This window comes from Schistocerca americana, chromosome 4 (assembly GCF_021461395.2).
Source record: "Schistocerca americana isolate TAMUIC-IGC-003095 chromosome 4, iqSchAmer2.1, whole genome shotgun sequence".
NCBI lineage: Eukaryota > Metazoa > Arthropoda > Insecta > Orthoptera > Acrididae > Schistocerca > Schistocerca americana.
In genome coordinates, this window is record NC_060122.1 from 199,203,082 (window position 1) to 199,315,971 (window position 112,890).

General features: G+C 40.6%; 1 protein-coding gene across 1 annotated transcript; it reads right to left on the bottom strand.

Moving 5' to 3' along the window:
* Positions 1–14,918: 14,918 nt before the first annotated feature.
* Positions 14,919–91,035, bottom strand: LOC124612756 (diphosphomevalonate decarboxylase). Its single transcript, XM_047141149.1, has 11 exons — positions 90,707–91,035; positions 80,467–80,537; positions 75,289–75,356; positions 60,458–60,504; positions 52,458–52,586; positions 40,839–41,038; positions 38,215–38,337; positions 37,908–38,078; positions 37,659–37,817; positions 16,597–16,770; positions 14,919–15,117 (listed from the first exon to the last, which is right to left on the bottom strand). Exons 1-10 carry the CDS (start codon positions 90,756–90,758, stop codon positions 16,618–16,620), a joined length of 1,173 nt encoding a protein of 390 aa, XP_046997105.1. The 5' UTR covers positions 90,759–91,035; the 3' UTR covers positions 14,919–15,117; positions 16,597–16,617.
* Positions 91,036–112,890: the final 21,855 nt, after the last annotated feature.

Genomic DNA, 112,890 nt, shown 5'->3' on the forward strand with positions numbered 1-112,890 from the left:
CCACCACCTGCAGCTCAATAGTGTTGGTGTTGTCTTTGGACGCAACACCCACTTCTTGCTTGCAGCCAGCCAGTAATGATGTCATACAGTGATGTCCATGCTGTGTCTCTGCACTGAATGAACAGAGGTGGGGCAGGCATGCAGTCATCTTTTTCTTCTCTCTTCTTTTGCCACTCACAATTAGCACATTTGGCAAGCCAAATGACCAACCCACCATTAGTGGTGGTAAACCTGACACTGCTAAGGGTGTGTCAGTCATTTGGCTTGCCAACACGTGACTGTTCGTGCTCATATGTGGTGTGGGAGATGTGACAATTTGCTACACCATTGAAACAGCACACTACAATTTGGTCCCCACAAGAACAACAGGACAAGCAAACTTGTCAGCCCTCTGTCAACCCAATCAACCAAGTGCGAAACATCAGTGCTGTTGAGTTGAACTGTGCTGCCCAGAGTGTCTTCTGACATGTCTTTGCTGGTCATTGGGAGTGCAGTTTGAAGCAGGCCTCATCACTGAAAACAGTTCTACTCTAGTCTATGTGATTCCAGTCTGGAGAGCCCCAGACTGATGCTCACCACATGGCTCGACAACGAGGAGTGATGCCTGGTGTGCCATTTCTTTTTGTAGCAGGACCCCTTTGATTGTCATCTGTGGCACCCTTACAGCACATTAGTAAGTTGACAATACTCTATGCTCCGCTTTGTTTCCCTTCATGACGAGCCATCCTCGGCTTACATTTCAGAGGTGCGAGTTTCTACAGCTTGTCTTTGTGCTTGCCAAACCCTATCTTGGACAGCAAGGTTGCCCCAACTGAGAATGTTTGGAGCATTATGGACATGGCCCTCCAACCAGCTCAGGATTTTGACCTTATGTGCCAATTGGGCAGAATTTAGCATGTTATCCCTCAAGAGGACATCCAACAATTCTGTCAATCAATGCCAAATTGAATAACTGCATGCATAAGGGCCAGAGGTGGACCAAACGCATTATTGACTTACTCAATTTGTAAAGCTCTTTTTCTTGAATGAATAATCCACTTTTTCTGAAACTGTTATCATTTGTTTGCCTGCACACGTAAATCACACTTACCAATTTTTGTTCTTTTTGGATAAGTTCCTCACGGTGCATCTTCTTTTCTTCTCTCTTAGAGTATATGATTCCTTCATCAACATGTGTAGCCATGTACATTTCTATAATTACATCTTTAAATGTGCACTGATCTGACTTCAGCTGAATTAATACTTCTGTATTTAAGAAGTCTTTCAGAGTTTCATTCCATATGGATGGAAATTTTTCCAGTTCGTTTACACCATGTGATCAAAAGTATCTGGGCACCCCCCCCCCCTCCCCCCCCCTCCGAAAAAAACATACATTTTTCATATTATGTGCATTGTGCTGCCACCTACTGCCAGGCACTCCATATTAGCAACCTCAATAGTCATTTGACATTGTAATAGAGCAGAATGGGACATTCCGCGGAACTCACGGACTTCGAAAGTGGTCAAGCGATGGGGGTATCACTTGTGTCATATGTCTGTATATGAGACTTCCATACTCTTAAGCATCCCTAGGTCCACTGTTTCCGATGCTATAGTTAAGTGGAAATGTGAAGGGACACGTACAGCACAAAAGCGTACAGGCCGACCTCATCTCTGTTGACTGACAGAGACCGCTGACAGTTGAAGAGGGTTATAATGTGTAATAGGCAGACATCTATCCAGACCATCACACAGGAATTCCAGACTGCATCAGGATCCACTGCAAGTACTATGATAGTTAGGCAGGAGCTGAGAAAACTTGGATTTCATGGTCGAGGGGCTGCTCATAAGCCACACATCATGCTGGTAAATGCCAAACAACATCTTGCTTGGTGTAAGGAGTGAAAACATTGGACGATTGAACAGTGGAAAAATGTTGTGCGGAGTGACGAATCATGGTGCACAATCTGATGGCAGGGTGAGGGTGTGGTATGGCAAATGCCCGGTGAACGTCATCTGCTAGCGTGTGTAGTGCCAACAGTAAAATTCACAGGCAGTGGTGTTATGGTGTGCTCGTGTTTTTCATGGAGGGGGCTTGCATCCCTTGTTATTTTGCATGGCACTATCACAGCATAGGCCTACATTGATGTTTTAAGCACCTTCTTGCTTTCCGCTATTGAAGAGCAATTTGGGGATGGTGATTGCATCTTTCAACATGATCGAGCACCTGTTGATAGTGCACAGCCTGTGACGGAGTGGTTACATGACAATAACATCCCTGAAATGGACTGGCCTGTACAGAGTCCTAACCTGAAACCTATAGAACACCTTGGGATGTTTTGGAACGCTGACTTCCTGCCAGACCTCACTGACCGACATCAATACCTGCCCTCAGTGCAGAATGGGCTGCCACCGAACCTATACAATATACTCATCCGTCCTTACATAACCCCTGCTCCCAATCCCTTACCTCATTGCTCATACCCCTGTAATAGACCTAGATGCAAGCCCTGTCCCATACGTCCTCCTACCACCACCTACTCCAGTCCGGTCACTAATATCATCTATCCCATCAAAGGCAGGGCTACCTGTGAAACCAGTCATGTGATTAACAAGGTAAGCTGCAACCACTGTGCTGCATTCTATGTAGGCATGACAACCAACAAGCTGTCTGTCCACATGAATGGCCACCGACAAACTGTGGCCAAAAGACAGTTGGACCACCTTGTTGTTGAACACGCTGCGAAACGTGATATCCCTCATGTCAATGACTGCTTCACAGCCACTGCCATATGGATCCTTCCCACTAACACCAGCTTTTCTGAATTGTGCATGTGGGAACTTTCACTGCAATACATCCCACATTCCTGTAACCCTCCTGGCCTCAACCTTCGTAGCTCACTGTCCTCACCCATCCAACCCCCTCCCTGTTCCCATTCCAGCACTACACAGCCGTCATTTCCCCGCCATACCCAGTCTTTTAATTTCTTTTCATTTATCTCCTTTCTGTTACTTACCTCCTCCCCCCTCGGCACTTTCTCTCCTGCCCTCCGTCTAAATTGCAACACTTCACTGTCCGCCAGTCCCACCATACTATCCCTCCTCCTCCCTGCCCCAGCCTCTTCCTTACCTCCACCCGGTAGCCACTTCCATAATGCACTGGTGCTGCTTCTCGCAGTGTGGTTTCAATTCTCTAAGACTGCACACATGTGTGCAAGTTGTGTTTGTGTGCATGTGTGTCTACTGCTGACAAAGGCCTTAATGGCCAAAAGCTATAATTGTGTGAATCCTTCTGTTGTGCCTATCGCGACTCAGCATCTCCGCTATATGGTGAGCAGCAACTTTCCTTCTCTGGTACTGTTAAATTCCATCCTGGATTTTCCATTGTTTGAAAGAAACACCGTAGAGTTTTCTTGTTTGGGAAAGCAAATAAAAGTGTCATTAATGAATACCTTCATAGTCAGCTCCAAGCATTCACCGCAGGGCACAATGGTATTGAGCATCTTTGGTTGGAATTTAAAGGTATTGTCACACCACGTGCTAGAGAAGTATGGGCCTAGCAAAAATATAGGGGAGGGAAAGGATCCACCTTGGTACAACAAACATATTAGAAAGTTGCTGAGAAAGCAGAGAATTTTGCACAGTCATTTTAAACGTAGTCATTGCCCAGCTGACAAACAGAAATTACGCGAAATGAAAGCAGGTGTCAGAAGGACAAAGAGAGATTCTTTTAACGAATTTGAAAGCAATATTTTATCTGCAGATTCTAAAAATAACCAAAAAAAAAATTGTGGCCGTACGTAAAATCTATGAATTCTACAAATGATTCAATACCTTCTCTTACTGACAGTATGGGTAATGTAACTGATGATGATAAACAGAAGGCCAAAATTCTAAAACTAGATTTCAAAAACTCATTTACGGTGGAGGACTGCGGCACCATTCCCCCTTTCAATTATGGAACAGATGCAAGGATGGCTGACATAGTGTTTAGTGTATCTGGGATTGCAAAACAGTTAAGATCCTTAGACGTCAGGAAGGCATCTGGGTCATACGGTATCCCTGTAAGATTATATGTTGACTATGCTACAAACATAGCACCATTCTTATCCATCATCTATCAGAGATCATTGGAACAACAGAGAGATCCACAGGACTGGAAGAAGACCCAGGTCATCGCAATCTATAAAAAGGGTAGAAAATTGGATGCACATAATTACCGGCCAATTTCACTGACAAAGATTTGTTGTAGAATCATGGAACATATTTTGTGTTCAGACATAATGACCTTTCTAGACTCTGAGAAGCTCATCTGCAGAAACCAGTATGGTTGTAGAATTTTGGAACACGTATTGTGTTCGAGTATAATGACTTTTCTGGAGACTAGAAATCTACTCTGTAGGAACCAGCATGGGTTTCGAAAAAGACGGTCATGTGAAACCCAGCTCGCGCTATTCGTCCACGAGACTCAGGGGGCCATAGACACGGGTTCACAGGTAGATGCCGTGTTTCTTGACTTCCGCAAGGCGTTCGATACAGTTCCCCACAGTCGTTTAATGAACAAAGTAAGAGCATATGGACTATCAGACCAATTGTGTGATTGGATTGAGGAGTTCCTAGATAACAGAACGCAGCATGTCATTCTCAATGGAGAGAAGTCTTCCGAAGTAAGAGTGATTTCAGGTGTGCCGCAGGGGAGTGTCATAGGACCGTTGCTATTCACAATATACATAAATGACCTGGTGGATGACATCGGAAGTTCACTGAGGCTTTTTGCAGATGATGCTGTGGTGTATCGAGAGGTTGTAACAATGGAAAATTGTACTGAAATGCAGGAGGATCTGCAGCGAATTGACGCATGGTGCAGGGAATGGCAATTGAATCTCAATGTAGACAAGTGTAATGTGCTGCGAATACACAGAAAGATAGATCCTTTATCATTTAGCTACAAAATAGCAGGTCAGCAACTGGCAGCAGTTAATACCATAAATTATCTGGGAGTATGCATTTGGAGTGATTTAAAATGGAATGATCATATATTGTTGATTGTCGGTAAAGCAGATGCGAGACTGAGATTCATTGGAAGAATTCTAAGGAAATGCAATCCAAAAACAAAGGAAGTAGGTTACAGTACGCTTTTTCGCCCACTGATTGAATACTGCTCAGCAGTGTGGGATCCGTACCAGATAGGGTTGATAGAAGATATAGAGAGGATCCAACGGAGAGCAGCACGCTTCGTTACAGGATCATTTAGTAATCGCGAAAGCGTTACGGAGATGATAGATAAACTCCAGTGGAAGACTCTGCAGGAGAGACGCTCAGTAGCTCGGTACGGGCTTTTGTCAAAGTTTCGAGAACATACCTTCACCGAAGAGTCAAGCAGTATATTGCTCCCTCCTACGTATATCTCGCGAAGAGACCATGAGGATAAAATCAGAGAGATTAGAGCACACACAGAGGCATACCGACAATCCTTCTTTCCACGAACAATACGAGACTGGAATAGAAGGGAGAACCGATAGAGGTACTCAAGGTACCCTCCGCCACACACCGTCAGATGGCTTGCGGAGTATGGATGTAGATGTAGATGTTTTAGGAAACTGCGGTCATGTGAGACACAGCTGGCCCTCTTTGTGCATGATATACAAAAGACTCTAGAAAATGGCTCCCAGGTTGATGCCATATTTCTCTACTTTCAAAAGGCATTTGACTCAGTTCCTCACTGTCGCTTGCTCCAAAAAGTGCGCACTTACGGTCTATCCGATGACATATGTGGTTGGATAGAAAGTTTTCTAACAGACAAGAGCAGCATGTCGTCCTGAATGGGGTGACTTCAACAGAAACAAGCTTAACTTCAGGTGTGCCCCACCGGAAGCATAAAAGGTCTGCTGCTTTTTACGATTTACATAAACAATCTGGTCAATGGTACTGACAGCGGCATTAGACTGTTTGCCGATGATGCTGTAGTCTACAGGAAAGTAATATCACACAAAAATTGTGATCAAATCAATGAGGATTTGTAGAAAATAAATGCATGGTGTAATGACTGGCAGTTATCTCCCAATATTAGTAAGTGTAACCTACTGTGTATAACAAGGTAAAAATCCCCATTAATGTAAGAGTACAAAATAAATTCCCAGTCTTTGGAAGCAGTAACATCTGTCAAGTTTCTGGGATTGACTATTCGAAATGATCTCAAATGCAATGATCAGATTACACAAGTAACAGGTAAGGCAAACTCAAGATTGCGGTTTATTGGTAGAATCCTGAAGTGATGCAGTCCTTCAACAAAGGAAATAGCTTACAATACATTAGTTTGTCTAGTCTTAGAGTCTTGGGGTCTGATTCAAGAGACTGAGAAGGTCAAAAAAAGAGTGGCAAGATTCGTGACTGGTTCATTTAACCATCGCAAGAGTGTTACAAATCTCATAGAAAGTTTGAAGTGGGACGCACTTGCAGATAGACGGCGCACTAAACGGAAGGGGCTGCTCACTAAATTCCGAAATCCGATCTTCATCAAGGACGTAGAGCATATATTATTACCACCAACTTTCAAATCATGCAGTGATCACCATTTGAAGATAAGGGAAATTAGAGATCGTACTGAGGCTTTCAGACAGTCGTTTTTCCCTCGCGCTATCCACAAGTGGAACAGAGGGGGTGAAATATGACTTTGGTGTGAATTGTCCCCTCCGCCAGACACCACTTGATGGCTAGTGGAGTATATATGTAGATGTAGATATCCTTGCACGATCTATCACAGGCAGCAAGAAATCCGCTACTGCTCTTACTACCCATTCAGACTATTACACACACCCCCTGCGGGTCCAGGGTAAGAATAGGCCCGAGGTATTCCTGCCTGTCGTAAGAGGCAACTAAAAGGAGTTTGAACCATTTCGGCGTTCAATGTGATGGTCCCCATTGGGGTTTAACTTCCATTTTTAAAAATTCTACAGAAGTATGAGCCTTTTGGGGAAGGACACCTTACGTGGTGTATCACCGGTCCTCAGTGCACTAAGACCTTGGCACTCATCATCGTAACGGCGTTGTAAGTGCACTCACTGTTCATCAATATGGGCCTAAACACCTGATGGGTTGCACAAGTTACGCCCATAGTGCATCTCCATCTGCATGTACGATCATGATGGACTTTCCATGGCACCCGAAATCCAGAACAGTAGCCAGCCTGTTGTGGTGGGGTCATCATGTACCCTCTAGGTTGTAGCCCCCTGACAACACAGGGATCATACTGCTGATACCTGAGCTGCACCCTCCCCACGTAAGCCCAGGAGTAGATGCCCGTCTACCTGGGGCATCAGGACTCCTGGCAATAGTCATCCTGCCAGGTGGCCGTTGCTGAGGCTGGGTGGCGCCCGTGGGGAGACCGACTAGGGAACATCCCAGTGTCCATTGTCCCACATCTGGCGCTCAATAGGACGCAGGGGATTATTTTCCATCGGGACCTCCTGCTGCAATCTGATGAGGAGCTCAGGGCCAACCTGGAGTGCCGTGGCGTGCATTTCGTCCGGCGAGTCCAGCACGGCCCCAAAGATCGTCGCGTCGACACTGGGGCCTTTATCCTTGCCTTCGAGGGGGATGTTCTCCCGGAGAAGGTAAAGGTGATGTGCTACCGGTGTGACGTGCGACCTTACGTCCCACCTCCTATGTGATGCTTTCGATGTTTGCACTTCGGGCACATGTCGTCACGGTGTGAAGCTGAGCCCCTTTGTGGCAACTGTGGATGTCCTCTTCGTGAGGGACATACATGCACCGCACCACCTTGGTGCGTCAATTGTCCTGGCCTCCACTCGCCTAGATCTTTCGACTGCCCTGCATATCAGAAGGAGAAGAAGATACAAGAATTGAAAACCTTGGACTGTCTGTCTTATTCTGAGGCCAGGAATAAATATGGTCACCTCCATCGTATGATGGTGACAACGTCGTTTGCTTCGGTCGTGTCCACACCTTCCGCAGTATCCTCACCCCTATCCTGTCCCCCCTCCCCCTCCTCATCCCATCCGGGGTCTCTGCCTCTGCCTCCGCCTCCCAAATCCCTCCCTTCCAAATCCTTCTCCCTCACAGCCCCTGCCCCCTCTGCCCCAGGGGCCATCCTTCCTCCTCCTCCTCCTCCTCCTCCTCCTCCTCCTCCACCACCACCTGAGAAGTGATCCTCTTCTCAGGCGTCCATCGGGGAAAGGTTACGGACCCCGGCTTCCGAGGTCCGGCATTCAAAACAGGACCTCGAGCGTGCGGACTTTCTTCGGGTCCAGCCCCCACAGCCCACCATCCCTGTGACTCATCGGTCTTCCAAGAAGGCCTCAAAGAAGAAGTCTTTATCCCCCTCTCCACCCTGGCGTGTTTTGTCTGATGCTCCATCCGCCAGTTGCTGCTCCCGTCCGTCCTCAGTTTCGCCGGGACGCTATGCTGCCAGGCGCTCAGCTGGCCTGTCGTCGGCGGATGATGCTGCCCCTCCTGCGCAACGCAGGAACGTGGCCGCAGCTGGCGACGACTCGATGGAACAGGATCCGCCTCCCAACGGTTGTAGTGATGTTCCCTCGAACCTGGCCCTCCGCGGCCTTCGAGGTGACCAGCTCTTCACCCATTTCGTTCCCCCTTTCTCTGATTTGCGATGGCTCTATTACATTGGAACATAAGAGGTATTCGATCTAATGGGGAGGAATTACAACTGCTACTCTGCCTGCACTGTCCGCTCGTCATTGGTCTCCAGGAAATGAAGTTACGCCCAACTGACCGTATTGCTTTTATCCACTATACCTCCGAGTGATCTGACCTAACCCCTGTGGACAGTATTCCAGCTCATGCTGGGGTCATGTTGCTTGTTCAGGACGATGTCTATTACCATCCCATCCCATTGACCACCCCACTCCAAGCAATAGCTGTCCTTATTACTCTTTCTGCCTTTACTTTTTCTGTTTGTACTGTCTACACTCCATCGTCATCCGCAGTTTGTCGGGCTTACATGATGCACCTGATTGCTCAGCTTCCTCCACCATTTTTATTGTTTGGTGACTTAAATGCCCATCATCCCCTTTGGGGTTCTCCTGCATCCTGTCAGAGAGGCTCCCTCTTGGTGGATGTTTTCAACCATCTCAATCTTGTCTGCCTCAATACCAGCACCCCGACTTTCCTCTCGGACTCTACTCACACCTATTCCCACTTGGACCTCTCGATCTGTTATACCACTCTTGCCCATCGGTTCGAGTGGTATGTCCTTTCTGACAGCTATTCGAGCGACCATTTCCCCTATGTTGTTCGTCTCCTGCACCACACCTCATCCCCATGTCCCTCAAGCTGGAACATACCGAAAGCTGACTGGGGACTTTACTCCTCGCTGGCAACCTTTCCGGACCAAGATTTTCTCAGCTGTGAGAGTCCGGTTGAATACCTCATGGCTGTTATCATCAATGCTGCTAAACGTTCCATTCCTCGTACTACCTCTTCTTCACGTCGCATTTCAGTACCCTGGTGGAATGAGGCTTGCAGAGACGCTATTCGTGCTCGACGACGTGCTTTACGCACCTTTTGCCACCATCCTGTGCTGGCGAATTGTATTAATTACAAACGACTCTGAGCGCTATGTCGTCAAGTCATCAAAGACAGCAAAAAAGCTGGTTGGGCATCTTTCACAAGCTCCTTTAACAGTTTTACTCCCTCTTCTGTCGTCTGGGGTGGCCTGCGCCAGCTGTTGGGCATTAAGGCCCACTCCTCAGCACCTGGCCTGACTTCAGGTATGAGGTACTTGTGGACCCTGTGGATGTCTCTAACGCCTTCGGCCACATTTTCGTGGAGGTTTAAAGCTCTGCCCATTAACACCCTGCCTTCCTTCCCAGAAAAGAGGCGGAAGAGGCTCGGCAACCTTCCTTCCACTCGCTGAATCTAGAAGATTATAATGCCCCCTTTACCATGCGGGAACTCGAACGTGCACTTGCACTGTCCCGGTCCTCTGCTCCGGGGCCAGATGCCATTCACGTTCAGATGCTGACACACCTTTCTCCGGTAGGCAAATGCTTTCTTCTTCGTACCTATAATCGCGTCTGGACCGAAGGTCAGGTCCCCATGCGTTGGCATGAGGCCGCCGTCGTTCCCATACCCAAACCCGAGAAGGATAGACACCTTCCTTCTAGTTACCACCCCATTTCTCTTACAAGCTGTGTCTGTAAGGTGATGGAGCGCATGGTTAGTGCTCGGTTGGTTTGGATTCTTGAATCTCGACAGCTACTTACCAATGTTCAATGTGGCTTTTGTTGACACCGCTCCGCTGTTGACCACCTTGTGACCTTGTCGACATTCATCATGAACAACTTTTTGCGAAAGCGCCAAACGGTAGCTGTGTTCTTCGATTTTGAGAAGGCTTGCAATACCTGTTGGAGAGGAGGTATTCTCCACACTATGCACAGGTGGGGCCTACGTTGTCGCCTGCCCCTTTTCATTGATTCATTTTTAACAGATCAAATTTTTCGGATACATGTGGGTTCCGTATTGTCCGACGTCGTCCTCCAGGAGAACGGAGTGCCTCAGGGCTCCGTTTTGAGCATAGCTCTTTTTGCCATAGCGATCAATCCAATTACGGATTGCATTCCACCTAACATCTCCGGCTTTCTTTTCATCGATGACTTCGCAATCTACTGCAATGCCCAGAGAACATGCCTCCTGGAGCGCTGCCTTCAGCGTTGTCTTGACAGCCTATACTCATGGAATGTGGCTAATGGCTTCCAGTTCTCTGAAGAGAAGATGGTTTGCATCAACTTTTGGTGATATAAAGCATTCCTTCCACTATCCTTACATCTCGGTCCCGTTGTTCTCCCATTCGTGGAGACAACGAAGTTTTTAGGGCTCACACTGGACAGGAAACTTTGTTGGTCTCCGCATGTCTCTTATTTGGCTGCCAGTTGTACATGTTCCCTTAATGTCCTCCGTGTTCTTAGTGGTTCATCTTGGGGAGCGGATCGCACTGTCCTGCATTGCTTATATCGGTCCATAGTCCAATCGAAGCTGGATTATGGGAGTCTCGTCTATTTGTCTGCTTGGCCATCCCTCTTACGCTGTCTCAACTCCATCCATCATCTGGCATTATGTCTTGTGACCGGAGCATTCTATACTAGTCCCGTCGAGAGTCTTTATGCTGAAGCTGCCGAATTACCATTGACCTACCGGCGCAACATACTGCTTTGTCATATGCCTGCCGGCTGTTGTCAATGCCCAACCACTCCTCTTATCAGTCCTTCTTCGACGATTCTCTCGACTGTCAGTATGGGTTGTATGTGTCTGCCTTGGATTTTGCCCTCCCTACCACCTTCAGAGAGGGTGAGAGCCTGACACCACTTTGGCTCCAGGCTCCTGTTCACATTCATCTTGACCTCAGCTCGCTCCCGAAGGAGGGTACTCCGGATGCTGTGTATTTCTCACGGTTTGTCGAACTTCGTGCACGACTTGCCAGTAACACCTTTATTTACACTGATGGCTCCAGAACTGACGATGGTGTCGGCTGTGCCTTTGTCGTCGGGGACGTCACCTTTAAATATCGGCTACTCGACCAGTGTTCCAGCTTTACGGCCGAGCTTTTTGCTCTCTATCAGGCCATTCAATATGACCACCGCCACCGCCATTCTCCGTATGTACTCTGCTCTGATTCACTCAGTGTTCTTCAGAGCCTTGGTCCATCCCTTGGTGCAACAGATCCAGCAATCCCTCCATTCTTTTGCTGATGATGGCTCTCCTATTAGCTTTATGTGGGTTCCAGGCCATGTAGAAGAGCCTGGGAATGAGGCTGCTGATGCTGCGGCCAAGGCTGCAGCCCTCCTGCCTCGGCCAGCCTCCCTTTGTGTCCCATCGTCTGACATTAGTGGGGTTGTTCATAAGAGGTTTGAGTCATTATGGTGGGATACTTGGTCGTCACTTCAAGAAAATAAGTTTCAGGCCATAAAACCGTTCCCAACAGCTTGGACAACCTCCCGCCAACCATCTTGGCAAGAGGAGGTCATTGTGGCCAGGTTGCGGATTGGGCATTGCCGGTTTAGCCACCTCTACCTGCTGTCTGGTGACCCCACCCCGCAGTGCCCTTGTGGTCATGCATTGACAGTGCGCCATGTTTTATTGTCGTGTCCCTGTTTTAATCAATCTCGTGTTGTCCTGTCTCTGCCATCTACCTTGCAGGAAAGTAGTTGAGCGCCCTAAAACCCCCACTTTTCATCCACTATCTATCTCCTCGATGCAACTGTATTAGCAGGTAACCCTACCCAGATGTATGGATAACACCACAGCTCCACATCTCATAAAGTTGTTGATTAGTAACTAACAATTACCAAGGTAACAGCAGATCTTTTGAGATGATCACCAATTTTGTGTAGGCATGGAGGGGCTCCACCCCTAAAAAGAAAAAGAAAAAAATGGGGAAGGGGGGGGGGGTAGCTGTGGGATACTAATCTGGCTGTTGCCTGCCATGCAGCCTGATAACCAGGACTAATTGGGGGAGGGGGGGGGGGGGAGGTGACATTTCTTTTCATAGAGCACCCCTCTGATTATCATCTGCAGCACCCTTACTGCACAGTGGTACATCAATGAGACTCTAGCGCCATTTTGTTGCCCGTCATGGCAAGCCCTCCTGGTATTACACTTCAGCAGGATGATGCCCATCTGCACATAGCAGGAGCTTCTACTCTTGTCTTTGTGATTGCCAAACCCTGCCACAGCCAGCAAGGGGTGGGGTCCTCCAAACAGATTCAGATTTTGACGATCTGACATGCCAAATGGACAAGATTTGGCACAATATCCCTCAGGAGGACATCCAACAACTCTGTCAATCAATGCCAACTGCACAGGGTAGCCACACGGTCTGAGGCATCTTGTCATGGTCCACACGGCTCCCCCCCCCCCCCCCCCCCCCTCCCCCCGTCGGGGGTTCAAGTCCTCCCTCGGGCATGGGTGTCTGTGTCATCCTTAGCGTAAGTTAGCTTAAGTTAGATTAAATAGTGTGTAAGCTTAGGGACTGACGACCTCAGCAGCTTGGTTCAATAAGACCTTACCACAAATTTCCAATCAATGCCAATCGAATAATTGCCAGAGATGGACCAATACATTATTGACTTACTTAGTTTGTCAAGCTCTTTCTCTCACATAAATAGTCCTATTCTTTTCCCAAAATTGAAATCAGGAAGTATAATCATTTGTTTGTCTGTAAATGTACGTCTCATCTACTGATTTCTGTTCCATTCAGATAATTCCTTTATGGTGCGTTGTCATTTTTTTCAGTGTAGTAGGAAAAGAATCGGAGAAAACTGAAAACTGCTGAAAAGACTTACGGAGAATTTTGAAATTTCTGTGGTAGAGAATCCAGATATGTACATGGGATACAAATAATGGATAGAATATTTCTTCATCAAAAAAGTATGTGAGCAAAGTACTGGAAAAATTCAATATGATTGTCTGTAAGGCCTGGCCGAAGACTCCTTTAGTTCCAGAGCCAAAGACAAGTAATCCAGCATTACCACAAGTTTACCGAAGTGAAATTCCCTGTATTCCAGATACCGTTTTTGCATTTTTCCCTGATAAATTTTGAGATCTGAAGGGTAAGTTGACAAAAAAATGCAACAACGTCTGTATTCCTGGACATGTTTTCAACTCTAAATTTGAATGAGCAGCAAATTATTGTCTCCATTACAGGATCTGTGATCTGGAGCGTAAGTGAACAGGTAACTTGTGTAAATAAAAGCCATTTTAGTTACAGGGTTTCTGTGCTTATTCACAAGTTAACCCTGAATTAACAGCAAGTTTTTGTTCGTCCTCCCACACATGATTTATAACTTTCTGGGTGAGATAATCCAAAAATTAGATTTTCCAGTCTTTCTTTCTCTCTTTTTTTTAAATTTGTGTGACACATTTGAAATTCCCTGATTCCCAGAACTTGTGGCGGCCCTGAAATTAAGGGTGAACACATTAAATTTCCTTATTGTGAAGCCATAGGAAAGTTTCTGTATTGATCCTGTAAAACTAGACAAGATTGTGGATTCACACTCAATTATGAGATCTCCTTCACAGAAGACCAAACGGAAAGGTATTGCCAAAACATCAAAAGCACTCTGAGATATCTACAGGATTTCAAGAATTATGGTCTTTTCTGTAAGAAGAAAAATGACATTGTTCATTTAAATGTCTACTGTAATGCTGATTGTGCACAAATGTAAGAGACAGGAAGAGTACAAATGCTTATATTATTCTTTATGATGGTGCTTACATTATTTGGTATTACAAAAAACAAAATGTAATAATTACTTCATCAACTCGAGCAGAATGCACCAAAGAAATAAAACATGTCAAGACTCTACTACAAGAGCTCTCCACAAGAGAAATCAAGACCATTCTCCATGAAGATAAAGTGTTACCCAGTTGATCAAATCAGAACATATAGATGAAATGAACATACATTTGAAATTGCTCTATGTTACTGAGCAACACAGAGAAGATTTGTCCGGGATAAAGTACTGCAACACAGATGAACAATCCGTAGACGTACTTAGCAAAGCTCTTCAAAGTTCTACGTTAGAGAAATGTAGAAATGCTATTATAAGTCAATTATCATAACTTCTTTTTTTAGAAAAAATTGAGTGGTAACTGTTTATTAAGAGAGTGAGTAAAAATGCAAAACTTATGCTTTAGATTTAATGACAAAAAACATTGTATTTTAAGGGGTGATGTTAAAAGCATTGAAGAGTTGGTAACCAGAATAAGAAGTATAATGTGAGGTATCTGTGGCCTATGTTGTATGAAGATGGCAATGAGGTAACTGTTCAATCAGAGTGCATATTGTAATACTCATAATAAAGTGAACACATGAAAGTGAAAACACAACAAATTATTTTATGAGTGCTCAGAACACAATAAGTAGAATTGTTATAATTTTTTAGAAACATTTATTGATGCAATGATAGTACATAAGTTCATTAAAGATGTGCTTGTTTTTTTGGTGCTATTTAAACTCACTGTCAACCAAACTCTTATCACTATATTCATTTAAGGCCATGTTTAGTAGTGTGTTTTGCACCACAATTTCCATTCAAAAGTTATTAAACAGTACTGTTCTTGTTGAAAGTATTGTTTAACACAAATAATCTCAAGTGGCATCTGAAAAGTAAAATAAAATCCGATAAACCAGATATGCTAAAACAGGAAAAAACATTATCTTAAAGAATTGTTGTCACAATGGCACTGCATACTGAAAAATATGTATTTGGGATGTAAACAAATTAGATCCAAATTGTTCAGCATTACAAAATTTTGCAAATATATTGCCTTTTTAAATCAATAAAACAGTGGGGCCACAGAACTGGAGATTACAAGTTTTATTTAACTCTGAACTGAATTCAATAGCTGAAGAGTCCTCATATCTGGTTAAAGTAATGCTCAGTGAAAGATATGATGGTTTGATTGAAAATATCCCTAAGCTGTTATTTATAAACATAAAGAACTATGCAGACACACACATGAAATACAAGATACAACAGAATTTTGACAAGAAATCATGTTGCACTGAAAATATATGGATAGGAAGCCATATTCAGATATCAGAGCAGACAACTGTTCAGAATAAAAAGTTTTGTTACAACATCTGTGAATGAACTGCTACTGACATATTGTAAGCCAGTTCTGTTGTTATCCATGACATAAATAAAATACCATGATGACCTAATTATATTATTTCCAGCAATTTGCTTGTCATATTTGTAGCTATGGCTAATTTCCAAGGAGAAAGTTACAAACCTCATTTGCTAGTAGGTACATATTATTTTCCTTGTGGTGTGATGGCCTGACAGATATACAACCTAAATAATTGCAAAGATGGAGGGTAATTAGGTGTCATAACTGAATACACTGACAGAATGGAAATCTAATAATTAACATGGTAAAAGATCATACACATCCTGCATGTCATCACACACACAAAAATCATACCAGGCACTATGTTACACAAATAAACGACAATTGCATTCTGAGAATACCTGGATTAATTACAGATTCAGAAAAATTATGTCACTGCCCCCTGCCCCCCCCCCCCCCCAACCCCAAACATTAAGTTAAACATGTTACATCTCATCAGTTTAATGAAGCTCTAAATAACCTGGGATGAGGCCAAAATTCAGACATTACCAGAAAAATCTCAAATGCTGGACAAAATGAAAGATCGCACGTGCGCGCGCACACACACACACACACACACACACACACACACACACACACACACACACACACCTTGAGTTATGGGAACTATTTATCCACTGTGGAACAGAATCATCCCACAGAATGAGAGAAAATTCATATCCTTTCCTTTTCCAGTTGATCATCCAATAGAAATAAGGATATGAGAATACATAAAGAGCTCTAATCAGGAGGAAGCTTGAGTGTAAACTGTGACTTCATATGATAACAAAGTGAAATACATTTAAAATTTATACCAGCGCTAAAATGTGCCATGGCTGTCACTTTTGAATCAGTATATAGAAGGTTTGAGGTAATTTACATAATGCTTTGTTTACTGAGCTTAGAAATAACAGTACAACTGATAGTACTATCAGTTGTAGATTCGTGTCTCATATTTAATCATACTTTGATTCCTTCATTGTTTCTTCATACGACCAGGTTCTTTGGTACTCCAGACTCTGTCAAGAGATGCTCATTCTGACTCTTCAGTTCCTTTGGTCCATTTCCAAGACGCGTGTGGATTATATATTTTAATGACCCTTCCATTTGTTGTTCCATACCAAAAGCAGCTTGCATTTCCTGAAATATTCAGTGATATCAGTCTAAGCCGATTTAGTTAAACATAGCAGAAATAACACAATGGAAACTTGGTTTCTTCCAAAGAATGTAATGAACATTACATATTTGTGTGAAAAAAGAAAATCTCCAAGTAATCATTTTGAAATAAAATTCAGGCAATTAATTAATCTGATCAAAATGTCTATTAGCCAAACCTCCCTTTCTGAGCCATTGCTCCAGTTTTAATAATTTTGTGCATAGTATATCAAGTTGATCGCTATTATATTAAATAATAATGGTTCTCAAATAACCAGAGAAGAGATGTGGACACTTTCTTACAAACATATATTGTCTGCGCATTTTCGATGTAAATGTCTAAACTGTGTTTCAAATTTAAAACTGACAACCTCTTCACAAACATTATGAGAGTTTGTCAAAATTTACAACTTAAGTTGAACTTACTTGCACCATTCTTGGAAACAAACCACTTGAGACTGCATTACAACAGCCAGCCACAAAACGAGAATGAATCTTGCACTTATTCAGTCCATAGTTGAGACTGTCAGTGAATACAAGAGAATTAGTTACTGAGCAATGGAAAGTCCAGGACAGAATAACAACAATATGGAAAGAAGACAGACACAATGAAAGGAATGCTAGAAATATTTAAGCTTTTGGACAAAGTACTTCTTCAGGAGGAGAACTCTAACACATTCACACTCACAAGCATTCTGTCTTTGGGCACTAAGGCCAGCCTGAGACAGTGTCGGAGCATTAACCAGCTGGAGTGGGTGGTGGGGGTAGGGAGGAAGTATGGGGTGGGGAGGGGGAGGGATAGCATGATAGGGGTGGGGGAGATGCTAGTACTGCCTGTGGGAGCATGCATGGACATGGTTAAGGACAGGACAGGGGTGCTGGATACTGCATCGATAGGCTGTACTGCTGGGACAGAGGGGGGAGAAGCAGAGAAGAGGAAAGGAAGGACTTGCAGGTACATTGTTGGGATAGAACATGTGTGTACTGTTATAAGAGCAGGGAAGGGGACAGACAAATGGAGGACTGAGACCAGCAAAGGTTGAGGCCAGGAGGGTTATCAAAACAAAGGTTATATTGTAAAGAGAGTTCCCACCAGCACAATTCAGAACAGCTGGCTTTAGTGCAAAGAAGCCAGATGGCATAGGCTGTGAAGCAGTTGTTAAAGTGATTGACAGGGTAAGAGATGCCAGTGACAGGATTTGAGTGGGTGGTAGTATTAGGATATATGGGACCAGTCTTGCATCTGGGCATCTTGCAGGGATATGAGACATGAGATAAAGGGTTTGTAGCAGGGATGGCGTAGGGATGGACAAATATATTGCTTTGGTTGCGTAGGCAGCAGAATACTGTTGGGGGATGGGAGGGGAGGATGTTCCTCATTTCAGGTCAGGATGAGAGATAATTGATACACTGATGGAGAAACCTATTCAGTTGGTCCAGTCTGAAAAGAGTGTTTCTTTGTGGCCAGATTGTGGTTATGAAAGGGGGAGGGGGGGGGGGGTGACTGTGATAAAAGGCACAAGAGATATGTTTCTGGACAAGGTTGGGAGGGTAATTTTGGTCTGCAAAGACCTCAGTAGACTCTTGGAATATTTGGAGAGGGAATGCTCGTCACTACATATGTGATGAGCACTGGTGGCTAAGCTGCATGGAAGGAACTTGTTGATGTGGAAAGGATGGCAGAAGTCGAGATTGAGGTATTTTTGACGGGTAATAGGGTTGTTGTGAACGGAGCTAAGGATGTAGCCATATTTGAGATGGAAGTCAACTTCAAGGAAGGTGGCTTGTTGGACAGGAGACCAGTTGAAGTGCATGGGGAAAAAGTTGTTGAGGTTGTGAAGCAATATGGATAGGGTGCCCTTACCCTTGGTCCAGAACATGAAAATGTCATCACTGAAGAGGTTAGCTTACATTAATGCCCACTGCTGTAACACCGGTTTGTTTGAGGTAATGCCTTTAAAAGAGAGGTAATTATGCCTGAGGATATAGTTGGTCATGGTGACCAGGAAAGAGGTTGTAGGTTTGGAGGCAGTCAGGCATTGTGAAAGGTAGTGTTGATCCACAAGGACAGAGATTTTCTCAATGGAGCATACTGTGTGGTTGGGTATGTAGAAGTTAGAAGTGCAGGGAGCAATTCAGGTGAGGTGACAGACTCAGTGGAGAAATTCAAGGATGGACTTAGGGATTTTAGAGAGGACAAAAGATCCTGCTGGATTTTTAGAATCAGGTCACTGTGGGAGGTCTTGTACATGGACTTGCCTGACAGCTGGCAGAGATCTTTCACCAGATAATCCCTGCTGTTCATCAACACAGTGGCTGTTTGTTGGCAGCTATGATTAGAAGGCTGGGATCAGTTTGTAGGTCATCGATTGCAGTCCTTTCTGTGAATGTGAGGATTCATTTCCATGTTGAGGGATTTGGGGGATGATGGTGAGGCAAGGTCTGAGGCCAGGAAATTCTGAAAAGTTAAGAGAGGGTAATTTAGAGCCAATGGATGGAGAAGTACTCTGAGTCAGGCTGGGATCAACAGTGGTTTTAAACTGGATCTGATTGGTGGGTTAAGTGACAAAAAAATGCTTCCACTCCAGGGTGCAGGGAGAAGGAGAGGAGATCTTTAACAAGCCCAGCATGACTGAATCTCAAAATGGGGCAAAAGCTAAGACATTTGGAAAGGATGAATACTGCAGCTGTTGAACAGGAGTGGACATGATGTGATTTGAAATGAAGGGAATTAACTGTCTTCTGTTGATTCCCTATTTGCTGTATCATCACCATTACCTGCCAATTGTCTGCTCACTTGACTGTGGTAAAATTGGGCTTTCTCATGTCTAACAGAGGTTCTGTTAGCTTAATGAAAACTTACTAATTCAGAGTGACAGGGGAATGCTACAGACCAGCAGACAGACATATCTGGTATACAAATTAGATATATTCACCATGACAAAACATTTGAAATTAGAGGTAGCCTGTTACATATAATAAAAGATCAATTTCCTCATGATTAACAAAATAACCTGGCTCAGAAATTTCTTGCTATAGGTCAAGACAAATCAATAAAATATAACTGAACACAGGAATTAAAAATGAACAAAAGCCCACACAGGGAGCACAATCAGCTTACTGTGTCCACACAGAAAAACTCACCATGTCCATTGATGGAGATTCAAATGGGACTGTGGGAGATTGGGGGTGAGGATGACCACTGCTGGTAGATGTGAGCCATCTTATTATTTGTCAGGATGGGCTCAACCACCATTGGGGGCTTCCTGGGTTGATGGCTGGAGAGAAGGGGGTGACATTTTGGGCAGCTGTAGAGAAACAGATGGTGAACATAAACAATTCTTTATTAATTCATTCAACTTAGACAGCCATTCGGGTGTGCCCTCACCTGTGGTGCAGTTTAGTGTTGGCTCATAATATTAAGATTGTAGCAACAGGTGTAGTAGATGCCATGTGTGATGTACAGGCACAGCTAAGACGGCAGGGCGCTGCATTGGCACAGTCAGCACACCAAGAGTTAAGTTGGAATAGGTGGCCAAGCACTGGTTGCGGCCACACTGCAGCACGGGACAAGGCAGCAACATTATCTCACTTGGTGCAGGTAGCTGCATTGCCCAGAGTATAGCCCTGCACAAGAGGCTGGAGAGCACCGGTGAGTGCTGACAGACTCCAGTGGTGGTGGCTGATTCTGTCAAGGTGGCACCAAAGTAACGGCAGGACAGGACTGGCAGCTGGTTTATTATTATGTTGTGTCTCCAGATCTGTGTCAGTAGAATTCATGGAGATGACTGACAGACGGCATGGCCTGCCGTGCTGATCATGACCTACTCGGCTGACTTCACGGAAGAGACTGCATTTCTATGTCGCCACAGAAAAGCCTGGAACAGGGCCAGTGACCAACATCTGTCCATTCTCATGCAACAGTATGTCAAACTGCAGAAGCTTCCAGTGGAGCCTGATCAATACCCCAGGTCATTGGCAAGCAGAAGCAGCAGCTTTGGCTGAGTTGCTAATTGGCAGGGGTGTCGACCAGCAGTGGTCAAGGCTCAGTTCCCGGTGTTCTGTCCAGGGCAGTGTCTATTCTGTTACAACTCCTTCCCTCAGTCCCTGAATTTAGATTAAAAAGTTTCATTAACATATGCACTGATTCAGTTTCAACTATTTACATTTGATGTCCTCTACTTCACCCACAGTGACACTTGGCCCTTTGTCCTATTAGGAGCTATATCATTTCACATTGTGCGAGGGGAATGAGAATCAAGAAGACTTTCTAATACACTCCAGGCATTTCACACTGTCTCGAATGCTTTTTAGTGAAAAAAATATGAGCTTACCAAACATTAGACCAGATTTGCAACTGGATTCAAGATTTCCTTGCAAGTAGAACTCAAAATGTCATTCTTAATGGAACAAAATCAACAAATGTAAAGATGATATTGGGAGGGGGGGATACCCCAAGGAAGTGTGATAGGATCAATATACAATATATATAAATTATATCAGCGCTGGAAGCTATTTAAGACTTTTTGCAGATGATGTGGTTGTCTATAAGCAAATGCCAACGCCAGAAGACAGTATCAGAGAATGACCTACAGACAGTTGATGAATGGTGCAGGCTCTGGCAGTTGATTCTGAATGTAAATAAATGTGATATATTGTGCTTTCACAGCCAAATAAATACACTACTGTACAACTATGCTATTGATAACAAATTGCACAAATCAGTAACCATTGTAAAATGTCTTGAACTAACTATCCAGAATCATTCCATGTAGGCTTTCACGGCCGGCGTCTTTATCAGTAAACTCTTCCGGGCTAAGTTGCCGTGGTCGATCTGTAGAACTTCTTCTCCCTGACGTTTCGTTCTCAACTGCGGAGAACATCTTCCGAGGTGAGTCGACGACTGGCTGCTAGGAGCTGGGGCCGCCGCTTATATAGAGATCGTAGGGGGCGCCACCACACGTCACATGGCGTCGATGTGCAGCTATCTCTGGCTATCGTCTGTTCTCTCGATTGCAGGCAATCGATTGTCACGTGATTGATGCAACGTCGACCGCCATATCTTATCCAATTTTAATCCTTTTTCTTTACGATTAAAATTGTATTGATGTTTGTGGATTTCAATTGCCTCTCTATACATACGTGTATAATAGTGCGACGTCCTCGCTAGCACGCTTGTTTCACCAAATTTTATGTCGTGATCTCCATCCTTAAAAACATGTTCCGCTACTGCCGATTTGTCGATATGTCCCAAGCGACAGTTTCTTTTGTGCTCCGTCAACCGTGTATTGATGCTTCTTTTGGTAGTTCCTATGTAAACCCTGCCGCAACTACACGGAATTTTATACACCCCTGGGGTGGCTAGGGGGTGACGAGCATCTTTTGTTGATCTTAGGCATTCACTAGTTTTCTTAGTAGGTCTAAAAATGGTCTCTACCTGAAACTTGGCTAGTACTTTTCCAATGCGGTCCGTGATATTATGGATGAACGGAAGAAATACTTTTCCAGCTGATGGTTGTTGCTGTCTCCTATTTTTAGGTATTTTTCTATTTGGGTGAAGTGCTCGATTAATCTCGTTTTTTGTATAACCATTTTTCGCAAAGGCCATTCGTAAATGATTTAGTTCTTCTTGTAAGTAGCCTGGTTCACAAATATTATTGGCCCTATCCACTAGTGTTTTTATGACCCCCCTCTTTTGCCTAGGGTGGTGGTTTGAGTTCTTATGGAGGTAGCGATCGGTATGTGTACCTTTCCTGTAGACCTTGTGGCCTAAGGTCCCATCCGCCCGTTTGATAACTGATACATCCAAGAAGTTAAGTTGTCCATTCTTCTCCTTCTCCATAGTAAATTTAATCTTTGGGTTGATGCTATTTAAGTGTACCAGAAAATCATTCAAGTCTTCTTCCTCATGATTCCATATTACAAAGGTATCATCCACATACCGATACCACTTCGAGGGGCTTTTTTTGGCCGACTGCAATGCTTGATGTTCAAAATATTCCATGAATAAATTCGCAATCGCGGGACTTAGGGGACTTCCCATGGCTACCCCATCGATCTGTTCATAAAATTCACCATTATACTGAAAATAGGTTGAGGATAGACAGTGTTGGAACAAGGCTACTATATCAGTAGGGAACATATTGGCTATATGGGAGAGAGCTTCATCAACTGGAACCATCGTGAACAAAGACACTATATCAAAACTGACAAGTATGTCATTAGGACCGACAGTAATTTCCCTCAATTTCTCAATGAAGTGTAGAGAGTTTTTAATATGACTCTCAGTTTTGCCTATGTGAGGTTGTAACAAGGAGGCAAGGTGTCTGGCTAGTTCTTGGGTAGGAGCTCCAATTGCGCTGACTATTGGTCTCAAAGGAACATCAGGTTTATGTATCTTTGGTAATCCATATAATCTCGGAGGATAAGCCTCTGTTTCACAAAGATACTTTTTAACTTCTGTAGGAATTGAAGACTGTTTTATCAGACGCTTGGTGGCATTCAGCACATTCGTTGTGGGATCCTTTTTCAACTTCTTGTATGTGCTGGGTTCCAGGAGATCACTGATCTTCTTGTGATAATCCTCAGTATTCATTAAAACAGTAACATTTCCCTTGTCAGCGGCAACTATAATAACATTCTTGTCTGCATTGATCTCCCGCAATGCCTTCCTTTCCCCTTGAGACAGATTGCTGCTGGGTGGCTTAGCTTTGCGTAATATCCTGGAGGTTTCCATTCTAATTTCATCAGCAGAATATGATGGTAACTGACGAATTCCTGCCTCTATATTAGCAATAATGTCCTCCACAGGAATCTTGGATGGAGTTATTGCAAAATTCCCTCCTTTAGACAGAACAGAAAGTTCTTCCTCAGACAATTCTTTTTCCGATAAATTAATAACCGTTTGGGAATTGTTTGGAATCGCTGTTTCCTGTCGACCCTCTTGTAGACGATCAAACTTGTCCTTCTGCCTATTGGAAGACACTTCTGCACTAATCTCCATAGATCTAAATGTTAAACTGTCCACTTTGTTCCAATGACAAAACTGCATAGTATTGCTAATAAGTAAATGAAGATTTAGCAGTTGGCCATCACATACCACCAGTCCTCGTCGTGTCTGATGTATCCGCTCACGTAGTAATGCCAGTTCCATACGAGAATAAATACGGTTAGCTTGTGGCGAATGAAACATTCTTCTCACTTTTAAAAACTTGGGCACTATACCGGTATCACGACAGCGTAGCAGAAAAGTGAGTGAGCAAAGTTGTTGACCTTTCTTCTTGCGTAGGTTCTCCAGTCGTCGTACCCTAGTTGACATTTCCTCCCCGTAGAGGCGTCGAATCATTCCATGTAGGCTTTCACGGCCGGCGTCTTTATCAGTAAACTCTTCCGGGCTAAGTTGCCGTGGTCGATCTGTAGAACTTCTTCTCCCTGACGTTTCGTTCTCAACTGCGGAGAACATCTTCCGAGGTGAGTCGACGACTGGCTGCTAGGAGCTGGGGCCGCCGCTTATATAGAGATCGTAGGGGGCGCCACCACACGTCACATGGCGTCGATGTGCAGCTATCTCTGGCTATCGTCTGTTCTCTCGATTGCAGGCAATCGATTGTCACGTGATTGATGCAACGTCGACCGCCATATCTTATCCAATTTTAATCCTTCTTCTTTACGATTAAAATTGTATTGATGTTTGTGGATTTCAATTGCCTCTCTATACATACGTGTATAATAGTGCGACGTCCTCGCTAGCACGCTTGTTTCACCAAATTTTATGTCGTGATCTCCATCCTTAAAAACATGTTCCGCTACTGCCGATTTGTCGATATGTCCCAAGCGACAGTTTCTTTTGTGCTCCGTCAACCGTGTATTGATGCTTCTTTTGGTAGTTCCTATGTAAACCCTGCCGCAACTACACGGAGGACGTCGCACTATTATACACGTATGTATTGTTGTTGTTGTTGTGGTCTTCAGTCCTGAGACTGGTTTGATGCAGCTCTCCATGCTACTCTATCCTGTGCAAGCTTTTTCATCTCCCAGTACCTACTGCAACCTACATCCTTCTGAATCTGCTTAGTGTATTCATCTCTTGGTCTCCCTCTACGATTTTTACCCTCCACGCTGCCCTCCAATACTAAATTGGTGATCCCTTGATGCCTCAGAACATGTCCTACCAACCGATCCCTTCTTCTGGTCAAGTTGTGCCACAAACTTCTCTTCTCCCCAATCCTATTCAATACTTCCCCATTCGTTACGTGATCTACCCATCTAATCTTCAGCATTCTTCTGTAGCACCACATATCGAAAGCTTCTATTCTCTTCTTGTCCAAACTATTTATCGTCCATGTCTCACTTCCATACATGGCTACACTCCATACGAATACTTTCAGAAATGACTTCCTGACACTTAAATCAATACTGGATGTTAACAAATTTCTCTTCTTCAGAAACGCTTTCCTTGCCATTGCCAGCCTACATTTTATATCCTCTCTACTTCGACCATCATCAGTTATTTTGCTCCCCAAATAGCAAAACTCCTTTACTACTTTAAGTGTCTCATTTCCTAATCTAATACCCTCAACATCACCCGACTTAATTCGACTACATTCCATTATCTTCGTTTTGCTTTTGTTGATGTTCATCTTATATCCTCCCTTCAAGACACCATCCATTCCGTTCAACTGCTCTTCCAAGTCCTTTGCTGTCTCTGACAGAATTACAATGTCATCGGCGAACCTCAAAGTTTTTATTTCTTCTCCATGGACCTTAATACCTACTCCGAATTTTTCTTTTGTTTCCTTTACTGCTTGCTCAATATACAGATTGAACAACATCGGGGAGAGGCTACAACCCTGTCTTACTCCCTTCCCAACCACTGCTTCCCTTTCATGTCCCTCGACTCTTATAACTGCCATCTGGTTTCTGTACAAATTGTAAATAGTCTTTCGCTCCCTGTATTTTACCCCTGCCACCTTTAGAATTTGAAAGAGAGTATTCCAGTCAACATTGTCAAAAGCTTTCTCTAAGTCTACAAATGCTAGAAACGTAGGTTTGCCTTTCCTTAATCTTTCTTCTAAGATAAGTCGTAAGGTCAGTATTGCCTCACGTGTTCCAGTGTTTCTACGGAATCCAAACTGATCTTCCCCGAGGTTGGCTTCTACTAGTTTTTCCATTCGTCTGTAAAGAATTCGTGTTAGTATTTTGCAGCTGTGACTTATTAAGCTGATAGTTCGGTAATTTTCACATCTGTCAACACCTGCTTTCTTTGGGATTGGAATTATTATATTCTTCTTGAAGTCTGAGGGTATTTCGCCTGTTTCATACATCTTGCTCACCAGATGGTAGAGTTTTGTCAGGACTGGCTCTCCCACGGCCGTCAGTAGTTTCAATGGAATATTGTCTACTCCGGGGGCCTTGTTTCGACTCAGGTCTTTCAGTGCTCTGTCAAACTCTTCACGCAGTATCATATCTCCCATTTCATCTTCATCTACATCCTCTTCCATTTCCATAATATTGTCCTCAAGTACATCGCCCTTGTATAGACCCTCTATATACTCCTTCCACCTTTCTGCTTTCCCTTCTTTGCTTAGAACTGGGTTTCCATCTGAGCTCTTGATATTCATACAAGTCGTTCTCTTATCTCCAAAGGACTCTTTAATTTTCCTGTAGGCGGTATCTATCTTACCCCTAGTGAGACAGGCCTCTACATCCTTACATTTGTCCTCTAGCCATCCCTGCTTAGCCATTTTGCACTTCCTGTCGATCTCATTTTTGAGACGTTTGTATTCCTTTTTGCCTGTTTCACTTACTGCATTTTTATATTTTCTCCTTTCATCAATTAAATTCAATATTTCTTCTGTTACCCAAGGATTTCTACTAGCCCTCGTCTTTTTACCTACTTGATCCTCTGCTGCCTTCACTACTTCGTCCCTCAAAGCTACCCATTCTTCTTCTACTGTATTTATTTCCCCCATTCCTGTCAATTGCTCCCTTATGCTCTCCCTGAATCTCTGTACAACCTCTGGTTCTTTTAGTTTATCCAGGTCCCATCTCCTTAAATTCCCACCTTTTTGCAGTTTCTTCAGTTTTAATCTACAGGTCATAACCAATAGATTGTGGTCAGAGTCCACATCTGCCCCTGGAAATGTCTTACAATTTAAAACCTGGTTCCTAAATCTCTGTCTTACCATTATATAATCTATCTGATACCTTTTAGTATCTCCAGGGTTCTTCCATGTATACAACCTTCTTTCATGATTCTTAAACCAAGTGTTAGTTATGATTATGTTGTGCTCTGTGCAAAATTCGACCAGGCGGCTTCCTCTTTCATTTCTGTCCCCCAGTCCATATTCACCTACTATGTTTCCTTCTCTCCCTTTTCCTACACTCGAATTCCAGTCACCCATGACTATTAAATTTTCGTCTCCCTTCACAATCTGAATAATTTCTTTTATTTCATCATACATTTCTTCAATTTCTTCGTCACCTGCAGAGCTAGTTGGCATATAAACTTGTACTACTGTAGTAGGCGTGGGCTTCGTATCTATCTTGGCCACAATAATGCGTTCACTATGCTGTTTGTAGTAGCTTACCCGCATTCCTATTTTCCTATTCATTATTAAACCTACTCCTGCATTACCCCTATTTGATTTTGTGTTTATAACCCTGTAGTCACCTGACCAGAAGTCTTGTTCCTCCTGCCACCGAACTTCACTAATTCCCACTATATCTAACTTCAACCTATCCATTTCCCTTTTTAAATTTTCTAACCTACCTGCCCGATTAAGGGATCTGACATTCCACGCTCCGATCCGTAGAACGCCAGTTTTCTTTCTCCTGATAACGACATCCTCTTGAGTAGTCCCCGCCCGGAGATCCGAATGGGGGACTATTTTACCTCCGGAATATTTTACCCAAGAGGACGCCATCATCATGTAGTCATACAGTAAAGCTGCATGCCCTCGGGAAAAATTACGGCTGTAGTTTCCCCTTGCTTTCAGCCGTTCGCAGTACCAGCACAGCAAGGCCGTTTTGGTTATTGTTACAAGGCCAGATCAGTCAATCATCCAGACTGTTGCCCTTGCAACTACTGAAAAGGCTGCTGCCCCTCTTCAGGAACCACACGTTTGTCTGGCCTCTCAACAGATACCCCTCCGTTGTGGTTGCACCTACGGTACGGCTATCTGTATCGCTGAGGCACGCAAGCCTCCCCACCAACGGCAAGGTCCATGGTTCATGTATAGAGAGGCAATTGAAATCCACAAACATCAATACAATTTTAATCGTAAAGAAGAAGGATTAAAATTGGATAAGATATGGCGGTCGACGTTGCATCAATCACGTGACAATCGATTGCCTGCAATCGAGAGAACAGACGATAGCCAGAGATAGCTGCACATCGACGCCATGTGACGTGTGGTGGCGCCCCCTACGATCTCTATATAAGCGGCGGCCCCAGCTCCTAGCAGCCAGTCGTCGACTCACCTCGGAAGATGTTCTCCGCAGTTGAGAACGAAACGTCAGGGAGAAGAAGTTCTACAGATCGACCACGGCAACTTAGCCCGGAAGAGTTTACTGATAAAGACGCTGGCCGTGAAAGCCTACATGGAATGATTCGACGCCTCTACGGGGAGGAAATGTCAACTAGGGTACGACGACTGGAGAACCTACGCAAGAAGAAAGGTCAACAACTTTGCTCACTCACTTTTCTGCTACGCTGTCGTGATACCGGTATAGTGCCCAAGTTTTTAAAAGTGAGAAGAATGTTTCATTCGCCACAAGCTAACCGTATTTATTCTCGTATGGAACTGGCATTACTACGTGAGCGGATACATCAGACACGACGAGGACTGGCGGTATGTGATGGCCAACTGCTAAATCTTCATTTACTTATTAGCAATACTATGCAGTTTTGTCATTGGAACAAAGTGGACAGTTTAACATTTAGATCTATGGAGATTAGTGCAGAAGTGTCTTCCAATAGGCAGAAGGACAAGTTTGATCATCTACAAGAGGGTCGACAGGAAACAGCGATTCCAAACAATTCCCAAACGGTTATTAATTTATCGGAAAAAGAATTGTCTAAGGAAGAACTTTCTGTTCTGTCTAAAGGAGGGAATTTTGCAATAACTCCATCCAAGATTCCTGTGGAGGACATTATTGCTAATATAGAGGCAGGAATTCGTCAGTTACCATCATATTCTGCTGATGAAATTAGAATGGAAACCTCCAGGATATTACGCAAAGCTAAGCCACCCAGCAGCAATCTGTCTCAAGGGGAAAGGAAGGCATTGCGGGAGATCAATGCAGACAAGAATGTTATTATAGTTGCCGCTGACAAGGGAAATGTTACTGTTTTAATGAATACTGAGGATTATCACAAGAAGATCAGTGATCTCCTGGAACCCAGCACATACAAGAAGTTGAAAAAGGATCCCACAACGAATGTGCTGAATGCCACCAAGCGTCTGATAAAACAGTCTTCAATTCCTACAGAAGTTAAAAAGTATCTTTGTGAAACGGAGGCTTATCCTCCGAGATTATATGGATTACCAAAGATACATAAACCTGATGTTCCTTTGAGACCAATAGTCAGCGCAATTGGAGCTCCTACCCAAGAACTAGCCAGACACCTTGCCTCCTTGTTACAACCTCACATAGGCAAAACTGAGAGTCATATTAAAAACTCTCTACACTTCATTGAGAAATTGAGGGAAATTACTGTCGGTCCTAATGACATACTTGTCAGTTTTGATATAGTGTCTTTGTTCACGATGGTTCCAGTTGATGAAGCTCTCTCCCATATAGCCAATATGTTCCCTACTGATATAGTAGCCTTGTTCCAACACTGTCTATCCTCAACCTATTTTCAGTATAATGGTGAATTTTATGAACAGATCGATGGGGTAGCCATGGGAAGTCCCCTAAGTCCCGCGATTGCGAATTTATTCATGGAATATTTTGAACATCAAGCATTGCAGTCGGCCAAAAAAAGCCCCTCGAAGTGGTATCGGTATGTGGATGATACCTTTGTAATATGGAATCATGAGGAAGAAGACTTGAATGATTTTCTGGTACACTTAAATAGCATCAACCCAAAGATTAAATTTACTATGGAGAAGGAGAAGAATGGACAACTTAACTTCTTGGATGTATCAGTTATCAAACGGGCGGATGGGACCTTAGGCCACAAGGTCTACAGGAAAGGTACACATACCGATCGCTACCTCCATAAGAACTCAAACCACCACCCTAGGCAAAAGAGGGGGGTCATAAAAACACTAGTGGATAGGGCCAATAATATTTGTGAACCAGGCTACTTACAAGAAGAACTAAATCATTTACGAATGGCCTTTGCGAAAAATGGTTATACAAAAAACGAGATTAATCGAGCACTTCACCCAAATAGAAAAATACCTAAAAATAGGAGACAGCAACAACCATCAGCTGGAAAAGTATTTCTTCCGTTCATCCATAATATCACGAAAGTGAATGCCTAAGATCAACAAAAGATGCTCGTCACCCCCTAGCCACCCCAGGGGTGTATAAAATTCCGTGTAGTTGCGGCAGGGTTTACATAGGAACTACCAAAAGAAGCATCAATACACGGTTGACGGAGCACAAAAGAAACTGTCGCTTGGGACATATCGACAAATCGGCAGTAGCGGAACATGTTTTTAAGGATGGAGATCACGACATAAAATTTGGTGAAACAAGCGTGCTAGCGAGGACGTCGCACTATTATACACGTATGTATAGAGAGGCAATTGAAATCCACAAACATCAATACAATTTTAATCGTAAAGAAAAAGGATTAAAATTGGATAAGATATGGCGGTCGACGTTGCATCAATCACGTGACAATCGATTGCCTGCAATCGAGAGAACAGACGATAGCCAGAGATAGCTGCACATCGACGCCATGTGACGTGTGGTGGCGCCCCCTACGATCTCTATATAAGCGGCGGCCCCAGCTCCTAGCAGCCAGTCGTCGACTCACCTCGGAAGATGTTCTCCGCAGTTGAGAACGAAACGTCAGGGAGAAGAAGTTCTACAGATCGACCACGGCAACTTAGCCCGGAAGAGTTTACTGATAACTATCCAGAGTTACCTTGAGTGGAATGACTACATAAAACAAATAGTAGGAATATAAGAAGCCAGACCGAGACTCATAGGAAAATTCTTCAGGTAATGTAACTCTTACACAAAAGATGTTGCTTACAAGATGTCTGAGTATTGTTCCTCAGTCTGGGACCCTTACCAGGTAGGACTTATAGAAGAGACAGAGAAGATTCAACAAAGGGTGGTGCAATTTGTCACAGGATCATTTAGTTGGCACATGAGCATTACAGAGGTGCTCAACAAATTCCAGTGGCAGACACTACAAGAGAGGTGGTGTCCATCATGGAGAAGTTTGCTATTGGAACCTTGAGAGAGCATATTCTGGGAAGAGTCAAACAGAAGTACCCTCCACCATACATTTTCTGGTGGCTTCCAGAGTATTGATGTAGATGTTAGTATTTGTATGCTAAAATCTGCATCTATCGCATTTTCATTTTACTTTACATGACATACCTGCAGAACTGGAACAAAAGTCTCATATGTTATTAAGTCATGCTCTCCATTTACGCAAACAATATTATATTCTCTCTGGTACTAGCAGCAGGAAACCAGGCACTTGACCTGTACACTCTTTGTGTTAATCTACATGCATGCATAGGCATGCTATCCTGTTGTTGTTGTTGTTGTGGTCTTCAGTTCTGGGACTGGTTTGATGCAGCTCTCCATGCTACTCTGTCCTGTGCAAGCTCCTTCATCTCCCAATACCTACTGCAACCTACATCCTTCTAAATCTGCTTAGTGTATTCATCTCTTGGTCACCCTCTACGATTTTTACCCTCCACACTGCCCTCCAATGCTAAATTTGTGATCCCTTGATGCCTCAAAACATGTCCTACCAACCAATCCCTTCTTCTAGTCAAGTTGTGCCACAAACTTCTCCCCAATCCTATTCAATACCTCCTCATTAGTTACGTGATCTACCCACCTAATCTTCAACATTCTTCTGTAGCACCACATCTCGAAAGCTTCTTTTCTCTTCTTGTCCAAACTATTTATCGTCCATGTTTCACTTCCATACATGGCTACACTCCATACAAATACTTTCAGAAACGACTTCCAGACACTCAAATCTATACTCTATGTTAACAAATTTCTCTTCTTCAGAAACGCTTTTCTTGCCACTGCCAGTCTACATTTTATATCCTCTCTACTTCGACCATCATCAGTTATTTTTGCTCCCCAAATAGCAAAACTCCTTTACTATTTTAAGTGTTTCATTTCCTAATCTAATTCCCTCAGCATCACCCGACTTAATTCAACTACATTCCTCATTTTGCTTTTGTTGATGTTCATCTTATATCCTCCTTTCAAGACACTGTCCATTCCGTTCAACTGCTCTTCCAAGTCCTTTGCTGTCTCTGACAGAATTACAATGTCATTGGTGAACCTCAAAGTTTTTATTTCTTCTCCTTGGATTTTAATACCTACTCCAAATTTTTCTTTTGTTTCCTTTACTGCTTGCTCAATATACAGATTGAATAACATTGGGGAGAGGCTACAACCCTGTCTCACTCCCTTCCCAACCACTGCTTCCCTTTCATGCCCCTCGACTCTTATAACTGCCATCTGGTTTCTGTACAAATTGTAAATAGCCTTTCTCTCCCTGTATTTTACCCCTGCCACCTTTAGAATTTGAAAGAGAGTATTCCAGTCGACATTGTCAAAAGCTTTCTCTAAGTTTACAAATGCTAGAAATGTAGGTTTGCCTTTCCTTAATCTTTCTTCTAAGATAAGTCGTAAGGTCAGTATTGCCTCACGTGTTCCAACATTTCTACGGAATCCAAACTGATCTTCCCCAAGGTCGGCTTCTACCAATTTTTCCTATCTTATCATTATGACCTAACAAGTGATGGAAACTATATACAAAAGGAAGGAAGTAAGTGGCAGCATTACTACTATTACATACTCGGTCATATTGACTGGGAACATAATTCATTACATACTCCTAACACATACTTCATTCTCACAACATGTCAGTAAACACATATAATACATCAGCTTCATATTCTTCACGACACTTCACAATGAACTTCAATGTTTTAATTCCCAACTATCTCTCATTCCGAGAATCTACAAGTAGATCAATGGCCCCACTTCACTGAACTCTCCGATACCATGTACTTACTATCTGTGTCACACTCCTTTTCAGCTACTCTCGTGTATCCATGATGTACCTTTGAAAAATTTTGTACCAGTTTTCCTAGTACTTGCTATCTTCTCCCATAACAGCCAATACCTACAGACGGTGGCAAATTTACTGTTGTTATGTTCACTGTATCCCAAAAGCCCTGGAGCAATTAAACTGATGTCATCAGGGCTGATGGCTTGTGTCGCATCTGTGTGGTGTCTCAGTGTATTGCTCAGGCAGGAAATCTAATCCCATGGTGACTGTCGGACCATGCTCTACTTGGTCTGTGCTGCCTTGTTATCTGCTGTTCTCTACCTTACATCTGGGGAACTAAATCACATTCACTAACTACCAAACTATTGTGTCTCATAATACACACTTTACTTATTATTCCAGTAATCAATGTTTCCTACTGAACTAAACCCTCTAAGCCATACATTCCATATGACATATGACATATTATGACATAGTCTGATATAAAACCTCCTACAATTTGTTATCTAAACGTTTCTATTTACAGTATTCACTCTATTTTACAAAATTCTTATACAGAAGAAAAACTTACAGTCATTTTGGCATATTTCTAAGTCCTATAAGAACCCATGGTTTCCCACATCTGAACCAAGCTCACTTCTGGAACTGGCTTGGAGTAAGAGTAATCCACTAAATTACAGGCCCATATCATTAATGTTGATATGCAGCAGGATTTTGGAGCATATATCATGTTTGAACATTATGAATTACCTAGAAGACAATGTAACTAGAAGAGAATGGTCTATTCACACACAGTCAACCCAGATTTAGAAAACATCGTTCTTGTAAAACACAACTAGCTCTTTATACACATGAAGTGTTGAGTGCTATCGACAAGGAATTCCAAATTGGTTTTGTATTTATAGATTTCCAGAAGCCTTTTTACACTGTACCACACAAGTGGCTTTTAGTGAAATTGCATGCTTATGGAATGTCATCTCAGTTATGTGACTGGTTTCGTGATTTCTTGTCAGACAGGTCACAGTTCATAGTAACTGACAGAAAGTCACTGAGTAATACAGAAGTGATTTCTGGCATTCCCCAGGAGTGTTACAGGGCCTCTGCTGTTCGTTATATGTATAAATGACTTAGGAGTCAATCTGAGCAGCCGTCTTAGGTTGTTTGCAGATGATTCTGTTGTTTATCGTCCAGTAAAGTCACCAGGTATCTGTGTGGTGCAAAAATTGGCAATTGACCCTAAATAATGAAAAGTGTGAGGTCATCCACATGAATGCTAAAAGGAATCCGTTAATCTATGGTTACACAATAAATCAGTGAAATCTGAAGGCCGTAAATTCAACTAAGCACCTAAAAATTACATTTACAAACAACTTAAATTGAAAAGAACACACAGAAAATGTTGTGGGGAAGGCAAACCAAAGAATGCATTTTATTGGCAGAAAACTTAGAAAAAGCGATTGATCTACTAACGAGACTGACTATACTACGCTAGTCTGTCCTCTTTTGGAGTACTGCTGAGTGATGTGCGATCCTTACCAGATAGAACTGACAGAGTACATCAAGAAAGTTCAAAGAAGAACAGCATGTTTTGTATTATTACAAAATAGGGGAGAAAGTGTCATGGATATGATGCAGGATTTGGGATGGACACTGATAAAACAAAGGCATTTTTCATTGTGGCGGAATCTCCTCAGGAAATTTCAATCACTAACACTCTCCTCTAAATGCAAAAATATTTCATTACCTACGTAGGAAGAAACAATCATCACAATAAAATAAGGGAAATTAGAGCTAGGATGGACGGAAACCAAATTGGGAGAAGCAAGTACATGCTGACCAATATGCCAGAGATCAATGAAAGAGGAGGATACTAGAAAAAGGATAGTGTGTGACCAGTGGAGCAGACAAGAGAAGAGGATTGCTGAATATCTTGGAAAATGGGTGGGAGAGAAGAATGGGAAAGGATGAAGAGGTCTTGGGAGGAGAAGAAAAAAAAATCCATGAACAGTATATGAATTCATGGTTTTGCCATTGAGCTTGTGCTCAGTTTTATCTCAGCTTTGTTTTTCTGACAGTGCTAGCTGTACATTACAAATCATGCACCAGAGTATGGGTAGGTTTATTTACAAAGAGTTGGCCAAGATACACCCTATGTACAGGTCTATTACAAATGATTGAAGCGATTTCATAAATTCACTGTAGCTCCATTCATTGACATATGGTCACGACACGCTACAGATACGTAGAAAAACTCATAAAGTTTTGTTCGGCTGAAGGCGCACTTCAGGTTTCTGCCACCAGAGCACTCGAGAGCGCAGTGAGACAAAATGGCGACAGGAGCCGAGAAAGCGTATGTCGTGCTCCAAATGCACTCACATCAGTCAGTCATAACAGTGCAACGACACTTCAGGACGAAGTTCAACAAAGATCCACCAACTGCTAACTCCATTCGGCAATGGTATGCGCAGTTTAAAGCTTCTGGATGCCTCTGTAAGGGGAAATCAACGGGTCGGCCTGCAGTGAGCGAAGAAACGGTTGAATGCGTGCAGGCAAGTTTCACGCATAGTGATGTGAAAGATTCAGTGTTTAAACCTCCTCTACCAAGAAACGTGCCAGAACTGCGAGCTCACATCAACAATGCTTTTGAACTCATTGATGGGGACATGCTGCACCGAGTGTGGGAGGAACTTGATTATCGGCTTGATGTCTGCCGAATCACTAAAGGGGCACATATCGAATATTTGTGAATGCCTAAAAAAACTTTTTGCGTTTTTGTATGTGTGTGCAAAGCATTGTGAAAATATCTCAAATAATAAAGTTATTGTAGAGCTGTGAAATCGCTTCAATCATTTGTAATAACCCTGTATAAGTTCGCTAAAAGCAACGGAGAAGCAGCACAACAACACTACGCTGAATTGTTTCCGAAACCACACTAGCACATCACAATCCTGCTGCACCTTGAGGGTTGTTATGATGATCTGTGCTTCATGTTACTTATTTTGGTGATTGAGCATTACAGACTTTTTCATTGTTGTGATTACATTATACCAACAGCCACAGAAGACCACAGCTCCATTATACCTAAATACTCATAAAATATCTACGGACAACTTCAAAAATATTGGTGGTGTCATTCAGGCTCATCCTGCTCATAGTGTGCCTGTTTTTCAGTATAAATCTGGAATGTTTGGAGCAATGTCAGTCAAACACAGTATTGATCTGATTTGCGATCTAGAACTAATTTCCCTTGTGTCAGGTACACGAAAATGAAAATGACCAATATTAGTGTCACATTCATAAATTTCAGTAGATAGGCTAATAAAGCTAAAGTTTTCAAAAATGAAATAATGGAAACTCCAGGTAGTTAAAGTTTGGTTGAGTAGTGTTTCTAGAACTCTGCAGAACCTTCAGGATTTTTTTTTTTTTTTTTAAAAGAAATGAACATAACTTTTTCAGAACAGTCTAGTAGGAATTAAATTAACAAAATTTTGTTCAGCACCCACCAAACTGTCTTTTACATGAAGTGAGATTTCTAATTACTTAAGTACAGAATCTAAACTTGCCACAATATTAAAAGTGCACAAGACTGTACATAAAGAAGGTGCTTGGCAATGTCACTGAAGCAACTAGCTCAAAAGGAGACCGAGGGGGTTGAAACATTTTTTTACACACTAGTGGCACACATTTTGGTGGATCTTCCTTTAAAATTTAATAAATATCTATTTTATATGAGACTTGTGACAGTCATCAACAAGTCAGATGGGCAGGCTATCAAACACTGTCAAATGTATTTCATACTGGAATGTTTTTCCTACTTTCAACTTTATGCTGTGCAATCAGTGATTCCTTCATGTGACTATTTATAGGTATTTTTTTCTTGCCCGTGGAATGGACACTACAACTACAGATTTTAACAAAGTTTAAATTAACTTAAAATCATGCTGAATTTCTAAAAGATTTTACTTTATAATTTGTATACCATGTTTATATATTAAAAACTCTAAAACACAATAGACAGATTTTATTCATTTTACTGTCTAACAGAACATAGGATAAAAAGTTGCTACGTAAACCTGGACAGTGAGCTAGTTAATAATAGAGTAAGTATAATAGCTAGTTCAGATTCACTACAAGGTATACAGTTATTGACGTAGAGGTGAACAGTTGTATAGGATTTAATAGATGACATATTAAGAATGTTGTGGAAGAATTATTCATATCTAGGAGAGGAGCTTGAACACTCTCAAAGAGTTGCAACAATTTAGGTCTCCAGTTAGCCTTGGCTACAATCCCAGGTTCTCACTATTGAGGTGTAGTCCTGCATAACAGAGTCATCTGAAGAAGCATCCAGAATTTTCATATTAGCATACTAAACACTGTAAGAGACAGATTCATCGAGGACATCACTGTTATTTCAGCTACACCTGTTATATTTCGTACATGCCACAGTATAGGAGGAATTACTTCAGCAGTGGAAAACTAAATGTAGTTGGGTGTAACACAACACTATTAATACTATCTGAGACATCTGCAAACCTTTCTTTTATTTGAAAGACATAATACCAACTATTAAATAATAATTGCTACATGAAACACAACAGTACTAACATCCAAATGTATCTCCATCACAAACCTGTGGAATAGTGTCCTTGTTGATTGGAATTCCTTTAATGTAGCTGTCTTCTTCTCCAGGAAATGGAAAAATGACACTGAGTAAACCCAAAACTTTTGGGACATCATGCTCTTTCATATACAAACAAGCATTTGGACCCGCATCAAATGTGTATGCAAGCTGTGTGAAAATTCATTAATCAGGAATATTACACACATTTAAACGGAGTGTCATGTGTTCTGCAGAGCAAAAATGACCATGAGTACTTACAGCATTGTGACCTTTTAATTTGTTGTAACAGTGAACAAAATTAACTATGGCATGTGAAACATCATTCATGTAAACTGCTGGTGGAAATGTGTCCAGACAAACTGCATGAAACTGATTGCTGTCTTTCATTGTTATTTCAGCAAATCTCTCAAAGTCCTTATTTAATATAGCCTGAAAAAATAATTTGGTATATTTTTTTAGGTGCTCTCTTGTTGCTAATGAAAATACCAAATTTTAATGTTCCAAATATGGTTGTAACAGCATAAACAAACTAAAAGAGTAAATATTTTGCATTACTGTATCATACCTGTTTGATATCTTGTATCCTTTGTGGGACACAGTGTGAAACACGATATTTTAGCAGTTCACTTGTTTTCACACTCTGTTCCATTCCAATCTTGCTGCTTATCTTTTTGTGTTTTTCATGTACCTGGACAGACATTTTTAGTCAGTTAAATTTCTCATCACTGAGGAGGTGAATGTTTCAATTAGAAAGCATTTTGAAACCATTTTAGAACGTGGATTTTGATGGCAGCAGCAGAAGTGGCTGTAAACAACCAGTCTGACAAGGAATAAAATTCTGAGACTTTTGGAAAATACAAATCATTAGTGCAGAAATCAGCTGCATTTTTTTGAAAAAAAAAAGGATTAATTTTCAGAACACTGTCTTCTATGCTGGGGACAAGCACCTTTCAACAATATTTATTGTGTCATTTTATTGCCTGTTTCACAAATCGAGCCATTTGTGGTTGTGATGATATTGTGGATAACTTTGATATCTTTGTGATTCCACACAAAATATCTTGCAAATTGTATACGCTGGCAAAGATATAGATTCCATCTTCTACATTCATATAAATGCTCTGAAAATGCATGCATGGTATGACATACTTTGATTTCTTTCAGTTCCAATTGTGTATGGAGTGCAGGATGAATGATTGTAAAATGCCTCTGTGCATGCTGAAATTGGTCTAATTTTGTCTTCTCAGTCCCTATGGGAATAATATGTATAGGGGCTGAAGATCATCTCTAGATTCTTCATTAATACTTGTTCTTGAAATTTTGTAAGTTGGCTTTCACAGGATAATTTGTGTCTGTCTTCAAGAGCCTGCAAATTCAGATTTTTCAAATTTTTATGATGCTCTCCTATGAATTAAACAAACCTACGAGCATTCATGCCATCCATAATTCATTCAGTATCCCCTATTGTCTTCTTAGAGGTGTTCAACACTATACTGTCAAGAAATAACCAAGGTATAATCAGATTGAGTAGCTGCACAAATATTATTGGCTTAAAGAATTTTTGATTGATAAAACCCAGTTCATTAGAGCAAGTGTCAAATGTTGAAAAGATATGAAAGTAACATCAATGTATCACAAGGAAGCATAATGTGATGGCTAATGCTTTCAGTATACATGAATGGCTTATCAAGTCAGTGCCTCTCTCAGATTGTTTGATTATGTTATTACTGTGTGCAGACATTACTTTCACTAAATGATTGGAAGGAAATGCAGAACAATCATTTTGATGTACTGAATGACAACTCTCTTTATAGGTGGGCAAGCGCAATATGTGGCTAAAAAATAGACGCAAAAAATAAGAGTATCCAATTACAAGACCAGTAGCAAAATTTTGGAGTCAGTCGCATTGTTTGTATATCTATGAACAGACTGAGACGAGTATGTGAAATCAGTAGCAGGGAAGGTAAGTAGACAACTTAGATTTGTGGGAGTATTCTTGGAAAGTGCAGTATACCCGTAAGGCACAAACATGATCTATTCTAGAATTTGGTTCTGGCATTTGAGGTCCTTATGCAGTAGGCATGACAGCAGATACCAAAATAATGCAGAGATTCGCCTAGGACCATAAGAGGTCAGTACAGCCAATGCAAAAGGCTGACAGAGATGCTCATGGAACATAAATAGAGATCTTTGGAAGAAATGTGGCATTGTTCTTACAAAACCCTGTTGGGTAGATTTATAGAACTGTCATTTGCAGAAAACTGAACAACAGTTCTATTGTCTTCATCATATCGTGAGAGACATGAGAATATAATAGGAGAGATTAGGATGGCTACTAAGACATATGAACAGGGTCCCCCCGGCCCCTCGTACATCGATGAAACAGAACAGAAAGTCACAAGTATTGGTATGAAATACCCTTCACTGTACATTATACAATGGCTTGAGGAATTACTCTTTCCATTGTTTTCAAAAATTTGTGAGAAACTGACCTGCAACAGAATACTGACTCATTTTTCATAACATTATTCGCTAACTGCCTCTCATTTCAATTTTTGTTATGGATCCTCCACAGAGTTTGTGTATATGATCTCTCAAATGAAGTCCTGTAAGACCTGAATAACTTTCCAAAATTCTTTTTCATGATCAAAAATTTTTGGGCCATCATGGCATCCTTCTTGCACTGATGGACTATGCTTTCATAATAGAGTTCACAAGATTATGGCAAACTGCAGTCAGAAAAACCTGTTGTACATTTATAAAAAATAAATTTTAAAAAAGTAAAGCAGTCATCAATCTGAAGATTGTTTTGAACATCTCAGCATTTTACTAGGGAGGATCCTGTTGGAAGTGGTAGTATGCCCTTTCCTTCCGCTGACATTTGAACTGACTTACCCACCCAGTTAAACGGGGACATACATTTCATCATGGATTACAAACCACTGTGGAACTTGGCATTTCTCACATCAATAAACATTTCAATAGTTGAAATAACTGTTAAGTGACAGATAGATGTCTTACGACTGACCACCAACCACACCCAAGACCTTTGCATTTGTAGTGTGGAACTTTACCACTGAGCCACCAAGCCACACTACTTTCTCAAAGAAAATCATATTTGTGTAGACTTACCATAAGCCACCAAGCCAAACTACTTTCTCAAAGAAAATCATGTTTGTGTAGACTTACCACAAGAATTAGAATTCTCATTTCTGGCCAGTGATTAGCTGGAGCTAGCTGAGTTGCCAATGAATCTGAACCATCATCTTGGTCTCCTTTGTTCCACTGCACGAAACCTCCCAGCACACTGCGGCAGGCACTACCTGAGCCTTGACGTGCTATGGCTGATATGTCACCATCAATCTCATAAATTCTGGATAATGCATACACTGAAAAACAGTACTCGTATAAAATTCTGACCTCTCATGTAAAAATCTCAAATACCATATTCTTAATAAAAAAAAATACGGTACAAAATCAAATATTGAAATATTCTGCCATTTCCCTCTACTAAATAGCTAAAATATTTCTGAACAACTAACTACTTATCTGCAGCTTCCTCTGTTTTTTGTATTTTTCCTCATTTGGAATACTACAAACAAACGAGATTGTATGTAAATTTTGAATAGGTTAAGTGTTATTTCATCCAGTGATTGAGACACTCAACAAAAAGTAACTGTGTCAACAGAAACTACAACAATGAAGAGGTTAACACAGTTCCAATGAAATTGAAAAATGAGGACTGAAAAGAATATTACTTTGTTGGTGCTGTGAGCAAAGCTGTTGGAAACACAGCATTAAGTTAAGTGTACAAATTCTATATTTCACAGCAATGCCAATTTAGGTCTTCCATCTCCTTATGACAGACTGCCTAAAAATATGTAAGGTTAACAACACAACACAGATATGATCACAGCACCACCTTAAGCTTTCATTCTGGATCATCCAGACAGTTTTTTTTTCCTTTTAAATATTTGGGCCATATTTTCAATGTCAATTGTGTTCAGCTAAAAGAATCTTATTTAAAAGTCTTTAACAACCCCCTGAAAATAGTCACCACCAAAGAATTTCAGCTGTCTCTTGGAACTAATAATTACTAGTTTTATTTCATCCTTTAAGCAGAAATAATTTCACTACTGGCACACAAATTTCGCATAAAAGCAAAAATACTCTCACAGCATATTTGTAAATGAGTGAAATTTGCTGTCAACAATGTATTTGCAGTTTGAGAGTAATGCAGAATCAGAGATCATTACTATAAGGAAAAATGTTTTGCACTTCCCTCTAGTGAATCTAACTTTGGCACAGGCAGGAGTGAAATGCTCAGTTATAATACTCTTTATCAATTTGCCCAGAAATGAAATGTCTGACAAACAGCAAAAGTGTTGTAAAGCGCAAATTAAAAGCCATTTTTCATTGAAAGTTTCTAAAACATGGAGGAATTTTTCAATTATAAACCTGTAAACGGATAGCATGTAGCCATATAAATAAATATTTTTATAACTTCCTCTGCAATCTTTTGTTCAATTGACAGCATAACATTCATCATGAATATGGTCTGTAGAACATAGAACTAACAAAGTAACTCACAAAACAAGTCACTGGTCCAGTCACTGACACTTCACTATACAGAATAGGTGCTACATCATAATGCAGTACCATATCACGTTTCCTCTCTTCTTCAAGCGCAAAAAATTGTTCTCAGACCAAAAAAAGGAGTTGCCTATCCTGTATGCTTTAAGCAAATTTAATATTTGTCTCTGCTACATCTGTCATGTACCCCTGATTCGCCTAAAGGAATTGCTCAGACACTGAAGCATCACATGTACAAGGCTTTGCCTCCCCAAACAGTGCCAATCACAACAAAGATGACAGATAGCAGGACATGCACCACCTGCGGTCCTCCATGCCAGAGACCTATTTCCTCTGCCATGTCACATGTGCAGAGCTGGATCGGCATGAATTCCTCCATGCCCTGGCTATATAGGGTGACAGAAGCCAACACATTGGCAGTTCACTCCACCAGAGCTCTGAACCAATTCACGTGCCAGCTCTTAGCAGCCCATCAGTCAGAGCCTGGTAGGAAGCCACCGTAGTGAAGTCTAAAACTTTCCAGCAATACCACAAGACATGCCTGTTGCCAAACTATGCTGAACGCTCAACCTCCATCATTATGGATTACCAGTGGCACAGTCTTCATGCCTCACTGTGTTTATTCACTATGTCTTTCAGGCATATGCCTGTTAGTGTCTGAGAAGTTGTATTACCTTTTATTGAGAAGAGTTTTCCTTTGTTATTAAATCTATCTCCTGTGGTTATAATAAACCCTTGTTCTTGCTTACATGTTTTTTTTTTTTTTTTTTTTTTTTTTTTTTTTTTTTTTTTTTTATTTCTTATAAATCATCTCCCCATGGGAGATATAGCAATACTCATTCCATGTAAAAATGGCAGTAATTTCTGGATCAAACTGTAGGTTGGTAAGTGGTGAATTCATGCCAAAAATACGGGTCCAACCACCCAACAGGATCTCACCTGTTTATGCCTGCTCATTTTCCTGCTTGGAGCTCATATACACCTTGTTTTCTTCTTGTTGTCTCAGTGGCTTCCTTTTAACTGAGGTATCATTCGGATGACCACGTAGTAGACCAAAATGCTTTTTGCTCATTCTCTGTTTGCTAGAGCCTGACAACTACATTTGAGATGCTGATAAATGATCAGCACAAAATAATCTCACTTAGTATTGTGCTTTTTGACAAAACATTTGAAGACATAGAGTAGATGGTTATAGGATTGCATGCTCCAAGGGAGCACTAAGTGATATGATATCAGTCCTTTAAGCCCTGGCTCATACTCAAACTTTTCATAGGGCTGCACTCACTTCAACATTACAGGATAATTTTTTTGATCTATGTGTCATGTGGCAGTTGATGATTTGCCAAACTATCAATCACTACCAACATGACTATCACATCAGTGGAAGAAACAGCACACCTCTTGTGTATAGCTTCTTAATACCACATTAAAATAACAATGGGCTCAGTTTCAATACTATAGCAGTGTAGACACAAGATGGGACACAATTGCCGAAATCTGAATGATCACCAACAGCTGAAAGCTCAGCACATGAGTCTGCAATCACAACCTGGCCACTGGGGCCAATAACCAGCATTTTGAGACATTTCAGCAGTGCTTGAAGGGATGTGTATCTGACCTCAACCAAACAAGAACTTCCTTGTCTCACATAAAAGAAGGCATCTGCCCAGGCTGGGCATGTTGACACAGCCAAGTTTCCAATAAGTATCTGCTGTGTGCCAGCTTCCACTGTGAGGTCAACCAGCATTCATCTACCATCATGTCGGGACTTCCTACTGGGATAACCTCCTCTTAGCTGCATTTACCAGGGTCCATCAGCATTTGCTGCCACCTCCAGGTCACCAGTTCTGGATCTGAGCCTGGGTCACTGCCATCCACCATTGGAGCCACACACCTGTCCATTCTGACCACAGTTATGAGAGTGGAAGCACGCTTCCTGAGGTTTAATGGTGCACCACTCACAAGGCCACCTCCGTGCCATATTGATGGAAGTGCTCACACCAGCACCTCCTCGTCTGCTGTCCTTGCCTGGGTAACAAACCTCTGCTGCTGCCTGCTTCCTGTGTACACAGTATCTATGCTGGTCTAACTTAGATGCCAACGCTGGCTGCTTACATCTTTTGTACCAAGCCACTGCTTCCACTAGAGAACAATAGCCCACACCAAGCCTACACACCTTTATAACATTTTTTAACTTCATATAACAATGATGCTGCATGCCTTATGCATCATCTTAAAAGCTACATGCAGAAAAAGGTTGTAAAAAACACTACTGTTGTATATCTGACATAATAAAAAAGTATTGTACAAGGTGTACAACTTTGGTTCCACCATATTTTCCCTAACATTTGAGGCTTTAATGAAACAAATTGGTTCAACATGTATCATTCAAAATATTTTCCATTGCTAACCACTACTTTCTCCCATGTTTCTGGCAGTGTACAAATCCTGTGTCAAAAAAAGTGTTCATCTTTTGAAGGGATCCACAAATCAATCCAATTTGTGACTTCTTCATGAGATCGGAAGCGTTGGTCAGCCAAGCCATGTGCCATTGATCTAAACAGGTGATAGTCAGAGGGAGCAATGTCTGAAGAATATGGTGGGTGGGGCAGGACTTCCCATTTTAACATTTCCAAGTAAGTTTTGACGTCTTTTGCTACTTAGGGTCGAGCATTGTCATGCTGCAAAATCACTTTATCGTGCCTCTTGCTGTATTGCGACCATTTGTCTTTTAATGCTCTGCTCAGATGCATTAATTGCATTCGATAACAAGCACCTGTGATTGTTTCACTTGGTTTTAACACCTCATAGTATATGACACCGAGCTGGTCCCACCAAATGCAGAGCATGATCTTGGAGCCGTGAATATTCGGTTTGGCCGTTGACATGGAAACATGACCGCGAAATCCCCATGATTTTTTCGCATTTAGGGTTATTGTAATGAACCCATTTTTCATCCCCAGTCACAATGCAGTGCAGAAATCTCTTCCGTTTTTGCCTCTGAAGCAAATGTACACAAACACCGTTCAACGTATCTTGGTTTCAGCTCACACGGGACCTAAGTTCCTTCTTTCTGAATCATGCCCATAGCCTTGAGATGTTTTGAAATGGCTTGCTGTGTCATTCTCATTAATCGTGCCAATTATTCTTGAGTTTGATGCAAGTCTTCACTCAGCAATGTCTTCTATTCTGCATCTTGGAAAACATTCTCTCTTCCACCACTATGCCAGTCTACAACATTAAAATCACCATTCCTGAAGCGTTGAAACCACTCACGACACATTCTTTCACTAACAGCATCCTTACCATATGTACTTGAGAGCATTCGATGAGACTCAGCCGCTGTTTTCTTTATATTGAAACAAAACAGTAACACCTCCCACAAATGGCGAGAATTAGGCTCGTAAACTGACATTTTCAATCAAGAACAACCTTATGATGCAGACACAAATCGACTAATGTTTGAATGAGGTTATGTTGACTGAGGTCCAAGCTAACTGCCTGGCATCTGCAATCTGTTTCTTTCGACCGCTACTTACCATTGTCGCCACCTATCAGCAAACAGCGGAAGCAAAGTTGTACACCTTGTACATTGATAGTCAACAACCTAAACTCAGGAGGAAGTCTGCTGTATACAGTAGACAAGAACACAGCCTCACAAGGACATTTCATAATTCCACAATAACCTCTACCTGGCTAATGCATTTTCTGTGAGGGACAGTGGTATGCGTACGTATATTTGACTGCAGCTGAACACTGAGCTCCTTTATCTGCCAACATGTATAACATCCAGATGTCACTGGGTACTGTGGTCTGTTATCATATCCAGCTATGGCTACAGATGTCACTGGGTACTGTGGTCTGTTATCATATCCAGCTATAGCTACAATCTCAACTGTGGCTGTTGACTTGATGGCTATATTAGCTCATGCCAGCTGGAACTGGTAGGATACATTTGTAACATACATTGTTATGACCATATCACTCCTGCCTATGAACAATGATCAAAGCTGCATGGTGATGAGCAAAAAGACTATCGAACTTGGTGTTTGCTCTATTATCTTCTCAATTAATGCACTCCCTCTCATTTACCTTTAATTCTTATGCTACTATCTGGGACCCCCCCATAAACCATGGACCTTGCCGTTGGTGGGGAGGCTTGCGTGCCTCAGCGATACAGATGGCCGTACCGTAGGTGCAACCACAACGGAGGGGTATCTGTTGAGAGGCCAGACAAACATATGGTTCCTGAAGAGGGGCAGCAGCCTTTTCAGTAGTTGCAGGGGCAACAGTCTGGATGATTGACTGATCTGGCCTTGTAACAATAACCAAAACGGCCTTGCTGTGCTGATACTGCGAACGGCTGAAAGCAAGGGGAAACTACAGCTGTAATTTTTCCCAAGGGCATGCAGCTTTACTGTATGGTTAAATTATGATGGCGTCCTCTTGGGTAAAATATTCCGGAGGTAAAATAGTCCCCCATTCGGATCTCCGGGTAGGGACTACTCAAGAGGACGTTGTTATCAGGAGAAAGAAAACTGGCATTCTACGGATCGGAGCGTGGAATGTCAGATCCCTTAATCGAGCAGGTAGGTTAGAAAAATTAAAAAGGGAAATGGACAGGTTAAAGTTAGATATAGTGGGAATTAGTGAAGTTCGGTGGCAGGAGGAACAAGACTTTTGTTCAGGTGAATACAGGGTTATAAATACAAAATCAAATAGGGGTAATGCAGGTGTAGGTTTAATAATGAATAAAAAAATAGGAGTACGGGTAAGCTACTACAAACAGCATAGTGAACACATTATTGTGGCCAAGATAGACACGAAGCCCACGCCTACTACAGTAGTACAAGTTTATATGCCAACTAGCTCTGCAGATGACGAAGAAATTGAAGAAATGTATGATGAAATAAAAGAAATTATTCAGATAGTGAAGGGAGACGAAAATTTAATAGTCATGGGTGACTGGAATTCGAGTGTAGGAAAAGGGAGAGAAGGAAACATAGTAGATGAATATGGATTGGGGATAAGAAATGAAAGAGGAAGCCGTCTGGTAGAATTTTGCACAGAGCACAACTTAATCATAGCTAACACTTGGTTCAAGAATCATAAAAGAAGGTTGTATATGTGAAAGAATCCCGGAGATACTAAAAGGTATCAGATAGATTATATAATGGTAAGACAGAGATTTAGGAACCAGGTTTTAAATTGTAAGACCTTTCCAGGGGCAGATGTAGACTCTGACCACAATCTATTGGTTATGAACTGCAGATTAAAATTGAAGAAACTGCAAAAAGGTGGGAATTTAAGGAGATGGGACCTGGATAAACTGACTAAACCAGAGGTTGTACAGAGTTTCAGGGAGAGCATAAGGGAACAATTGACAGCAGTGGGGGAAAGAAGTACAGTAGAAGAAGAATGGGTAGCTCTGAGGGATGAAGGCAGCAGAGGATCAAGTAGGTAAAAAGACAAGGGCTAGTAGAAATCCTTGAGTAACAGAAGAAATACTGAATTTAATTAATGAAAGGAGAAAATATAAAAATGCAGTAAATGAAGTAGGCATAAAGGAATACATAGTCTCATAAATGAGATTGACAGGAAGTGCAAAGTGGTTAAGCGGAGATGGCTAGGGGACAAATGTAAGGATGTAGAGACATATATCACTGGGGGTAAGATAGATACTGCCTACAGGAAAATTAAAGAGACCTTCGGAGAAAAGAGAACCACTTGTATGAATATCAAGAGCTCAGATGGAAACCCAGTACTAAGCAAAGAAGGGAAAGCAGAAAGGTGGAAGGAGTATATAGTGTCTATATAAGGGCAATCTACTTAAGGACAATATTATGGAAATGGAAGAGGATGTAGATGAAGACGAAATGGGAGATATGATACTGCATGAAGAGTTTGACAGAACACTGAAAGACCTAAGTCAAAACAAGGCCCTGTGGGTAGACAACATTCCATTAGAACTACTGATAGCCTTGGGAGAGCCAGCCCTGACAAAGCTCTACCATCTGGTGAGGAAGATGTATGAGACAGGTGAAGTACCCTCAGACTTCAAGAAGAATATAATAATTCCAATCCCAAAGAAAGCAGGTGTTGACAGATGTGAAAATTACCGAACTATCAGTTTAATAAGTCACAGCTGCAAAATACTAACACGAATTCTTTACAGACGAATGGAAAAACTGGTAAAAGCCGACATCGGGGAAGATCAGTTTGGATTCCGTAGAAATATTGGAACATGTGAGGCAATACTGACTCTACGACTTATCTTAGAAGAAAGAGTAAGGAAAGGCAAACCTATGTTTCTAGCATTTGTAGACTTACAGAAAGCTTTTGACAATGTTGACTGGAATTCTCTTTTTCAAATTCTGAAGGTGGCAGGGGTAAAATACACGGAGTGAAAGGCTATTTACAATTTGAACAAAAACCAGATGGCAGTTATAAGAGTCGAGGGGCATGAAAGGGAAGCAGCAGTTGGGAAGGGAGTGAGACAGGGTTGTAGCCTCTCCCCAATGTTATTCAATCTGTATATTGAGCAAGCAGTAAAGGAAACAAAAGAAAAATTCAGAGTAGGTATTAAAATCTATGGAGAAGAAATAAAAACTTTGAGGTTCGCCGATGACATTGTAATTCTGTCAGAGGCAGCAAAGGATTTGGAAGAGCAGTTGAATGGAATGAACAGTGTCTTGAAAGGAGGATATAAGATGAACATCAACAAAAGCAAAACGAGGATAATGGAATGTAGTCGAATTAAGTCGGGTGATGCTGAGGGAATTAGATTAGGAAATGAGACACTTAAAGTAGTAAAGGAGTTTTGCTATTTGGGGAGCAAAATAACTGATGATGGTCGAAGTAGAGAAGATATAAAATGTAGACTGGCAATGGCAAGGAAAGCGTTTCTGAAGAAGAGAAATTTGTTAACATAGAGTATAGATTTAAGTGTCTGGAAGTCGTTTCTGAAAGTATTTGTATGGAAGTGAAACATGGACAATAAATAGTTTGGACAGGAAGAGAATAGAAACTTTCGAAATGTGGTGCTACAGAAGAATGCTGAAGATTAGATGGGTGGATCACATAACTAATGAGGAGGTATTGAATAGGATTGGGGAGAAGAGGAGTTTGTGGCACAACTTGACGAGAAGAAGGGACAGGTTGGTAGGACATGTTCTGAGGCATCAAGGGATCACAAATTTAGTATTGGAGGGCAGCGTGGAGGGTAAAAATTGTAGAGGGAGACCAAGAGATGAATACATTAAGCAGATTGTGTTGTGTCATTATCAGATGCAAAAGAGGGCCTTAAGGCCCAAATCTGGTCAGGCCAAACAAGCAACAAATATTCTTGTGATACTACTTGCTTGCAGCTCCAGTTTCATTTACTATAAGGCCACCATGACTGCTGGGTTGTAGCCTTGTATCAGTGGAATGTTTTGATGTCAGCTAGAATTTTCAGCACTGTAGCTGCTTCACTGTGTGGTGATTGAAAGCAGTTTATCTCATGCTGCTGCAAGACAATCCAGTGTCTCCAAGAGACAGTCAGAATCCACAACTGTGACTGCTACATCATCTTTCTTCTACATTGTACCTTCGTTAGTCACTGTCCTCACCCGTCCAGCCCCCTCCCTGTTCCCATTCCAGCACTACACAGCCGTCATTTCACCACCACACCCAGTCTTTTAATTTCTTTTACTTTTATTTCTCTCCTTTCCGCTACTTACTCCTCTCCCCCCTCTGCACCTTCTCTCCTACCCTCCGTCTAAATGCCAACACTTCACTGTCCGCCACTCCCACCATACTATCCCTCCCCCTCCCCGCGCCAGCCTCCTCCTTACCCCCACTCAGTCGCCACTCCCATCATACACTGGTGCTGCTGCTCGCAGTGTAGTTTCAGCTCTCTGAGATTGCAGATGTGTGTGCAAGTTGCGCTAGTGTGAGTGTGAGTGTGTGTGTGTGCGCGTGTGTGTATGTGTGTCTACTGCTGACAAAGGCCTTAATGGCTGAAAGCTATGATTGTGTGAATGTTTTTATTGTGCCTATCACGGCTCAGCATCTCTGCTATATCGTGAGTAGCAATTTTCCTTCTCTCGTATTGTTACATTCCATCCTGGATTTTCCAATGTTTGATTTTAACACTGATGAGTGAGACAAAATTTTTAAGTGTACATATTTAGGAAAACCTGAAATGGGAGATACACCTGAATAATGTAAACAAAAATTTAAATATACTCACACACGCTGTAAAAATCATCTCACAAAATACAAGCTGTGCATCAGAGGCCACAATGTACTATGGCAACATTGATTCACTATTGTGGTATTATCTTTAGGGAGAACTTCATAATTAACAATAAACATTTATACTACAGAAAGATCTTGTCAGAATAATAAAACGTCCTAAACACAGAGACTCCCAATACTTAAAAGTCTCAGTTTACTGACCCTTTCTTGTTTATATATCTACGAAGCACTAATCTTCATAAAAGGAAGCACATTAAAGGAAAAAATCTTCAAGTGCAATTGTTATTTCCATTCTTATGGTACAAGAGAAAAGCACAGCCTACATGCCAATAAAGTAAGAAAAAACATATGTACAAGAGGAGTGTATCGTACTGGCATTATTCTGTATAACCAGGTGCCATCCTATATGGAACAGATACTACATTTACACTAGTTTAAAGTGAAGCTGAAGGAGCACTTGCTCGACCATTTCTGGAACACCATAAAAATTAGTGTAAACTGATCAGATTTTCTTAACCACACTATTCTTTCGGTCAGCTTATTTGTTTTTATAAACATGTTACCAATGTGCAACAAGTACTGAATTATTTTTCAAAATCATAATATGTACAATTTGTATTTACCATATCAAACCTTACTTGTCTTACACCATTTGTGCAAACAATCTACAAAATCACGATTTACAAGACCAATAAAGAAATACAAATACAATTAAGAAGTTATCAAGGAAACACCAGGGATTTTGATAAATAACAGAATTTTAAAAATCTCTCTTCTTCCAAAAAGATGAAAATCTGAAATATAATTATATGGCTTACTTATACATATATTTTTTATATCTAAATAACTTAAATTTCAAATGGAAAATACATACAGAATTGTAAGCCTAACAAACAAAAATACAAAATCTCACTTGTCAATGAATTTTCCTTATCAAGGGGCCTTCATTAACATTAATGTTATTCTGATATCAATTTCCAAAAACTGCAATAACTGTAAGGTAGTTTGGATATCCGCAAAAAATATCAGCTAGACTCCCAATTCAGTACTGTATCTATCAATGGTGAAACATTACCAGTTAAAGTAAGCTTTGAGTTGTGATATGTGGAACTGTGTCAGCATACAGAGCATCTCTAAAAGAAATTTCTGTCTTAATTCCACTATAAGGCTACTGGGGTATCTCAACCACATCACACTAGAAGCTGATGTGATGGAATACTTCAATGAGGCCTAGTAAACCAAGATATTTTAAGAAGTATCATGTGTAATTCCAATTAAAGTGCAGCTACTGAAATCATTCCTCCATGGAAATTTCTTTCCTTGGATTGCCATTTACATCTCCAGCCCTTCTTTCTAAAGACAACAGACACAAAAGCATCCTTTGTTAACAGTCACTAGAAATCTGCCCAAGTTTCATACAGTGGTATGAAAACTCTATCTTTCCACTTCAGAGTATTGAGAGAGATAGTACAAGCACACATCAGTGTGAATAGCGTTGTATTTAGTTGTAAAATGTCTAAATATTAAACTAGAGACCAGTTGTTTTGAGCCATATTTCAATAAGGAGCAGCGTTATTTCCACAGCCTCTGTCAGGCACCCAGCCTGCCGTTTATCACTACAGTATTAGTGGTGGTAAATATTAGTATAATAGTCTCTAACACGGTACTAGTTGTATACATTCATTACATTTATGACATAATTTCGTTGTTGTAAATATACTAAAAATTATAATTTCCAAGGCTGTAAAGTTATTATGCACAAACAAAGATTATTATTATTATTATTGTGCATACTACTAGGTAGTGACTCACTTGTGCACTATTTAACATCATAGATTGTTCTTTCAAACACACGATTCATTTTCTGATGAATGTATCTGGCAGTAAAAGCATATTCCAGCAGCAGATCACAGTTTATTTAATGGCCATCCCTCATAATTCCAAACAAATAAATCTTAAATAAATATTACTCACCCAAACATGCATAACCTGCAGCAGATGATGCAAGGCCAGCAGCCGTGGGGAAATTATTTTCTGAACAAATATGGACATTCCATGCAGACATATTTTCATTGTTTCCAGATTTAGCAGCTCTTTTACGGACTAAATATGAACAGATTGAAACAAGGAAAAACTGTATGTAAAAAAGAAAACAAATAACATTTACAGTTCTAATAAAATGTATAGGCTGCAATAACAATGTCACAGACTTAATTAATGGAGTATGCTTGACAACAATGAAGAAATAATCATGGTGTAGAAAGGTGAAATACACAATTCACTCTTCATAGGATACAACAAAGAGGGAACTACCATATGAAGGCAATATAATGTGTAGACAAGGGCCAACCACATTGTGCCAAACTTGATGCAGCCCAAGTGTGTGGCCCACATGTGAGCAGAGGTCTGTCTTGGCTTTGCTCAGTCCTCCTCGGAAGTACTAGGTACAGTGCAACACTTCAATCAGTATCACGGTGTGGCATTTTTAAGTCATCCCAACTGCCTCCAATTCAACAGAATCGTGGTGTCAGCACTGTTTACCCTTCTCCATTTGTTTGTGGTATGAAGAACATCCACAGATCCAGTGGCTGAGAGCACAAAAAGAGGCAATGTAGTGCTCTGCCATTACAAGCCTTTATGTACTGTATATCGAGAAGCATTTTGTGCTAAATTTGCAGGCATGCACCACATGAAGAAATTGGTGTAATGAATAGTAACATTCCTGAAGTTGCATGCCTTATTCCACTGTTAGTTGCAACAGTTTTCAACAGAGCTGACTGAGTATAGAGACCTAATATATTACTGTAAAGTACATTGGTTAAGACAAGGGATATGCCTGCAACAATCTTTTTTATTTAAAACTCACTGTTGTTGGATTTATGAAGGAAAAAGGAATACAGGAATGAAAATTAGAACATCCAGAATGGATTGCAGACCTCGTATTCTAAGTGGACTTGACTACACATTGTCCACATTAAGAAAATGCAAGGTGAGCAACTTCTTTCCAATTTGATGGGAATGCATTTCAAAAGAAAATCACATTGTAGAAGGGATCCATTCTGAAAAAGAGTACAGATCCCTAACCTCACTACCATTAAAGAAAAAGTGAGACTGGAAGAATTCGTTGCAGTCTTTAAGGAATTGCAAGGATCGTTTCATAAACATTTTGAAAACACTGCCAATTTAACATCTGTTTTTTGAGATCATTTGCTCTTTCAGTTAAAAGCACACCTGTGCATGCACAAATGTAACTGATTAATCTGAAAGGTTACTCCTATTTTAATGACAAATCCTTTACTGTTAAAACTGTCTAGAACATCTACATAGCTTTCCTCAGGTGGAGTTGCCATGCCCCCACAATGAGGTAGCAAAAGTGCTACAATATTTCAGTCAACATCTGTGTGTGAAAGACCTTTTCTTTGATTGTGAAACTGAATAAGTCACAGTTACATGGCAACCAGACCAGGCATATTTGTGAAACTGTCTACGTCTGACCGTACGCTGACAGTTTGTACCAGATAAACATTATATCATGTCTTCACTGTGTAAAAAATAGTTAAATGATACTGGAAACTCATTTTGTTTGTGAGTGATGTTGTTGAGAACTGTGAAATATAAAACAAAGTTGTATGCAGTGCAATTTCACTCCCATTCCAATGCAGCACATTCAGTTTCCCCTCATCCCCCTCCTTGCACTCATACAGCATTGTGTGGCAGTGGTGGACAAGTGCAGTGACGCTGAGCATTACAGGCAGCACTTGTGCCAGGGCATGGCTCACAGGCCAAATTCTTAGCCACCCCTGGTCTTGACTAAAAACATGGAGATGGAGTATCTGGCATAAAGTGAGGAATGTCCCATTTCCTATGATATCAGAAGGTAATAACTGATTACATTTCTTGACAGAGTGCAGAGGGCAATACTTTGTCTAACTAAAAGGAACAGCACCATTCACAAAGCTTTCTAGACTGAAAATTGTTTCATATAAGGAGGCACATCTCTGGCAAGTGGCCAATTGGTTGGACAACGAGCCTTTTACAAAACCTAAAGTTATCACCATACACAATAAATACCACCTGCCATTTCCTGGTATCACGCGAGTGTTGGACATCGTCGGCTTCTGTTATCTACTAGCATAACAAAAACTATCACCATTTGTTATCTTTCTCAGTCTAGTATGCCAACTCTTTATCCTGACAGTTGCCAGCAGTCATCTTACTGAGCTGAGTGCCTCTGCCCCTACTCCTTACCAAATAAAAACCTAGACTAAAATATTGCACCATAAGTCAACACTGTAGAGAGGCTGACTCATACTTAGCATGCCTCATAACATTCACAGAAGATGAAATAACAGAGTTTTCCCCAAGAACAAAGTATTATGCATGTCACATATTTTCTACTGTAATAGCTTCGATCCCCTGCATATTTAAAATATGAAGATGGCCTAATCAATCAAAACTGGTCATTACAATAAAAAAGCATTCTAAACTGTGATTTGTTAACATAATTATAAAACAAGATAACTGTTATCTCCTTGTGACACAGTACTGACTTCCTGTAGTATTTTTTCACCCTATATTAACTGTGTGCCAGAAATCTAAGGAAATCAGCTGTTATGCCCTGTTATCTTCTGTCTCAGTTTATAAATTTCATCAATTAGCTCTGCATGCATGTTTCCATATACATGTTTCCATACTTTTATATCACAGTTTTGTCTCTGCTCATTACGCTTTGTTTCTGCCAACAATCTTTTCCTCAAAAATCTTTGTTTTTGTGTCCATCATTCATTTATCCAGCCTGAAATGAAGTGTGGTTACTGGAATCAAAACCTAATAAATTTTACTTGGCTTGAATCTCCAATCACATAACAAACAAAGTTAAATAGTACTACAATTTCTTAATGAATTATCTAGGTTTCATTTTTAGTGACAAATAAAATTGAAGAATGACAGTCATTCATCTGGAGAAAAAAAAAACATGCAAAGATATGTAGCACAGAAACAATGATTGTTTGTTGGTGATTACTTGGACAGAAGGAAGGGAGAGCAGAGGAAAGAAGTAGCACGACTGAAAGGGGGACAGGGCGGAGTGGACACATGCATGTCGGAACTCTTAAATATGAGATGAGGAACCAGTCTGCTGTCAGTAAAATGGCAAATTAAGTATGGCAGAAATTATGAAACTGAGTAGCTAATGTGTGGGTAGAGCATGTAAGAGATATAGAAAGTTGGAGAGAGGGAGGGAGGGAGGGAGGGAGGGAGGGAGGGAGGGAGGGACAGACAGACAGACAGACAGACAGACTGACTGACTGACTGACTGACTGACTTCAGGCAGGAGGAACATGGTGGAAATTGACAGGAGTAGGATGGCTGAAGGCAAGGGAATGGTAAGTGAGAATGGGATCCAGACAAAGTATAAGTGATCGGGAGCAAAAATGGAGAAAGTGCCAATGGAACAGTTCCCACTTGCACAATTCAGAGCAGCTGCTGGTGGGGAAGGGGCAGGGAGAAGTCCCAAATCAAATGGCACGGGTACTGCAGCAGCTGCTTTGTAGGATGATAGTAGGATTTATCTCATTTCACAGCTCTGAGAGGTAACTCAAGTCCTGGTGGGTGATGTGGTTGAGTTTCTCATAGCCTGAGTGGTTTTGGGTGACAAAAGCATTACAAGATGGTCACTGGTTCACAGTAGTGATGGTTTTTTGGTGTCATGAGAAGAAATGCTACAGGAAATCTGATTCTAGAGCCACTGGGCTGGATATTCTCTGTCTGTGAAGGTTCAAATAACATTGGTATTTTCCAAAATTCTGCACATAAAAATGGGATTTTTCCAGGGCTCATACCTTGGGTTCTATAGGTGACAGAAAGGTAGGGTAAAGTGTTTTGGATAGTCCTTGGACTTGGGGCTATTAGTGGAGGAGGAGGAGGAGATCAGTGTTTAACGTCCAATTGACAATGCGGTCATTAGAGACGGAGCACAAGTTTGGATTAGGGAAGGATGTAGAATGAAAGCGGCCATGCACTTTCAAAGGAACCATCCCAGTAGTTGCTTTAACTGGCTTTGGGAAATCATGGAAAACCTAAATCAGGATGGCTAGATGTAGGTTTGAATCATCCTCCTCCTGAATTTGTAAGGACCATTAATATACCCAACAGAAGTATCTGCTTACAGTAACTACCCTACAGTACAGGGTGAAAGTCTGAATATGACACAATTCTTCCAGATTAGGCAAATGGAGCCAATCAGTTGTTTCTTTTTGCATTAGATGTGATCAATGGTGCACCTTAAAAGGCTTACGGAGGCACCACTTAGTTCATGGGCAGTTCCTGAGAAAACATGGTTTTTGCATAATAAAACCGAGCCGTGGATTCCAAGACGGCCATGCACAGCAAATGGCAGAAATTTTTATAATATCCCTAAGATACCAATCTCAAACAAATTTGAAAATTTTCCTCATATCTTTATCTGTTTTTGAGATACAGAGGTTCAACTTTACCCTAGCTGCACACGTAAAATCCTGTGTGAGGCATAATCTAAATAATACATAACAGCAGCAAATTACTCAAATTTTAATGGTATAGTCTCTGGGCATTTATTTAGAAGTGTCAAAGATCTTTATCTGCTATTGAGAAACACCCCAAAAACATTGTATTTTAGGTATCAAAACCAAGTTGCAGATTCCAAGATGGCTATGCACAGCAAATGGCTGTAATTTTTAAAATATAAACCTAAGATACCAATCGTGGAAAACTTTGAAAATGAAATTTGTATTAGTTTAATTTCACTTAAGTTAACTATCAAAAAGTTCTTTTCATATGAGTGACATATCCTGCTGTAGCGGGAAGAAGAAATAAAGTGGAAAAATGCTCCTGCTGGAATGCAAAAAAAGGTCAATATGCTCCTGTTTATTAAAAGATGCTGACTGAAAAAGTGGAGGTTACCAGCTGCATCATTCTACCTTCATCAGCACTTTTAAAATTTTTCCCAAAAATTTTGGTAAGCAAACATATTCAAGCTTTTTGTGCTGAGAGAGAAGGAGGCAGTGGCAGTGTGAAAGAAATGGAAAAGTAATAAATACTGGAAGATAGTAGACAGTACTTGTGATGTAGAAAGAGGGAAGGAGACAATGGCACTATGAGAGAAAGAGCGGGACACATTAACAGTGGATCATAGTTGACAGTGAGAGAACAGTGCTGGGAAAAGAGTGAAGGAGACAGTGCCAATGGGAAAGGAATAAAGAGAATGAGAAAGTGGAAGTTGGTGAGAGCCAGTGATAATGAAAGACAGAGTCAATGAAAGTGACAGAGAGATGGTGACAGTGAGAAGGGACAGCAGCAGTGGAAAGGAATGAATGAGATAGCAGTAAGAGAGAGCAAGACAGAGACAGTGTCATCAAGAGGAGACAGTATTAGTAGAACAGAATGAAGGAGACTGTTGCTGTGAGACAATGGGAAGTGACAGTGAGAAAGACACAAAGAGATAATGACAATGAGTTGAGCTGAATGAGAGAGTGAGTTTGAGCAGGTGGGGGTTCATGGGTATGAGTGACTTATGGCGACAGACTCCAAAATTTTTGAGAATTTTCTTTTTAAATTTTTAAAGTTGCCGAGGAAGATAGCATATGGCAGCTGGTACCTCACTTTTAAGTCAAGGACTTTTAATAAACAGGAGCACATTCACATTTTTTCTGCTGGTTATTACCATAATCAAATAAGTCCTCTTTCTTGTTTCAAATGTGGCAGCTGTGGTTGCCAGGAAATTTTATGAAAATGGAGACAGTTTTCAAACTGGTCTGTGCATTTTATGTGATCAGAGACTTTTGTGCAACCTCCAGTGACATGGAAACTTATAAACAGGAAGGTAGCTCATTGAGCTGAGAAGGACCAGAATGAGGTAAGTTTGGGTTTATATTTTGAGGTTCTGCCATGTCCAGATCATGACGATGTTATGCATAAATCTGAGCTGAACAAGGAGTTTATTGTGTTTGGTACATATGAAAGATTTCCATACATTTTCTTTCCTTGCCATGTACATACTTGTGGCATTTCCACAGAACTGTTTGTACGTTGTGCCTTCAAAACTGTAATTAAATGACATTTCTCAGGTAAAACCACAGCTTGACCTAGCAGTCATACAGATTACTCTGCTCACTTGCTAGGATGCCCTTTCGTTAATTCCATTACTTGAAGCACTGAAGGAAGGAAAGGGGAAGGGGGGGGGGGGCAGAGGGAGGAGAGTGGCACAGCTTACAAAGACCGAGCACATAATTCAAATTCTGTGTATTCACTTTGCAGACATAGTTGCTTTCTTTCTTCCACTGAGATATTTGTACATACCTTGCACAAATATCATTAATTATAATTAACTGCAGTGACTCCATATTCACACATCAAAAAAAGTTTTGCATCACCTTTGTTCTGATAGTTCCGAAACCTGTACAGAAGATTGGAATAGAGATCAACATAAACATCATTTTCGCCCTTTTTATTGCTCATGAAAACCACACATTGCATGTTGTACCACCATACAGCGAGACCTTCAGAGGTTGTGGGCCAGATTGCTGTACACACCGGTACCTCTGATACCCAGTAGCACGTCCTCTTGTTATGATGCTTGCCTGTATTCATTGTGGCATACTATCCACAAGTTCATCAAGGAACTGTTGGTCCAGATTGTCCCACTCCTGAATGGCAATTCGGCATAGACCCTTCAGACTGGTTGGTGGGTCAAGTCATCCATAAACAGCCCTTTTCAATCTATCCCAGGCATGTTTGATAGGGTTCATGTCTGGAGAACATGCTGGCCACTGTAGTTGAGCAATGTCATTATCCTAAAGGAAGTCATTCACAAGATGTGCATGACGGGAGCGCAAATTGTCATCCATGAAGACAAATGCCTTGCCAATATGCTGCCTATATGATTGCACTATCGGTTGGAGGATGACATTCATGTATCGTACAGCCATAATGGTGCCTTCCATGGTCACCAGCAGCGTTCATCGGTCCCACATAATGCCACCCCAAAATAGTAGGGAACCTACATGTTGCTGCACTCACAGTGTGTCTAAGGCTTTCAGCCCGACCAGGTTACCTCCAAACACGTCTCTGATGATTGTCTGGTTGAAGGCATATGCAACACTCATTGGTAAAGAGAAAGTGATGCCAATCCTGAGCAGTCCATTCGGCTTGTTATTGGGCCCACCTGTACCATGCTTCATGGTGTTGTGGTTGTAAAGATGGACATCGTCATGGACATTGAGAATGAAGTTGCACATCAAGCAGCCTATTGTGCACAGTTTGAGTTGTAACATAACATTCTTTGGCTGCACAAAAAGCATTATTCAATATAGTGGCATTGCTGGCAGGGATCCCCTGAGTCATAATCCATAGGTTGGGGTCATCCACTGCAGTAGTAGCCCTTCCACAGCCTGTGCGAGGCATGTCATCAACAGTTCCTGTCTCTCTGTATCTCCTCCATGACCGAGCAACATCGCTTTGGTTCACTCCAAGACACCTGGTCACTTCCCTTGTTGAGAGCTCTTCCTAGCACAAAGTAACAATGTGAATGTGATCGAACCATGGTATTGACCATCTAGGCATGGCTGAACTACAGACAATATGAACCATGTACCTCCTTCCTGGTGGAAAGACTGGAACTGATTGGCTGTCGGACTCCCTCCGCCTAATAGGCGCTGCTCATGCTTGGTTGTTTACATCTTTGGGCAGGTTTAGTGACATCTCTGAATAGTCAAAGGGACTGTGTCTATGATACAATATCCACAGACAACATACATCTTCAGAAGTTCTGGGAATCGGGGTGATGCAAAACTTTTTTTGATGTGTGTATTAAAAACTTAAATTAGAGCATAGTAGTAAAGATCACAAACAGATGCGCTGATCTTTCATTTTCCTTGTAAAGGGTGCTAATAGTTACAAGATGAGTTATATTCACCATCAGCCAATGCTTATGTACATACCTTCTCTCAAACAGTTTTGGATACGTGGATTTTCACAGTTCTCTTCCCTAGAATGCAAAAACAATAAAAAGTCTCAGTTAAACACTAGTTATTTAGAACCATGTAATTTGAGGTATAAAGTGATTTTAGTAATGGCAGCAGAAACATAATAATATAATAAGTATTAAGTGTTGTGTTTGATTGCCCAATATTTGTTACTGTCAGAGGGCCTTTAAATGGGCAATATGTCACACACAAACTACAGAAATCAGCTTACTAATCAAAGGTATTTTCTCAACTTGATTTGACCTTAAAATGGGTGCAAATGAATATCTTTCTCAATTATAAAAATACATACTACACCTAATAACTTTCTTGTTTACCAGTGGCATTACTGCAGGTATTAGATTAGATTAGATTAGATTTACTTTCATTCCAATTGATCCGTAGTGAGGAGGTCCTCCAGGATGTGGAACATGTCAGAAAAACAACAATACATGACAAATATTTAAACTAAAACAAATAAGCTAATGTACCATTCCACAGGTCCCAAGTGGAATGATCGTCATTTTTTAATGAACACTAAGAGTCATTTTACAAATACTATTGCACTGAATTTAAAATAAAAAAGTTTTTTATTTATTTATAAGGTAAGAAACATGTAATACAACTACTGTAATACTTATTTACAATGAACACATTACTGCACTGAAATGGTGCAGAAGTTAGATTATACTTACACACACACACACAAATTTTCAGTGAACACATTACTGCACTGAAATTGTGCAGAAGTTATGTTGTACTTATATACAAATCAGTTGGTTTTCCTCAGAAATTCATCAATGGAGTAGAAGGAGTTGGCCACCAATAAATCCTTTAGGCTTCTCTTAAACTGAATTTCATTGGTTGTTAAGCTTTTTATGGCTGCTGGCAAGTTATTGAAAATGTGTGTTCCTGAATAATGCACACCTTTTTGTACAAGACTAAGTGACTTTAAATCCTTGTGAAGATTATTCTTATTTCTAGTATTGATTCCATGAATTGAGCTGTTGGTTTGAAAAAGTGATATATTTTTAATGACAAATTTCATTAAGGAATAAATATATTGGGAAGCTGTAGTTAGTATCCTTAGTTCCCTAAACAGGCTTCTGCAGGATGTTCTTGAGTTCACACCACATATAATTCTTACTGCACGTTTTTGTGCCCGGAAAACTTTAGCTTGGCTTGATGAATTACCCCAGAAAATAATCCCATATGACATTATGGAATGAAAGTAAGCATAGTATGCCAGCTTTTTCATTTTTATATCCCCTATGTCTGACAAAATTCGCATTGCAAACAGAGATTTGTTAAGACGCTTCAGCAGTTCTGTGGTGTGCTCCTCCCAGTTGAATTTATTATCAAGCTGTAATCCCAAGAATTTAACACCGTCCACTTCTTCTATCTTCTTGTCATCATATGTTAGACATATACTCTTGGGACACCCCTTACAAGTTCTGAACTGCATGTAGTGTGTTTTTCCAAAGTTTAGTGACAAAGAATTGGCTAGGAACCAGTGATTAATGTCTACAAATATTTTATTGGCTGATCTTTCTAAGACTACACTTGATTTGCTATTTATTGCAATGTTTGTATCATCAGCAAACAAAACAAACTTGGCATCTGGTAATGTTACTGATGAAAGGTCATTGATATACACAAGAAAAAGTAAGGGCCCCAAAATGGAACCTTGTGGGACCCCACATGTAATTAGTTCCCAGTTGGATGATGCCTGATAGCTTGATACATGTCTCTTTCCTAATAACACCCTTTGTTTCCTGCCAGAGATATAAGATTTGAACCATTTTGCAGCATTTCCTGTTACACTATAATATTCTAGTTTACTTAAAAGGATATTGTGATTTACACAGTCAAATGCCTTTGACAGATCACAAAATATACCAGTTGCCTGCAATTTTTTGTCTAATGAATTAAGTACATTTTCACTGTAAGTGTAGATAGCCTTCTCAATATCAGAACCTTTTAGAAATCCAAACTGTGACTTTGACAGTATGTTATTTGAGATAAGATGGTTATAAAGACGACTGTACATTACTTTTTCGAAAATTTTTGAGAATGCTGGCAACAGTGAAATTGGACGGAAATTTGATGCTATTTCTTTATCTCCCTTCTTAAACAGTGGCTTAACTTCCGCATATTTCAGCCATTCGGGAAATATTCCACTGATAAACGACTGGTTACACAGATAGCTTAATATGTTACTTAGCTCAGAATCACATTCTTTAATTAACTTTGTTGATATTTCATCATACCCACTAGATGTTTTTGATTTTAAAGATTTTATGATGGACATTATTTCTGTTGGGGTAGTGAGGGTCAAATTCATATTATGGAAGTTACTTGAAATGTCTGGTCTAAGGTAATCCATAGCAGCATCTACCGAACCTGACAACCCCATCTTTTCAGTAACAGTTATAAAATGTTTGTTAAAAAGTTCTGCAACACTATACACATCTGTCACCAATGCATCATTTACTCTTAATGCTATTTGTTCCTCTTCATGTCTGGTTCTACCGGTCTCCTCCTTCACTATATCCCATATTGTCTTTATTTTGTTATCTGATATGACTATCTTTTCCTTGTAATATATTTGCTTTGACATCCGTATTACAGTCTTTAATATTTTGCAGTATTTCTTATAATGTGCTATAGCATCAACATTGGAAATGTTTCGGATTGACAGATACAGTTTTCTTTTTGTTTTACAAGATACCCCTATTCCTCGAGTAATCCATGGCTTCTTTGTAGACTTTGCTCTAACCTTGGTAAGTTTTGGGGGAAAGCAGTGTTCAAATAAGGTAAGCACTTTATTAGCAAAAATGTTATATTTTTCATTAATGCCATGAGCACTGTAAACATCAGTCCAGTGAATGTCTCTGAGGAGTGTCCTAAAATAATCAATTTTTGGCTTACTGATTACCCTCTTGAGCTCAGATTTAACAGATTTTATATCCTGTTCAGTATTAACATTTAACAGAAGGAACTGCATGTCATGGTCTGAGAGGCCATTGACTATTGGTTTTGTAATATAATTTTGTTCATTTGACTTTTCTATAAAGATATTATCAATGGCTGTTTGTGAGCAAGTGGTTATCCTAGTGGGGAACTTTACTGTGGGAATTAAGTTGAATGATAGTGTTACTAACTCAAATAGGTTCTTATTGGGAGAGTCTTTAAGGAAATCTACATTGAAATCACCAGCAACCACTATTTCTTTGTTTTTGGTTGTTAAATGGGCCAGTACAGCTTCAAGGTGGTTTACAAACAGATTAAAGTTACCTGCAGGTGCTCGATATACACTTAATATTATGAAAGATTTTTTGTGAAAATCTAATTCTGTTGCACATGCTTCCATATGCTGTTCTAGGCAAAATTTATGAATGTCTATGTTCTTAAATTTATGACAGTTCCTGATGAATGTGGCAACTCCTCCTTTCTCCATTTCTGATCTACAATAGTGAGATGCTAACCTAAACCCTGTAACACTTAAAAGTTCTATACCAGTGGTCACATGATGTTCAGAGAGGCAGATTATGTCAGCTGGGTTTGAAGACTCTAATTCATCTATGCAGATAGTTAATTCATTAATTTTATTTCTCAGTCCTCGAATATTTTGATGCAATAAAGATAGCTGACATTTCACATTGACTGACTTAAAATTGGATGGAGTTAAAATATCTGCTGACAGTTGAAAATTCTTAACCAATGGCTGTTTATGTTGATGTAATAAGCTGGAATTATGTTTTTTGATTTCTTTCTCAAACTGAAGGTTTGTCTCAGTTCTAACCTCTCTTAAAATTTGTTTTCTTTCTGTCCTCCCTACCCTAAAAAAGGGTCTTTTCTGAATCCTATAACCACTGGTATTTTACCACTCATGACAGTGCCTCCCCCCTTTAACTTTCCTGCTATTTCCCCAGCCAATTTACCCTTCCCCTTCCTGTTGAGGTGAAGGCCATGCCTAGTATAACCCCACCTACTGACAGAATCAACATGAACCACACCAATGTGTGACCCCGCACCCAACATGAGCAGCCGTTCCAGCTCCAAATTAACTCTCTTGACAGAAGAGTTCAAATGAGGTCGGTCATGGCGCCCAAGAACAGATACAAACTCAACACTGGTATGCCTCGATGCTGATGCAATCTTCGCCAGGTCACACTCTATGCTGTACCCAGGATCTCTGTCAATACTGTTACCTGCCCCACCCACTATAACCACGGTGTCTTCCTTAGTGAAATCTTTGCAAAGTGATCCTAAATCCTCTGTCACCTGCTCCAGACCAGCACTAGGTTTAAAAAAATTGGTGACCTGGTATTCTGATCCTAGTTCATCCTGCAAGAGTTGGCCAACACCTCTTCCATGGGAACTACCTAACAACAACACTTTCTTTCTCTTTACTGATTTCCCTAGATTCTTACTTTTCAATTTGCTGCTGAAAGTTTGTTGTGCCCTGTCTACACCTGTAACTGCTTGAGGCTCACCAGCTTCTAACTGAAGCAACAGGTCAAATCTATTTTCCACATTCACCATAAAGCTGTCAGACAAAGTTCTAGGCCTGTTCCTCCTGTTGCCTGTTGCCACTTCCCACCTCTCTTTACCCTTCTCCCTCCTTAACCTGTCAAGATCTCCCCTGGCCTTGTCTAACTCAGCCTGAAGGGCAGCAATTTTCCCCTCCTGTTCCAGTATCTTCCTATCTCTACTACAAATCCTACAAAACCACTGATGAGTCTCATTTACTTCCCCTATTCCCACGCCACTACAGTCACCCACATAGAAAAAACTACAGCACCCATCACACCAAAGCCCCGACCTAACAATTCTACGGCAAGTCAAGCACTTTTCACTCATGATAAACGTAATAATTTATTAAGAATAAGTCAGTTAAATTACAGATAAACACGAAAATATGGTTACACAAATTTGGCCTATACGCAACTGTGTGTAAACAAAAACAAAAGTGCAAAGTTTCTGAAACAACAAGTTAAACTTTACGCTACTTTCCGGAAATGCTAGTTAAATAATGAAGAGGTACGCTAAGTTAAATTGCTGGAGAGAGCAAGGAACAACTAAACGAAATTCTATAGATTTGCTGCAGCAGAACGTAAACAGAAAATACGACTGTACGGTCTTTTCGCGTTTTCTGCTATATTACGTAATGAGAAATGAAACCTTTAATGGTACACTTCATGAAAGTAAGCAGCAAACATATGTCTTGCAGTACTAACAGGTATATGCAGTCCCAGAAACTTAAATAGCTGGAGCATTTGTATAGGTGTTCTTTTAATCCATTTTTAATGTTTTGAAAATTTCCAGTTTTCTGCCTTTGCTACAGCAGGAAAAAAACTGCACTAGAATATCCAAGATGCAAAATCTATTTGAACACTGTGTTACATCCTACTTTGTGACTGGATGCATGGGTGTCCTCAGAAATTTATATAGAGGGAGGCAAGACGAAAAAATTGGCATTTTTTATATAAATGAGTTGTTCAGTTTCCAAATGTGTCATGCCACAGGAACTAAACTTCATAAGTTACACAAAAGACTTATTATATCCCTGAGAATTAATGGATATCCACTATTCCAAAGAAGTGATGATTACCCTTTTGATATCATGTGAGCATGTAAATTAAAAAGCTTGTCTGGCTGAATCACTGACAGTCACTTTCAACTGTTTTATACACAAATATACAAATATATTGAACATGCCATTGCTTATATGCAAGAGATTGAGATGCCCTCCTTATTAATTATAGCAACAGAGATTAACACTGCAAAATATGTAAGATATCTAACTCAAACTTTCAGTCTACCAAGAGTTGTGCATGTTAAATGTGTGAAATTTGTTACTATTATTCCAGAACTACAACATTTAGATTCCAGTAGTTGAACAAATGATACACTGTAAAGTAGTTACATTCACTCAGTCATTTACTTAGCTGCCTACAGTTCAGTGGGCCCTATGTAATCAGTGTATGTTGCAACACTTGACATAGCCCTTCAAATTTTTTGAAGTCCACTTATTTGAGATACAAATGTTGTCATCTGTATAATATACAGTCAGGACCTTATTACATGGGTGGTGCATCTCATGATTATAAAATATGTGTCAGGGCATACAGAGTACATTGTGGCTGATAAAATATCATAACAACCCATCATGGTAACTGCAAAAACAATCAATTTTTGACAAAATAATTTAACTGTGTAGGTAAAAAATCTACTCACCAAATGGTGGCAGAACAAACACATAAAAGAGGGTTGTAATTAGGCAAGCTTTCAGAGCCAGTGGCTCCTTCTTCAGGCAGAAGGGTTGAACAAGAAGGAAGAAGTGTGAAGGAAAAGGGCTGGAGAGGTCTACAAAAAGGGGTAGATTTTGGGAAAGTCACCCAGAACCATGGGTCAGGAGAGACTTACCATATGGAATGAGAAGGTAAGTCTCCCCTGACCCATAGTTCTGGGTGACTATCCCAAAATCTACCCCTTTTCCTAGAGTTTTCTGGTCCTTTTCCTTCACCCCTCTTCCTTCTCCTTAAACCCTTCTGCCTGAAGAAGGAGCCCCTGGCTCCGAAAGCTTGCCTAATTACAACGCTCTTTTATGTGTGTGTTCTGCCGCCACTTGGTGAGTAGATTTTTTATCTATACAATTAAATTATTTCATCATGGTAACTGGTAACATATACAAATATTTTAGATCATTAAGGAAAAAAGGTAAATACCAGTTTAAGCACACTGTTGTTCTGTCCTTTAGACTGCACTGCAACCCACTTCAGTGGCACTGCAATTTAATTCACCACTGGCCGTTTACAAAATGCCTATATGCCCCTTCTCTGCTCTCACTTTAACTGTCTTATACATACAGAATATGTTACTTGAAGCATGTTTTGAAACTGAGTCACACAAATAATTTGTGAAGTCTCTGATTCCTATCTTTTAGAGGTGTCTGGGAAAGTCTCGATGATCAACATTAGGTTCCATCTATGACAATCTAATTCAAAAACCATGATTAGATTCTTCTTCATGCTATAAAAGCAATTAGTTGTCATCATACTGCACAACTGGTAAGTGTTTACAACAGCTTCTTTAATATTTATGCATATTTACATAGGTAAATGACAAAATTGTGTTTACATTTTGTTAGAAGAGAGGTATGTTTGGAATGAAGACTGTTACTATATGAAATGTTCTTTAGCAATCATCTGGGTTGTCATGGAAGCACTCATAAGGTACCAACAGCAGAGCAAGTTAACATCATCAAACATTCTAATGGATTGATACCTAGATGTTGTAATTCTCTCAATTTAAACGTATTGGTAACTTCTGTCCTAGGTTGTGCGCTATGACAGAGAACCAGTTTCACTTTCATAGGTTCACATCCTGAGACTGTATTTGATTTTTTATTGTTCTCTACAAGAAGCTTAGCATGCCCCCCCCCTTTTTTTTTTTTTTTGAGTCATCAGTGTTCTGACTGGTCTGATGTGGCCTACCATGAATTTCTCTCCTGTCCCAACATCTTCACATCAGAGTTGCACTTGCAACCTATGTCATCAATTATTTGCTGGATGTGTTCCAATCTCTGTCTTCTTTTACAGTTTTTATCCTCTACAGCTCCCTGTAGTACCATGGAAGTTATTCTGCAATGTCTTAACAGATGTCTTACCATCCTGTCCCTTCTTCTTGTCAGTGTTTTCCATATATTCCTTTCCTCACCAACTCTGCAGAGAATCTCCTCATTGCATACCTTATCAGTTCACCTAATTTTCAACATTCTTCTGTAGCATCACATCACAAATGCTTTGATTCTCTTCTGTTCCAGTTTTCCCACAGTCCATGTTTGACTACCATACAATGCTGTGCGCCAAACGTACATTCTCCTAAATTTCTTTCTCAAATTAAGGCCCATGTTTGATATTACTAGACTTCTCTTGGATGGGAATCCCTTTTTGCCAGTGCTAATTTGCTTTTGATGTCCTCCTTTTCCCATCTGTTATGGGTTATTTCCTGAAGAAGAGAAATTTGTTAACATAGAATATAGATTTAAGTGTCAGGAAGTAATTTCTGAAAGTATTTGTACGGAGTGTGGCCATGTATGGAAGTGAAACATGGACGATAAATAGTTTAGACAAGAAGAAAATAGAAGCGTTCAAAATGTGGTGCTACAGAAGAATGCTGAAGATTAGATGGGTAGATCACATAACTAATGAGGAGGTATTGAATAGGATTGGGGAGAAGAGAAGTTTGTGGCACAACTTGACTAGAAGAAGGGATCGGTTGGTAGGACATGTTCTGAGGCATCAAGTGATCACCAATTTAGTATTGGAGGGCAGTGTGGAGGGTAAAAATTGTAGAGGGAGACCAAGAGATGAATACACTAAGCAGACTCAGAAGGATGTAGGATGCAGTACATACTGGGAGATGAAGCAGCTTGCACAGGATAGAGTAGCATGGAGAGCTTCATCAAACCAGTCTCAGGACTGAAGACCACAACAACATGTAATTTCTACATATTTGTACAGAAACAAGATCTGTTCTTAGTTTACTTTACAAATATGAGGGTTATGCAGAAAGTAATGCAGCTCATTTTGTTTCTTCAATAATTCTTTATTGAACATAATGAGAATTACACAAACAAAAGACTGGTGTTTTATCTACACACCCTATTTTTCCACGCAATCTCCATCCTGTTCTATGGCCTTCCTTCAGAGCAAGACAAAGGCATGTATGCCCTGTTGGTACCAACCCTTGTCCTGGTGGCAGAGCCAGTGCTTCACTGTGTGAATACCTCCTCATCTTCCTCAAAATGTCTTTCATGAATGGGATCCTTTAATGGCCCAAACAAATGGAAGTCCGAGGGGGGCTAGGTCAGGTGTGACAGCCGTGGATTGCCTCCCCGACTGCTGCAAATCGTGGAGCTCCACTGAACCGCCTTCTAATGACCTCACCCTCCTTGCCCAGTGACTAACTGTACTTCTGTCAACAGCAGATGCTCCTTAGACTTTGCACAAGCACTTGTGAATATTCCCCACAGTTTCTTTCTCTGCAGTGACATTCAATGACGGCATGTTACTTGTAATGTACATCACCTACAGACACCATTTTGAAACTGTCCTGCAGCTACGCTATCTGTCAGAAGTGACAGAAACTTTGTGCTCTCACTCAGGAGACTTCAGATAATACATACATAATGTTTCGCATTTGTAGCATTGTTTTCAGCTGAGGAAAAGAATTTGGCGCATTACTTTCTGGGCAACCTTCGTATGTCATCCGTATAATTAAAAAAATAATAATATGAATCAGGATGGATTGCTTCTCACCACATAGAGGAAACACTGAATGGCAGACAAGCACATTTGACGGTAGTCTGTTGGAAGAAAAAGTCAGCTTTTCGTCAAAGTCGTTCACAAGATCAGAGACAAACACATATGTGGCTTCCGTTGTCACCATGCATAGTGCCACTGCAGTGCCCCGAGACAACAGTGGCAATGTGTGTGAGTAGTGCCTGTTCAAATATATATTTGCTTGTCTTTCATCTGATGAAGGACTATGTCCAAAACTTGGTACTTTCCAAGAGTCTACTTTTAAATGTGCCTGTCTGCCACTTAAGGACTCGTCGATGTGGTGACAAGCAGTGTATCCTAATTCATGTTATTATTCCATTTTGTATTTTCCATTATTTTAATGTGAGTATTCTGATAGCTAATTCAGATTGTAATTTGATCAATTTTGAAAGATAATGTATGTTGTTGGATATAGGTGATCTATAATAAGTCAAATTAAGTAGATTTACTGCATATGAGGTGGTTTAAGGGAAGAGGCATGTCTCACTAAGTTCCTTATTGTTTTTGTGTGTTCCTTGTCAAGCTTATCATTCTGTGTTACATCTGGCTGTAGCTTTTGTTTCTGCTGATTTCTTGTGTTGCCAGGCTTTGTCTGCAAAATGGTCAATGCTTAATTCACATGTGTTATTTTGTGTCCTGTTTTGGATTAAAGGAGACCACTCACCAAAAAACAGGAGCATTGAATTGTTGACAGGCACATGTGAAAGAAAGTTGTGGTGAGTAGAGGGAGAGGGAGGAAGGGATGTGGACTAAGGGTGGGAGACTAGCATCTCAAACGGAGGCAATTAGTTTGCTGGCTAGGAATGTGAAAGCGGGGGTGGCAGGTACATGGGATAAGCACGTAATGCATAATAGTAGGGGCTGGTGGGAAGCAGTGTACACTTAAAACGATGTGGGGACATAAGTTGAGAGGGGTTCTTATGTTGCCCTCAGTGTGTGCCACTCCCCTTCAGCCCCTGCAATCATGCATCACATGCCTAGCCTGTATATCTACCACCTGTCCCCTTCTGCACTTCTAGCAGGCAACCCTCCCCCCCTCCCTCTCTCTCTCTCTCTCTCTCTCTCTCTCTCTCTCTCTTTGTGTGTGTGTGTGTGTGTGTGTGTGTGTGTGTGTGTGGTTTTTTTACTCTAGTTTGTCAATGGATAACTGAAAACTAGCAGGTTTTCTTTATTTTGCATGTGCCTATTGACAACTCAACACTTCTGATTTTCGGTGTCTGGTCTCCTTTAATCCAAAATTTCTTAGATTTTACGATAATTTTACTACAACATTTGTGTCCTGTTTCATGCAGATCTGTTGCAACAACTAACTTAAAAAATCTAATGTCAGAGACTCTCTCTGTCCATCAAATACAGAAGGTTCCATAAGTGTAAAAGATACGGGCACCACATTCCTATCTCATGCACTTATTGCCTCCTCTCCCACTTGAGACACCTTTCCATCACTGCCTCTGTGCTTGTACAATACTAGTAGGACACAATCTGAAGTAAGCTGTTATGATTACTCCTGTCATTATTTATATTCCAATCAGATGTTGACATTGTCATATTTAGATTGTTATTGTTTGTATTCAGAAATCTAGCAAATTTTGTACTTCTTGCACTATATCGTATGTGATTCTCTTAAGATGCAAGGAATACATGTAAACCAACAATCTCAATATCTGTCAGTCTTCTGGCATTCTCTACAGTAATGTTTTGGGTGAGATAGTTTTTAAACAACTGACTGATAAAAATTTCTCACAAAATTTATTATTTTATCTGTGTTGGAATATGAATAAAATATCTATTATTAGGTGGTAAAGATATTATGAACATAGCTTGCTGGAAATAGCATCATTCTGTTGACTCTGTCACAGGTAACAGGACTGTTTATTACGAAAAAAAAAAAAAAACTGTCCGTGCATATCTCTACGTCTCTACTCAAGCTTGTAAATATCACATGCAATAATGTGGGGCTTCTTTGGTTAAGGGATGTTGTATTGTGTAACAGAATGAATTAAATCTTTTTGGCAAAAGTTGCAACAGAAATCCCAGGATTTAAACAAAAAGCAGAACAAAGGGAAGGCAGTGAGTCATCTATAGCTCATTGATGTGTGTGACATAGATGTATGTAACAGAATAAACATTTTACTACCTTTGGAACAACTGCTCTTTTTTGTAGTTTTAGTAAACAGTTTCCTGCAGACACCTAAATGCATTTCTCTGTGGCTGCAGGTGGGTTTGGTTGGGTAGTTGAATGCGGGAAAGATGGCTACATAAACTAAAAAAAGCAGGAAAAGTACAGTCACTCAAAAACTGCGAAGGTCTGTAGACTGTTACCTTCCTCATTTTTGTTTATTCACTCTCATTTTGGTTTCTACTTGGCAGAACTTGCATTCTGATAAATTTTACTTACCAATGTTAAATGAGACATTTATTAATCACAGAAATAGCAGCATTGTCTCCAGAACTGAACATGGCTGAATCAAGAGGAAGGACTTGACCAGAGACTTAAAAGGTCCTGTGACAAGGTAGGCTGTGAATTCCTGGACTTGTACTGTATGGTTGAAAACTGTGGTGTCCCCCTTAATGGGTCAGGTATGCACTGCACATCAGAGGCTGCAACCCAGGTAACTGATGGTGTGTGGAATGCGCACAAGGGTTGCTTAGATTATGCAACTCTCCATCCAGTCTAGATAAAGATAGCTGCAGGAGACCCAGAAGTATAAGTGTAAGATCCAAAATAATGCCCTTCACAGGTGAGAGAATTAAAATCCTAATAGTTAACTGCTGAAGCACTCACAACAAAGTGCCACAGTCTGAAGTGCTGCTGAAAAGCAATGAGGCGTACAACTATGTACAGAAAGCTGGTTGAAACCTGAAATTGATAGCAGTGAGATCTTTGGGGAAAATTTAATTGAACATTGACACAATAGGCTAATGGAAATTGCAGGTGGTGTATTTGTTGCAGTAGATGAGGACTCAAATCCATCTAGATAGAAATTGAAACTGTATGTAAGATTGCGCAAGACTAAGTATCAGGGGTGGGTATAAAATGGTGTTTGGAGTCTTCTGTCACCCGTCAGACCCACCTCCTGACACAACAGAAAATTTAGAGAAACCTTCAGCTCTCCTACTTGGACATGCCACACCTGTGTCATGGAAATACATGAACGAGAAATCATAAATGCTGTCAGAGGCAAAGATGAAATAATAAAAGTATTTCAGAGTGATATCGATGCTCTAAACAATATGTACATTGTTGTGAGTGCCAAACACAGTGACTTTCAAAAGGGTAAGCAAAATTACTGTGACCAATAAATTCGCTGCACTGGATGTTGAAGAATGTTATGAAATACTGCGTGAAAAAAAGACTGTTTGTCACTCGCTGGCTAATGAACACAAGATGTCCGAGACGGAAGTGCAGCAGTGTCTGCAGAAACGCGAGGTGAAATTATTTGGGGACAGCCACATATGAAACATCTCAAATCTAATGTCAATGCAGGCCGGGAACAGTATAAGTATTTACAGACACAGTTACTGCTGGTATAAACATGAAAGCTCCAAACTCACAAAAAAGGACTGTGTAGTGCAGATCGGAGGTCCAAACAACATAAACAAAAACAGAGCCAACAGATTCATCAAGAAACTGATCTTAGTAATACAATACTTACACTTCACCAATGTTATTGTAGCTACTCTACCACTCAGGTATGACCTGCCTGATTGGTCATGTGTCAACACAGAAATCAGGCAAACTAATGATAAACTGAGATTTTTTGTGCTAAATTTACAAATGTAAAATTATTAGATATTAGTGGCTACAAAAGGAACAGTTTCACTGGACATGGTAGACACCTGAATCAGTGTGGCAAAAGAGAACTTATCACAAATATAAACCAGGCTACAGGTATTTCGAAAGCTTCTATTCTCTTCTTGTCCAAACTACTTACCGTCCACGTTTCAGTTCCATACATGGCTACACTCCATACAAGTACTTTCAGAAACGACTTCCTGACAGTTAATCTATACTCAATGTTAACAAATTTCTCTTCTTCAGAAACGCTTTCCTTGCCATTGCCAGTCTACATTTTATATCCTCTCTACTTCGACCATCATCAGTTATTTTGCTCCCCAAATGGCAAAACTCCTTTACTACTTTAAGTGTCTCATTTCCTAATCTAATTCCCGCAACATCATCCAGGCTAACTCAACTACATTCCATTATCCTTGTTTTGCTTTCATTGATGTTCATCTTCCAATATTTCTAGGGAATCCAAACTGATATTCCCCAAGGTCACAGAAATTACATATAAATGTGTAAAAAAACAATATTTAATAATGTATAACTTTATTAAAATCTTTGTACACTATGAGATAAAAAAATCTATAAAATCACTATAAGCCAGGAGACGCTTTAATACTGTGACAACCTGTGTAAAGTTTGAAGACAGTTAATGCATAAAACTTGAATGCAGACCCATTGAGGAAAGAGCACAATAAAGATACAAACAATTGCATATATGACACATCAGTTCCCAAAATTTCTTCTTATTAAACCATGAGAAACAGTCTACAGTCAATATTCCAGATATTTCAACATCATTAGTTTTCCTGGGAGTAATACATCTGAGCTAAACACTGTAATTACCACCTAATGATGGAACAAAGCCTATGAAATGCATTGTAAATAAAAACTTAGCATTTTATATGTATTTTAAACAGAGTCATGAAACCTTACCAAACATGTTTATGTACAGAAATTTATTAATAATATTTGTGAGTGAATAATAATAACCACTTACCAGCCACTGCACAGGGAGAAGTGGAACAGTGCTAGCATGCAACACAAATTTAAAGCTTTAATTTAAACCTTAGCTACAACTTCAGTGTTATTTTCTGATAATTTCCTGTAGACATATTTTAATGTGGCTTTTGTAGAAATTAATTCTCTTCTTCACCATCTGCTACAACTTTTCTCCAACATGTTTACTATCTTTATCCTTATTGAGGAACTACAGTAAACAATCATACCTTGAGTTTCACTGTGTTCTTAGACTTGTGTGTCTATCAGTCCTGTTCCAGGTATTCCAGTGCTGGTGGCCAATAAATAATCTCATATTGGAGTAAAATCCAACAACAGAAACTCCAGGTTGGTATATCAACAATATTAGAAAAAGGATAGATTGCTGTACACCATAAAGATGATCGATTGACTTGCAGACACATACAACAAAAAGACTGTTACATGTTATAGCTACCAGCCAAAGCCTTATTCAGCAAAGAAAAAACACATTCACACAAGCAAGCACACCTAATGCACACATGACCACTACCACCAGCATTTCCAAAACGAATGTGTAACAGTCTTTTGATTGTGCTTGTCTGAAACTCAATGGATCATGATGAGTAGCAACCTATCCTTTTCCTAATATTGCTCATGTTAGAGTAATCTTTTTAATGAGAACATACCTTCCATTCAGCCATAGTCTGTCACTTTGAAACTCGGAGCTAATCATTATAGTTGTCTTCGCACACAGCTGAAAAAAAGGAAGTGAAAACATTCAAGACATACAATGCAGAGAACAGTTATTGTTCTTTGTTTGTTTAAATGAGCTAAATTATTTTTCATGTGAGCAGTACAAAATATCCATTACAGCACTTGCTCTGTTACAAACATTCATACTCACAAAGCATGAATACATTTTCTTGAGCTAAACAAAAAGGCACAGTAAAGCCACTGAAGTGAAATCCATCTTTCAGTGTATGAATTTTCTGGAGAAGCCACACTACAATGTCATTACTCAGTTTGGTGAAAAGGTGATATAAATTTCACAATTTTATACCTTGTGAATTCAAACAAAAATAAACAAACAATTCTCTCTTTAGTAGTAAAACTTATGTTTTTTATACACACATCAAAAAAGTTTCGCATCACTCCGGTTCCCAGAACTCCTGAAGATGGATGTTGTCTGTGGATATTGTATCACAAACACAGTCCCTCTGACTGTTCAGAGAAGTCACTAAACCTGCCCAAAGATGCAAACAACCATTCATGAGCAGCACCTAATAGATGGAGGGAGTCCGACAGCCAGTCAGTTGCAGTCATTTCACCAGGAAGGAGGTGCACGGCTCATGTTGTCTGTAGTTCAACCATGCCTAGACAGTCAATACTATGGTTCAATCGCATCTGCATTGTTACTTTGTGTCAGGAAGAGCTCTCAACAAGGGAAAGTGTTCAGAGGTCTCGAGTGAACCAAAGCGATGTTGTTCGGACATGGAGGAGATACAGAGAGACAGGAACTGTCGATGACATGCCTCACTCAGGCTGCCCATGGGCTACTAATGCAGTGGATGGCCACTACCTATGGATTATGGCTCGGAGGAACCCTGACAGCAATACCACCATGTTGAATAATGCTTTTTGTGCAGCCACAGGATGTTGTGTTACAACTCAAACTGTGCACAATAGGCTGCATGATGTGCAACTTCATTCTCGATGTCCACATGGCAAAGTCCATCTTTGCTACCATGAGTCCATGCAGCGTGGTACAATTGGGCCCAAGAACATGCCAAATGGACCGCTCAGGACTGGAATCACGTTCTCTTCACTGATGAGTGTTGCATATACCTTCAACCAGACAATTGTTGGAGATGTGTTTGGAGGCAACCCAGTTGGGCTGAATGCCTTAGACACACTGTCCAGCGAGTGCAGCAAGGTGGAGGTTCCCTGTTCTTTTGGGGTGGCATTATGTGGGGCCAATGTACACAGCTGGTGGTCATGGAAGACACTGTAACGGCTGTACGATACATGAATGCCATCCCACGACTGATAGTGCAACCATATCGGCAGCATATTGGCGAGGCATTCGTCTTCATTGACAACAATTCATGTTCCCATCGCACACATATTGTGAGTGACTTCCTTCAGGATAACAACATTGCTCAACTAGAGTGGCCAGCATGTACAACAGATATGAAACCTATCGAACATGCCTGGGATAGATTGAGAAGGACTGTTTATGGACGACATGACCCACCAACTACTCTGTGGGATCTACGCCAAGTCACCATTGAGGAGTGAGACAATCTGGACCAACAGTGCCTTGATGAACTTGTGGATAGTATGCCATGACGAATATAGGCTTGTATCACTGCAAGAAGACATGGTACTAAGTATTAGAGGTACTGGTGTGTACAGAAATCTGGACCACCACCACTGAAGGTGTTGTTGTATGGTGGTACAAAATGCAATGTGTGATTTTCATGAGCAATAAAAAAGGCAGAAATGATGTTTATGTTGATTTCTATTCCAATTTTCTGTACAGGTTCCGGAACTCTCGGAACCGAAGTGATGCAAAATTCTTTTTATGTGTGTATTTCAACAGTCAGGGAAAACTAACACCCCAATAATGCCATCTTTTGGCATATGATGTTGGCAAGTTGTCTTTTCAGTATTATAACTACGACTACTACTTCAATGAAATGCAACCGAATATTAACAAATTTTTGAGACAGAAGCTACAAGTTGCTGATAATACAACTAATGAAACACGACTAGGTCTCTAATGCATCAAATTTTGCTTAATCACTTCATTAGAAGAAAAGATACATTTGAGACAAACAATAATATTGTTTTAGAATAATGAAGGCTCTAATACATTCCATATTTCATACCTGTATGGGAATGATCAGTGCAATATGGGCCTACTGGGAAAAGGTTTCCAACTGCATGCAAATGAGCAAAATCTGGGAGAGACTTCATAATAGGAATGTATCAAATATATTAACTAATAAAGTAATAATGCTGGATGAACGCTACCAAAGTTGTGTTACAGAACACTGTGGATACTCACAATGTTTGAGAAGACATGCAGCATACATTAAGCCAGTGGACTCTCACCAATAGTATGGAGCAACAACGAACCTAAGATACAATGGAAACTGAATAACTGACACAAGTACAGCAGTCTCAGTACCAAAGGAAGGTAATGATATAAACGTAGTAATGAAAGTTATGGCAGAATATAAATGGTTTAGGAGTAATGGAGACCTCTCACCAAATAACACAAGCATTGACTCATTAATAGACAATGAAAAAGCTTTGCTAGGTTTCACAGGACATCCTTTGATGAGCTAGAGTACAAATACTGATATGAAACTTCCTGGCAGATTAAAACTGTGTGCCCGACCGAGACTCGAACTCGGGACCTTTGCCTTTCGCGGGCAAGTGCTCTACCACTGAGCTACCGAAGCACGACTCACGTCCGGTACTCACAGCTTTACTTCTGCCAGTACCTCGTCTCCTACCTTCCAAACTTTACAGAAGCTCTCCTGCGAACCTTGCAGAACTAGCACTCCTGAAAGAAATATCCTTTCTTTCAGGAGTGCTAGTTCTGCAAGGTTCGCAGGAGAGCTTCTGTAAAGTTTGGAAGGTAGGAGACGAGGTACTGGCAGAAGTAAAGCTGTGAGTACCGGACGTGAGTCGTGCTTCGGTAGCTCAGTTGGTAGAGCACTTGCCCGCGAAAGGCAAAGGTCCCGAGTTCGAGTCTCGGTCGGGCACACAGTTTTAATCTGCCAGGAAGTTTCAATCCCACATTGGATTAACGGAGGCATGTGGCACTGAAGAGAATTCTGAAATAATAAGATGCAAAAAACAGAAATCACAATTCAACAGTAACAATAATTATATGGAGAAATATGAGAGCATTGAGTCCAAAGACATGTGAGATTATAGGACGTGAATGGAACTGCCTTACAAAGAATTGGAGAAAAACTGTAAACTTTTGTGACAGCGGAGTGTGGGGATGAAATATGGAGGAGCGTGTGGGCTTTTGGTAAACCCTACCAGATAAGCAAATGGGAGATACAGACACACCAATATGTGTAACATCACTAAAGTCTAGTGTGGTAGTGGTTGATATTGCATGCTGATCATGTGAAATTCAATAGCAGGCCAAAGTATGGCCACCTGGTGACTGGTTCACTCACAGTTTTTCCTTCACTAGCTGCTATTATCTGAATCTGCCTCTATGAAGTGAACCATGGCCACCATTGCTGTTTACTTTGGCCGTACTGAACTTGTATTTTGAGAGTGACTGCTATGTTTTCCAACTTACTGCACAACTATAGTGATAGGCCTCTTATCTGCACTCTGTGAGTTGGTATAATATTTCCATATAGTGCACCTTTGTTAATATCAAAACTACAATATGCTTGTGCTACAAGGTTGTCATACTTGAACGTACATCAGTTTCTCTCAGAAGTATTACTATTTTTTTGTGGAGTAATGGACAATTTAATATGTTGTCACAGAATGCTAATTTTGCGTTCAGTAGATGTTTGTTGGTCATAAAGTGAGGGTTACAGTACAGGTGATAAAAGGAACATGAAAAAAAAAGTAATATATTTATGGAGAACTAAAGAGGGAATGATGAATGGAAAGTACCAAAGTCAAAAAAGAAGACAGTGGAGACAATATGAAAAGAAACTAGTGTAAGTGATGGCCATGTGGATGACAAAAGCAAAGTAAATGTTGAAAAACAAGTTTCCATCTTTACATTTCAGAATTGCAAATTTTGTGGGCATATAAAAGGGAAGAGAGGTGGAAAGAATGGAAATAAAATGCCCTGAGTGATGTAACAAAACCCAGGTCCCTGTACATTCAACCACAGAATACTGTGTACTGCTGATGTAGCCCATTTGTCTGTGGCTAAATTTCAGGAAGAGCTCCATGACAGTGTCAGGCATAAATGCACAATATTCTGAGAGAAGAAAGTATTATGAACACCTGTTAAATTTTAATTATTTTATTGGAAATGTTATTAAAGTACTGATTATTTCTTGTTTGTTTTCAAGTGATGAATATTTTGCAATACACATCTGGCAACAACATTTTATTTTATTGCAGTTTATGTCTCTATTGTAGACCTAGTATTATGCACTACTATGAAAATATTGTTGTTACACAAGTGACTGGTACTCTAATCATAATATTTGTTTCATACAAATAACATTTTACTGTGGATTGTGATAGACTGTTTTTGTGGATTACCACACAAGTTGCTTTTAAGGAAATGCCACTCTATTTACAAAACTGTATAGTATGCAATCAAGATAACTATTCACAGTTTCCATCACTGCATTTCCACTCCTTCTGAAGAAGAGAGTTATTAGTAAAGCTATTTTCAGTCCCTTAAGATTGTGTAATGACATGGTTTACCTAACTAAAAAGTGTAGCTGTACTGTGTCACTAAGTGTGATGATTGTGTGTTAAACATCTTGTCACATCTGCAAAGTTATAGAAGAAAATATGTTGTAAAAAGACCATGGAACTAGAAACAAATGTTAAGGACCCTAGTCTAAAACAGCCAAAGTAGGTATCATGGAAAACTCATACCTCTGACTAATCACCTTAACAGATAATTTACATCTCTCATTTCCTGAGTCAATTAAGTTGTTTGAGATTAAACCAACATTTTATCACACAGGAAAATTGAAATGTTATTTCTCCTTTTCCAGCCAGAAAAACAAAAGTGTTTCTGCTCTTGAAATTCAAAGTTGAACACTGTTGTGTATCAGGAGGAAGATGGACCAGTCCAGCAAACGTCATTCCAATTAAAAGTTACAAAAATTCAAAGCATTGCTTACATGTTCTGTGCTTAATGTTGTGCTGACAGAGTCATTGAGTGGTAAAATAAGTTTGTCATCTCGTTTACCCCCTGTAACAGAAATAAATTTTAAAAAATCAATTTATGAGTAAAAGCGCATATAACAAGTAAATTAAAACTGTGACACAATTATGTATATGTACTCACATTTGCCTCTCATTCCTAGCTTGTATCCCATCATAAGTGGCCTATTGTTTTTACGATAGACTCATTTATTTTAGTTTTACCTTTGTAGCTTGATGCCCTTCCTCTTGCCACAGTCATTAGTTCAGGAAGAGAAGCTGTATGTGCTATCTACCTTTCTGAATCATATAAACTTTCTTATATGTGTTATATTTTAACTGTTTATGTATCTTATTTTCTGAGGTGGTGACTGGGGACCAGCCCAACTTTTGCCTAAACAAATGTGGAAAAATGCCTAAAAACCACACTCAGACTGGCTGGTGTATGAGACCAACAATTGTTAATCCATCACACAGATTCAGCCCAAGTCTGGGTCACCTATCACGTCTCATAAACTAGTGCACTGAGCATTAAGCTATATGAGCAGGTTATGTACTTACAGATTTATGAGTGACATATCATAAGCAAGCAGCTGAAATATGGAAATAAGTAACACATTAGTTAATGAAGGAAACTGATGGATGTAATTTTTTAAAAGGACAACAAACAGTTACAGTAAATTGTCATACAAGTTGAGTTTGTTCAACATTCTTCTTCCTGGAAATGCACTTTCTTATAGATAGTTTTTCCATTACTGGAGGAAAAAATTCAGAACTAATGATAATTCAATAGGTTGTATGTTGAACATAATGGCACTTAACTGAATCTTACATCACAAAGTGATGACATTTAACTGAATCTTACAACACATCACATGGCGTAAATAAAACATTTAAAATAACAGCTATAGAGAAAGAAACTCAATAGCAACTTAAATGATGTTTGAAATAGATGTGCCCTCTTCACACAGTACAAGTCACGTCAATGCATAGTGTAATGAGCTCGTTAGATGTGAATTCAATTTTTTTGTAAAGTTGCTCTAAGGGAAGAAAACTGAGAGTGGCAATACACCTGATAAGATCTCAGAGATGCTCAATTAGTCCAGTCAATGAAGGAAAATTAAGGGAAAAAATTATATAGTCACAAATTTTTGTACAGTGGTAGGTTGCAGGGCCATGGATGACAAACTATCTTGATTAGTGAGGTATGAGTGTGGGGATGGGGGCCATTTGAAAGTCATTTTTTTTATGTTTTGCTTGAATAACTTGAAAACTGCAACTTGTAGCAATAATGTTTCGCAGCACAAAATTAAACTGCATTAAATTTCCTACAAAAAAGATGCCATTCATATTTTTCTCTAGAACTAATAGTTATACTGTTGCAGTGGATGTAAAAATCACAGATTACTAAAAATATTGTTTTAATTGTATAAAATTAATTATTATTGTTAAATGAAGTGGGTTAAGAACAAATATTAAATTTCAGAATAAAATTCAGTTGCCAGTTCCAAATATATTTTTATTTAACTTTACCAGTTTCAATAAATTATTTTGTCATCTTCAGAAGCATACAAAATTAGGGGTGTTATAAATCTTTAGACCTTTGTTATGCACTTATGTAAAGTTTAAACATTTATGTAAAGTACAAGAAGTATACTGCAGAAAATTACTTAGTATTGGTTTAGCAAAGGCCAACATCTTCTTCATACAAGCATAATGCAACTGAAGACTTAATTTTATTCTGAAATATATACTGCAGTTGCTGACTATTACAGCCATAAAAAAAAAAAAAAAAAAAATATAAATATGTGTATCTCATCTAGGTACAGTAGAACTGCATTAAAGGGTAAATTGTGTGCAGAGTGTATAGCAGGGGTGGTGAGGGAGGTGGGGGGAAAGGTGAAGGGTTAGAAGCACAAGGGAGGTAGGTCACCAGATTGTGGTCACGCATGTCACTCCTTCATACATCTGCAAACTGAAGAATAAGCAGGTGAGTCACCACTCTCTTTACCCCACCACATCACAAGAAGCAACTAAATGCTGTTTCACAAAGTTATAGCAACCCTTCTGCATCTCGCCTTATGAATCACCAGACATTGTACAGACATACCCACAATGCATTTATTTTGTGCAGAGTGTATTAACACTACATGGAATGCAGATATGAGTTACTAATAATACTAATGCAAGAAGTGCATACGGACAGATTTTATGTAAATTTCTGCACACTGTTCTACACTGATAGAAGGAATTTGATTGTTAGTCATCCTGAGTGACAATTGTAGTGTTCTCCCTGGAAAGACTACTCCCCCAACCACAGGTTCTGCTTGTCTTTCAATTTAAACAGACTCCATAGCATTTTCTATCCAGTCCTTTAAGCAAGTAGTCAAAACAACTTCACTGAACTCATGTTTATGTAGAGGAGTTATTTTTCAGTCTATTAAGTGAGCACATATTTACAACTGTTAAGCGAGCTATTATGTAAAATAACTTCCTATAAACAATGGCTGAGAAGTGTTTAATTTGTGGGGTATTGTCAGTAACCTATGTAGTGTTGATGGGAAAGGGATTGGCTTAGTAAATATAGCACCTTCTTGTTGTCTACAATTGACGGCACCTTGTAAAACTATGTAATCATGTTGTAGTCAGACTACACTTCCCTCACCATTACTTCACTACTGGTACTCTGCATAATTCTCTTCCATTTAGGTTGGTTGGGTTGTTTGGGGAAGGAGACCAGACAGCGAGGTCATCGGTCTCATCGGATTAGGGAAGGACGGGGAAGGAAGTCGGCCGTGCCCTTTGAAAGGAACCATCCCAGCATTTGCCTGGAGTGATTTAGGGAAATCACAGAAAACCTAAATCAGGATGGCCGGACGTGGGATTGAACCATCGTCCTCCTGAATGCGAGTCCAGTGTCTAACCACTGCGCCACCTCGCTCGGTCTTCTTCCATTTAGGAATAGCTGGCACTTGCAGAGCGCACTGCACAGAATTCAGCCACTTACCATACATCCACAGTATTTCTTGCAATGAGAATGTGAATGTGTGTGATGGAGTGGTATGGATCAAGTTCAAATCTAAGACAATAATCTGCTGTAATGCATTGCTTGACTTATGTTAAAGTATGTGAAGCTTTCTAACACTAAGGTGACCTACTACTGTCGCAGAGGGAGCCAATTTAAGCTCTGGGCCTCTTCAGGTATTGGGAGAGCTGAGGTTAAGGTAAACCTCATGTTGCAAAATGTATTCCAGGTACTGGTAGTGGAGACAATGAAACTGACTTTGTTGAATACATAATGAGAACATGTTATACTTGGGGCAGGTTCTGTAGTGTGGTAGATAGATGACAACTCCAACTATTGAGCTTTTTTTACATATTTGTGCACTTAACAACTGCAAATAGGTACTGATATAGCTCAGAAAAGTTATTTTGTCTAGTCACACAATCTGCTGTAATGCGTTGCTTGACTTGCGTTGAAGTACATGAAGCTTTCTAACATTTAGGTGACCTACTACTGTTGCAGAGGGAGCCAATTTAAGCTCTGGACCTCTTCAGGTATTGGGAGAGCTGAGGTTAAGGTGATGCATTCGGTACCCTCATGTTGCGAAATGTATTCCAGCTACTGGTAGTGGAAACAATGAAACTGACATTGTTGAATACATACTGAGAACATGTTATACTTGGGGCAGGTTCTGTAGTGTGGTAGATAGATGACAGCTTCAACTATTGAGCTTTTTTTACATATTTGTGCACTTAACAACTGCAAATAGGTACTGATATAGCTCAGCAAAGTTATTTTGTCTAGTCACACAAGAGATATGGTCAAGAAATGCTGGGGAGGTATAACCTATCAGTGCTTCTGCTGGGAGAAGTTGCCTTTCCTGGAAGATCACTGAAGCTGCCATGTAGGATGACTAAGAATTAATTTCCCTTCTAGCAGAACAGAACAGTGTGCAGAGATTTATATAAAATCTGTCCATATGAGTTTCCTGCATTAGTGTTATTAGTAACTCATATCTCTTTTCCATGCAGTGTTAATGCGCTTTGTGAAAAAGTAAACACTTCTGGGCATGTTTGCACACTGTGTTGCCAGCGATTCATAAGACAAGAGCAGAAGTGTCAGTATAGCATTGTGAAACACCCTTCAGTGGCTTCTGGTGATATAGTGGAATAGAGGGAGTGGGGACTCACCTGCATGCTCTTCAGTTTTCGGACCTATGAAGGAGGGAACTGCATGGTCACAATCCAGTGACCTACCTTCCCTGATACTTCTACTCTCTTCGTTATTCAGTAACTGTTAATTTGGCAGTGCAATCATTTATATAAACAAAAAGTTACAAACAAATTGAAAAAAGAAGCAAATCAATAACCAAAACAATTCTATGCTGCTCCAACCATACAATGTATCATACTTGTATCCTTATCAGCAAGTGGACCTCGAGATAGTCAAGAATTGCTGCTTAAGCCAGTTCGAATCTTCGCAGGCAGTCCTCCTGAGGGAACCCAATCTATATAAGGAGAGTTTCTGTGACAATGCACTGCTAATTCAAGATAGTTTCAAGTATGCTCAATTGGGTTCATGTCATAGATAAGCAGATCCCGTCTCAGTGCTTCACAGGCCTCAAATTAACCTTGATAGTCATGAGAGGTGTATGACATCTGCACATAATACCTACTTAGAACACAGCTGAACTACTTCCATGTTGAACCTGTGGGACTGCTGTGGTTGTAACATGCACTGGGAGGCCATGTCCATCCTTTCTACAATGACTACCAGGTGTTAGATAAATTTTGCTTCGATGCTGTCAAACCAGGTTCCATCCCATTTGAGGATTTATACTATTGTTCAGAATGGATGCCTAGAGGTCAAATTCAATGTGTGAAGATGGCTGTGAATAGTGTCAGCAAACTTGGAGACATAATGAACAGTGTACACCTATTTTCCCATATTCTCAAACCAAATTGCTCCAACTATGTACAGCCATGGAGCATTGTCTATTACAAAATTGTTGAGGCTTTTGTGGTCACTTGTTGACAAACTGCCAATTGGCTTCTGTCTCGGGTTCTTCGGCTGACGTTCATCTAATGATTTTTCTGATGTTTCGCCAGCACGAGTGGCTGACATTGTCAAAGCTTTGACAATGCCAGCCATTCGTGCTGGCGAAACGTCAGAAAAATCATTAGATGAACGTCAGCCGAAGAACCTGAGATGGAAGCCAATAGGCAGTTTGTCATTATATATTGCGTTGGAACCAAATGTTGTAATGTACGGTATTTGTTAAGTCAGTGGCCTCAGATGTGAGAGAATGGTTGCTCATACTCTGTCCATCATTTAGGTTTTCCTAAATCATTTTAGGCAATTGCTGGAATGGTTCTTTCAAACACAGCACAGGCATTTATATTACACTCCTCAATAAGAACATGTACATATATTTCAAGTTGAAATATAGTACTTTAGTTTTTACTTGTACTGAGCCAACAAACAACAGTATGCACCAGTGTGCACTTCAGTATAAAGAGGGAGACAGTTCTGTCACATTTAGTACAGTTGATAATTGTATAGATGGTGTAACAAGCAAAAAGTTTTTAGAGATGGAATGAATACATGAAGATACTGGCAAAAAGCTTGTCATATGCATGTTTTGCTCTTTGGGTTCTATCATTGGTTTGTAACAATCAGTGTCTTGTGGTGACATACAATTCCTACATACATTTCAGTTCTTAGCAATAGGTTTCTTTTCTTGGGATCAAAAGTACAAAATACGGACACTGTTTTTAAACTGCAGAAAAGGGCTGTAAGAATATTAACTAGAAGTGTTAGTCAGGCTGATTGTACAGTACTGTTTACAAAACTGAGTATCCTTACTGCACTAAATGAGTACATCTACCAATCTGTTGTGCATGCAGGGTGAATCACCTAAAACTTGCACCACAAATGTTGTGGAAATGGAAAGTACTAGGGACATACGTTTTCCACAGAATGGATTGATAGTCAGGGGCTCATATTGTTAGCCAATAAACAGATAGTAATAATACTTAGAAAGAGTATTTTTTGTTCAAATATACATTACTTATATAGAACAATGTCTATTGACATTAACAAATTAAAAGTAGGGTAAATTAGAATGTCTGTGGCGTTTGTCACAGGATTCTAGTGTGAGTCATTTACGAGATATTTTATTTTGAAAAGTTTCTATGCTGAAATTTGTTCATGCCATTCAACCTGCATAGTTACTACATACAATGTGATTATGTTTACTTATAGTGTGCTTGTGCGTTCCTTGAGTGCAATGTGACTTGTTAGTCAGTTAATGTGTCACAGTCTAAGCAGCAGGTTGTGAGTGAACAATGGAATTTACCAATGCAGAACAAGCTGACATGCTCATGGTATATGGAGAGTATAGGAAGAATGCAGTTCATTCTTGTATGGTGCACGTGGACAGATATCTCAACAGACATCAACAATCTCAGCAATTATTTATCAACTCCTTCAACCAGTTACATGAAAGTGGTAGTGTAATGCCTAGATAACCTTAGAGAAGGAAACAAGTGATGACAGAAGAGGGAGAAATTAATGTTCTTGCCACTTTCACACTTGATCTGCATGTTAGCCCCCACACAATCACTTGAGGGAGGGTCGTATGTCAGGGAAGTGTCCTATGCATTCTCCGGCAACACAGGTTCCATTCCCATCACATCTCTCCATCAAGAGCTGCATGGAAATGAGTATAAGAATCATGCTAACTTCTGTATGTGGGCATTACCACAGGATACTCCAGACGTATCATGTGTCTTGTTTAGTGATGAAGCCACATTTACCAATCATGGTCTCGTAAATTGCCCAAACAAGGACTATTGGTGTGTTGACAATCCCTGGTGGCTTCATCAGGTGAAATATCTGTGTCCATGGAGTGTAAATTTGTGGTGTGGAATAGTGAACCACCAGCTTATAGGTCTATTTCTCATAGGTGGAATACTGAATGTGCACAAGCATCACACCCTCCTAACAGACCACCTTCCATGGTTGCTAGAAGACATTACTCCCAGCCCATATCGCAAGAAGTACTACAGCATGCTTTCACCAATTGCTTCCAAATCTTTGGATTGGACGCAGAGGACCTGTACCTTGGCCAGCCCATTACCCTGATCTGACATCTGTAGCCTTTCTTCTGTGAGGAAGTCTGAAAGATGCTGTCTACAAGGACATACCAAATACATCCAATGATATTCAGTGAGATATTACTGCAACCTGCTCAGACACTGCTGAAATGCTAGCACATGCGTAGCATTCATTCCATACCAGACTGGAAGTGAGTATTGCCACTGCTGGTGGTCATTTTGAACACAACCTGTGATGGTCAGTTGTCTTGTTACTGTTCAGAAGTCAGGTAACTAGTGTATGCACTTAAATTGTTCTTCAGTGTGGGAACTTTTCAAAATACGATATTTTGTATATAACTCCTGCAACAAACATCACTGACATTTTTATGTATCCTACTTTTAGTCTGTTAATGTCAACAGGCATTGTACCATTTAAAAAAGTGTATGTTTGCACAAAAAATACACTTTCTAAGTATTATTACAAGCTGTTCATTTGCTAACAATATGAGCTCCTGGCTACCAATCCATTCTGTGAAAACCACACATCAATAGCACTTTCCATTTATGCAGTATCTGCAGTGCAATTTTTAGGCGATTCACCCTGTATAAAAGAAAATCTTACTAAGTATTTCACTACTTGTTCTTTACATATTTATGGAACAAGAGCCAGTATAGGCTTACATTTACCAAGGAAAATAAAAAAAAATTCAACAAAGCAGCATTTTGCAGTGGCGAATAAGATTGTACAATAAACTGCCAGAGGAGATGTAAACAAATTCTAAAATGCACCTGTTTAAAATGGCAGCTAAAGCATTGTTTATAAGTAATGCGTACTACACAATTAAGTATTACTTAGAGGATTCAGAGTAATCAATAATGAAAGAAGATTACATTACCTTGTCACATCACAGTACTTAAATGTTTTTGCAAGAAAATCATGTGCCAAGATCTGTAGAGTACGACAGTAATGACTTTTCATTCTTCTGAGTTCAACATCGCACTCATCATGGGGGCATGTGGACTCAGTTTGTCATTGGACTGAGGGGAAGACATGAACAGTCAGTTTTCGGAATGCACTAGAGTTAGAGCAAGGGCTTTAACAGGAAGTCATGATTCCAGGGGCATCAGGGGGGCAGGATCCTTTAAGTGTGTAGTGAAGAAGAGTAAAACTGTGTTTACATCAAAGAACATCATACAATACGGAGCAACTGAATAAGGCGGGTGAGTTGTGAAGTCACTGACCTCATATTCAGGAGGATGTCTTTAAGTATACTTATATATGTGAGAGTATGTATATTTTTTAATCTATTTCTTTTCATTATATTAGGCCTATGATGACAAATAATGTGTCACTGTAAGATGCTCCCTAGAGGAATGATTGAACCCTATATTATTGTAAAATGATCATTAGAAGAATAAATTACTAAAAAAAAAAGTGAGTCCACGGTCTAGATTTTAACTGATCCTTCAAGACATGTTGACAGGCTGAACTGAGAATCTTGATTTACTTTAACCTTCTTTACACAGGATTACGTACACAGCAATTTCCTGTGATCAAAAAAAAAAAACAAAAAACACAAACTTTGCAAGTTTTAGTGAAACACTGCTCCAGCAACAGGAAGAAAATTGTTACCTTTTATTTCTTCCCTAATTTTTAATCCTAATTCTGTATTTTGGAACTTTCCCTTTTCCTTTAATATTGTAAAGTATTGTTACAGAATACTGAATTTTTGAGGTTCAGTTCTATTCTTAAATTTATGTGCTCAGCAGTCCTAACTCGTTTGTTGCTGAATCAGCAATTGATAAGCAAATGTAAACTTTTATCTTTTGTTTTGAGTAAATAGTATTTCTGATGTCACAATTCAACGCTATGAACATTCAACCTCACTGTCGAGGTTTGGAGTAGTGTTCTGACTTTTTCTTTCGTAGTGTCTCATCTCCACAGCATAGGTCCTCATTTTGTGGTCAACATCAAATACTTACTAAGGCGAGTACCCACACCATTCAGAAGTCATGATGAGAAGTATGTCACAACCTATCATCTGGGGACAATAAAAGCAGTGGGAACACTCATCTCATAAGTCCTATGAATTTAATTAAACTGCTCTCTACAACCAGATGTCTATCTCTGGTATGCCCAGTCACTGTTTATCCACCCAGTCCATGACTGAAGAGGAGGGTTACACATCAACATCTGACATTTCTATGAGTGGAAATAAAGACCTGCTTGAAAACCAACCATAACATATTCTCCACATATTTTTTTTACATATATAAACATCAAATTCCTGATGGCTCTAACTTACTACTTTGTAGATAAATAGATCCTTACTCTAAGTCTGTATGTACAAGGCATGCGTACTTCAACCAAAGTGTCGATCTCTCACAATACAAAAGTGAGTCATCGCTACTCCATGCATATAGTTTTCTTAGCAGCCCTATAGACACGCTTAACATTTTCTGTTTACTTAACAAGGAATGAAGGTATACCATCTTATATCTTGTCTCCTTCTCCATCAGGTATTTGCCCCTCTGCATTTCTTTACAATTCAATGGCGGTGAATTTTTAAAGTTTGTAATTCTATGAGAAATTGTTTTTTAAAAAAGTTTTGTGTGAAGGATACTCCTGGTACAAATTCTCTTACGCTTGGTGTAGTGCCATAAAAAATACTTTTCCCAATGAAAGGGGCCCCTCAGACAGTAAAATGTTAACTGCCACGCACAAACTATTTATTTTCGACAGGATTAAACAGCCAAGATATCTGGCATTTCTTATCTGCAGGCTGTCGAAATTGTCGGTGGCTCTACTGTGTATTTTCAAATTAATGTTTTATAAAGGTGATAGTGATAGCTGTGATAGAAGCTAACACAGTTGTTAAATTTCGTACATTTCCTTTACACGTTACGTTCAACAATATTTTCTTAACAGAATGTTATCATTCTTGAAGCAGAAGACAACTTCGTAGTAATGTAAAGAAGCTTTCAATTATAAAGTTTTCTTCTGACGTGATTGGAACCAAATACACGACGCCGAAACGTCTCTGTGGACTACTAAAGTGAACTTCAGTCACGTAAAAAAGAAAGTGATGTACAGTATAACAAAACTGAACTCACAGTATTTTATAACTGCAATATTAACAGGTGCGACGCATGTAACAATCTTCATATTGTCCAAACAAAACGCAACGTTATTGAAACCAAACGTCGAGAAGCGCCGAGATGCAAATATATCTCAACCTCTAAGTCAAGTAGGCTTTATGTATGCGCCCACGTCCTAAACTACCGTTATTGCTGTGAGAAGTAACCGTATAACATCGTCAATATTGCGTGGGAATTACGGGCACATAAAAAAACACAAACTGCAACTATTAATGAGTTTGTAAACATATTTATTTATTTTCTTATTTTCGAATAGCCGTGTAAACACAACTCGTTAACCTTTCAAATAAAGACGTCAACAAAATCTTCACATCAAAGATACTATTTATATGTAGAGTGACCTTTGCCTCCGCGCCCTACAAAGGAGATACTAGAAGTAGAATCACTGCGGTAACACTTCTCCGTGATGTCACTATGACATATGCATGCATGCCAGTTTCATTCCGCGAAGACGTCTATCGGCGTTCGTGGTCGTATCGAGCTCTGAGAAGTGAGAGAGGTCACAGTTGATAGGTTTTATAACCTACTACATACGGCCTATGAATATATACTGCTTCTTCCATTGTTGAAGACCTCTTGAAAAGGTGCAGCTTTTGGTTTAAAAATACGGTAAAAAATAAAACGGCAGCTGAAGTCTTCGTAAATGTAAAACAGTGCACCTATTCGCAAGTGTACACGGTGCCGTAGAAGGTAGAATGACGGATCAAAAAAAAAGTGAAGCTAGAGTGTGGATTCGAATCCTGCTACAGTACACTTTTTTCGCTTTCTCTTTTCTAAAGGATTCTGGGATCTTTTTAATTTAAGGAAAATATGTTCTGTAATATCTGATGTTATGTGCATATTGTAAAAGCGCGTTCTCTATCAGGAGCGACTTGTAATTGTCAATAATTTACGAATTAAGCTTGAAAAACGCTGATGACAGTAAATGGTCGTAATATGTTGAAAATCTGGAAAAAAAAGAAGTACCACAAAAATAAAAATCAAATAAAAGACTGATACATCTCAAAAAGGTTGAACACGTAACTTGGACTCACCCATCTGTAGAGTACAAAAGAAAATTTAATAGCTAGTTATCTTAGGAGACTTATGTACCGAAAAAGAACATCCTATAAGTGTGAAGACATAATGGATCCTGATACTGGTAATGGAATGTACTTTCAGTTGTTTTTCTCGTTGTTTCAATTACTTTATAAAGTGCAAAGTAAGAAGTTCAGTGTTCTCAGAGTGAATTGTAATTTTTCGCACAAATTAGAACAAACTTCACACAACCACCACACTTTTACAATTGAGAAGCTTATTGTTGACTACTTTTCATAAAACATAATTGCAGTATATAAATAATGAATATGATTTTGGCAGTTATCACTTTCTTAGAAAGAAAAGGCCAGAACTGTTTCCAAAAAAATACAATGAATGCTCCAATTAAGGATATGAGTTGCTGCTTTAATTTGTGAGGAAGAATAAACACAATTGTCACAACGATATTCCGTATTTACAGTCTTCCTACACTTTCAGAAGAATGTTGTTGTAACACTATATTTATTATTCTGGTGTGCAAAGCATATATAATTTTGTATTTGTTACAATACAAAATTACATTACACATATAGTCCTTAAATAAAGAAACAGAAAATTATAACGAAGTAAATAAACAGATCAAGTTGAATAAGATGAGGGAGGATCTGATTTATCCACTGGTATACAGCCAATAAGTTCATTTCAGTTTTTTTAATACTACTAAGGCACACACTATAATTGGGTATTTGCAGACAAGTTCTGAAAAGAACATAACTGTTAGCTACACATGACTTTCATGCTTGCAAATAATTAGGTATTAAAAACATTACTAGTCATATTATTTCAGATTGGTTAATTGCTATTACAAAAACATTCCCTAGGTAGTGACATGTGTCAACACGGTGATGGTATAACGCAGTTATCTGAGACTGTATAAATGGCTATCAATCTGTTAGTTTGTTAGCGTCCGATCCGGGGTTCTTGGAGAGCATGCATGTACGTCCACGACCTAAAATGATAAAAAATGAAGGTAGGTGGCACTACAGACTGACACTGTACACGTTTTGAAGCCACAGGGGGAAAGGGGGGCTGCCGCCATTTTAAGTAGCCCAGAACATTAGCAGATCACTGTTTACGATTGCTTCTTGTTCATTACTTGTGTCGTGTGTTCGCAACGACGGTTCTACATAGCAGAAATTAGAGAGATTACATGAACAGCATCATGTCAGGAAGGCATTTCGAACATTTTTCTGTTCTTGAATGCATATTTGCCTATTTGACCTCGCTGACATGGCTTGCTTTTTGCTGCTATATTTCGGATAACCAGGAACAGATGGAAGTGATATGAAAAGCATACTCTCGTAATTCATTTAATTCCACTTTTACTGTATTTGTGCTGACAGCAAATCAAACCGGAACTCCGAAACCAAAGGTTTTTTGGTTACTGGTATCGCTACTGCTTCTTGTTCGTTACATTTTCAGCTTTCATCTCGTATGCACATCAATTTTAGTGTCACATTTGCAAAAAACTTACCTACATGTTCTATGCTACCCCATAAACGTGTGCAATGAGGAAAGAAGCATGGCATGTTATCGTATCTTGTGCATGTCAACCAAGTGAATAATCATTGACTCAGAAACAGAACTGCACAGAGATATATCTCCATGCAGAATAGAGTTCGTGCTTTATTAGATTGTTAGTGCATTAGTCTCACTGTAGTTTACCCATCTTCTCACTTTGAAAACTTACCTATGGTGCGTCATTCAGTATGTGCCCGATAATAGCAACTTACAGTGTAAAAAATGGTATAATTTTTTAAATATCTTCCGGCATTGTGGAATGCTATAAATCTTTTTGAGTGAATGGTCTCTAACGCCTCAGAGCCCTTAAAATGGATATTTTGCTTCAAGATTGATTAACAATTTAGTAATGATAGCCTAACCTGTGTAAGAAGAAGGCCTACCTTTCCAACAGTAGCCTTTTTGCTTGTTTCCCAAAATATTTCTCGCCAGTAACTCTGTACGTTTTTCAGGAATAACCACATGTATCACAGTTAGAATGGTTGTCTACTTGATCATCTGCTTGATTTTGCTTTTGAATTTCATTTTGAGATTTTCAAAGTATGTAAGCCTATACTGTGCTTTGTGATACACCAGTAGTTACTTATTGCCGTGTTTCATGTATCATTTACACTATATACATCAATAGACATTATTTATTTATTGTAAATATGCCTCCATGCGGCATTTTATATCAATGGGTAAGTGATCAAAACTTTTCGTTGCAGGATTGTGAACCACTGTTTGTCCTACAGACAACTTTAATGTGGTGTAATGAATGTCATTCTATTCTTCTGGTATGGTAATTATGTACATTATTGTTCCTGAAACTTCCTGGCAGATGAAAACTGTGTGCCCAACCGAGACTCGAACTTGGGACCTTTGCCTTTCGCGGGCAAGTGCTCTACCATCTGAGCTACCGAAGCACGACTCACGCCCGGTCCTCACAGCTCTACTTCTGCCAGTATCTCGTCTCCTACCTTCCAAACTTTACGGAAGCTCTCCTGCGAACCTTGCAGAACTAGCACTCCTGAAATATATGAAATATAATCATTCATGTAGGAAAGTTTATCTCGTACACATTATCGAAATAATTACACTAAATGTCAATTTGAGGATTGTCCTAAATAAATTTAAAAAAATACATACATACTTATGAATAAACATCAACTGATTAGGCGAATGTTCAGAGTGTTCCGTTTAAAAACATGATTTGTTCCACTTTTTTTCCTGTCAGGCGATTTATTCTGTCAGTTATAAGGTGTCCTGCTTTCGAGAACACACTTTCACATGGCGTGGAGGTTGCAACAATACACACTGTCATATTTTTGCAAGTTCAAAGAGCAAGGGGTATACTGACAGCCGTTCAGACCACCACTGAAGTGGACTGCCTTGTCTCTGCAGCAGGCGCTCTTTTAAATATTTGTCCACTTCCACTATTTCAGCAGCTCTCGAGTGTGGATTACTCCGCAGCCTGGAAAGCACTTCATCAAATTTGAGCCAGAGACTAGAGGTAGATTCAGTGATTGGAACTGTGATTGTTGCAGTAGCAGTGGATGTGTTCATCACAAATTTCTCACAATGCCTGATCAGGTTTAATTTCACGTTCTCAGCAGAATTTTTATCAGAAAAACTATGTAATTTGAACCGGGGATCCAATGAAGTTGCTTCTGCGAAAATGGAATTTTCCTCTATATTTCGAAATCGTCGTTTTAGGTCTTCAGCTAACTTCTCGGCCATCTATTGCACACCTACATGAATTTTAGTGTTATTAACAAACCCACAACACCATTTTTTCAACGAGCGACTGAGGAGTATAACTTTAGAAGCAGTGACAACGTTTTCACTTGACATTTTCTGAGTGCAGTCTTTGAAAACTTTCAACAGTTCACAGGCTTGTGTTACACTTGCAATGTCCTCTGCAGTCAGATTTGGAAGATCCAGATAATTCAGAGTGATAATTGTCAGTAGGGAATTCTTAACCTTGATTATTCTTCGCAGATTATCATAGGTTGAATTCCATCTTGTAACAGTGTCCTGTTTTATTGTCAGAACTGGCTCTTTTAACTGTTCCTGCATCTTTTTCAGTTATGTGCAGGCGTGCGAAATTCTTTTAAAAAATTCAACAATTTTTTTTACTTTGAATGGGTTGAATGTGTGGAAGCCCATTCTGAACAATTAAATTGAGTGTCTCTGCAAAGCAGGGGATGTGTTTCCAGGCTGTGAGACTTACAGCTGCCACAATATTAGCAGCATTGTCGCTAACAACACACACGACTTTTCTTGAATGCCCCATTCCCTCGCGACATGTCACAGTTCTTCGGAGAGTTTTTCTGGCCTGTGCCTTTCGTCGTATTTAAAGCAATCTAGGATGGAAGACGCCAGCTCCAGGTCTTTAACGTAGTGTGCTGTCACCGACAAATAACTCTCATATGTGGTTGAGGTCCACCCATCCATTGTCAGCACAACCGCTTCTGCAGAATTAATTTTGACTCTCTCAATTTCTTTCACCATGGCGTACTGTTGTTGCAGTAGTGTATTGGAAATGGTCTTCCGAGCTGGCATTTTGTAAGCACTAGTCAGTTTGCCTACAGAACTTTGGAAATGTCTGCTTTCCACTATGCTGAATGGCAAATAATCCTTTACAACAGTCTCCAGAAGTGCGAAATCTATCTCTTGATTTCTTTTGTTCAAAAGAGGTTTCGGAAAATACATAGGCAATGTTCCGTGATATTGATGTCTGCTGTCTGATAATGAAGTGATACTGTTATTTTCTGGCACCGACTGCTGTTCGCTTCTGGCAATTGCTGATGTTGGTTCCGGATTGTCCGGGTTATTTGTCCAAGATATATTGGATGATGCAGGAGCAGGGAGGGCTAAGCGCCTGACTGGCAGTGACACTGTTGGATGCAGCACTCGAACATGATGCATGAGATTAAATGTATTTCCTCCTTTATATGAAATACACTTAGAACAACAGTTGCACTTTGCTTTCCCATCGCCTAAATCGACGAAGAAACCCCAGATTTCACTACTTTTGCGTGATCGCGAGTTGCTAGTCATTGATTAAGAGTGAACAGACACAAAAACTGCTTTCCGAACGAAATAAAGAGGGATTTTACCTGAAATCATACCAATGACTACAGGTGACAGTTCACATTTTGAATTTGGAGGGTTACAATTCTCAACAAAAATAAAATCTACAGGAAAATTTCTGAATAATTACTTAACATAGGTATATAGACTTTGTGACAGTGGTAGTTTTCAGTCCTTTAATACAACAAATAAGGTTTCACTTGGTAGATAAAGACTTTTTTGGGCGCTTCATGAGAAACTGTCGAGCAAGGTTAAATATACCTTCTTTTATGTGACAGGCTTCTCTGTTTATCTTTCCTCTGTCCCCTTCGTGCATGCTCCATTTAAGTTAACTCAGACGCCGTAAGAGCGTAAAACGTTTTGTGCACGTTACTGCATAGTTCGGCCATCTGTTGGTAAAATTATGAAGTATAACGAAGCTTTATTGTACGAGCGAGCCGAAGCGAGCGTAGCCGCGGCTGAGCGGCGAACTGGGCAACTTCGCCAGGCTTTCCGTACTTCATGAGTGAACTACTTCATTTGAACGCTTCACGACAAAGAGTGGAATGAATGAAGCACTTCTCGGGAATGAACGAGTTCGACCCATCTCTAATGTGTAGGGATACCAAGAAATGACGGCTGCAGGTGACCGAAGTCCTTGCTAAATGGTACAACACGTGTTGAACGCATAGTAATAGATTTAAAACATTTTTTTCAAAATGCAACAAAAAACAGCACAGTATGGATTGGTACGTCAAAGTATTCAAACAACACCAACTTTTTCTCCTTTAATGTATCTCTTTGTTCCTATAGCAAACATTACTGTTATAAATAAACCAACGGAGAAAAACGCAAAAAATACGGACAATGTATTGTGGCAGTCGACCGCGACGGTAAACAAGCGAGAACTTAGACTGCCCAAGGGGAGAGGAGCGGTGCGTGTCAATGAGCCCCGCCTCCCTCTGAAATTACTGCCATCCTACATCCACGTTCTCCTCTGTCACGAAAGTAGAACTGACGTAACGGTGCTCGTGATCACTGATTCCTTTTGATGTGGTGAGAGTACCATTCGAATCCTTTCATGCACCAGGATACGTCTCTACATTCATTTGAAAATAAGAAACAAAAGAAAAGAAGTAATCCACAACACAAAGCAAACTGGAGTACACAAAGCATTTGCTAGTGGCTATGGCTCAGTTGTTTTCTACTGTTGGCGGTGGTAGTTCAGTCCCAACCTCTACTGGTATCTGATGAAACCATATTCAAAACGCTCTCCACCTAAAACTGCTACGAATATTACGATATTACGAACTCAGACGCAAGCACAAACAAATAGCATTGTCCCGAGATGAAGTGACATTCGCAGTTTAATCACATTGACAACACGCGCACAACGCAATGCATACTCCACAGATTTTTCTACTCTATGATTTTCGGGCGAAGAAATAAGGCTCTCAGCACTATGGGACTTAACTTCTGAGGTCATCAGTCCCCTAGAACTTAGAACTACTTAAACCTAACTAACCTAAGGACATCACACACATCCATGCCCGAGGCAGGATTCGAACCTGCGACCGTAGCGGTCGCGCAGCTCCAGACTGTAGCGCCTAGAACCGCTCGGCCACTCTACCGGCGCGAAGAAATAAGCAGACGTGTAAGCTGTATGGTATCCTTCAGCAGGAGGTTCACCGCGCTGAGACTCGATACGACTACGAATGTCAATAGGCGTCCCCGACAAAAAACCTGCGCCTCTTCGAGTCAAAGTGACATCACGGTGAAATGCTACCAGGGTGAATCTAGCGTCTTCCGTCTGCAAGCAAGAAAAGAAACAGCATGGGGATAGACTTATCCACACTGTGCCGTCTTGAGCTCTAACCAAGGGGCAAATGAAACATCAGAAATGGAAGACCAATCGAAAAGCGCTACGTTTCACCCACATGCGGGTTTATATTTTAACCAATTTACATGTGCTTTGTATTCTCGCTTTGTTATTGCCTGTTTGAAGCTCGCAGCAAATTCAGCAGCGACATTATGGACGAACAAAAGAGTGTAATAGCTTGAGTGAGTGGATCTCGGAATTCGTAACGTATTCGCAAAAAAGAAGTTAAATTTTGTAACAGCGAAAAATATAAATGTCATTTAAGCTGTAATGTTAGATTACTGCGTAACTGTACCTTCGAAACTCGCAACACATTCGGAAACAAACAGCAAAGGGAGGGAGAAAAGTGTGCCAAACTGGACTCCTACATCCACATGCATACTCTGCAAACCACCATGAGGTGCATGACAGGGGGTAGGTCCCATTGTACTAGTTGTTAGGGTTTCTTCCTGTACCATTGATGTATGGCAAGTTGGAACAACGACTGTTTCAATGCTTCTGTGCATGCGGTATTAATTCTAATCTCATTGTCATTATCCTTACGTGAGCAATATGCAGGGGATTGTGGTTCATTCCCAGAGTCATAATTTAAAGCCGGTTCTTGAAACCTTGTTAACAGACTTCCTTGGGATAGTTTATGTCTATCTTCAAGAATCTGCCAGTTCAGTTCCTTCAGTATCTCTGTGACACTCTCCCATGGATCAAACAAACATGTGACTATTCGTGCTGCCCTTCTCTGTATACGTTCAACTTCTCGTGTTAGTCCCATCTAGTATGGGTTCCACTCACTTGAGCAATATCCTAGAACTGGTCACAAAAGTTATTTGCAAGCAATCAACTTTGTAAACTGATTGCATTTTCCAATATTCTACCAATAAATCGAAGTCTACCACCATATTTACCCACGGCTGAAACTATGTGATCATTCCATTTCATGTTCCTACAATGTTTTACCACAGTCTAACATAAAAGTCGCAACTCTCCAGCTCGTTTTTGTTACCCAAAGCGATAGCAGTGCCCCAAGCGGCCAACAAGTGACACTTCCTCACACGATATCGGAGTAGTTCAGGTACGATACTAACGACTATATCGATTTGCAACAGAGTTTTTACACTAGCCGGTAGTGATGGGCTAAACTGCGATTTTCCGATATCAGTGATTTCTGCGAATGCTACTTTTCAGTATCTGTTATTCGTAACTGTGATTTGTCGCAGTTCAGGAACCTAGGTCGTGTATCCCTTCGCCACTGCTATTTCTGCGATTTCTGCTACTTCCGCGATTTCTGCGACTTCTGTGATTTCTGCTACTTCTGCGACTTCTGCAATTTCTGTGACTCCTGCGATTTCTGCGACTTACCACCGTATGAAAAAGCTACATCTGTCCACACAGAAAATTGCATCTCAACAAACCTGTCATTGGTAAGTATGTTTTACGTTTGTTCTTCCGTTGGCTTTAATTTTGTATTGAAGAAACAACTGTGAAAATATTAATAGTGTAATTAATATGTAAGTAGCCATACAGTAGCGTAATAGTTCGTGTTTATAAAATGAGTTCTACCGTATTGTTATGTTCACAGGTACGCGAACTACATTTTAGACACTCAGTAAAGTGATAACTCAAAATATCTTTGTCAACAGATCTGGAGAAATTGTCTCTGCGTCTTTAGACCGTTTTCGTCAGACGAGAGGTTAGTTTCTAAGTGTTTCGATGGACTTAATTACTGCAGTGAGATCGTTCTTGCAAATGTGAAATATACCCCATTGAGTGGCTTTCATTAGAGCAAATTTTAGCAATCTACTCTGTCAATTATATTACTTGTAATTAGTGACAGCAAAAATTGTTTAATAATCCTTGTGATTTTGCAGGCACAGTTCTGACTCTGATTACTGGTTGCTGTACGTATCTATCCACGTCAAGGCTGTTGAGAGAGACTCGTGAAGATTCAAGACAGCTCTTAGAAGATTTTGCAGTTTAAAAGTGACATAATTGTGAAATTAGTGTGCAGATGAGTGATTAAACTGTGTTTTATTGAAGTTGTGCGATTTTAAAGGAATAATAAATGTTAAATACAGTGAGTGAATAATGAAAATCTCATTTTCCACATGTTTAACCCGTCCTATACCCGTAATTTTCCGCCACTTATTTACTGGTAAACACTAGTGGGAGAGTGACATGCCGCCCCCCCCCCGACTCCACACTCTTGGTGTGACACTGACCTGTAACATATCCCAAAGTCTACAATATGCATTTTGAGGCTGTTGATATGAAAGTGGGAAGTACAGATCTTCCATTTAAATCAGGAATAGCTTAAGTGCAGTACTTGAAAGTAACACAGGAAAAGCTTACTTATGTAGGTGGTAGTAGTGTCGGCAAAAAGTTTTTGTGTGTGAAGTTGCCATGCAGAACACCAGGTGTAAAACTTTTATTCCGAGTCTTGAACTGTGTCGGAACAAAAGTGAGGCATTCATATGACCCAATAATACTGTTTTCATTTCACTACACTTATACAGATGTCCGAGTTCCTCTGTGTTAACATTGCAAAGTGCTGTAGGCATGTGGAGTATTAAGCAAAACTGTCGTATTGGAAGCAGAATCAAACACATTTGTTACGTTACTTGATATTTTCGGGAGAAAAAGGCAATGTTGCTTCTTATTAATATAATACTTTCAGAGTCACAGCTGTGTTTGACGAACCATAACTGATGCTGAATGTGCATGTCGTCATATAATGTGAAGGGCTTATTTCAATAGTGGTACAAGTCCATTACCTCCACTTTTCTCTCTATAATGCTTCTGAAATTAATGATCCAAACAAACATAAATAAAGGTTCATCTCTAGCAAGAAGCCATATGCTTGAATATTTCTGGTATCTCAACTGCAGATTTTTCAGCGCTCATTTAACTTTACGACTGTATCTCAAAATGAACAAATATGGACTTGTACCACTAATGAAATAAGTCCTTCATATGCACACGCAGCACACAGATCTCGTGAGGCACAAGGCTCTCATAACGCAGTACGTAAGTCGGTCAACAGATGGCACTAGGAAAAGAATGTTAACTGCGCTTTTTAGTTGCTACTTGCGACTCTGGGGTAGTTGCGACTTGTCACGGAAATCGCAGTTAGACTCGATATCGTATCGCAGAGATAGACGTAGTACGAACTTTCGCCAACAGATGGCACTGTTAACTGCGCTTTTTAGTTGCTACTTGCGACCTGTCACGGAAATCGCAGTTGGACTCGACAGCGTACCGCAGAGATGGACGTAGTACGAACTTTGGCCAACAGATGGCACTGTTAACTGCGCTTTTTAGTTGCTACTTGCGACTCTTAGTCGCGACTTGTCACGGAAATCGCAGAAAGCAGTGCTAAAGTCGACCAATAGATGGCTCACGTCTTTGAATGTGAAATACTACTTGCGACTGCTAACTGTGACTGAAATCGCAGTTAGATTCTGTAAAGTTGTTATTGTGATATCTGCGACTTCTCAGTCACTGTGATTTCTAACAGATACGCGATTTCCTGCCCACCACTACACTAGCGAGTGCATGAAGTGCCATAACAATCGACAATTACAAGGAAACGACACCTTATTTGACATATTTAGCTTCCTAAACCCTCAGGGAGGTACGAAGTAGTACATTACAGGGCACTTTAATTACGATTCTCTTGAGATGTACAGACATTTGCTGTGTAACGTCGTTTTCCTTTAATAATAAAAAATTGCTATTAAACACTAGAAAACCTGACCTTTTGCAGAAATACGTCTATATCTATCCAACGAAGCAGAGTTTTGTTCGCTACATTTTTAATCAAATCAGTGAATGGGGAACGTAGGAGACCTATATGGATTGTAATACCAACGTTATTTTACGCACCAAATATGCCATCACTCCTGTAGCTTAAGGTAAAACCACACAGACGTGATAATAAATCGTCAAATGCAATAAAACTGCTTCCCAACACAGAAGAAACCAATTTAACAATTGCTAAATTTGAGTCACGAATGGCAAGAATCTTAAACACATTCGCTTTTGAAGCAAAAGTAATCACATTTAGAAAAATATTAATTCATTAGGAAGCCGGCAGAAGCGTAAAAATGGGCGAATCATTAGACTACATAAAAATTTTTAAGTGTCTAGGACTGTTTTCTACATGTATTTCACGACAGGTCATGTCTCCTGCTAATATACTATCGCATGGAACGCAAACACATAATTATTCCGTTACTTAAGTAAAAAACATTATCCTTACGAACGTATGTAATTGCCTGCTTTCTCACCGCTTGGAGCGCTAGTGTCACTCCTACTGTCATATGGTAACAACCTTCACTGACAACACTGTGTGTCGTGACTGAAAGTATATACTGTGGAGTCGCACCCAGGTATTTGTATGAGTTGGCTGATTCCATCAGCGACTCACTGACATTATAGTCATAGGATACTGTGTTTTCCAGCTTTGTAAAGTTGCACAGTTTTACATTTCTGAACATTTAAAGCAAGTTGGGAGTCTTTGCACCACTTTGAAATCTTATCAAGATCTGACTGAATATTTATGCAGCTTCCAGACAGTACTTCATTGCAGATAAATGTATCACATGCAAAAGGTCTGAAGTTACTATTAATATTGTCTGCAAGATCATTAATATACAATATGAACAGTAAAAATCACAGCACATTCCCCGGGGGCACACCCGAAGTTACTTCCAAGATAACACGCTGCGTTCTCCTTACCAAAAAGCCCTCAATCCAGTTGCAAATTTCACTTGATACCCCATATGATAGTACTTCTGACACAAGCGTGTGTATCGTACTGAATCATATCCTTTTCGAAAATCAAAAAACAGTTTTGTAGATCAGTTCTACTACTCTTCTTGTAGAAAAGCGACCTATGCTTTTTTCCAAGAACTGTGCTCGGGTTTTTGTACGAGGGATCTACGATCGTTTGTAGGTAGAAGAAGGGCTAACTCAACTGCAAATTCAGTATAGAATCTGGCTGGGACTCCATCGGGCCCTGCAGCTTTCTTCAGTTTTAATGATTTCAGCTGTTTCCCATCACCACTGACACTTATTTTTATTAACTTATTTCATATGGCTTTAAATACAGCATCAGATTGCATCAGTAATACAGCATCAGATTACGTCTGGTACATTTTGAGATAAAAAGATGTATGTACAGTACATACTGATTATAAGATAAAATACTGATAACGACAAATGTATAAAGTATCAAGTCACATAGAGTAAAATAATAAGCAAAGTATAATTCCATAAGGTGACCACGCAGTTTGCATACTGTACCGCTCAAGGATGGATGTCCAGTCCTTTCAGCCGGGTGGTAGCTTCTGCCTTAAGCAAATGAAGGCGCTGGAAGGTGCCTTTGAATTTCCTGAAAGGGCATTCAGTGGCAATGTGCTGTAATGTCTGTCTGTTGTGTCCACAGTCGCAGTCAGGTCTATCAACCACTGACACTAATACTTTCAGTGGTACGAGGATTAAATTAGGGCAATTATCATGGGTTTTCCTTTGTAAAGGAACATTTGAAAATGGAATTAAGCATTTCAGCTTTTGCTTTGCTAACCTCAATTTAAGTTCCTGTCTCATTCAGAGGACTGGACACTAACTTTGATGCCACTAACAGCCTTTGCATATAACCAGAATGTACTTGTGTTTTGTGAAACATCATTTGATAATATTCTGTTATTGTAGTCATTGAAAGCATCATGCATTGCTCTCTTGACTGACAAACACATTTCATTCAGCATCTCTCTGTCTAAACTTTGTTTTGCACTTATTATGCAGCAATCTCTCTTTCTTTAGATGTTTCTTTATGAGGTGATTGTATACCACAGAGGTTCCCTCCTATTACGAACTCTTCTACTATGTACATATCTATCCAATGCATGGTCAACTATTCTTTTGAACTTGAGCCATAGCTCTTCTACATGCTCCTGCCCTGTCCTGAAAGTTTCAAGTTCCTCATTGGGATACGACGTACTGATTTTTTATCTAGTTTACTCAACATGTGTATCTTTTTGCTTGTTTTTGCTGTCCTTTGTACTTTGGTAATCACTGTTGCCACAACAGCATCATGGTCACTGATACCAGCTTCGATGTAGTCATCCTCAAAAATATCAACCTTATTTTTGGCAACAGACCCAATATATTTCCATCCCAAGTGGGGTACCAAACTGCTTGTTATAGGTGGTTTTCAGGTTTTCAGAGAAGCCATTTAGTAATATCAAACAATGGAAAATCCAGGATGGAATGTAACAATATTAGAGGTGGAAAGTTGCTACTCACCATATAGCAGAGATGCTGAGTCGCGATAGGCACAACAAAAAGATTCATACAATTATAGCTTTCAGCCACAGAGGCATTTGTCAGCAATAGACACACACACACACACACACACACACACACACACACACACACACACCTGCAGTCTCAGACAAGTGAAACCACACTGTGAACAGCAGCAACAGTGTATGATTGGAGTGGCGACTGGGTGGGGCTAACGAGAAGGCTGGGGCAGGGAGGAGTAGGGACAGTATGGTGGGGGTGGTGGATAGTGAAGTGCTGCAGTTTAGACGGAGGGCAGGAGAGAAGTTAGTGGAGGGGGGGGGGGGGGGGAGTAAGTAGCGGAAAGGAGAGAAATAAAAAGAAATGAAAAGACTAGGTGTGGTGGTGAAATGACGGCTGTGTAGTGCTGGAATGGGAACAGGGAGGGGTCTGGATGGGTGAGGACAGTGACAAACAAATGTTGAGGCCAGGAGGGTTATGGGAAAATAAAATGTATTGCAGGGTAAGTTCCCACCGGTGCAATTCAGAAAAGCTGGTGTTGGTGGGAAGGATCCATATGGCACAGGCTGTGAAACAGTCATTGAGATGAGGGATATCATGTTTGGCAGCGTGTTCAGCAACAGGGTGGTCCATTTGTTTCTTGGCCACAGTTTGTCAGTGGCCATTCATGCGGACAGACAGCTTGTTGGTTGTCATGCAGATAGGATTATAAGGCCGGGATCAGTTTTTAGATGGTGGACTGTGGTTCTTTTTGGGGATGTGCAATCAGTTTGCATGTTGAGGGATTTGGAGAACGATGGTGAGGCAAGGTTCAAGGTTAATTCTGGAAAGTTAACAGGGGGTGGTTTGGAAGCAGTGGGGGTGGATCACAGTTGGATAGAGTAGTGAACTGAGTTAGGCAAGGTTCAATATTGGTCTTTGGTTGAGTCTGATTGGTCTGGTTGGTGGCGAAAAAGTGTTTCCACTGTAGAGACTGGGAGAAGGTCGTTAACTATTCCTGCATGATTGAATTTGGGAGTGGGTCCTGTTAAACTTTACAGAATTTCTTAACCTCGAACCTTGCCTTACCATCATTTCCCAAATCCCTCAACACGCAAACTAACCTTACATCTGTAGAACGAACTGCAGTCCACCATCTAAAAACTGATCCCATCTTATAATGCAGACAAAGTCTCCACCACTGTTGTTTTGAACCGCAAGGATTATGTGGCGGAAGGACTCCATCAGAATTCAGATACTTACACCTACAAACCTTGCCACAGTGATGCCATTCCAGTAATCCAGTAGGATCTCCAGTCACTACTCAAATCCTTAGGCCCATCCCAGAACCTGTCCCCACAGTCCCTCTCTCTACTTACCCCCACCACTCCCCAAAGTGCCACCTTCTAAATGCTTCCTGAAGTCCATAAACCCAACCACCCAGGATGCCCCATTGTGGCCGGTTACTGTGCCCCCACTGAGAGAATCTCTGCTCTCATAGACCAACATCTTCAACCTATTACCCTATATAAAAAATGCCAACCATTTCCTCCAACGACTCTTCACAGTTCCTGTCCCTTTACTACATGGTGCCCTGCTCATCACTATTGATGCCATCTCCGTGTACAGTAACATTCATAATGCCCATGGCTTTACTGCTATCGAACACTACCTTTCCAGACGCCCTATGGATTCCAAGCCAACAACCTCCTTCCTAGTCGCCATGACCAACTATATCCTCACCCATAATTACTTCTCCTTTGAAGGCATTACCTACAAACAAAGCTGGATACGGCTATGGGCACCCACATGGCACCATCCTATGCCAACCTATTCATGAGCCATCTAGAAGAATACTTCCTAACAACCCAGAATCCTAAACCCCTCACCTGGTTCAGATTCATTGATGACATCTTTGCAATCTGGATTGAAGGTGAGGACACCGTATTCAGATTCCTCCAGAACCTCAACAACTTCTCTCCCATTTCCTTCACCTGGTCCTACTCAATCCAACAAGCCACCTTCCTAGATGTTGACCTCCACCTCAGACATGGCTACATCAGTACCTCCGTCCATATCAAACATACTAACCACCAGCAATACCTCCACTTTGATAGCTGCCACCCATTCCATACTAAGAAGTCCCTTCGGTACAGCCTAGTCACCCATGGTCATTGCATCTGCAGTGATGAGCAGTCCCTCTCAAAATATACCAAGGGTCTCACTGAAGCCTTCACTGACTGTAATTATCCTCCCAACATTGTACAGAAACAGATCTCCCGGGCTTTATCTTTCCAGTCTCTCATCACCTCCCAAAGTCCCACAGTCCGGCCACAGAGGAGCATTCCTCTCATAACTCAGTACCATCCAGGACTGGAGCAACTGAATTACGTTCTCCGCCAGGGTTTCAATTACCTCTCGTCGTGCCCTGGAATGAGAAATGTCCTGCCCACTACCCTTCCCACCCCTCCTACTGTGATATTCTGCCGCCCACCAAACCTACACAATACTCTCATCCATCCTTACACAACCCCTGCTCCCAATCCCTTACCTCCTGGCTCATACCCCTGTAATAGACCTAGATGAAAGACCTGACCCATACATCCTCCTACCACCACCTACTCCAGTCTGGTCACTAATATCACCTATCCCACCAAAGGCAGGGCTACCTGTGAAACCATTCATGTGATTAACAAACTAAGTTGCAATGACTGTGCTGCATTCCATGTAGGCATGACAACCAACAAGCTGTCTATACGCATGAAGGGCCACCGACAAACTGTGTCCAAGAAACAAGTGGAACACCCTGTTGCTGAACATGCTGCCAAACATGATATCCCTCATCTCAATGACTGCTTCTCAGCCTGTGCCATATGGATCCTTCCCACCAACATCAGCTTTTCTGAATTGCACAGGTGGGAACTTACCCTGCAATACATACTACATTCCCGTAACCCTCCTGGCCTCAACATTTGTTAGTCACTGTCCTCACCCATTCAGCCCCCTCCCTGTTCCCATTCCAGCACTACACAGCCTTCATTTAACCACCACACCCAGTCTTTTAATTTCTTTTCATTTCTCTCCTTTCCACTACTTACCCCCTCCCCACCTTCTCTCCTCCCATCCGTCTAAACTGCAGCACTTCACTGTCCGCTACCATCACCATATTATCCCTCCTCCGCCCTGCCCCAGCCTTCTCGTTACCCCCACCCAGTCGCCACTCCTATCATGCACTGGTGCTGCTGCTCGCAGTGTGGTTTCACTTGTCCGAGACTGCAGACATGTGTGCAAGTTGCATTTGTGTGAGTGTGTATGTGTGTCTACTGCTGACAAATGCCTCAATGGCCAAAAGCTATAATTGTGTAAATCTTTTTGTTGTTCCTATCATGACTCTGCATCTCCGTAGGATGTCTTATCAGACTCACCACTAACAAAACTGTAATTTTCGAAATTGATTAAGGGGTGATTAAAGTCTCCACTGATGATTACAGTATGATTGGGGGACTTACATACATTAAACAGGGAAATTGTAAATAACACCAAATTTCTGGGAGTTTGGATCCAAGATGACCTAAGATGGCAGAAATACACACAACACCTGTGTAGTAAATTAAATACCATTTATTGTACTATAAAAATTCTTGCCGGATTCACATGAATGCAAGTCATAAAAATGTGTAATATGCCCAAGCAGAATTGCTACTAAGATATGGTTTAATTTGCTGGGGAAATTCACCACCCAGCAAAGCTCTTTTATTGCACAAAAAAGAATTATAAGTGCCATGGTAGGCACAGCAGCTCGATCTTAATGCAAACCATTATTTAAAAAGCTTCATATTCTTCCATTACCATGTGTATGTATCCTAGAAACAATAATGTTTATAAGGAGTAGATGAAAATAACAAGATTGCTCCGAAAAAACCAAAACATCCATTCATACAACACAAGGAATAATCAAGATTTACATATGCAATTTTCACATACAACACTAAAACAAAAAGGACCCATGCAAGCAGGAAAAATACTGTACAACAAACTACCTAAAAAAATTAAGGCAATAACTGGCATGCATAAATTCAAAACTGCAGTGAGTGACTACTTGCTACAGAATTGCTACTATAGTGATGATGAATTTTTGTCTACATTGTAAATATGTGAAAAATTTAAATAGTTTATACAATTAAGGCCAAAATAAGAAATTTGTACATGTAGATTTATTTGTGTATTATACATGGTCTATTACATATATGTGAGTGTCTGTATAAACAAGGCCCAAAGTAAGAAATGTGTATGTGTAAAATTTATTTGTGTATTTGTGAAATGTTATTTCCATATGTTAGACTTATATTGCTATATACATTTTTTCTGTTAAACTTTATTGCAAACTATTTGACTTGTCCTATATCATTATGTACCCCTGTACAATGTATGATTCACAGGACCAATAAATATACAATACAATACAAGTGAAGTGAGGTTTCCTCTGAAGTTTTCAGTTACATCAGGAGATGAATCTGGTGGGCAATAGAAGGATCCAGTTGTCATTTTATACCTACCCATGATACTGAGCCTTGCCCAAACTATCTTACATGCAGCTTCTATTTCTATGGATTTGAGTTTGTCTACTGCGACAACTACACCACCTCCATTTCCCAGTTGCCTTTCCTTTCGATATACACTTAAATTTACCCAAAAAGTTCCACTGCTTTCAGTTTCAGGTTTCAGCCAGCTTTCTGTGCCTAGTATTAAGTTCCCCATTTCATGGAAAATGGAAATTAAGTCCCACGCTTCTTGACAGAGCGTAGGGGAACAATGCAGGAGACCTGCGCCGCCTAATGGAGGTTGTTTGTCATTGCCTTCCTCGGACCATAATGGGGATGAATGATGATGAAGACGACACAACACCCAATCATCTCAGGGCAGGTGAAAATCCCTGACCCTGCAGGGAATCAAACCCAAGACCCCAAGCTTGGGAAGCGAGAACACTACCGTGAGACCATGAGCTGTGGACGTAAGTCCTTCAAACTCTGGCACTTCGTTGCAAATCGTTTGGCAGTTTACAAATAGGATTTTAATACTCTCACCCATGGGAAGCACTTCTTTCAATTTTACACTGTTACTTCTGGGTTTCCTACCTTAATCATTATCTGGATTGGATAAAAATTCGCCTAATCTAAAAAAAAAAAAAAAAAGAAACATTGTTTGCACCCCACACACAGTCAGCTAACTCAGTAGCCCCTCTGGAGTGTAGTACACGTCTGATCCATTTAGGGGGACCATATAGTTCTCTATCCTATGGTGCAAGTCCAAAAAGTCACAGCCTGGCTTGTCACAGAACCTTCGAAGTCTCTGGTACAGTCCTTCCGCTCGACACAGAACCAAAGAGCTGCAATCAGGTCTGGGGACAATGCTGCAGCTTATGAGCTTCATTGAAACTCCAAGTGCAAGGCTGGTCTTCTCAATCTTCTCTTCCAGTCCCCAGAATGACCTCAGATCCCAGACAACAAGCATCATTTGTGCCAACGTGTGCTACAATCTGCAGTTGGTTGCAACCTGTTCCCTCCTGTCAGACTAGCCTCTTCAGCATGTTGAAAGAGGCACCCAGGCACACATACACTGAGTGCACCTAGTGTCCTTTACTGCCTCTTTCTGCCATTCCACTATAAGGTACCATCATTCACTGTATGTTTGAATGTGGTGATTAATAGACCCCTACCTTTCTGCGTTTGCCTCCACTTGACACTGGACGAAACAGGTTTCCCCAAATCATGTGAAGTTAGTCCCACTGGCTCAGTTTCACCTTCAGTGCAAGACAACATCTCAAACTTGTTGATTGGGGGATCAGTGCAATATCCTGACTCCTCCCTTGTCCCCGTCCACCTTGACCCCCCCCCCCCCCCCCCTGCAGGTCTGGGGATTGGAATCGGCCTGAGGTATTCCGGCCTGTCGTAAGAGGCGACTAAAAGGAGTCTCACATGTTTCGGCCTTTATGTGATGGTCCTCTGTACGGTTTGACCTCCATTTTTCAAAATTTTCCCGAAGAGTGAGCCCATTGGGGAGGGGCGCCTTACATGGTGCATACTGTCCATCATGCACTGAGACCTCTCACATCCTTCATCGACATGGATCTGCACTTCCACTCATTCTCTAGCTGTTGGGTGAAGTCACCCTCCTAGGTGTGTTTTCTTCTATCCCCTGTGCAGTATCACTTTCTGCACTGATGACGATAATGGACTTCTTAGTTTGTCTGTGCCTGATATCCAGCACAGTAGCCAGTCCATTGTGGTGGGGCTGCCATGTACCCTGTTGGTTGTAGCCCCCTGACCACCCAGGAATCACTCTGCTGATGCCTGCACTGTACACTCCCCACATATGTCAAGGAGTAGATGCCCATCACCCTGGGGCATTGGGACTCCCGGAAATGGCATTCCTGCCAGGTGGCCTTTGTTGTGGCTGGGTGGCACCCGTGGGGAGAGCCCCTGGTTGGAGTGGGTGGCATCAGGGCGGATGACACACCATGAAGTGTAGTATATGTGGTGTCACCGCCAGACACCACACTTGCTAGGTGGTAGCCTTTAAATCGGCCGTGGTCCGTTAGTATACGTCGGACCAGTATGTCGCCACTATCAGTGATTACAGACCGAGCGCCGCCACACGGCAGGTCTAGAGACACTTCCTAGCACTCGCCCAAGTTGTACAGCCGACTTTGCTAGCGATGGTTCACTGACAAATTACGCTCTCATTTGCCGAGACGATAGTTAGCATAGCCTTCAGCTACGTCATTTGCTACGACCTAGCAAGGCGCCATTACCAGTTACTATTGATGCTGTAAAACATGTACCGTCAAGAGCGATGTTCACCAATTATGGATTAAAGTTAAGTATTCCAGAAGCTACGTACGTTTTTTACTAGTCTCATTTCCGTGTCCTGTTCCAGACCTCACGCCAGCCTGCGTGAGCTTAAACGCGTGCCTTTCGGCTTCCTCCTAGTGGATTGGCTGTCTTGCCAGTCCACAACAGTATATCATATCTTGCTGGTGGTCAAACACCAGCAGTCTCTAAGCGGTCAAGGTCTAACTTCAATGCTAAGAAATACACCCCCAAATTGTAGCAGTGAGAAACCTAAAAAGAAAAAGAACCCAAGAACCACGACACTGTTGTGGCACACCACCACTACCTACAAGCTTTGTGCCTGAGGATGAGGTGGATATTCTGGTGTCCGCTGAGGACCTAGATCTTGCTGGGCCCTCAGACACAGTGGATGTCGATCACAGAGGTACTCATCTGGTGGCAGCCGGTGACCTTGAGGTGTAGACTGCCTCATTGAGTGTTTCATACCTTCCCAGTCTCACGATCACGTAATCCCCCAGTGGAATTGCAGCAGTTTTTTACACCACCTGGCTGAGCTATGGCAACTGTTAAGCTATACATTTGCTTTCTGCATTGCCCTCCAGGAAACCTGGTTCCCAGCAATGCAGACTCCTGCCCTCCACGGCTCTAATGGACATTACAGGAACCATAGCGACTATAGTAGTGTGTCAGTAGAATTTGTGACTATGTCCTGAACTCAGTATGTATTGAACCTATGCCCCTTCAAAACCCTCTTGAAGTTGTGGCTGTCAAGATAAGGACAATGCAGGAAAAACCTGTCTGCAATGTGTATCTTCCTCCAGATGGTGTAGTACCCCTGAACGTATTGGCTGCACTGACTGATCAGCTCCTTAAACCTTTCCAACTTTAGGGATATTTTAACATACATAACCCCTTATGGGGTGGCACCATGTTTCTGGCCAAAGTAGGGTGGTCGAAAATGTACTGTCATAATTCGACTGTGCCTCTTAAATACAGGTGCCCCCACACATTTCAGTGTGGCACATGGCACATATTCAGCCATTGATCGCTCGGTTTGCAGTCATGGCCTTCTCCCATCTGTCCACTGGAGAGCACATGATGACCTGTGTGGTAGTGGCCAGTTACACATCTTCCTATCACTCCCCCGACGTCATGCCCACAGACACCTTCCCAGATGGGCTTTAAACAAGGCAGACTGGGAAGCCTTCACCTCTGCTGTAACCCGCTGAATCTCCCACACAGGGTGCCACTGATGTTGTCATTGAGCAGGTCACTACAATAATCGTTTCTGTATGGAAAACGTGATCCCTCATTCTTGATGGTGCCCCCAGCGAAATACAGTCCCTGGGTGGTCGCCGGAAATCGCTGAGGCAATTAAAGAGCATTGGCGAGCTCTACAGCGACAAAAGTGGTACCCTTCACTAGAGCAACTAATAGCCTTTAAGTGACTCCATGCCCGTTTGCCAACTTATAAA

Coding starts and splice junctions, on each gene's coding strand:
- LOC124612756 (XM_047141149.1), bottom strand. CDS start 90,758: ATGAAGATTGTTACATGCGTCGCACCTGTTAATATTGCAGTTATAAAA. Junction 52,587..60,457: donor CCAAAACTGTTTGAGAGAAG/GTATGTACATAA, acceptor GTTCATATTTAG/TCCGTAAAAGAGCTGCTAAA. Junction 38,079..38,214: donor GGATACAAGATATCAAACAG/GTATGATACAGT, acceptor TTATTTTTTCAG/GCTATATTAAATAAGGACTT.